General features: G+C 41.2%; 2 protein-coding genes and 2 pseudogenes across 3 annotated transcripts; 3 read left to right on the plus strand and 1 right to left on the minus strand.

The window, feature by feature from the left end:
• Window positions 1-3,598: 3,598 nt before the first annotated feature.
• Window positions 3,599-71,848, minus strand: Wdr37 (WD repeat domain 37). 2 transcript variants are annotated; one of them, XM_042686115.1, is made up of 16 exons: window positions 71,779-71,848; window positions 64,897-64,929; window positions 64,585-64,670; window positions 50,358-50,534; window positions 46,733-46,829; window positions 45,316-45,411; window positions 44,905-44,969; window positions 40,812-40,947; window positions 40,008-40,079; window positions 37,805-37,849; window positions 35,248-35,324; window positions 29,514-29,754; window positions 28,240-28,381; window positions 12,526-12,660; window positions 11,977-12,091; window positions 3,599-6,537 (listed from the first exon to the last, which is right to left on the minus strand). In XM_042686115.1, the coding sequence occupies exons 4-16, from the start codon at window positions 50,493-50,495 to the stop codon at window positions 6,406-6,408; spliced, it is 1,491 nt and encodes a 496-aa protein (XP_042542049.1). In that variant the 5' UTR covers window positions 50,496-50,534; window positions 64,585-64,670; window positions 64,897-64,929; window positions 71,779-71,848; the 3' UTR covers window positions 3,599-6,405. The 2 variants fall into 2 exon arrangements, with proteins under 2 accessions (XP_042542049.1, XP_042542048.1); XM_042686114.1 differs by lacking the exons at window positions 64,585-64,670; window positions 64,897-64,929; window positions 71,779-71,848 and adding an exon at window positions 64,027-64,173.
• Window positions 71,849-72,139: 291 nt separating this feature from the next.
• LOC122113096 (isopentenyl-diphosphate Delta-isomerase 1) lies at window positions 72,140-80,177 on the plus strand. The gene is made up of 5 exons (XM_042686025.1): window positions 72,140-72,384; window positions 75,460-75,632; window positions 76,258-76,350; window positions 77,130-77,260; window positions 78,558-80,177. The coding sequence occupies exons 1-5, from the start codon at window positions 72,254-72,256 to the stop codon at window positions 78,873-78,875; spliced, it is 846 nt and encodes a 281-aa protein (XP_042541959.1). The 5' UTR covers window positions 72,140-72,253; the 3' UTR covers window positions 78,876-80,177.
• Window positions 80,178-90,250: 10,073 nt separating this feature from the next.
• Window positions 90,251-91,305, plus strand: LOC122113275 (annotated as a pseudogene).
• A 16,074-nt stretch (window positions 91,306-107,379) lies between these two features.
• Window positions 107,380-111,233, plus strand: LOC122113309 (annotated as a pseudogene).
• Window positions 111,234-121,361: the final 10,128 nt, after the last annotated feature.

A 121,361-nucleotide genomic window follows, 5' to 3' on the forward strand; every position in this document is an offset into this window, starting at 1 on the left:
AATTTACCAATCATCTCTAGCATAATTAAAATAATTTACTTATTTTTGAATGATTTATTAAGCCCTAAATCATACAAAATATTTGTTTTAAATAAATGTGGCTTGGGTTCTTTTTATTTAATGGCTAATGCTGGACTTGATTTTATTTGGTGTGAAGTAGAGATCCAAATTCATCATTTCATTTCCAGACAAATAATAAATTCAAACCATTAATTCAATCATACATTTTTATTTTATATGAATGTTTTTTCATTTCTGACCATTTGAAGCCATTTCTCATAACTTCTTCTTACAGTATCTCCTTAGGAAGTTCTATTAGGGCAACTCAAATGGAAATAGAAAGATGAGAGTAGAAAACCATCCAACAAGCCAGAGTGGTGGCTCAGGCCTGCAATCTCAGCTACAGGAGAGGCACAGGTAAAGAGGATCAAAGTTGAAGGCTGGCCAGGCAAAGACACAAGACCCAATCTGAAAAATAACGAAGTCAAAAAGTTGTGATGCAAGAGGTAGGGTGCCTACCCAGTAAGCTGAATGGAGACCTCTGTACTAACACAAAAGAAAGAGAAAGTTCCTTTAGCCAAAGTGTATTGGTTAAATTCTTTAAAAAAAACACCTTTTACTCCCAAAGTATATATTTCATATTCATTCTCCAAATATAAGTGGTAATGGTGTTTTTGTTTCTGAGTATATAATTCTAATGATTTTCCCTTAGCACTTCGAAATCCTTCATGTTATTCTCTCTGGTAGAAAGGAACATGGCCACTGACGATTCCTGGGCCCCAAAACTTACGGGTGAGATGCTGCCATTCCCAGTTCTCAGTCCCAAACTTTCAATGGAGGATCTGGGAATACTTAAGCATAACGCTCTCTTCGAGTCGATCAGCGATACCTAAAAGATGGTGAGCTAACAGAATGACCAATCCTCCAGTGCACAAATGGGTATGGGATGGGAACAGCACAGGCCGACAATGACAGTGTTTGCAGGCAACTTTAGCAAGGGCAACTTAAACATAATGCCTCATGCAACTGAAATGTCCTAGCACCATATATAGTTATCCTTTCTGTGTAAGGGGAAGAATTGTATAGTTTGAGCTTCAAAAATTCTTTGAATACACAAGGAAAGCCTTCAGAGTCCAAGATGTACTGGCAGCAAGAGGAGGTCTTCACAGAGGCAGTGTGAATTGCAACCTGGAACCCTTTGTTCTACCAAGAATCACCTTGCTGACTCTAAACCATCTCCTTCTCCATCCTGCTGCCACCAACACAGCATGGCCCCAGCCTCACACTAGGGTGACATCTCTGCTTCCCAGAGTCTCATCTTTCCCCTGGTGTGGTCCAAGAACCACATGGAAGCCGGTGCATATGGACTAAAAGCCACTCTCTTCCCCAAGGCTTCCCAACAGCATGGCATCTATTCAGCACCAACACCTTATCCTGACCATCCATGCCCAGCGTTCCAGCCACACTGTTATGTCAGTGCCGCCTTCAAGACAAGCTCTTTCTCACCACCTGAGACGTGATCCCCTCACCTGGAATTCTTCCTGCAATTTCTGAACACACTTCAATTTCTGAACACCTTCAAGCTTTAGCTAAATATTATCCTTTTTAGAAAAGTCTCCTTGACCAAATTACCTCAAGTCCTTCCCTTGCAGTTCTCAATCTCTGCCTTTAACACACAAATGGGCCCCACACCTCCTCACAGCCCACGTACATAACCAACTTTCATTTTTGACCAAAAGCTGCTAAAGTGAATTTAATTAATTTCTAATTATACATTTGTATTCTTAGCTTCTTCCCACCAAAAAGATTAGTGTCTGTTCTATTATTAAAATGCTTCCAATTGTTTCCTTTTTTTTCTTTTTGGTCGGTTGTGGGGCTTGAAGTCTTGGCCCAGGCACTGTCCCTCAGCTTTCCAGCTCAAGGCAAGTACTCTACCACTTGAGGCACAGCGTCAATTCCAGTTTTCTGGGTGGTTTATTGGAGATTAAGAGTCTCACAGACTTTCCTGCCTGGGTTGGCTTTGAACCACAATCCTCAGGCAGATCTCAGCCTCCTGAGTAGCCAGGATTACAGCATGAGCCTCTGATGCCTAGCTTTTTTTTTTTTTGCAGGTCCTGGGGCTTGCACTCAGGGCCTAGGTGATGTTCTGAGCTTTTGTGCTCAAGGCTAGCACTCTACCACTTGAGCCACAGCTCCACTTCATTTTTTTGGTGGTTAATAGGAGATAAGAGTCTCACAGACTTTCCTGCCCTGGCTGGCTTTGAACCATGATCCTCAGATCTCAGCCTCCTGAGTAGCTAGGATTACAGGTGTGGGCCCACCAGTACCTGGGATCACAATTTCATAAATATTTCTTTAAATTCTTCATTGGGGAATATAGAAAAAAGAAAAAATTGGGGCTGGGAAGGTGGCTCAGTGGTAGAGCACTTGCCTTGCATGCCTGAGGCCCTGGGTTTGATTCCTCAACACCACATAAGCAAAAAGAAAAAAGCCGGAAGTGGCGTTGTGGCTCAAGTGGTAGAGTGCTAGCCTTGAGCTGAAGAGCTGAGGGACAGTACCCAGGCCCAGAGTTCAGGCCCCACGACTGGACCAAAAAAAAAAGAAAAAATTGTGGCTATTAAGGGAGATTTTTGCAGCATTTTTGTGAAATCACAGCAAGCCTTCTCTCATTGATTCTTTAACAGACTTCAGTCGCTGAAGGTGTCTCAAGGTGTGAACACTTCATCATCAGAGTTAAGAAAATTAAGAAGTCCTGGAAGGAAGTTCTATCTTTGGGGGCTGGGAAGGTGGCTCAGTGGTAGAGCGCTTGCCTTGCATGCCTGAGGCCCTGGGTTCGATTCCTCAGCACCACATAAGCAAAAAGAAAAAAGCTGGAAGTGGCACTGTGACTCAAGTGGTAGAGCGCTAGCCTTGAGCTGAAGAGCTGAGGGAGGGACAGCGCCCAGGCCCAGAGCTCAGGCTCCACGACCAGACTCCCCCCCCCCCCCCAAAAAAAAGAAAGCTCTACCTTTGGGGGTCTGAATATTACTCCCAATGCCTAGTCAGCTAGCTTATAAGCCTGAAAAAGAAGCCTACAACAAGCAAGGAAACATCCAGCAACTGTTGGAACACCTTCTGAGGTTCCCACAGCAACATTTCACTAGCCTGGGTCAGAATGTATCCAATTCAAGCAGTCATTGCCAGTCTTCATTTGTATCCTCCCACAGAAATGGTGCTCCTTTTCTGTAACTGTAATTTTTTCCCCTAACTTTCAAGTAAGCTTGCTGCAATAAGAACAGTATAAACATCTTCAGATACTCTCAGAAATAAAGCTCCATATTCAGCCAAACTCTTAATCCTCTCAGAAGACGAGGTAGACAGGAGATGAACAAGTTATTAGCTGTATATTATTCAACTTTGGCCTACGAGGTGGACATGGAATATAATAATTTTTAACTTTAAAAATTTCTTTCCAGGTGACATAAATTATTTGTTCAAATTCTCTCTTGGCAACTGTGATATTTATATGACCATTAAAAGTTTCACACAGCAAAAAAGAAATTTTTTAAGCATAAACATAGAGACACTTTTCAATAACATAAGACATTTGTAATAGTAATTATGGAACATGGATGTTTTACTGAATTTCATATTGCAACAAACACTGAACACTGAAAAACAATTACACCAATACAATAAAAAATAATTGTATCCACAGAATACTTATAAATGCATACTTCTTCCTCCAAAGAAATTTGTTTTCACAGACTTTTAAGTAACAGATGATTTACATAGTCTTCAGATTCCAAAATATGTACAAAACTTTTGACTACAGAAACCCATGTGCGGTGGTTGAGAAAAATGTTGTGCTGTCCAACAACCAAGCTCAGGAAATTTGCTACCAACATATTTTTATTTTTTTGTAACCACACATTTTCCTTCCAACTTAAATGAAATTCTGGACACTTCTGCACATTATAGTGTTTCCATTTCTTAACACTATTTCAAATGAGTCACATGTGGCTGATAACATAACTTCATCCTAGCCACGTGACACACATATGCATGCACCCATGTGCATGGGTACATTTTCCTCAGGTGTAAACCTCTTGGAAGCAATCCCACCCGTGGCCACACAGCAACAGTGGGATGAGAGCCTTCGAGAAGAGGAGAGCAGTGAATAGCACGTCATGTCCTGCTCCTGAGAATTCTTGCTTGAGCACCATCAGGATCATGTGCTCTCACAGAAATGAGCAGGAACCTTGTTTCTGGGGTCAGAGGCTGGTCTCCCCCAGTTAAACAGAGAAGCTGAGCAGCTATTGGCAGTGAAAGTCACCAGTCTGCATAGAACTAAATGGTCACCATCCATACACACACATACACACACACACACACACACACACACACACATATACACACAAACAAGCTTCCATTGTATTTCTGTCTGGCAGAGATCTGGTTAAGTTCAATTTAGCTATTTTGGATACATCCCTCAACTCTCCTATTATTCTAAGATAAAATGCAAGGAACCTAAGAACATGGCTGGGCAGCTCATCACTGGCAGTCATCTATGTTCGTGACTTGGCATATACAGTGGGAGGTGGATCCACCAATCATCTCTTGCTGTAAGGTGAAATTAGGCCACAGCAAACATCGTGATACTCCACCAAGCAAAATACACCCTGGACAGCAGGAGCTGAAGCCTGACATTCCAATCAATCATTGTAACAGCCTGACTTCAGCTCTCAAAAAACAATTGGGGTCAGACCTGTGATCAGAAAGTGCCAGGCTTTAAAAATACAACAAAAATTTAAAAAATAGCACTGCTTTAAAACATTTGTTGTAGATCTCTTAGTTAACTATCTCAATTCTACTTTAAGCCATTATTGGTTATTCTTGGGTTGATCCTTCCTGGTTGTGTCAAGTTCAGAGTCATTCTGAATGAGTCAGGGGTGAGGTTCTTAAAATTAGTCCCTTAGGACCCAAGGCTTATCACTCTTGGTAAGTCCACTAAGGACTCCTGAATGTCCACTATAGTAGCACTTAACCAAACAGACTTAGAGTTATTTACACTCTCATATCACCAAAAACAGGAAAACACAGGAAACCAGGGTAGGGTAGAGCCACCATGATAGGTTAAATGATGGTTTTCAGAATTACCTGCCTGTACCTCTCCAAGTGGCCAGCCTCCACATGGTTACATGTGAGGGATTAAAATGATGAGAGGCGATAACTGAGATGTCTCTTTATCAGAACTGTAACTCAATAGGAAACATTAACTTACAGATACCAGAGGTATGGTCGTTTCTAAGAAGGCAAGAATAAAGACTTACACAGCAGGATTGGCACTGAGAGGTATACTGGCTACTCAACCAGCTGGTACCTACAAACTTTGTTATTGTTACCACCAACCTCATTGAAGAACCTTTCACCATCAGCATACATTTGGTATGGTTGTCTTTCTTGCCTTCTATCATGAATTCAATATTCCAGCTATAAATCAAAAGTGCTTTTACTAGGCAACAGTGAGAGACTCCAAAAGTTTCCAAATATTTTTGAGGTAGTACTCATTTATTTGCATTGTTGGCTCTCAATACCACCAAGGAAATGAACCCACTTAGAAGTACGCAAACCAAATAAGTAGAAAATAAATAAGATTTTGTTTTCAGGTAGCAGGGCCTTCTTATAAAGGTCAAGTCACATTCAATGGATAAGTCATTTGAAACTTCTAAAAAATGTTTATAACCATAGCTATAAACTAAAGTGCTTTAAATTTTCCTTAATACCTAAAATCAGTGATTAGAATCATCATCTTTTAGAGTTTGCCTATATGAGACCTCAGGAGATTGAAATGATTTTTCCATAAAAAGCAGAAACTTTCTTTTCAAATTTGCAAATCCAGGTTATTGTTATGGAACTGTAGCAGAAATTCATTGAAACAACTACACAACAGTACTTGCTAAGACGTATGGATGTCAACATGAAATCTCTGATCATTCCTGCCACTCACTAGCCAAGGCAAATGCAGCCCTATATCTTCCCAGCACAAAGTAGATAAGTACAATCATTCCAGAAAACACAGCAGACCACAGGGGCCGTTCAGTAAGAAAAAAAGGTCACATTTAACGCATACAAGGTAATGTCCTACTGCCTGTCAGTCAATGTCCACAGCTCAAGCTTTTCAGGTACTGTGTGGAGGAGAGCTTCACTTCTACCGACCAGGGAGGGCCAATACACACAAGACAGAAATAAAAAAATATGAACATTCTGTACATTTCATGCAAGCTGGGCACAATGTGAAAAGAACACATACAAAGCACCCTTCCCAGGGCCAAACTTTCACAAAAAATGGCTGATTGATATGCAGAAAAGCCTGTACGACTCAAATGTCCATGGCATACACCCAACTAAGAAGCACTGGTGAGCTCATTTTTCTTGTAACAGTGCAGGAATGTTGATGTTCCAACCAATGGCTTGCCTATCAAAGCCACACGTGAACAGATTGCAGACCGGGTGGTCTTCGCTCCACGCCGAGCAGCACACCATTCTCCGGTGGCCCTGGGGATAAGCAAACAAACCAAAATTAGTGCTAGGTAACAAGTGAACACCATGGATTAGTCCAACTGAGCCACCAACACTGCACATGACAACGGACTTTCCCTGAGCCAGTGCTAGTATGGCCCCAAAGAAATGAGCACCAATGGAACACATGACAAATGATAAGGAAGTTGGGCTTTAAGAAAACATGCTGGCTGTGGTGGCCCAGGACTGAAATCTCAGGAGGTAAAGATAGAACTACAGTTCTATCTCACTGACCCAGAAGGTCAATGAGAACTCCACCTCAACTAGCAAGTGAGATGTGGTGGGTCACACCTACAATCTGCATGGCAGAGGTGAAAGTAGGTGGGTCATGGGTCTTTAGCAAGAAAAATATATATGTACACACACAAAAAAATCAGGAAGTGGCGCTGTGGCTCAAGTAGTAGAGTGCTCGCCTTGAGCTGAAGAGCTGAGGGACAGTGCCCAGGCCCAGAGTTCAGGCCCCACGACCGACCAAAAAAAGAAAGAAAGAAAGAAAAAAAAATATATATATATATGTATATATATATACACAGTCAGGAAATGATTCTTTTGTTTTTGTTTTTTTTGCTGTCCTTGAGCATTTTTTTGCTCAGCACAACTTCCAGTTTTCTGGGGGTTAGTGGAGGTACGAGTCTCACACAATTTCCTGCCTGGACTGGCTTGGAACTGTGATCCTCAGATCACTCAGATCTCTTGAGTAGTTAAGGATGACAGGCATAAGTCACTGCTGCCCGGCAATTTGAAATTTTTAAATATTTGTGCAGCGAATTAAAATAAAATTCAATCAAAGACTTCAAGTATCATTTATCAAATAATTGGTTTCAGTCATAAAAGAGCTAGGAAAATATACTTTGTTCCCAGGAAGGCAAAACAAATAAATGACCTTCTGAGTAAATTCCTACAATCTTGAGAAATTCCAGTCAAAAATCAGGATTGAGGGCTTGGCACCAGTTGCTAATGTCTGTAATTCTAGTTATTCAGGAGGCTAAAATATGATGATCTCAGTTTGAAGCCAATCTGAGACTCATGTCCAGTGAACTTCCAAAAAGTCAGAAGTGGAGCTATATGACTCAAGTGGTAGAGCTCTAGTTTGGAGCAAAAAAAGGTCAGGGACAGCGCAGGGACAGCAGGCACCGCTCAAGCCCCAGGACCAGCATGCGCGCACAAACGCACGTGCACACACACAAACCTACAGTGACATTCTACCTCCCTCAATCATAATTGCTATTATTAAGAAAACATAAAAACAACAAATGCTGGCTAGCATGCCTGGAAAGGAACCTTTATACATTGCCAGTGATAAGGTAATTTAGTCCAAGTACTACGGGGAAAAAAAAATAGGGTTAAAGGTATGGCTCAAGTGGTAGAATGCCTGCCTAACAAACAGGATGGCTTCAGTTCAAAATCTAGATCACAAAAAAGGTTAAAAATCAGAATGTCTGGGACATTAAAAACTTAACAGCGTCACATATTAGGGTATATGTATACAGATGCAAGTAAGTACTTACAGTAACACTCCAGTACTTAGAATACCTATGAGCAGTATATCTTAGAAATATTAGCTCTAGGACTGGAAGTTGGCTCAGTGGTAGAGCACTTGCCTTGCATTCATAATTCCTCAGCACCACATAAGCAAAAAGAAAAAGCTGGAAGTGGTGCTGTGGCTCAAGTGGTAGAGCACTAGCCTTGAGCTGAAGAGCTGAGGGACAGTGCCCAGGCCCAGAGTTCAGGCCCACGACCAGACCAAAAAAAAAGAATTACTATTAAGTAAAACACAGATTTTGAAAAGATAAAGAATAGCACAAAAATTTTCTCTATACAACATTCACGTATGAATAATGCTGTGAGTAAATATGACAAGAACTGCAGTAGGCTGCAAAAACATGGTAACTGAGAAGTCTATATACTAAAAACAAAATGGAAAGCTACCTTCATTGTTCATTGTTACTAATAATATCACTAAAGTCAGCACACCAGAAGTGACACCTCTCAGTCTAAAACTATGCCTTCGGGAAAGCATTACTCAAAGATAAATGCAAGGGGAAAGAGATGTGACTGGTAGAGTAGCAACTATCAAAGTGCAAGGCCCTGAGTTCAAACTCTGGTGTCATCAAAACTAAATACACAAATACATACCTAAATAAATCCACTTACATACAGAACACCACTAAATAGCTGTGGAACTAGGAAAGTTACCTTAACCTCTCTGTATCTTCATCAATTAATTAGGCTAATAGGCTAATGGTATCTAGCCCCCTTGGGTCATTATGAAGATTAAGCAACAAATAAATATAAGCTAAAGATATAGCATTCATCTTCACAAATGAATAAAGGAAAATGACCACACAGTCAAGAACTCCACTGTGAGGAACTTGAACGTCAGAGAGCGCTGAGTCAGACAAGACACCACCACCACCTCCCAAGTGGGGTCAGGAACTCCACACCTCATGTGCTCAAAGTACTGTGCTCACACACAAGCACACACCGAGACATATTATGGACGATTGCATTACCCATCCACACATGAAAGGCAACTCCTTTGTACAGCTAAAGATAATAAAAAACTTAAAAAAAAAAATCCACCAGGGCCTCCTGCGGTGTAAGATCCCAGTCACACAGCACACTTTCCAGAGTACACTGTAAACACTGCCTACAATACTCCCACTTTAATCACTAGTCACTTTCATTCTAAATACTAGAAGCCCCAATAAGTCCGATATAGTGGCGTACACGTACACACATATACTTGAGAGGCTGAGGCAGGCAGGAGACTGCAAGTGTGAGGCCAACCTGTCCAACTTGGCAAGACTGTCTCAAAATAAAATAAACAGGGCTATGATTAAGCTCAGTAGCAGAGTGCTTATTTAATGTGGGAAGGCTAGAGGCTAGACAAGTACTGGTTTAATTCCTAATACTGAAGAAAACAGGTTTTGTTGGGTTTTTTTCTCTTTTTAAAATTGGCCAGAACATAATAAACCAGTGATTTCTAGCTGTGGTTCTGTGACATGAAAACTACATTTATTCATTTAAATAAGTGTTACAAGGTCAAAATTAAGTGTTATATATTAATCTTAAAAAATAAATCTATGTCAGGAGGCTGGGAAGGTGGCTCAGTGGTAGAGCGCTTGCCTTGCATACATGAGGCCCTGGGTTCGATTCCCCAGCACCACATAAGCAAAAAGGAAAAAAAAGCTGGACGTGGCGCTGTGGCTTAAGTGGTAGAGCGCTCGCGTTGAGCTGAAGATCTGAGGGACAGTGCCCAGGCCCAGAGTTCAGGCCCCATGACCGGACCCAAAAAAAAAAAAGGAAAAAATAAATCTATGTCATCATTAGGTTGAACGTTTAAAGACAATTTAAAATGAAATTTTCTACAAAAAATCAGAATCCTGTGTTTAATTTGTAATACTGAGTGTAAACTCACGGCTTCATGCTCACTCGGCTTGCTTAGTTCAATGGCCCTTCTACCACCTGAGCCATACCTCCAGCCCTGCTTTTGGCTGGTTATTTTGGAGATGAAGTTTGCCTACGCTGGCTCTGAATCTTCATCCTCCAGATCTTAGCTTCTTGAGTAGCTGGGATTACAGGCATGTGATCCTTCAGTACCTGACTTCCTTACTTTCTCAAGGGAAAATATTCCCAAAGTAAGCACATCACTTAACTTTTCATAAATCTCATACATGTTGCAGAACAGTCTTGGACCACACATAGAGCATTGTGCCTTCTGTTGTGCTGAAGGCACAACTTAGTTAACAGACCAATGGTGTTTAGCAGTTTTCACAATATTTTTTTTAAATTCCCACAGCAGACAATTCATGGCTTGTTATGATGTACTGCACACACACAAAGAATTAAAAGGTCAATAAGTAACCTCAAACAGTACCCTTAGGAGTCATCAAAAAGAAGAATGGCTGAAACACTCCTCTGGTAGAGACAGCTGCTTTTCAGAAATGGCATACCACCTCGAGAGATGGTGGCACTGTATCGGTAGCAAATCCCCTTTTATGACAGTCAGCAGTCTTTGCGGTACAAAGCCAGCGGAGGGCTAGCTTGTGACTCATGAACTGTGCTCTGAGGCTGTACACCGTGAAATGAGAGTGGTTATCGCCACCAGATCAGCAGGAGAGCAGCCAGGAGGCAGTGAGCAAGGGGAATGTGTGCAGAACAGGGCACTGCTCAAGGTGGGTGAGCACACAGACACGAGTGCGAGTGAGCTAGAGGGAGGAGCTATGATCAACAGGACATGCGGATTTGTTCATCAGACATCACAGACACTCAGGAAACAGCAAAAGACAGGCAAGAAAGCGACTGTGTGAGGGGCTCAATTAAATACGAAAGCCTGAAGACATATTGCCTGGACAAGTAATGGAGTTTTATTATTACAACCACTCCTGTTACCTCTGGCCCCAACTCCACAGAACATCAGAACTGCCCAGGGCACTACTGAATGTCGGCTCCTGGGCATCCCATCGGACACTGACTACAGTGGGCTGAATGCCGCTTAACTCCTTGCCACCGCATCCTGCCACCGCATCCCAAGTTGGCAAGGTGCAATCCCGTAACTTGCAAGAAGGAAGCATGTGAGGCAGTCTCGCTGTCACAGAAGGGGCCTTCTGGCTGGAAGTGGGGGTGAGGGTCCCATCGCAAAGAGCTCCCCCCTCAGAGACCAGCGCTGCTCCCGCCTGGGCATAGCAGCAGCTGTCACTCATGCACTTCCACACTATAAATCCTACGGCAAATACATGTGGCAGCCACGGCCCAGGAGCAAAGGATCTTTTTTTTTTTTTGGGTCCAGTCATGGGGCCTGAACTCTGGACCTGGGCGCTGTCCCTCAGATCTTCAGCTCAAGGCTAGCGCTCCACCACTTGAGCCACAGCGCCACTTCCGGCTTTTTTCTTTTTGCTTATGTGGTACTGAGGAATCGAACCCAGGGCCTCAGGCATGCAAGGCAAGCGCTCTACCACTGAGCCACCTTCCCAGCCCAGGAGCAGAGGATCTTACCAACCTCAGTGAGGGTGGGATTTGATCCTATCCCATCTCAAACCTAAACAATGAACATACAGGGTACTGGCAATTTGGGTAGGAGGAATCTTTTACAATATAAACTCTAGAAACAGATCCAGTGTTTCTGGTGAAAATTTAGCATCCAAAATCTTAGTAGGATAACAAGAATGCAAAATATTTCTAATATTTTTATATGGGTTACATGTTGAAATTGTATTCTTTGGGGTATATTTGGTTAAGAAAAATGATTAATTAAAATCAGCTTCTGTCATTTCTCTCCTTCTTAAGGTAGCTATGAGAAATCGTTATAAAATGTGGTGGCCCAGGTTACATTTCTTCTAGACAGCACAGTTAAGGAACAATGCAAGCCCCTCTGGTAACAGCTATCACAGCTGCTACCGCTACCACCCTTACCTGTCGACTGCTCCGGGGAAGCCGTGCCAGCCGCACCCCTGACATGTCAAACAATCGCACTTGTCGGTTGTCGTGGGGGAGGGCTATGATTTTTTGGCCAACACATACGTTAATCCTGCAGAAAAGAAGTGAAAATGGATTGTGCATAAAATAGCAAACATGTAAATTAGAGATAATGGTTCCTATTTTTCACATTCTACAGTAAATGAGATTAGCAAACTACATATGGCATTAGAGCCTGAGGTACTTACCCATACCTACCAGATCACCCAAACCCTACACACACAATACACAGACTTACCTCCACAACAGCAGACACTGTTCCGCCCTACAACATCAAACTCGTAGTAAATGATTAAACAAAAGCCCTAGAACATAGCCATGAATGGCTAAGTCTTCTAAGTCTTACTATCCCAACCTGATTTCTAGGGATACTAAATTTAGAGAATTCATAAAGTATTTTCCTAGGAGGCTATACCATTTTTCTTAAGGTTGTATCAGTGAAACACTGAGCAAATACAGACAAGGCTTTAGCTTGTCAATCCTTACCTGTTGATGGCAGAGTCTGTGCGGATGGTTGCAATGGGGGACCGCATATTTTTTAAATCCCACACTTTCACTGTGCGGTCATCGCTGCCTGACACAACATTGTCTCCCACAGTGAACACGGCAGAGGTCACAGTGCTGCAAGTACAGGGGAGAGGTCAGCCAGGCTGGCGGGAAGCGCACACTCTGCACACTAAACACCATCCTCCTTCAGAGGGGATGGACACAGTCCACAGCAGTGCCCTCTGCAACCCACTCTCATCTCTTCCACTCTTCCCATAAGTGTGCTAAGTGAGGATATCCGATTTCTTTCCCAGTAAAGTAGGAAAACACAGTCTATTCTACCATATCCAGGCAAGGGAACAAAAAAAAGGGAGTTCCCAGAAAAATAGGGACTAGACAAAACCTGCCAAAATCTCTACGTATTTGTGCCTGATGACAAATTGTGAAAACGCTGCAATTACCAATTTAATCAGAACGTAAGAATTAGAGGAAAAGAATACTCTGACAACCAAGCACTTTAAATAAGGCAAAGGACTTCAACAAACATTTGTCCAATGACAAGAGCGCATGAAGATCAAAAACGTAACAGGACATCAAATCTTCAGGACAGCCTTTATCAAAAACCACAACCAGATAGCAAGTACCATTGACAAAGAGAGAAATCAGAATCCTTGCACATTTCTGATAAGGAAAGTAAAATGGTGAGCCATCGTAGAAAAGTAGAGTAGTTCATCAAACAAATAGAATTAATATAAGACATGGTAATTATCCTGAGTAAATAACCAAAATAACTGAAACCAAGTTCTCAAGCAAGGCTCGCGATATTACACACAATAGCCCCAGTATCCAGCAGGTAGATTTTTTAAAATAAAGTACATATGTATACTGGAATAATATCCATTCTCAAAAGACAGGAGATTCCAAAATATGTGACAATGCGTTTAAAGGGTACAGAATTTCTGTTTAGAATAGTTTCTGCTTAGTTCTGAAAATAGTGCTAATGGCTACACAATAGTGTGTATCTATTTTAATGTCACTAAACTATATACGTTAAAATGATTAAAATGGTAAATTTTATGTTTTATATAGTCAAACACCTTATGTTGTTTGTGCACTAGTGGGGCTTGAACTCAGGGCCTGGGCACTGTTCCTGAGGTTTTTTTTGCTCAAGGATAGAACTCTTGAGCCACAACTCCACTTCCAGCATTTTAAGGGCTAACTGGAAATAAAAGTCTCACGGACTTTCTTGCCCAGACTGGCTTCAAACTGCAATCTACACATCTCAGCCTCCCAAGTAGTTAGGATTACAAGCATGAGCCACTTAACTACTTTTTTTTTAGATAGGGTCTCACTATATAACCCAAGCTAGTCTTAAGTCTTAGTCCTCCTTCCTTAACCTCTCAAGTGCTGGAATTTCCAGAGTGCACCAACACTTGGCCTTGACCCCAACTTTCTAAAACAGATCTTGAAAAGAAAGACATCAAAACTATTCTCTTTAAACTTGTTCACATAATCCAAGGTAATTAATAATTTTCTTTTTAACTTAAACAAGAAATTCATGATGGGGGTAGAGGTTTATGGGGGCAGAGATTCATGAAACACAGAAGGACTTGAAATTCAAGAGTTTTAAGAGTAAAAATTACACTGAAGAGTAAAAATTCTTAGAAAAATGAAAAGACAAAAATTAGTTTCATTTATTCTTGATATTTAATTTCAATAGTAAAAGATTGCTAATACTTAAATGACTCTGTTCTTGGAATGTGGAAAATAAAATACACTGTCTGGCATATGTAACTTCTAAGTAATGAAGAAGATGGATTAAAATGTAAACAAGGAGGCGAGCACTGGTAGCTCATGCCTGTAAGCCTAGCTACTCAGGAGGCTGAGATCTGAGGATTTTGGTTCAAAGACAGCCAGTTCAGGAAAAGTCCATGAGACTCTAATCTCCAATAAACCACTAGAAAACCAGAAGTAGCACTGTGGCTCAAGTGGTAAAGCACTAGCCTTGAGCTGAAGGGCTGAGGGACAGCACCCAGGCCCAGAATTCAAGCCCTATAACCAACAACAACAACAAAAAATATAAACAAGGCAAAATCCCACTGCTCTAACTCCAATCACAATCTCTAAAGAAAACTTGTCCACCAGTAGAGGTTTTGCAGTCAGTGAGGCCATGGCTACTGTTAACTTGTGACACAACTCCTCCTCTCAAAGGGACGCACCCAATCATTTGTTAGCAGATGATCAGGACTGAAATAACATCATGGCATCTGAAGAAGAAAAGCCTAAATCCAATTACCTCAAGGTTCAGCAGTTCAAAGCCAGCCAAGGCAGGAAAGTTCATGAGATTTATCTCTAATAAAGCACCAAAAAGGCAAAAGTGGAGCTGTGGCTCAAATGGCAGGGTACTTGCCTTGAACACAAAAGCTCAAGGACAGTGCCTTCAAGTCCCAAGACTGGTGTGTAAAAAACAGAAAGAACCTGATTATAAATTATGTATTGTTATGTTATAATGTTTCATTTGTTGAGAGATGCGAAAGGCAGAAAGTAAAGGTGCCCCACTGACTTCTCTTTGACCAAGTTAAATTTCAGCTAATACTCTACTAAATTAATGGGGGAGAAAAGCTTCAACAAAAGATCATCTAACCCCATGTTAATGAAATGCTAAAAGACATTAGGTTTTTAATAAATCACAATCTTGACAGGTATTGTAGGACATCAAGAGAAAAAAAAATGGCAAGGCGGCAGTAGATTTAAAGGCACCCTTGGCCATCGGTCCCGCAGGGAGGCTGGTGAGCTACAACCACTCACTGGAAAAGCTTCCGACTCTGCCAAACTCCAGCAAAACTCATTTATCTTGTCGTGGAGAGCAGCCGAGCATGTACTTCCAGCTGACAGTATGGTACCTTCTCACCACACACCACTGCCTGATCTGGAACATTCTGCTCCCTCCGTGGGTCTCAATCAACGGAAATACTGTAATGCTAGCACTCCTCATTAGGACTAACAGCTGTCTTCCCAGTCACACAGAGACATGAAACTGTTTTGCATAACAATCTGCCGAAATTTCACGGCTAAGAAAAAAAATATATGATGTGGAAAATGCTAGACCATGAAATGCTAATACAGTGTGCTTTTCTAAAACCATGTCCAAAACTAGAGTTTCCATTTGTTTTTAAAATGCAAATTCCTACAAAATCATGCTTTTTTTGTCTAAAGAGTACATGTTTACAGATAGCAAATGCTCCCAAGTAGCAACACCAGAGAATCCCTTTTCTTGGAACAAAGGCTTACATGTCAAGGTTCACAGAAACCATTTTTTAAAGACTATGAAGGTATCAACTAGGCCTTTATGACTACACCCGGCAACTGCTCAAGTACATTCACACAGTGCAGCACTGATACAAAATTCAAGGATAATGTACATCATTCAACAGATGGGACTTTGACACAGAGCCTTGTCTGGACTTCGTAAACTGAAGTATATCCAATGAGCCTCCCCCCCCCCCCCCCCCCCCCCGAGCCAAGAGGTATGCCTACACAACACCCCGTGTAATATCTGCAGAACAGGGTATGCCTAAAGTAGCCAGACTGCCAGATTCCCTGCTGCCTATCATTTTCCAAACTACCTGTGTTAAAACTACATATACTTTCAACAATGTCACTAAAAATCTAACATTCTGACTCTGAAACCAGGTTCTGCGGACATGCCCAGATCCTGGCGAGAAGATGCTCTTTCTGCCTTTCCTATCATATGAGCTTTTCAAAATTTAAAGAATTCACACTTTAAGAACTTAGAACTGGGCTGGGAAGTTGGCTCAGTGGTAAAGCGCTTGCCTTGCATGCCTGAGGCCCTGGGTTCGATTCCTCAGCACCACATAAGCAAAAAGAAAAAAGCCGGAAGTGGCACTGTGGCTCAAGTGGTAGAGCGCTAGCCTTGAGCTGAAGAGCTGAGGGACAGCGCCCAGGCCCAGAGTTCAGGCCTCGCGACCGGACCCAAAAAAAAAAAAAAAGAACTTAGAACTAAGTCATGTCCAAATGAAACACATTTCTAAAAATTCTTTGATAACAAATATCCCAAAGACAAAGAAAAGAAACTCTCAAAGGAACAGTAAAATTTGGATCATATAGTATTCTTTTTCCTGAAAATTTCAGGAAATTCCACTGTTTTCTACAAAAAAAAGAAATGTGTTCGCCTAATAGGCAGCAGTGCCTCGCTATTCTCACTTGGTTACACTACCTTCTACCCTCCTTGTACGGAATAACAGATTCCCAACCTACATTATGATACACCTACATTACAGAATTGTTTTAAACATTTACTGAACATTCATTGTGCCCAGGTCCCTCTGTGTGAAACCAAGGCGACGGAGGGTCTCTATCACAGCAAATGGGATGATACAACCTTCTAATAAAATACACTGTCCTTTGGAGGTGCAGGGTATCATCCAATGGTCATGCTCAAGCTACAAACATGCTCTAAAGCAACTGCACTGAGCCCTGGCCTGCAGACTAGGTCTCCCACAGGAATTTCAGGCATATCCAGGCAGCACATTTAGTTCTTTAGATTATGTCTTAACTGCAACAACCAAAACTGTTTCAAAGACTACTCAAAGGGGACAGCACTTCAATACAACTTGATTTTAAGTTGTCAAAAAGGTTAAAATTAGTAAGATATACAATAATTTATTGTGACATCAAGGGTCAAGACTCCTGCTGTTTTATATCAGGTCACTCTCCTCCATTCTTATTTAACAATATTATAGTTGAATATTCAACTATGAGAGTATTTGTAACTGCATCAGTAATTTCAATAAAAACCAAAATAAGCAGAGAATGCCAGGTGAAAAGGGTGTGTGTCTGTGTGTGTGTGTATGTGTCTGTGTGTGTGTGTGTGTGTGTGTGTGTGTGTGTGTGTGTGTGTGTGTGTGTGTGAGTGAAACCCTATAATGCTATAATGCGAAAATGCTTTTTCATCAAGTTCATCATGTTCTATCCTCCTTTTAAGCTGAAGCTCAGATATCGCAATTAATGAATCAGAGAGACCAATCAAACCTCAAAGACTCCGTGTCTACCTTCTTCTGCCAGCCATGCACTGTGCTGCATAGGAACTGCAAGGTGCTCACCTGTCTAACAAGAGGACCGAGGCATTCACAGTTACCTGCAAATTTCAGAGCCCCAAACATTCAGGTAGAGTACACAGCCAGCATATTATCTATTCTCCTTACAAAAATCAACCCCCTGGAAAACATCCGCAAGTGCCCTTTGGCTTGGCCTGCTGCTTCGTTTGTATTTGCTTGGGAAAACCACACCTAACTCAACACCTCCCACAAGCCCCTTTGCTGCCGGCCACCACCGCGCACTACAGGCCTCCCATACCCACATCTACACGTGACTCAGATGTCTATCCTTTCACCTGAGGATGTGCCCATGCCCTTCTTCCAAGAAACAAAACACAACACCACAAGAAGTAGCAAAGATCTGCTTGCACCCAGCAGCACATGCAGAATACCACCCTCTACTACCAAAGAACATGGCTGCCATCACCGTGTACCCCTCACTTCTTATACCATAGCATCACCTCCAACTGAAAGCCAATCCTCCACACTCTCCTCTCTGCACTTCTCCACTGCTTGCCTCCTCCTGCCCCAGAGGGACGAGTGAAGGGATTGCTGCTCCCACTTCACCACCAGAATGCAGTCCCTCTGCTGAAACCACATGGCTTCACTCACTATAGCCAAGCTATTACTCACTACAGGGACTGCCCATCATACACTGGAAGAAATAAATATCTGATGCATCTTTTAAAATGGCATCTCACAAATATAGTCACCAAGAGCTACTGCCTATAATTCTAGGTACTTGAGATGATGATCATGGCTAAGGCCATTCTGCGCAGAAAAGTCCAAGAAACTCCATTCTCCATGGAGAGAAGCTGGATGTTGTGTGGCACATGCCCATTACACCAATAGCAAATGGAAGACTAAAGAAGGCAGACCACAGCACAGCTGCACTCTGGTGGCAAAAGCAACCAATGAAAACCAGGGCTAGATGTACAGCTCAGAAATGTTACACCACCCCATCGAGCACCAGGCTTGATTTCAAAACCCTAGTATTGACAGAGTTAACAGATGTAATAAAAGCTAAATAAACTCCTTAGAAAATATGTGCTTTGATGCAAATAATAGTTAACTTAGTAAATACTTCTCCACAGTAATTCTTGAAAAACTAGAATTCTGAGTTAATTCCCTGTGAGATACGACACCTTTGTCTTTCTTGCCCTCCCCCATTCCTCTCTCCCTACATCCCATTCTCTCTTTCTCTATTTCTAGAGTGCAGGGAAAGTCTCCCAGGCTTGAGCTTGAGATCCTCCTGCATTTGCTCCCTGATGGGATTATTAAATGTGTACTACAAAACCTACATGATGATTTTTATTTTTTTTTATTATTGTTTTTTGTCGGTCGTGGGGCCTAACTCTGGGCCTGGGCGCTGTTCCTCAGCTCTTCAGCTCAAGGCAAGCACTCTACTGTTTGAGCCACAGCGCCACTTCCGGTTTTCCAGTGGTTTATTGGATATAAGAGTCTCACAGACTTTCCTGCCCGGGCTGGTTTTTTTTTTTTTTTTTTTTTTGGTCCGGTCGTGGGGCCTGAACTCTGGGCCTGGGCACTGTCCCTCAGCTCTTCAGCTCAAGGCTAGCACTCTACCACTTGAGCCACAGCGCCACTTCCGGCTTTTTTCTTTTTGCTTATGTGGTGCTGAGGAATCGAACCCAGGGCCTCAGGCATGCAAGGCAAGCGCTCTACCACTGAGCCACCGTCCCAGCCCCCCAGGCTGGTTTTGAACCAAGATCCTCAGATCTCAGCCTCCTGAGTAGCTAGGATTACAGGTGTGAGCCAATGGAGCCTGGCATCCACACAATGCTTTCTTTCTAAATTAGATGAACAAAATTTTTTAAATTGTTGTTAACCAAATTCAGCTAATCCTATGAAATTAAGCTTATTCAAGTCTGTTCTCTGGACTAATGCCACTTAGTCTGTATTCTCTTGGCTTGTTCTGTTTCTTGTTGATGGTCTGTCTTCCAGAAGATGGAAAGCCATAGCCGGGCGCTGGTGGCTCACTCCTGTAATCCTAGCTACTCAGGAGGCTGAGATCTGCGGATAGTGGTTCAAAGCCAATCCAGGCAGGAAAGTCCATGAGACTCCTATCTCCAATAAACCACTCGAAAACCTTAGTGGCGCTGTGGCTCAAGCAGTAGAGTGCTCGCCTTGAGCTGAAGAGCGCAGGGACAGCTCCCAGGGACAGAGTTCAAGCCCATGACCGACAGAAAAAAAAAAAAGAAGATGGAAAGCCAGCAGAGAACAGCAATTTTATGGCTACCAGCATGTGCAGGGTATACATACATGATTAACCAATGTATGTTCTTGGCTTGTTTTGCAACATGACCTTTCCCATAGAAGGAAACACAACTTCTCTGCACTTACAATTTTCTTCAGTAAGAATATGTCCCAGGGCTAGAAATGTGGCTTAGTAGTTGAGTGCTTGCCTCGCATGCATGAAGCCTTGGGTTCGATTCCTCAGTACCACATAAACAGAAAAGGCCAGAAGTGGTGCTATGGCTCAAGTGACTGAGTGCTAGCATTAAACAAAAGAAGCTCAGGAACTGTGCCTAGGCGCTGAGTTCAAGCCCCAGGGCAAAAAAAAAAAAAAAAAAAGAAAAGAAAAAAGAATATGTCCTATGTTTTTATTCAAGTTTAGCTTTTATTGTGATGTCACTTTAACAATATTAGAAGCAGTAAGTTAGAAAAAAATGAGGCCTAGGGGTGCAGTAGGATGGGGAACCACCAATAGACACTAAAACAATAGCAAAAAGCAACTACTGACTTCCAGAGAAGCCAGAACAAAAGGAAACACAAAATATGAAGCAGACACACAAAACTTTGGGAGCAACTCAGTGTAGCGGAGCAATATAATAATATATACAAGATTCCTGCCGGGTGCTGGTAGCTCACGCCTGTAATCCTAGCTACTCAGGAGGCTGAGATCTGAGGATCATGGTTCAAAGCCAGGCCAGGGAAGGAAAGTCTGTGAAACTCTTATCTCCAATAAACCACCAGAAAGCCGGAAGTGGTGCTATGACTCAAGTGGTAGAGTGCTAGCCTTGAGCTGAAGGGCTGAGGGACAGTGCCCAGGCCCAGAGTTCAAGCCCCACAGCCGACAAAATAAATAAAAGATTCCTAAAAGCAGCCTTGTTTTTCTTTCTTTTTACACACACACACACACACACACACACACAAAATTCAAAAGATTCAGTCTTTCTGAAAAAGTTTTGGTTCTTGAGGGATTACTGGAGGAGTCACTTATGTGGAACACCTTGCTCCCTTAAAGATGGCAGTTAAATGAAGTGTTAACTCCATGCTATAACTGAGTGTCAGACACTGCAGCTCAGACGTAAACAGAAAACCCAGGCAGTGGCTGATGTGACAGGAAGTAAAAGTAGTTGCCAACCTGCCTGGTAACAGCCCCGTCTGAGCTAAGTGTGGACGGAGCCAGCTGCCACTGGCTGTGCCAGGACCCAAAGTCCACACCAATGTCACTACCACCTTGTCCAAAGCTCAAACTACAGAACTGCTCCACTGGTCTCGCACAACACACATGGTTTCTGCTTTACACTTGCTGCATATGACAGTGGTGGGTCATGTCTGCTCAGCGAGTCGGAGTCCAGTACTGTTCCAGTGTGGGTCACCCCGAGGGCCACTCTCTGATCAAGTGGTAGAGCACAATCCTTGAGCAAAAAAAGCTTAGAGACAGCACCCAGGCACTGAGCTTAAGCCCCACAACCAACCTCCCACCCCTGTCCCCCCCAAAAAAAAACAGAACAAAAGCTGGGCACCGGTGGCTCACGCCTATAATCCTAGCTACTCAGAAGGCTGAGATCTGAGGATCGTGGTTCAAAGCCAGTGGGCAAGAAAGATCCTGAGACTCCTATCTCCTATAAACCACCAGAAAACTGGAAGTGGCGCTGTGGCTCAAGCAGTAGAGCGCTCACCTTGAGCTGAAGAGCTGAGGGACAGCTCCCAGGCTCAGAGTTCAAACCCCATGACTGCAAAAAAAAAGTCACAAACAGAAATTTCTAACTTTTTAAAACTATATCCTGAATCCAAACTTTAAAATGTATCAAAATGGAACAAACACAATAAATTTCTATCTATCCATCAAGCTCCAGGACAATGAGCCAGAAAGGAATAAGGAGCTGTGCAGCTGCTGGCCTACCCCAGTCAAGCTGCCCAGGAAACCTGCACAGCAGTGTCCCTCACTCTCAAAGCTGCTTTGCACACTCCATGTACACGGTATGTTCACACAATCCACACCTACTAACGTCTGACTGGTCGTTTCTATGGCCACAAGGCAGTCAATGGTCAGTACAAAAGAACAACCCCAAACACACTTCATGTCTGCCAACTCCTGCCCACTGTATTTCTCTATCAATCTGGGCAATATATTTAGTTGAATTAAACTGAGAAAACTCTAAAACAGGGAAATATTTTGGGAATTTATGCTATTAGTCTATTACTTCTTAAGATTTTATCACTCTAGATATCAACAAATTATTGCTAGGGATTATATAACGATACAAACATCCTCAAAATAAAATTATTTTGACCCACCTAATTAAAAAGAACATACTTTGCAGCACATGAGAGCAAGTAAAACTGAGAGTTTGGGTCCAAGATCTATGATGTGAGTTTGCAGTAACACATAGGTCATTTAATTCCTCAAACAGCCATTTCTACTGAACCACTGTTCCCAGAAGACATCACTCAGCAGATGTTTCTCTTCTGACTCCTCACAGAACAGTGCTGAAAAGCACTCACCAAGAGTAAAGCAGATTTTGAAACTAGGTGTGGTCTTCCAAACTGTCCACCCCAAGGCAGCACTCCTACAGTGCTGGCCCCAGTACTTCCTGTGTGCTAACTTGACAAAGTACAAAATTCGGTTATAATTAGAATCGACCATCTTAGTTTTAAAAAAAAAGTCATTTCTCAAACTTTTTTCTCCTTCAAAGCATAAAGAAAACTACTGGTTATCATCACATAAAATTCAAAGCTATTTTTACCTTGGGTAAGTATATGATCAAGAACTTAGAACTGGTATTTAGCAATAAAGGCATTTAAAAAATCCCAATTTAAAAAAGTTATTATAATTTTAAGCTGTCATTTTTATTAGATGTGCTTTGTTTTCTTTGGGAGAAAGTTCATTTTTAAACTAAAATGAAACGAAATTATGTGGAAAATCAAAAGGAAAGAAAAACTTTTCTATCCTGGAATATTTTATGCATTCAGATAATTTCAGATTCTTTTCAATGCCAAGGTTTATTCACACTGGTAGATAAATACTGTCAGGCAGGTCTGGGCCAAAGTCATTGGCCACCCACAGAGGAAACTTAATCACCATGACTGCTTCAACTGGCAATCCCTCTTTACAGCAACTGAAACAAAGCAAAACAAAAAGTGAAAAATAAAAAGGAAGTGGGGCCAGCAGAGGGAAGAAAACTCTCCAAGCTCCTAGAGAAGGTTGTGGTACCCCTGGATTCAGAGGCCCAGAGCCAGGCCCTTCTGCTCATGAACCTCTCCAAGGACAGGGAATGGATAAAACCTAGAAACAACTTCCTTAAGGTGAGAGCCCAGCCTGTACACACACCAGGTGTACACACACCTCAACAGGTGTGTAGAAGACACAGACCAGGAGAGGAAGGGCTCCCTTAGGAAGATGTTAGCCTGGCTAAATGAACAATGCTACCAGGTAAAAAGTCCATGGATCCGTATGGATTTAGCTCAGACCAGGTAAAAGCACTGAACTCAGTTCCAACTCCTGATGATTACAATAGAAATACATGAAAAAGAAATGGCCAACAGCTGAAATGATCACGTCACTTCAAAATTTCCAAATGAAACATGTCTATTATTGTCAAGAACAACAAGCATAATTTTACATTCCTGCTAGTAAGTAAAATATTATGAAAGTACCTAAAGTTACTTTTCATATAAATTGGTACACACTAAGCTACTAGCAACTAGCAAATAACAGCCACACAGTTACATCAAATCAATATCATTATGCTAGAATTCCTATTATAATGAAGAGATGTCATAATACAGAAGAAAAATAAATGAAATACATCAAAAAGAGAAAGGCTTGTTAGTCCTTTCTAAAAATGTATGATAAAAGCCTTAACCAGAGCCCACATCAAGGCTCTCCATCTCCACCTGACAAAGATAATTAAAGTATGGGTTTCTAGGGAATCCATTTAGCTACTGTATTTATCTCACGATGAAACATTTTATCTTAAACTCTTAGTTTTCAAAAAAGGCACAGAAGCCACATAAAAATGCAAGTTGAAAAGAGGAAAAACATCTCTTCTGTCTGACTCCTATAGAAATTAGATTACAAATCTAAGCTAAGAATTGTGAAACCTATATAGTTATATCTTGCCTTCAAAAAATCCAATATACATATTTGATGAAATGTACAGTTCTATTACTCACATTATAAAAGGCATTATGTTCTATGTCTATAAAACAAATTTACTAAATAACTTATGCTAAGTTCCCATGAATGAAAATATACCCTAAAATAAAATTTTAAGAGAGCTCCTTATCATGTTACTATACCAAAGGCATTTGTATATTTAAAGACATCTGTATATTCAAGAAATGTTGTCTCTTCGTCAGGTGCCAGTGGCACACACTTGTAATCTTAGCTACTCAGGAAGCTGAAATCCAAAATTCTTGACTCAAAGCCAGCCCAGACAGACAAATCTGAGAGACTTTTATCTTCAATTAACCAGCAAGAAGACAGAGTGGGGTTTGGCTCAAGTGGTAAAGCATCAGCTTTGAGTAAAAAGGCTCTTGCTAAGCAAAAGCGTGAGGCCCTAAGAGGGAGGGAAGGAAGGAGGAAAGGAGGATCACTTTACAAGGCTACAGCAGTAAGAACAGCAATGTTTTTTTGCTCTTCTTCAGGACTGACAGTCTGAGTTTTGCTTTACATATTCAGGAATTGAGTTAAAGGTCTTATGAAAACCACTCTGGAAAACCAAGTAACTATATTTGATAGATTGAAAGACAGTACTGTAGGCCTAATAATAAACTTCTAAGAGAACACATCCACTTTTTTTTTTTTTTTTTGAATTGGCAGACTCTATGTTAGCTGCTAACATGAAGGCTGAATGGCCATCTCCCTCAAGGTCAGGGTTGTAACAAAATACTCAGGGCTCATGGATGACACATAGGTGATGTGCAGCGCTGAAGAAAAGCCTACAAAACAGAGGAGCCATCATGACAGGCCCACAGGGGAAAGGCAGAAGCTCCGGGGCTGGCTTTCATAAGCAGCACTGGGAACATCACAGGTTAAGTGTCCACACACACTGCAGACACTGACCTTTCTTCTACTCTCAACCAAGAATTAAATCATGTTTGCTTTTAATCAGAGCATGCCCTGGCATGAATGCTATCAGCTATGTGTTGTTCATACGGGCTCAAACCTTCAGAATTTATGACAAAGACAAAAAAGCAACAGTTACTAAAGAATCCCTCAGATAAAACCTTGTGAAATGTCTCATTTCCTGCTTTTCTAAATCAGAGACATTTTTAGAGGCTTCCTGCTGATAGGATATTACCAAGAAATAGGTGTGTTCAATAAAGAAGGCTGTAGCTCCATCTGCTGACTAAGCTCCATCTGCTGACTAAGTCCTAACCAAGGCTGCGCAATGAAGGCTAGAGGGAACCGTAGGTCAGGCACCTTTATACATGTCTGCATAGAACAAGGAACCAGAAGAATATCCAGACTCCCATTAGCACACCTAACAATTCAGAAAGCCCTAAAAAGGATCAAAGCTTTCCCTTTACTGATACAGCAAAGAATCTAGTACCAAAGAAAAACCTTTCAAAGCTTTCTTACAGATCTGTGACTGATAAAATATATTTATTCAATGCTCGATAGGAAATGTACTCATTACTCATGTAACTGTAACCACTCTGTACAGTATCTTTACAATAAAAAAAAAATACAAAAAAAAGGCCAAGAGGGTCAATTTGAATATAAGCAAAATACCAGATGAAATCTAAGTCAATATCTTGAGATTGAGAATGATTCTGTACTAGGAAAATAGTATTCTTAAAAGATATATGTTCAGTATAATACCTTTACATTTTATGTAGACAGACAAGAAGACCAAAAAACAAATGTGATACAAAACGAGGAGAATCCATTAATTATTATTATATTATTCTTCCGACTGGCTTGAAACTTCAAAATAATTAGGAACAAATGCTCAGCCCATGGAGTTCTCACTCTTCAGTGCCTTGGAGTGCTGAGGCATGCACCCCCACGCCTTGGGGTGCCCTGAAGGAAAGCTGCAGTGAATGACAGCCCAGCAGCTGGAGCGGCCCCCACCCCACTCCAGTGTGCACACAGCATGGCCCGACAGGGCCCTTAAATGTCGGTCCCTCCCTTCTGTATGTAGCAGAGGTCAGGGAGGATATATCCAGGATAATGTGGTTCTTCTCCCTGGTCTCCAGCGCCACCCTGGCCTCCTCCCCACCAATGTGTTAAGTAGGCAGGACTGGAGTCTATTCGCAGATGGAGCCACTTAGCAGAGTTCTCAGGGTTTGGGCCGAGCCCATGCAGTTCTGTGATGGAGTGACAGTGCTGAATGCAGATGTGTTCTGTTACTGTGGCCACTGTAACCCAAGCTAATAAAAGCCTATCTAACATCAAGATGAAGCCATCGGATCCCTTGGAAAAGACCTAGTCACACATGAAGATCTCTATACACGTTCATAATTACTGATCACTAACATTACTGTAGACCCTTAGACTCAGGACACTAACTTGTTTTCCAACCTCAGGCTTCTTTCAAAGTATATGTCCTGTTTTTCCTCCAAATATCTTACTAGTATTTTGAACATTAAAACTAAAATATATAAAACATAATTTTTCAGTTTGCAGTACTGAAATGAACAAATACATGGGCATTTAGAAATACTCCCTTAGGAGTGAGGGAAGGGGTGACATTGTCCAAAAAGAAATGTACTCTTCCTCTAATTTATGCAACTGTATGTAACCACCCTCTATACATCACCTTTATAATAACAATTTTTTTTAAAAATCACAAGGGCTGGGAAGGTGGGTCAGTGGTAGAGTGCTTGCCTTGTATGCATGAAGCCCTGGGTTTGATTCCTCGGCACCACATACGCAGAAAAAGCCAGAAGTGGCGCTATGGCTCAAGTGGTAGAGCGCTAGCCTTGAGCTCAAGAGCTGAAGGACTGTGCCTAGGCCCAGAGTTCGGGCCCCATGACCGACCCAAAAAAAAAAAATCACAACAAGTAAAAAAATATATATATATACACACACACACACACACACACACACACACACACACACACACACTCACACTCACTCACTCCTTTGGGACTGGATGTGTGGCTTGGGCCCCATGACCGACCCAAAAAAAAAAATCACAACAAGTAAAAAAATATATATACATACACACACACACACACACACACACACACACACACACACACTCACTCACTCACTCCTTTGGGACTGGATGTGTGGCTTAATCGGCCCAGCATCTGCCCAAGCAAGCACAAAGCTCTGAAATTCAAATTCCAGTAGCACCAAGAAAAATTCAAACTTAAAATTAAATACTCCCGGGGCTGGGAAGGTGGCTCAGTGGTAGAGCGCTTGCCTTGCATGCCTGAGGCCCTGGGTTTGATTCCTCAGCACCACGTAAGCAAAAAGAAAAAAGCCAGAAGTGGTGCTGTGGCTCAAGTGGTAGAACACTAGCCTTGAGCTGAAGAGCTGAGGGACAGCGCCCAGGCCCAGAGTTCAGGCCCCACGACCGGACTCAAAAAAAAAAAAAAAAATTTTTTTTAAATACTCCCTGAGCGTAAGAGGCAGGGATCCTCTTGGACATCAGTGTATCACATGGGATAAGAAGGGTCAGTGGAGCAAAGGAAAGCAGTGGACAGGATGTGTGTGGGTGTACATGGACAGGAGAACTGCTGCTGAATCAGATAGGAAGCACAGAGGAGTGTGGAGAGAGATATAGAAGAGGAGCAAGCATCAAGAAATATTCCTTGGCATGTGTCATGCACAACTGACAGTCTCATTTACTGACCAGGATCAGACTAGAAGAACCGGTATGTAGGTATGTAGGAAGTCCTTATGCTCAAGCTGCCTGCTAGAACTACAAGCAGGGGGACACACCCCAGACTGAGCAGCTCTGCCTGTCTGTGTGCACCTAAGTATATATATACCATCTCCCAGATTATGCCCTGAAAATAACACGTAATAACAAAATCTAAACTAAGCAAGATGTATTACACTAAGTCCGGAGTGGCCACCGAGAGCTCCATGTGGACACACTGGATGGAGGCGGGATCACCCTTCCTTCATGTGCACCACCCGCCCTGGACGCCTCCAGTTCTTCATCCCCTCTCCCAGGCCCATTCCACACCCATAAATTACGTAAAAATTACTATCTGCAGTTTTCCTTAACCTGTTAGTTCTCTGGATCAAAAGGTTTAGAAAAGGTAGTTATCTTGAAAGAGAGCAAAGCTACAAATACTGAAAATAAGGGTAGAATTACATTTTAATGGCAACCTGCAAAATTTCTTTATGCATAGTTAAGATCTTTGAACGACGGCAACTCACTCCGTGTGTCCTTGGAAAACATTCACGGAGTGGATGGAAGGGTCCCTGAAATCCCAGAGACGGAAAGTCGTGTCACGGGAAGAGGTCACCACAAGCCGCTGAGTAGGGTGTGTGCAACAGTGCGTTAACTCCTGGTCATGCCCTACAACCAAATACAACAGAAATGCAAGATCATCCACCCGCAGACATACAGAGTGAAAGAATCAAAACTACTCATGGGCTCCACTGCTGATATCCAAGGGAAGGTGAGCCTCAAGAGCTCGCTTCACAAGATATAGAGTCCTGCTGAAACTGGTTTTCCCTGACAGTCTAGAAGTCCCTTCAGTTATCCAATTAAAAAAACAAGAACCAGATGTAGTATAACCCACTTCCCGATTCTATCAGAGTCAAATCACTCACTTTACCTAGTTAAGCATAACAATTTATATCTTAATTCTTTACTTCTAGGATTGTTTCTAATGGTGTACATAACACTGGGTCTTCAGTAAAATACATAAACTATTATACATTTTCTCTCACAAAAAGTATTTCATGGATACAATTATGGACTTTAAGTCTGCTGACTTAGTACTGATCAAAAGACAGGTTAACTCTGGGTGAATGCCTTGAGCTAACCAGGTGAGTAGGCCCATTCAAAGGCCCACAATCCCAAATCTGAAAGTTTCAGCTAGCAGAGGCTCGCTTCTAATGGCTTGGAAGACAGCAAAGAGCCTTGTAAAGGCCTTTAGACAAGCCATCAGGGATCCCGGGACAGCCTCTAGATGCTTAGTATAGACCTTGGCGAACAGCTAGCAAGAAAATGAAGGCCTCAGTCACACAGCAAAAAGGAAACAGATTCTTTCAATGACCAGTACGCTTATGGGAGGATCCTAAGCCCCACTGAGGTAGGTCCCACCTGGGCAACACCTTCACTTCAGCCTGAAAGACTGTGAGCAGAGAGGCTCCCATGAACTCAAAAAGCCTGACCAGGAAACCTTGAGACAGTACATTCTTCTTGTGTTAAGCAGCTAAATTTATCACAGAGAAATAGAAAATCAATAAAAAAAAAAAAAATCACATTGCAAATATCTAGATGCTAAACACTGCATGCTACAATTAATATCTGAAAGGCAATCGTAGTTACCAATATTTTATGAACTCCAAAGGAGTTCCAAAAATTTCAAAGACCCAAGAGGGTTCAAACAATTCTGGCCAAGAAGTAGTTTGTAGGATCAGATATAATATGCACATGACCTGCAAGTGCTCAGTTAGGAAGTTCAATTATGGTAAGGTACCTGTCAGAGAATGAACAAGTTCAGATGTCTCAACATCATACAGGTTCGCCGTTCTGTCCCATGAAGCTGTTACTGTCTGCTTCCCTCCAACCAGCCAATCTGCAGCAATGACCACACCTTGGTGGCTTTTGAGAGATGTCAGCGGAACCCGGATAGTTGGGCAGTCACTGGACACGTCTCCGTCAATATCAGCCTCATCTTTATCAGAACACTCTACTTCATCTTCACCAGATATTTGTTGCTAAGGGTAAAATCAGAAAAGAAAGACTTCTTGGAATTCCTAGGAGTTTTACTGATAGGTTACACCATGAGAACATTCTTACTTATTATTCTAGGATTTGGTCATCATTAAATATAAGCATAGTATCTAGCAAATAACAAGTGCTTAATAAATTTGTTACCTATATATATGACTTAGCTATAACCAAAGGCCAAAAAAAGTAAGAAAAAAAGCCATTATGACACCCAATTTACTATAAATCATGGCAAATACAATGATTTTCAGTATTTTAAGTTTCTACCATTTGTTAGTAGAAACATAACACTAAACAAATACAACTAAAAACAACATTACAATAAAAATGGCATTTCAATTGTCAAGAGCCTGTTTAGAATTTAGATCAAGAATTATAAAATAATTATTTTAAAATAACCAAATTCTGTAATAATGAAAGCTCAATTTATTTTCCTATGGTATCAGTGAAGTTTACTGTCAAATCCAAAAGATAAAATAAAAATGTAACAGGCAGTATGTATTCATTTAGCAGATACTGGTAAGTTGCTTAAAGACAGACTGGAGGTTACACAGGAGAAAGGGACATGGGTCATAAGAAGACTGTGCTTATTACAGGTTGTACACAAGCCTGGAAAGTCCCTGCCCTCCCAGAATAACTATCCTAGCAAAGATGACACACTACACACACATCACAAGAGTATAAGAATGTATGGCACAGACATGAATACACTACTCTGACACGTAAACACAATGTGCATCAGAAAGGGTATGTGCTACACATGCACTAATGTGGAACATAAAAGCAGAGAGAGAGAGAGAGAGAGAGAGAGAGAGAGAGAGAGCACTATGGAAAAAATCAAGGCAAGGAGGAGACAGTTGAGGGCTTCTGTTTAACAAAAATCTTAGTAAAAAATGGCTCCAACAAGGTAACTTTGGGTCAGATCATTAAAAAAGCAAGGGAGAAAAACATTCAAATATTGAAAGGAACATTCACTGCAGGCAGAGGAAAGAAGATCCAGGCAGGCTCAGGTAGAATCACGTAAAGCCTGGTAGATCTTGGGAAGGATTCTCAATTTTATTTCCTATGTAATAGAATATAGAGAAAAATCAGGAGACTGTCATGGCTGAATTCTTATGCTGAAGCTTGAACTCATAGGACCTCAGAATGCTTCTGTATTTGGAAACAGAACCTCTAAGGAGGAAATTAAGTGAAATTCAGGCCATTAGACTGGGCCCTAATCCAAAATGCCTGGTGTATTATGAGATTACAAGAGAGACACACAAAAGACCAAGAGTTATCTTCTCAGATAACTATCTTCACGATAAGGAGAGACTTTATAAACAACCATTACGACAGCTCACTGCTAGCCTCCAGAGTGTGACAACACTTATGAAATGTTGAAGCCATCTAACCAGTGGTATTCAGTCATGGTAGTCCCAGGAAACACCGGAGAGAGCCTGACAGATTATAGAAGTGCAGGTAAGAGATGGCAGCCTGGACTAGATTGGTAATAAGAAAATTGAGAAGGCTGATTAAAATATCCTCCAAGTAAAGATTCAGAGTTTGCTGACAGGAGGGCTACACATATACAGTATGAGAAAAATGCAAGAGTTCACAAACATCTTAAAGCTATACAATCCAAACCCCTAGGTGAGTAACAGTGACATTTCCTGAAAAGGGTAACACAATGAAAGGAACTGAGTTTGGAAACTAATTTTCAGATTCAGTAGAGGCCTATGACACATCCAAATAGAAACACAGATGACTATGAAAGTCTGGAGTAAAAGAGAAAGTCAGAAAATTTAGGGACACATAGTCATAGGTGCTGAATGGAAACCACTTGGTCCCAGTGTGAAAGAACAGGTGAGCATCAAAGTTAGGAGAGCCACACACAAGAGTAGGTGGAACATCAGACAAAAGCAAGCCATCAGGGCTCAAGAAGAGGGAAGAAAGAGAGAGAGGAACAAGGAGAAAGTTGTATGTATAGTTAGTAACTGCACTTACAAAGCCAAGTGGTAGTTTCCAAGTATCTCTGAATGAACAATGTGAAGAGAACTTTGATGATGGAAACCCATCAAAAGAAAAAAAAAAAAAAGATGATTATTTAAATAGATGCAAAAAAGAATTTGCTTAAAAATAATAATCACAAAAAAAAATAAATAAATAAAAAAAAATCACAAAAAAAATAATAATCACTAAGATTTTATGGGAAAGGAATCAGTAGAGAAATCAAAGATAAGTGCATCTAAGAGAATGCTAAACTTTCTAACAGCTCTGTTACCTGCTAGACACTTGACCTAGAACAGGGAACCCACTGGCTGTTTTTTTTTTTTTTGGTCCGGTCGTGAGCCTGAACTCTGGGCCTGGGCACTGTCCCTCAGCTCTTCAGCTCAAGGCTAGCACTCTACCACTTGAGCCACAGCGCCACTTCCGGCTTTTTTCTTTTTGCTTATGTGGTGCTGAGGAATCGAACCCAGGGCCTCATGCATGCAAGGCAAGCTCTCTACGACTGAACCACCTTCCCAGCCCGCCACTGCCTGTTTTAAAGAAACAAGTGTATAATGGAGCAACTTTCTCAAACAAGATACATCTGCGGGTGTTGGTAATAAGCTCCTATGAGTTTGGGCCACAGTTTAGTACTGGCCACCTCGTCCACTGTGGAGGAACCATGTATTGTGGGAGAGGTAGACCATGGGCTCAAAAGGAAGCTCTGGAGCTCCTGGTGGTCAGCACCCAGGTGACACAATGTTAGGTTGCTCTGTGGTGACTACCTGCCCAGCAAGCTCAAGGCCCTGAGATCAAACCTCAGTAATACCAAAAACAGAATTAATAGTAGAATTGTTTTAAAGAGTGGAAACGCTTAACCTGTCTTCAATAAGAACTACACTATGACACAATATGCTGAAAGATGTTTTACAGTATGAATTTAGAAAGTCTTATATTAAAAAATTAAGCTGGGTGCTGGTGACTCATGCCTGTGATCCCAGCTACTCAGAAGGCTGAGATCTGAGGATCGAGGTTTGAAGTGGGCCTGGGCTGGTTGGTGCTCATGCCTTGTAATCTCAGCTATTCAGGAGGCTAAGATCTGAGGATCAAGGTTTGAAGTAGACCTGGCAAGGAAGTCTGTGAGTGAGATCCTTCTCACCAATTAACTAATTCCAGAAAAGCCAAAAGTGGAGCTGTGGCTCAAGTGGCAGAAAGCTAGCCTTGAGCTTAGATAAAGCATGTAAACTCTGAGGATCAAGCCTCAGGACTGGCACTAAAGTATCAGCTCTTTATAACCTTCCTTTGGCAATGGGTAGGAGACAGAAAAGGAAAGGATTGTTTATATATATTTTTATCATGTTAGTAAGGAATACTAAAGATAGATTAATTTTCTAACTTTAATTGTGCGTACAAGAATGACCAGTTTATTACTGATGAAGCACTGACTGAGCAGTGAGTCCAGGAACCACCCAGTGTCCTAAGGTAGCAATGGCCAAGAGAAGCTTCTCAGTTAATTCTCTTCATTTTACTTTCAAATGGGGAAAATTAAACCTAATGGTTAAATTAATGTCTCAACGTCACTAACTACTGTGTGACAAAATGACCTAGATGACAATCTAAATCTGTCTATACTATATCAAATAGTATGAGTTGTTTATAGAATTTTCTACTTAATATTTTCATGAAGCTATAAAGAAACCACTATACACTCTATACACACTATACACTATATACTCAATTAAAAATGAACCATTATGACCTCTCAGCTATAGAAAGTTCCATTTGTTGCTGGAATTGTTTAGCCTATCTCTAAATAGAACAGTGTTTCAAATGTTTACAAAGGAGAAAATATGGAAATTAAGCCAAGTGCCAAAGCTCATGCCTGTAATCCTAGCTACTCAGGAGGCTGAGATCTGAGGATCACAGTTCAAAGCCAGCCCAGGTAGAAAAAGTCTATGAAATTCCTTAATCTCTATTTAACCACAAATGAAGTCAGAAGTAGGGCTGGGATGTAGCTCAGTGGAAGTGCTTGCCTAGCAAATGCAACATCCTGGGTTTGATCCCCAGTACAAAAAGGAAAAAGACAAAAAAAAAAAAAAAAAAAGCAAACAAAAAGAAGCCAGAAGTGAAACTGTGGCTCAAAGGGCAGAGAACTACCATCGAGCAGGGACAGAGCTGAGGGCCCATCCAACTTCAAACCCCAGTATAGGCACAAAATAATATAGACAGAATATAATAGATATGATAGACAATTGACAGATACGGACAGATAGATGGATAGATAGATCAGATAGGTAGACACAGACAGACAGATTTACCCCTAGAAAATCACTATCTAAAAGGATAATACATGTTCACAACCAGACAGTCCTTTCTTAAAAGGCCAGTACTGATGACCTTCCTTCATTTCATCTCCTTTTGTCTCCTTCCTCCCTGCTCACAACTTCTCTGCTAGTGTAATCTCATCCTCATTGATACCTTCTGAAGGTTATATCTGACACCTATACTAATCCCCCTTGAAAATGGATCCTTAGCCACACCCTTACTGCTCCCCTTCAGAACACACTTTCTCATTTCTTACACCATGAACAGGCTTGAAAATGTTCCCAATCAAATTCTTAGCTCTTTTCTTACTTAATAGTCCTTCAATTTCTCTCTCTCCCTTTCACAGTTTAAGTGTCAGAAGAAACCAAGCCATACCTTTTAACACTTCCCTTAGAAACTTTACTTCATTCAGAAATTGGAATTCTACCTTTCACAAAACACTAGAACACAGCTGAGTCATGTTCTTTGGCACTTAGTAACAAAAATTAGCTTTCCTCCAGTTTCTAACAGCAGCCTGTTCCTCATTTCCTTCCAAGACCTAACCAGATTGGCCAACATCTTCCTCATGGCCATAAAGACTCTAAGGAAAGAAAAGCTTCCCTCTAGCTCTTTTCTCCTTAGTCTTCAACAGAATCACTTTTAACAGCTTAATTTCTGACAACAATTCTAGCATGTTTCTGAATATGCCTCTAAGCCTTCACCCATTAACTAGGTCCAGAGCCACTTATACATTTTCTAGGTATTTATGATGTCTGCATCCCACTTCTGGTATTGAATCTTATCAGTCAGGACCACTTACTAGAGACTGGGACTTAAATAAAGAAATTAATTTTCTCATAATTCTGGAAGCTCCTGCCATCCTGATACCTGGCCGAAGGCCCTCTTCCTGTTTTGCATATGGCTTGTCCCTGTCTGCCACAGGGACATACCATAACAGAGCAAGGGCAACTCCTCCCTCCCCCTTAGACCAGAGCTCCTTGTTTATGATCTCATTTAATCTGAACTCTTCTTTTGGACATTTCATCTCTAAACAGTCATATTAGGACCTGGGACTGCAACATATGAATGGGGAATACAAACATTCGGACCACCAGAGACACTATAAACGTGTTCTAAAACTCTCGAACACCCAGAGTCCTACACTGGCAGGTTCATGCTGAGCTTTGAGGGTAAGTAAACAAGCTTACACTAGTGTCCGTAACAGGCTGAGGTGTCGGCAGCTGTACCACGTATCTCCAAATATGAGCAGTCTGATCTCCAGAGGCTGAAGAGAGAAATTGAGGGAAAATTACATAGTATACACACCACACAAAATCTGTTCTTTGCTCTGATAAGAAATACTAGTCAAATCTTTGTAATTTAGTGATCAGTTCATAAACTGAATGTACTTTATTAAACTAGCTATTCCTGGGCTACAAACAGCTATTAATGGGGCTGGGAAGGTGGCTCAGTGGTAGAGTGCTTGCCTTGCATGCATGAGGCCCTGGGTTCGATTCCTCAGCACCACATAAGCAAAAAGAAAAAAAAAAGCCAGAAGTGGCACTGTGGCTCAAGTGGTAGAGCGCTAGCCTTGAGCTGAAGAGCTGAGGGACAGTGCTCAGGCCCAGAATTCAAGCCCCACGACCGGACCCAGGGAAAAAAAAAAAAAAAAAAAGGCTATTAATAATAGAGAAAGTATGTAAAATTAGGATTCTAATTACTTACAAAGTATTTCTCCTTGTGCTGGGAAGGTGACTTAGTGGTAGAGCGCTTGCCTTGCATGCCTGAGGCCCTGGGTTCGATTCCTCAGCACCACATAAGCAAAAAGAAAAAAGCCAGAAGTGGCGCTGTGGCTCAAGTGGTAGAGCGCTAGCCTTGAGCTGAAGAGCTGAGAGACAGCACCCAGAGTTCAGGCCCCACGACCAGACCCAAAAAAAAAAAAGCAAAGTATTTCTCCTTTCCATTTTAGGATAGAAAAGTTGTGGAGTTTTAAGATCTAAAACAGTAATTTTGTTTTACATCTACCAAATGAAAATTCTATTATACTCTTAGCTCATGATTATAACAGATGTCATTGAGATGTTTTAAAAAAGCAAGTAATCATCATTTTCATCCACTCAACATTGACAGGGCTTAATTACCAGGCTCCTGTTAGTAGCACTTACTTATGCCACTTCCCTATTGCTTTGTTTTCATGACCCAGAGTTTATAAGGAAATGCTCTAAAATTCAAGAAGTTAAAAAGTGCAGCACTGCAGAGCACAGATGAGGTCCTAAGAAACATCAGGCTGGTTATGTCTCAACCCTCACCAAGCAGTCTGGCTTCCATTTCCTCTTCAGTGCTGCAAAGAAGTTACTATGTGGTGATAACAGTATTATTTCTTATAGTAAAAAAAAAAAAAAAAAATTATTAACCTGACTTGCCAATTTCTTTACAAGTCAACATCTCTTTTCAATCAACAATTGCATTCTAACTCCTTACTATCTCTATTACTTTAGTTCAAAGTTCCCATAAGTCCTGAGCACTGAGCTTCTTTTGCTCAGGCTAGCACTCTACCACACTGAGCCATAGCACTACTCCCAGCTTTTTCTGTTTATGTGATACTGAGGAATCGAACCCAGGCCTTCATGCATGCTAGGCAAGCACTCTCCATTAAGCCACATTCCCATTCCCTCAGTTCCATTTTTAAATGTCTCTTAGTTTCACCCATACTTCTTTCTGTTTGCCTCTAGACATATCTGCCAGTAGTCTCCTTTGCCTCCTTCTTTTTACCCAATCATACAACAAACTACCAGTGTAGTAAGATTTAAATTCCTGGCTTATTTTCCTCCTCAAACATGTATTAATATATAAATTCGTTATGCTAGTCTAGGCCTATTGTCAAATAGTTGTCAGACTAACCTTCCCTCCATATTCCTCTCGCACATAAAAATTCTCTGACCAGACTGAGTGACTACTACATCTCACACATTCAAATTACTTGTGCTTCAGTTCAACTTTACCTGTAAGAAGTACTTGACTATCAAAACTTTTGTGCTTTTCATAAGGTCAGCAAAATCTGTTCTATAAGTCAAATCCAGGTCATGTCCCACTTCTGCAAATAAACAGCCATGTCCCTTCATCTGTGCTTTGTCTCTGCTACTTTCATGCTACAAGGGGATTGAGTCACTGTGAGACAAAGACCATATGCTTACTAGCTGATCCTCTACAGAAATTCTGCTAGCCTCTGGTTTACCAAAATCCAACATGTACCCTTCAAGATTATCACCACTGTCCCCAAAATGCCACATGGCTCAAAGGTGCTCTGGCTATTTTATGGGACAAATCATCAGTACAATAAAAGACTATGCTCCAAAAATACAAGAATGTTTTTTAAACCATGCTATAAATATGACAAACCCTAGCTCTCACATAAAAATGAGACTATTTCTGTATTAGTGTTTTTCTCATTTATTTCAGATGCAGACAAGATTAGGAAACAGCAATAACCACAGGACTTCCACGAACTACAGTGGAACAATGTACTGTGAATCATCTGCAATAGCAAAATGTTTTATAAAGACTTCATAAACAATACGAATTGATTTTTAACCTCACAATAAATTGCAACTCAATATATTTGTTTATTCATTTCTCATTTAACTCAAATTATAAAACAAATATCTAAATTTCAAAATAGCTATGGATAACTCTAATGTTGTGATTTTTTTTTAAGTTTAATATTAACCAACAATTTTGTTCAGTAAAGAAAAGGAATCAACATACCAGTGAGAGCCAACTGCTCTGAGGGATGAAATTTTATAGAATTTACTGCAAAACAAAAATATCACAAAAAATAGGTTTTAAAAATAATATGGGCATGTTATCAATACTTATTTAGCTACTGCATGCACTATAAGTTAAAAATTAAAGAACCTATGATAGGTCAATACTAAATCCTCCCATTCCTTTGAACTGTGAAGAACTATGTAAGCTAGAATCAAGGTACAACAAAAAGTATAAGTCCAAACTGCTAAATTAAAAGACACAGAGAAAAAAAGGAATATTAATAATCTACCCTACTACAGATAGAAAAATCATTTAGAGCTAAAATTTAACAAGAGGAAAAAGAATAGTATCATAATGATGAATAAAAGCAAACTGCTGTATACAACCTATTGCCTATCCAACTAGCTATAAGCCCCATCCTGCTCTCCTTCCCAGCTCATAGAACCCCAGTTTACTTTACTGGGGGACAAATAAAGATCCTTAAGAATGAATTCCTCGACCTCAGAAAATGAATCAAATTGGCTGGAACCAGTTGTGGTACCTCCTCTCTCCCCATCATTTTCCTTATCCAGATCCAGGAAAAAAATGGGATGCTTGGTGGTCTGCTGAGGAAGCTTTCATTTTCTTACTAGAGAAGCCAAAGAAGAGTCCAGTACTCCTTTGCTCCTTCCTTCTGTCCTTCCTTCCCTTCCTCCTCCCTATCAGCCTCCTATGAATGCTGATGACCCACCTCAGTGGGAGATCAAAAGGTAACAGCATGATTCTAAAAATAAGCATACTGAGGCTAGTGGCAAGTCAAGGGGGCTGTCACATCCTAAAGTAGCTACCAAGCCCACTTACCCATGTAGAGCCGAATTCAAATGACTCTGGGGAGGCCCAATTCTCACTTCCAAACCTCATAAAGAATACACAGTAGAAATTCTACTGAACTTCAATAAGTTGTCTCTTTTAATGAGATTTTATTATGTATATCATTATAATTAATTTCTTTAAGTAGCTAAATGAAAAAGCCTGGATGAGGCTCTTTTACTATTAACATTAAAATACAGGTAACTATTTGAAAAGCTGGTAAAAACTGTCCAAACCTTCAAGTAGGGAATGCAAGTGATATATATTGCTAAACCATAAATTTTAAAACTAAATTTTAATTTTTTCCTCATGAGGAAGTTAGATCAAAAAGGTAAACAAATGAAAACAAAAATATCAAACCTTGTTTTATTTTTGAGCGACTATTTATTTATTTATTTATATTCCAAGCACTGTTAGAATTGCAAGCAATGTAACAGCACCACAGGCAGTCTGTGAGAATTAAGACAGACGAGGAAGCAGTATGGAGAGAGAGAGAGGGTGTTTAATATGAGAAAGTACAAGCTTGTTTATATACCAACAAGGAAGAGCTAATGGCAAGACAGACACCGAAGACACCAAGTCCAATAGAATAGCTGAGGAAAGGTGCCAAGAAAGCCTAAGGTGGAGGTCTGGTCTGTAGCTCACTCAGACCTCTGGTCTTGGACAAGACTACTGAGATGGAGCAGGAAGGTACAATAAGAACAAAGATTCACCCAAGTATATAACTGTAGAAACCAAAGGTGATCATGACTAAGAGTCCTGCAAAGCTAAAGGAACAATGGTGGCTGGCAGAGAAGGCTGATCAAGTGGTAGGCAGCCTGTGACAGAGGCTGAAAAGGAGGACATTCTAGAGAAAAGGAAGCTCACAGGATGTTTGGGAGGAAAGTGAAAAGTAAAATTTCATCAAGATACTGGTACACACATGGGTTTGGTTGAAAAAGTAGAGAAAAGCTCCCATAAATATTATTGACTACAGATTCAAAAGCAAAATCAGATTTAGTATCCTTTATTTGCTTGAATAAATCCAAGTTATCATTACAAGTGAATCCTCTATATATTTTGTATGAATAATGGGCATACCGCAGTTATGAAGCTTCCTACACAATATCCAATAAGATGTAGACAAATAATTTATATAATGTTTGGTTAAGCTAAAGGGAACATTATTTATCCTGGTCTGTTCCCAGATAACCTAAAGGGAACATTATTTATCCTGGTCTGTTCCCAGATAACCAAAATGGTAAAATCTTTTATCAAGTATAAAACTTTCTATCAATTTAGTTGACTTTATCATAAAAAAAAAAATCAAAGTAAACAACTATGACTAGTGTTCATTTAGATAAATTCTCACCTGAACCAACGTGGCCTGTATATTTAACAAGGGATTTCCCAGTCTCTATGCTCCACAGCAAAGCCGTGTGATCTGTAAGACCAAAGAAATCATAACTTAGCCATCACTGATCTGACAGTCTCTTCAAAAAAAGATACTCCAAAAATAAGAAGCGATACTATCATTATTCCTTGCAACTTTGATTTTACTAGTCTATAAAATTCAACTGATCTAAGAAATGTTTCCAAGAATAGCAATGTTGTAACAAAAGGGGTTCAATGTCTTAAGAGTTTACTCTTACACTGACATGATGATTATGCTTAAAACTTCATTCAGAAGGGGGTTGGGAAGGTGGCTCAGTGGTAGAGCACTTGCCTTGCATGCCTGAGGCCCTGGGTTGGATTCCTCAGCACCACATAAGCAAAAAGGAAAAAAAAAAAGCTGGAAGTGGCGCTGTGGTTCAAGTGGTAGAGCACTAGCCTTGAGCTGAAGAGCTGAGGGACAACACCCAGGCCTAGAGTTCAGGCCCCACGAACAGACCCCAAAAAAAAACTTCATTCAGAGGTCATTTTATCACAGCTCCATCATTCTATTGAATTTTCAAAGCTTTCCAGAACACCTTCTGATACTGCATTTCATATAGCAGGACCATGGGCCTGGGGACAGGCAGGTACTCCCATACCAAGGCAAGTATGTTAGCTCTAATGACTCCATGTCACACATGCTACAGGAACCACGCTGCTACTGTCCACTCCAATCACTTCAATCAGTTGTCATCCCAGCAACTCCCTGTCTCAATAGCCAGCTGGATCCAGCCTGACTCACCGGCTGATGCAGTCCCCAGCACCACTGGCTGTGTCCTGGCAACACTGACATCCCAGATGCCATCCCTGTGGCCAATGTACTCCTTCACAAGCTGGCAGACGGCCCTGGATGTGGTGGTCTTAAAGCTGGACACAATCTAAAATCAAAGAAAGATATACCTTTCTAAGTATTTACCTAAGTGAATTTTTCTAAGAAGGGTAAAACAGCAAAAGACTGTCTTGAAAAATGCCTATCATTTAAATACATAATCACTGAAAACACTAAAAGAATATAACAGGAGCATGAACAGAATGGAAACACTTGGTACAACATTGCTAAGTTCTTTTAGCTCAGTACTGGAAAAGAAAGTCTTTCCAGGGGCTTCAGAAGGATGTCCCCAGTTCGGTTTGACAAGAGCCAAGGAAATAATGTCTTTACTACAAAGGAGGATGTAGGCAGGCATTTCAGGTCATTCTTCCCCAAATCCAACTTATCAAAATGTTCAATTCCTTTCAAAAAAAAAAAATGTAGCTAGTCATCAGAGATAAAGAAGGAAGTAATACTTAAAAGCATCAACTCTAACTACTGTGTGTGCTGAGAAACTTTCCTTTCCTTTTCTTCTCATTTTCATGTTTACACCAAATACGTATCATCTGGAAGAAAACAGCTCGTGCTGGGAGAAGATTCAAAAGAACACACTTGTAACAGATAAGAGGGTTTGTTCAAGATTGTTTATTGAGCACTTGCTCAGAGTCACGCACTGTGCTAGATGGAGGAGACGGTGGAGAAGAGCTGAGCGACACACAGGCTCCTTGCCTTTGGAAGCTCACAGTCTAATGGGAAACAGACATGAGAACAATACAGACAGCAAGATACATAGTGAGGTACTGTCTCATAGAATGACATATACAGTAAACAATACTCATTTTCTTATAAGAAAAATATATATATATATATAAAGTGAGTGAGGAAGAAACTAAACACAAAATAGATAATTAGGAATAATGAAACCATAAAATTCAAGTGAAAACAAACATTGGTGGTATAATACAACATGTCTGAAATACTGATTCAGCAAAGCCCTAAAAAAATGTAGATGAATTACATAAACATAAACATGCACAATTCACGGTTACACAAATTAAATCGTGCATTCAAATTATCTCCCAATACAGTGAAAGATGAGTACAAAAGCTTGACAAAGAGAACATTTTTACAGAACTATGTTCCATATGCCTTGTTTAAATTCAATAGAAAACATAAAAGGACTTTTCAACTTCAAACTCATCATTTCTATCTTCTTTACTTTCTCATTTATCCAACTTATTCGATCCAGAAATATTGTCCCTCCACAATATGACAAACATGCTTACAAAAAATGCCATTCAGATGACAAATGGTATTACACTGTAGGAGGGAACGAAGTTATAGACCAGATAAAACTCTTTCCATAGTAAGCTATAGTTTCATTTTCCAAGTCTCTCTCCATTGCTAATAGTAAATATCATTATTACTAGAAACCACATTTCTCACCTACCCCTTTCATAAAGTAAGAATGGCAGGACTACTACTGTTGTTATAATTATGAATACTGATATACATTATCTCCAGTGTGCTAATTCAGAAATGCTCACTATAGTTTATGTGTATCTATAACTAGGTTTTGTTCCTAATGCATATTGACTTAGTTACAATTATAAGAAATGTTCAGAAAAAAAAGCAGCAGAATGAAGAACTAAGTGTCTAACTCACGTCACCTAAGATATGATCTATAGCACTTCCAAAAAATCATGAAGTGGGCTGGGAAGGTGGCTCAGTGGTAGAGCACTTGCCTTGCATGCTCGAGGCCCTGGGTTCGATTCCTCAGCACCACATAAGAAAAAAAAAGCCAGAAGTGGCGATGTGGCTCAAGTGGTAGAGTGCTAGCCTTGAGCTGAAGAGCTGAGGGACAGCGCCCAGGCCCAGAGTTCAGGCCCCACGACCGGACCCAAAAAAAAAAAATCATGGGGGGCTTTTACCATGATAAAACACAGTTTAATAAAATACATACAAACATCTTCACACATTTCTTTTTTTTTTTTTTGGTCAGTCATGGGCCTGAACTCTGGGCCTGGGCGCTGTCCCTCAGCTCTTCAGCTCAAGACTAGCACTCGACCACTTGAGCCACAGCGCCACTTCTGGCTTTTTCTACTTATGTGGTGCTGAAGAATTGAACCCAGGGCCTCGTGCATGCAAGGCAAGCACTCTACCACTGAGCCACCTTCCCAGCCCCTCTTCACACATTTCTTAAAGGCAGTTTACATGTTAGATGGTCTTGCTCCCTCACATGGTGTCATCACTGAACACGGGAAGGGTTACTGAACACCCTTTTGTGTTCCCACACTCTCAACAAACATGCCAGTGCCTTTCATGGCTGAATCAGGAGAGGAACTAATAAATCTAGACTGTAGAGAGGAACTAATAAATCTAGACTGTAGTATTGTGCCTATTACATGCAAATTAAACAATACTCAGAAGCCATGCTGCTAAGTATAAATTTGTATATATTCTGTTATTATATACTCGTATATATTCTGTTACTTCTTCAATTTTCAGATGTCTTGGTTTTCATTATTATTTTTAGGATGATTAAACATGATGTGCAAAATGATACAAAGATGATTAGTAATATGTCTCTTTTTTTGTGTGTCAGTCTTGGAGGTTGAACTCAAGGCCTGGGTGCTGTCTCTGAGCTTCCTTTTGCTCAAGACTAGTGCCCTACCACTTGAGCCACAGTTCTGCTTCTGGCATTTTGGGGTAGTTTAGTAAGGTTAGAGTCTCACACTTTTCCTGCTGGGGCTGGCTTCAAACTGCAATCCTCAGATCTCAGAAGCTAGGATTAGAAGCATGAGCAACCACCACCTGGCATATATGTTTCTTATAAATAAACTTTGAATCCTAAATTGGCTAGGACCCTAAATAGTTCTAATATGTAACTTTAAGTCAAAATACTAATGTACATATCCTCAACTTTGTCCAAATCTTATTTTTTATTGCTTATTGTAAAGGCTATTTTATAGAATTATTTCTTTCTCTACTTCAGAAAAAGTCAGAAGTTTTGAAATTCTATGACCACACATAGTACATGTACAATGCACCAGAAGAAGCAATATAATTTGAATATAGCAAGAAATTAAATAAGGAAGCATGTAACTTCATATCTCACTTTGAAAAAAATGCTGTTATTAAAACTTTCAAAACTATGTTAACTGGATACTACAGGATAAAAAAATACATTATCACCTTGCATTCCACATGTTACCAGAGCAAATAAAATGAAGGCAATATTTTCTTCTAAATGACAATGGTCAATAACCTTCAAATAAGGAGAAATGGCAGAAAGACAATTTGCCCTATTAACTATAAGTGTCATGCTAAATAACTGCACCTTCAAGAGAACAAACCAGAAAAAGAAAAAGCTAATGAAAACTATTAATGCACTCATAGTAGAGAACTGAAAATATTAACTTTCCAATCATTTCAGTCAAAGGACAATTTTGAAGATTATAATTTATATTTTACTTACTTGAAATATTCTAAAGTACAGGTGCATACAACATAACCTCAAAATATTGTTTATCATGTAATGCTTTCTCAAATTATTACATCCTTGTTACTTTAAGATGGTCCACAAAAGATATTTCAAAATTAAAATTCCCCACCTTAAAGACATATATTCCTCACCCATAGAAAAATCAGTTAAGACAACTAAAATGTAATTTCTACATAATTACATTCCTTATTCTTATCTATTAGCCTTCTCCAAATTCAGAAATAATCAAAGCTGATTAGCAATGGCAAATATATTTTTTCTCACATATTATTTCTCTAAAGACAATATACTAATACATACTATTGATCATAGTTAATATTAGGTCAAGGTAGAATCTTAAGTATACATATATTATAGTTACTTAACATAAAATATTCTTTTTTAAAAGTTAAACTTCCCTAGAAACCAGACATTTTTTCTTTTTCTACTGCATGTATCTAATTGGAAAACATGCAATTTAAAGTATACATCTGCACACGTTAAACACCACATGACTGGTTCCAGAGCCAGCGCCCTGCATACCTTGCTAGTAGAAGCCTTGTAAGTAGTCTTTAGTTTCTGAGAAAGCTGACTGGTGCTGTGACTGGCTGTAAAGACAAAGAATCAATAATCAAATACCATCCAACTACAGAACCACAGCATCACAATCACAAAGTGCACCTTTGTCTTACAAAGAGCAAGAACAAAACCCAGAAGGGATTGTTTGCCATCCTAAGATGAAGACAAGGACTCAAGCTCCCTGGCTCCTGTTTCACCTAGACCCACATCTGAGTTATGTGCTTTGCTGATTGCCAAAAGCCAAGGAAGTTAATGTCCCTCATTAAATTTCAAACGTCCTCAATAAATAATCTGCAGGAAGCACCCTCACCAGCATTCTCCATACCTCAGTAAATAAATAACATGCAGGAAACACCCTCACAAGTATTCACTTACCTTTTGTTTTGAGCTGGCCCTTACTCAGTTCTGCTCCATCAATTGCTTGTCCTTCAGCAGCTAAGCGTTCATTAAGAGTATCAATTTCTCTACGCACTGAGAATTTAAAAAGAATTTTCAAAAATGTAAAATGATTTTGTATTTAGACATTCTCACCACTTGCAAAAGACTTACACATAAAAATACCATTAAAATGAAAACATAAGAAATATTCTGAAAAGCAAGACCACAATTTATAGTTTCCGAAAACTTAAGCCATCATTCCAGACCCCATTCCGAAAACAAAAGCTCACATGCACTGGCTGTGACAATGTAAAGTGAGAGGACACCACCTCAGTATAGTTCTGCAAGTTTCCCCTGTGTTGATTTTGTACACTTAAAAACAGTCTCAAATCCAGCGTACTATTTAGAATCCCCTGAAGGATAATGCAAGTGAAGGGGAAAAAATAGCATGATAAAAACTCTATAAGCATTAAATAAAAATAAAAAAAGACAAGAATTGGAGCAGTAGAGGGGATAAAAGACATGATCGTTTTCTAGCATCTTACTGAAAAGCATTAATGCATACTTAGCCAAAGGTGGGCAAATCTAAAACTGGTCGCCAATTACCTACAGAAATAATCACAAGAGCCAAAAGCAAAAAATGCAGGAAATGTCTTCCTTTGAAGAGCGTAATGGAGTTAAAGGATGATGGTAGGTACATTTCTTTTCATACTGTTTCAATAGTTTTTTAAGCATATGCAGGCATGACTTCTAAAATACAAAACAAAAAATTACAGCCAAACTAACTCAAAAATTTTTGTTTTTAATAAGTCAGACAATGCTTACCCTTAGGAACTTTGATGGTAGATTATAAAGAAAAACAAGAATCAAAGTTTTCCAAGGTTATGGTATACTTAGTGAAGGAAAAATAAAATATGTTCAGGTTTTAAATCATAACATGGTATGTAGGTACCATAGGCAGAATAGCCCTCTCAAAGATTCTTGGGCCCAGAATTACCTCACAATATACTAAGAGTTCCTTAAGTGGAGAGCATGCCCTGAACTTTGGGGGGGGGGGGGGGGGGGGGGGGCAGGAGAGGTGTCCGTCAATCTGTATTCTTCTAAGTGGAGGAGAAAACAGAAGGATTGGTAAAGAGGTAACCAGAGAAACCATCACAAGCAACTGGATGCCATCAAAGGATAAACAAGCAGGAGATGCTGACCCTATAACCCCCACAGCTCTGCCAATACCCCGACTGCGTCTAGTGAGAATTATGCCAGGCCTACAGAACTATATGATTCGAATTTGGGTTATTCTAAGCCACTGAGTTTGTCACAGGAGAGTAGCAATTTAATAGAGTCATAAAAGCATAACTGTAGTTTTTACTAAGATTTCTATAGAGAGGTAAAAATCATTTTAAGAGTAGATACTCACATTCCAAATTTTCAATATAAAGATTTTCAAATTCTCTCTCTATTTGACCAAACAATTCCAGAAGTGTACTGCGAACTGAGGAAGGCAGTTTAGAATCCTGTAAAAGCATAAGATTTTGTTTAAAATGAGTAAGAAATTTCATTACCAGATACCAATAAACTTTTTTCAAAGTGAATTACCTTTTACCTTAATCTCTCATACCACCATACTTTATATTTGCCACATATAAAATGCTTTTAAGAGGAGCAACACAGGAATCACCATTTTTACTCCACGAATGAGAACAATCTTGTGTCAGGAAAGACTAGATTCAGAAAAAAGGAAGAGAGGAAGGGAGCTAGAAACTACGAAGGAGCTTGATAGGAGATGATGGGAAGCAGAAAACCAGAGAAATTATCCCAGCAGGAAAAAAGCAGTAAGAAACAGCCGTGGGCTCCCCTGACAGAAGTAAGAAATGGAAGACTACTATATAAACTCCAATCAGAGGTCCTGCCAACAACAGCTGCAGGAAAAGCCAACTACTCGGGAACGGCCCAGGCCCTGAGTTCAAGCCCCAGATCAGCACCAAAAAAAAAAAAACTAATCATGAGTATAGAAAGAGAAGAAATACAAACTAAAGGTACTGAGAATCTACTCAATAAAATAATAGTAGAAAACTTCCTCAACTTCATGAAGAGAATCTTCCATATAAAGAAGGCTTACACAAAGGAGGAGGCTACAATGCTTGATAAGAAATGTACTCATTATCTTGCCATGTAATTGTAACCCCTCTGTACAGTATTTTCACAATAAAAAATAAGTAAGTAAAATTTGTAAAGAAAGAAAGAAAGAAGGCTTACAGAACACCAACTAGGGAAGAATAGAAAAGGAACACCCCTAGATATCTTATAGTAAAAACACTGAATACAGACTAAAGCTACAAAAAAGATGGGACTTTTAAGTGTAAGAAGCATCTATTGTAGTGGTAGACTAGGTAGGAGTCATCAATTTCTTTAGCTTTTATTTTCTCCCTCTACTATGAAGGATTAGCCTGCGTACACTGGTCTAGGCTAGCAATCGTTCTCTTTCACACTGGAATTGCATTCTTCCATGCCTTTCTGGTATATAGTTTGACTCAGCAGTCTTCTGTGATCATGGATCATTGCCCTGCACTAACCACCTTTCTAAACTACTTCATATTAATGAATCTAACATGAAAATATTAAACCTGACATCATGTCACACAAGCTAATCTTTACCTTTTTTGGTATGATTTCCCAGCAACTGAAAGTGATTCCTGTATTTCAAATCTACTAGCAAGTTCTCCATTCTCACATCATTCCACTCATACCTACCATGCCAACACCTGCACTGAACACTCACTGCTCTTTCCTCCTGCTGCTGAGAAAGGCAAAGCACCTCACACTGGCTGCTCACAGAACATGCTGGCTGGTCCCACTCCAAATAACCATACTCAGTGAAAAAGTGCCATCAAAGAAATATAGGAGACACAAAGAACCATTACAGTAATGTCCAAGGCTAGGCTGTTCAGCCTAGAAAATTCTGAATTTCATTCTAGGGGTGACTGTGTGTCATCATGTGTGACATCACAATGCAGGACAAGTGCACACAGGCCAGGAGAAGAACACGCTAACCTCATATGGAAGGCAACCCCAGCAAAAGAGGTGCCAAGTGTAAGTAAATCAAAAACCTAGAAACCATCTCTGGCTGTTCACTGCATTGTCCAATACAATATCTGGCAGTTACATATGACTTTAAATTTCAATGTAAAATAATTCTTTTTTTTTTTTTTTGGTCAGTTGTGGGACCTGAACTCTGGGTCTGGGCGCTGTCCCTCAGCTCTTCAGCTCAAGGCTAGCGCTCTACCACTTGAGCCACAGCACCACTTCCAGCTTTTTCTGCTTATGTGTTGCTGAGAAATTGAACTCAAGCTCATGCATGCAAGGCAAGGACTCTACCACTGAGGCACCTTCCCAGACCCAAATAATTCTTTTTTATTTTTTAATTTAAATCCAGGTTCTAAGCACCTCTCAAGTGCTCAACAGTCACATTACCTTGTGGTGACGTGTATCTCACAGCTCCATTATAAGCCAGCACACCAGAAAAGTTCCATTGCATTACTCAAGAGACTAAAATCTGTGTCTCCCAAAATCCATACGTGCAACTCCAACCCCTCAGAATGTTATTATGCATAGAGTTTTACTGAGGTATTAAAGTAAAAGGCAGTGATACTGGGAAACCCTAATCTACTATGATTAGTATCCTTACAAGAAGAGACTAAACGTACAGAGGAAAGACAAAGGACAAAAGCCAAGGGGGAGGCCTCAGAAGAAACCCAACACTTTCCATACCTTAATTTCCATTTCAGCCATCAGAACTGTGAGAAAGGAAATCTCCATTGTTAAAGCCCACAGTCCACAGCACTTTAAGAGAGCACTTTTATTTCCAATGTTAAAGGAAAATGTAATCTTTTTTTTTTAATTTAATTTTATTTTATTTGTGAACATACTGTACAGAGGGATTACAATTACATGGGCAGGATAATGTGTACATTTCTTACCAAGCATTGCAGCCTCCTCCTTTGCTTTACCCTTCACATCCCTTCCCAGCCTCCCCCCTCCCCCCCATTTGTAATCATTTTTTAATAGGAAATAGAATGGGGCACAGTTGAGTATCTCTATATCCAAATTCTGCACCTGAGCAAAATGGGGATAGAAGCACTGCTCGTGTGATAAGAGAATTGCCTAGAAGGAATGTGTGCATATTATATACATAATATATGTATATAATACATATGCTTATATAAGCATATATGTAGACTATCTTAATATAAGTTTTGTTTAGGCTTCACATTAATATTCTTCAAAAATTTTAACATTTCAACATCTTTAAAGTTTTAACAAAAAAAGATATAATAGTCCTACTAAAGCAGAAACAAAAAGCTAAGTAGTTACTAAAACATTGGGTTGTGAAACTCAGAGAACAGAAAAAAATTAATTAAAACTGTACAATGTTTGCTTGAGTCTATTAGGTAGAAAACACAAAAACCATGCTACTAATTAACTTGTACAAACAAAACAAATCCATACTGACACACATCTTTTTCAGTATTATGCTAACCCAGAAATCTAATTAAGACTATGTATATTATCAAGTTGATTATAATTTTAATGCATGTATTAAGATAAAAGGTTGGGGGCTGGAAGTGTAGCTCTTGGTATACAGTACTAGTTCAGGTACCAACTTCAAGTCCTGGTGTTAGACTAAAAAAAAAAAAAGATAAAAGGTTGATAACCCAAAATTTTCTCCTATTTGCAAATGTAATAGTATTTGGCTATTTTACTTTTTTCTTTTTTGAGTCAATACTGGGGTTTGAATTCAGGGCCACTGCTCTTGCTTACCACTTGAGTCACATCTCTACTTTCAGCTTTTTGCTGACTAACTAAAGACAATGTCTCCCACACTTTCCTGCCCAGGCTGACTTCAAACTGTAATCTTCAGATCTCACCCTCCTGATTAGCTGGGATCACATGAGTGAGCCACCAGCACCTGGCTTGGCTACTTTGATAACATTACAAACACAATCTCCATCCTGAATATGAGGTGCTGATCAATATGAACTCACTTGTCCTTCTAACATGTCTCTTGGGAGTCCAGTTCTTTCTTGTTCTGAGCTGTTGGTTCTCCGTATAGAAAGGCTGTGAGATTTGCGTTTCTGCTTTGCTTGGCGAGCAGTTGAACAACTTCCGCTTTCTGTGGGCATTACTTCTCCAAGTAGTGTCCTGGCCTCTCCTGCAACAAGCTAAACAGCAAGAAAACAAGTACTTTACTTCCCATACAGTAAAACAATGACAGGTGTTTCTTTTCATTACAAACTTCCTATAATTAGCTAGCATTTACTATATGATTTAAACACTGCCTTTATTAGTGGTAGTTTTTTTGGGGGGAGGGGCCTGAGCGCTGTCCCTCAGCTCTTCAGTTCAAGGCTAGCGCTCTACCACTTGAGCCACAGCGCCACTTCCGGCTTTTTTCTTTTTGCTTATGTGGTGCTGAGGAACAGAACCCAGGGCCTCATGCATGCAAGGCAAGCGCTCTACCACTGAGCCACCTTCCCAGACCATTAGTGGTAGTTTTTAAATCAAACTTCATCAACCTCTTTAATCAAAAGCAAAGAGCTTTGGATTAAAAAAAAAAACTGTCCCCTACCTCAGCCTCCCCCAGGCTCTGTCTACTCCCCAGAGTTAACCAATTTTAATTGCACATTCTACAGTAAATTCTATAATGAAACAGCAGAAAAGATATATGTGTAATTTTTAACTTTCCAACTTTTTAAAATAAAATTATGTGAATTTATTTTTAATGATTTATTTAACCCAACATGTCTAAAGTATTTTAGTCAATATGAAAAATACTACTAGCACATTTATTTTATGATTATCTCTTCAAAATTCAGTATTTAATATTGACAGCATATCTCAATTCAGACTATAGTCACATGGGATTAATTTACTCAAATCTCTGAATAATTTAGTCATTATGATTTACCTGCTTCGGGCATTTCCTGTTACTACCCTTTCTCTCTCCTACTAATGTAAGTCTATCACCATGGTAGCACATCCTAAGCTAAGTAGTATGTTACATATCACATTCCATTGTCCTTCAACTAGACGATAATAGCCTGTTTTTAACATTTTCTACTTATTTTTTGCTATTACTTGTGAACATGTCTGAACACAACCCTACGTCAGTTTACATAAATTATGAGAAGCATGGGACCTCCCTGCAACACCACCCCAAGCCCTGCCCAACCCACAGATATAACCACTGAGAACCAGTGTGCCCCAAGTCATCTTGATTTGATTTGGAAAGGAAAACTTGCCTCTGTCCCAACACTAGGAGGACCCTACTGACTTGATGGGGAAATCCGCCAACCTTTACAATAATCCTAAGGGCTCTATGGACATCTACATTCCCAGCAGGCAACTACAACTGTGAGGAGAGCGAGGTCTGCACCCCAAGACAAGACTTGTTTGCGGTGGCCATCCTTTCTGACTCCCCTGACTCTTACTTCCTGCTGACAAATAGCAAATTACTGGCTTAACAATCCTAACACCTAAACTACACCAGAAGATCCTGTCGCAAAATATTAAACAGGCCTGGGAAGTTGGCTCAGTGGTAGAGTGCCTGCCTCGCATACATGAGGCCCTGGGTTTGATTCCTCAGCACCACATAAGCAGAAAAAAGCTGGAAGTGGCACTGTGGCTCAAGTGGTAGAATGATAGCCTTGAGCTGAAGAGCTGGCTGTGGAACAGTGCCCAGGCCCAAAAGTTCAGACACCATGACTGACCAAAAAAAAAAAAAAAAACACAACAACAACAACAAACTCTCATTTAGTTTATTAAACTGGCATTTCAATTGGAATCCTAAATATCAAGGCTGAAAATTTTATCACTTACAAAAATTCATTTACATTATTAGTATGATTAAAATAGAAATCAGTTAATTTGACCTTAAAGTACAAAAACTTCTTTACTTTTTTTTAAAACTTTTTTGTCCATCGGGGCTTAAAACTAGCACTCACAGCCTGGCACCAGTGGCTCATGCCTGTAATCCTAGCTACTCAGTAGGCTGCCAGCCTGGGCAGGAAAGTCCATGAGACAATCATCTCCAATTAACCCCCAGAAAACCAGAAGTGGCCCTGTAGCTCAAGTGGTAGAGGGCTAGCCTTGAGCTTAAGAGCTGAAGGACAGCAACCAGGCCTAGCTGTCAAGCCCCATGACCAACAACAACCAAAAAAAGAACACTAGCACTCACTAGGCAGTAAGTGCTCCACTGCTGAACCATGCCTCCAGCCCTTTATCCTTACTATATGAACGTGTGTGCACACAGTTTAACTACTTTGGTTTCCTTTTTTTAAAACACTACTTAGAGCTCTCCTATGTAAATAAAGCTTACTAAAATTTTAAAACCCTAGTCTAACACAAAAGCTTTAAGCTTTAATTTATTCATAAAATTTTAAATTAATCTCAACCAAAACATCTGTGTTAAAGTCTCCACTTTACTCCCAAAAACAGGATCCACTTTTCTTATCATTTTGAAATAACTGTTCGTTCATAGGAAATTATGAAAACTGTAGAGTTTAGTATTTCCCCAACAGTTACATGACAAGGCAATTTGTTGATCAATTTGGTTCAAAGAGCCATAACCTTGTTACAAACATTAAACGTCTACAAATACTACCATAAGCAAGATACAGAACTTTGGTTGGGGGTGAGGCTCAAATAAAACAAACGCCTAGCAAGTGAAAGGCTGAGTTTAAACAGCAGTACATGGAGCTGGGAATGTGGCTTAATGTTAGAGAGCTTTCCTAGCATATATGAAGAAGCTCTGTGTTCCAATCCTCAATACCACATAAATAGCCAGAAGTGGCGCTGTGGCAAGGTTCACAGATAGAGCCCAGGGGCCCAAGACCAGGAAAAAAAAAAAAAGAACAAGCAGCTCAGCACTTCACCCCACTCCTCAAAAGATACTTTGTATGGACATACAACATCATGCCCATAATTTCAGCTACCAAGGAGGTCATGGTCTAGAACGGTCCAAGCCAAAAAGTTAGATTCTATTTCAAAAACAAGTTGAGCATAGTGGTTCACACCTACAGTCCAAGATTAGATCAGGGGGTGGAAAAAAAAAAAAAAACACCAGATCCTATCTTAAAATTTAAAGGCAAAAGAATGACACTTGGTAGGGCACCTGCCTACCAAGCACAAAGCTATGAGTAAAAAGATCACACTCAGGCTACACCACATCCCTCCACACTATGCATCTAACCTCTTACACATTAATTTGTAGACTGTGATCAATTTTGTCACTTTGAGAATGCTACATAAGTGAGAACACAGAGTATGTGTCCTTTAGATTTTTTTCCATTCAACTTAATGGTAAAAATCAATCCAATCTGTGGTATGTATCAATAATTACTTCCATTTAATGATAGGTTGTATCCATGGCAAGTATGTCTAAACACACGTTTGGATAGCCATTCACCTACTGTTATACATACATATATATATATATATATATTATTTCCATTATAAGCAAGGCTGATACAAACAATAATACACAGGTTTTGTATCAATAGAACTTTTCACTCCTTCTGAGTGAAAAGTTCAAGAGTCATACAATAAACATGTTTCACTTTTGAACAAGTTTAGTTACATATGATTTATACACCACACAAGTCAGTCATTTAAAGAACGATTCAATGACTTTCAGTACATTGGGGAATTATGTGATTGAACACCTCAGCTTTTCAAGTATCTCACAATTCCAAAAGGAAACTCCATTACCACTAGCAGTCATTCCCCACTTTCCCCAGCAACTCCTACAACCAGCCCTAGGCTGCACCATCTCTTTCCCCCACACCACCTCCTCTAACGGGACTGGGGTTTGAACTCAACACTTACTAGGCAGGCACTCTACCATAAATTTGCTTATCCTGGCCATTTCCTAGACCAAGAGCACTGAGAACCCTGGGTTCTGCATTCTCTGGGTCGGACTTTATCAATTCACCAAAGAGGGGCCTTCAGCACATAGCCCACGCCTGCCTCCAGCTCACCATCCACCTGTTTCAGCTTTGAGTTTGCTTTTAAAAGAAACTGTCAAACTGTAATCTAGAGTATTAACCATCCTGGGAAACTTAGTTTACCACCTTCTTCCCAGCACCCAGTATTGTCACCATTGTCGGCTTCACTGTTCCTATGGGAATGGAGCACCCCTCTTGGTATGCTTCTTTTCATTTTCCAGTGTTTAGTAGCCACGAAGTTATCTTTTCTGAGATTTTTGCCATACAGAGATCCTCTGCAGCAAGATATCTCTTCATTGTCTTTTACTTATTATCTGGTAGAAGTTGAGAGTTTTTCCTATAGTCTACAGTATGAATTACTCTGCAATTAGCTATCTCCAACATGTATGGGTTATAAATCTTTTCTCCTAACTGCCTCTTCATCCTAGCTGACTACTCACAAAGCTAAACTTCTTTTTGTAGATCATACTTTGGAAGTTATGTCTGAGAAGTTTTCATTAGTTCAAAAACTTGTCCTGTCCTCTACAAATTTTATAGTTTGGGGCTTTAAATCATAATTTATGAGCCATTTGGTATTGATAGACTGACATGGTATCTTTTTTTTTTTTTGCCTCTGATACCCAATTATTTCAACATTTGTTGAAAAGATTACCTACCCTATACTTGCTTCCCCAGATGAAATTCACATGATATGAAATTTATTTTTATTAGCATACATTAATTGTACAAGAGGTACTTTGTTGTGGAATTTCCATACATGCACACAATATATCCTCATCAGTTACCTTCCCTGTCACTTACCTCCTTCCCCCTTGTCCCTTCCTAAAATAATCAGCAGGTTTTATTGTTCTATTTCCATACATACAAATAAAATTCTTGGTTTTCTGAACTGAGCCTCACTCATCCTCTTCTATAGCCTATCACCTTCCACTAATACTCTCCTCCTGCCAACAAAGTCTTTTACTTTCCTATCTTTTTTTGGTTTTAGTATAAATTAATTGTACCAGAGATTTGCCCATGGTCTTTTTTTTTTTTTTTTTTTGGCCGGTTGTGGGGCCTGAACTCTGGGCTTGGGCACTGTCCCTCAGCTCTTCAGTTCAAGGCTAGTGTTCTACAAATTGAGCCACAGTGCTACTTCCGGCTTTTTTTTTCCTTCTGTTTATGTGGTGCTGAGGAATCGAAACCAGGGCCTCAGGCATGCAAGGCAAGCACTCTACCACTGAGCCACCTTCCCAGCCCTGCCCATGGTATTTCTGATATGTGTATATCATTATTTCATTCAGAATAAAGCCATAAGTAGTTACATTAGTTCTGTATTCCATTCCGCTAATCTATGTATCTATTCCTCCAACCATTGTTTTGAAAGCTGTTACAATGGTTCCTATCAGTTAAGTCTCCAATTTGTTTTGCCTATTCTAGGTCTTAAATTTTTCCCTTTAAATTTTAGAAAATTGTTTTCTCTATCTCCAAAATTCTTGCTGGAATTTTAATAGTAATTTTGTAAATCTGTACAAAATCTTTAGTATGTTCAGACTTCAAACCTGAGAACAGTACTAAAAGAGTTTTCATTGGTTTTCATTGTAGTTTACTTAAGTCTTTTGTGTTTTCTCATTTTCACTATTTTCTTTATTGGGGCAATTTTCCATTTTTTATGCATCAATTCATCATCTAAGGGGATTTCATTTTGGCATGTACATATATGCAAAATGTATAAGTGTGCTTTGTACCCTGACCAGACTGATCCCATCACCTCCTTCATCCTTCCACCTGCTTCTCAAATCAATTTCAACATTGTTTCATTTTTATATGTGTAGTCTTTTGACTGTATTTGCTCTTTCCATTCTCTTTCCCTCTAGTGCCCACATCAACAGGACCTGTGTTACATTCCTGTCATCCTTTTTGTTTTAGTGTATGTTAATTATTTCTGAGATTTTATTTTTTTGTCTTGTTAACATAATAAATTACAATGCTGATTTTCAAATACTGGTCCCAACTATATATCAAATGAGGGTGATTCATTCTCATTTTTTTCACTCCCTTCCAACCCTCTCTCTTCCCTCTCCTGTCCTGTTATTTTTGTTCCCCTGCTTTTTTATAGATTATGTAAAGATGGTTTTGCATTTTACTTGGATTAATCTATAATAGTTTCTGAGCTTATCCCTGTATAAATAACTTAATTAAGTGGCTGCTCTATGTTTTACATTATGGATTCACAAATTATCAGTTTAGTGATTTATCCACATTTTACCAGTTCATGTAAATCCTTCTGACTATCCCCACTGATAACATATTACTTAGAATATTCCTTCAGCTGGGTGGCGCTGGCTCATGCTTATAATCCTAGCTACTCAGGAGGCTGAAATATGAGGCTAGCAGTTCAAAGTCAGCCCAAGCAGGAAAAGTCTGTGAGTCTCTTAATAGCCAATTCATCACCTCAAAAAGCCATAAACAGAGCTGTAGATCAAGCAGTAGAGCAATAGCCTTGAGCACAAAAGCTCAGAGACCAACACCTAGGCCCTGAGCTTAAGCTCTAATCCTAGCACAAAAAGAGGGAGGAGAGAAGGGGAGAGAAGAGTCAGAGAAGTGTACATGTATCAAATTTACCAATAATATTGTTTTTTGTGACTTGTTCTTTACTATTATGTCCACATTGCTCTTAACAGTTGCGTTGTGCTTCCAGCACTCCCTTTACCTGCTACATTAGGGCAGGGCTGCTGGAGTCAGATGACAGGAAGACAGCTCACCTGGCCTACAATTCTGAACTAATGATCCTTTTCCTTCAGTACCTGACAGTATGTCATTTCTTCTGCTTAATACCATTTCTGAGAAATCTACATTCACCCAAATTGCATTCCTATCACAGATAAAATAGCATTCTCTGAAAACTCTCTTCCTCACCCCTCTCAGGTCTGGGGCCTGAACTCTGGGCCTGGGCGCTGTCCCTCAGCTCTTCAGCTCAAAGCTAGAGCTCTACCACTTGAGACACAGCACCACTTGCCGTTTTTTTTTCTGCTTATGTGGTGCTGAGGAATAGAACCCAGGGCCTCATGCATGCAAGGCAAGTACTCTACCACCCAGCTACCTTCCCAGCTCTTCTGACAACTCTTTTGGTCTCTAGTTTTCACAAGTTTACCTACGATGTATTCTAACATCTTCGTGTTTACCCTGTCTGTGGACGCATAGACTCAGCTTCATGAATGGTAAGTTTATGACTTGCCATGTTGAAAGAAATCCAGCTATCATTTCTTCAAATACTCCCACCACTCCTTTACCTCTGGAACTCTTAATGACACAAATAATAGATTTGTCCTAGAGGTGTGAGGTTCTGCTCTTTTTTTTTTCTAGTCTGTTTTCTGTACAGTAATAAATGATCAATTCTATTGTTCTCTCTCTAAGTCCACTGATTCTTTTCTGTCTTCTCCATTTTGCTGAATTATTTGCTGAATTTCATTCACTGCACTGTTCACTTGTAAATTGCCTATGTTTGCTACAATCTGTATTCTCTTCACAATACTGCTCTTTGTTTCAAGGACTAGTAAATGTTCAGTGAAGCATTTTGATGACACCTGGATCACATCGAAGCTAGGTTTTTGTTTGAGGAGCCTCCACACTGATGTCCACAGTGGCTGAACGAATTTATATCCCCACCAGCACTGTCCTTTTTCTTGCATCCTCACCAGCTGTTTTGTTGATGACTAAGATTCTGAGTAGAGTGAGGTGCAATCTCAGGACGGTTTTGGATTGCATTTTCCCGATGGTTACAGATGTTGAACTTTTTTTACATTTGTTGGCTACTTACACTCCATTTGAATATGGTTTCTGGACTTGGCTAGATTAAGGCTCTTGTCTAAACATCTCCTATCTTGTAGGCAGTCCCTTTCTTAATCTTTTGGTTAGATCTTTTGGTCTGGGCTATTAGAGGTCCCTCATTTGTTAAATTTCTCCAGCAAAAAAAAAAAAATCACAGACTTATAATGCAAGAAGAAAAGTTGAGAACTAAGCTTTGTGCCATTTCTCAGGTCCCAAAGTGCTTAGGCAATCTCTTTTTGCCTTTCAGTTTTATATATAATGTTCATTGATTTTAGCTATCCTTGAAGGGAGGAATAGAGAAAATTATGTTTATTTCTATATGTTTAACTCTATTTCTGTATAGGTATAAAACTAATACTCTGTTTCTCAAACTGTAAGGTCTGGCTTTACCACATTAAAAACATGCAGTTAACGCGAAGCTTATGTATATTTTGCAAGCCAAATATACATGCCTATAATCCCAGCATTCAGAAGAAGCCTGGTGAACTCAAAAACTATATTTTATCAAGAAGAATATATATATATATATATATATATATGAACATATATATATATATATATATATATATATATATATATCAAAAGCCCACAAAGCTGTCCTAGCATGACCTTACACAAAAATATCTTCAGATATTTAACTTAAGCAAATAAAAATCATAAAGTATTTCCCTTCTACGAATGTTATCAGTTAGGATTTGATGATTCAAGTGGTTAGAGCACCAACTACAAGTGGAAAAACTTGAGCAACAGCACAAGGCCCAAAGTTCCAGCACAAAAACCATAAACCAGAAAGAAAAAGTAATTTCATCTGTAGAAACATCTGACAAGTATAAATTAGATGGTTAAGGCAACTTGAATATTCTACGAACTGCTTACAAAAACTGCAAATATCTCCAATACCAACATCCCCTCACCTCAAGAGTTGTGGGGTTTAGACCACTAACTTTGAAGTATAATTTTCCAGCCCCTGCATTTTCCCTAGGAAATAAGCACCCCTATTCTGCTTTCTACTGGGCTTTAATTTAAACCCTACTTCACCCCCACAAACCACCCAATATTCTATGAATTTTCTTGTCAATTCACAAAAGCCGTTTTTGTCTACTAGCTTATTTCCAGTGGTGTATACGCATTTCAATAACAGCCTGAAAACCTAGCACCAAATACTTTTCACAAATAGGGTGATTTTATCATTGAGTAGCTTCCTAAACTCCACCGAAGTTGTGTCTCAAACATGGGTTACATGTCTTTTCCATGCACTGTTTTCTTATCATTTAAATGTGACTGTCTGAAGTTCTCCCTCTTCCTATAATTTCCTCAGCTTTTGTCCACCAACCAATACTCTTCCAAAGTTAGTTCTGTAATCTTCTCCTGTTTTGTTCACCTGTTCCCTTTTTCTGTCATTAAGCTTTCACTTTGTAACTTTTTCCTGCAACTTTTTTCTAATTTTACTTTTGTCCAGCATTCATATCTGCCACCTTTTCCCCAGCAGTCTGCACTGGTCCTATCAACATTTCCTTCCTTTCCCACCAGATCCCCCATAGATAAGGCTGTGGCAAAGAACTAGAATACCCTAAGGTTTACAGGCATTATTGTCTTTATTTCAGCTCCTGTGACCATAGTAGCAAAACAAAAAACAAAAAAAACATACAACTATGTGTTTCATTTAGTAACAAATTTATGCTTCTTATATAAGGATCATAGAAAGAAGATCAATAAGGTTGCAGGTATTTGTAATTTAAAATGATGTACCACAAATCTAAGATAGAATCAATGGTGGGCAAGTCTATCTGAGGTTAAAAATCTACAAGGGTTACTTGAGGCTTAAAAATAATCCTCACAAAATCATTTCCAAATACATTTTCCAAACACAATTAACAGTCTGATAAACAGATTAAACACTTTTTAAGTTAATCACAGAACTATAACAAAAAAAATCTTTTTATTAAAAAAAAAAAAAAAGCTGGGCCTGGTAATATAGCTCAATGCAAGACAACTTACCTAGCATGAAAAGGTGATTTGTTTGTATTTTTTCCCAATACTGGGGTTTGAACTCAGGGCCTTGAACCTGCTAGGCTGACACTCCTCCATTTGAGTCATGCTTCTTGCTATACATTTTGCTGGTTATTTTAGAAATGGAATCTACTGAATTTTTCTGCTGAGGCTGGCATGAAACTAAAATCCTGAGTAGCCAAGATTATAGGCATGAGCTATTAACACACGACTGAATTATCTTTTTTAATAAGGTACTTTAGTATATACTATTCCATCTAAACACAAGATAAAAAGCAAATTGTAAAAATAATTATTTTCGGGGCTGGGAAGGTGGCTCAGTGGTAGAGCGCTTGCCTTGCATGCATGAGGCCCTGGGTTCAATTCCTCAGCACCACATAAGCAAAAAGAAAAAAGCTGGAAGTGGCGCTGTGGCTCACGTGGTAGAGCGCTAGCCTTGAGCTGAAGAGCTGAGGGACAGCACCCAGGCCCAGAGTTCAGGCCCCAAGACCGGACCCAAAAAAAAAAAAAAAAAAAAAAACACAAAACATTCATACAGATCACCACATTACATAGGCTATGTAAATGAGCTTTAACAGAATATTTATTTCTGAACTCTGATTTGTCCTGAACTCATTTGTCCTTACTATATGGTGCCCTGTACACACTACACACACACACACACACACACACACACACATACACACACACCACACATACTTATTGGAAGCACAGAACAATGTGTGCACATCTTTGATACAGAAGCACTGTGCCAGGGCTGGGAAGATGGCTCAGGGGTAGAGCGCTTGCCTTATATGCCTGAGGCCCTGGGCTCGATTCCTCAGCACCACATAAGCAAAGTGAAAAAAAACAGAAATGGCGCTGTGACTCAAGCCTAGAGCGCTAGCCTTGAGCTGAAGAGCTGAGGGACAGCGCCCAGGCCCAGAGTTCAGGCCCCATGACCGGACCCAAAAAAAAAAGAAAAGAAAGAAGCACTGTGCCCAGACCAGAGCAGGCACACACCAAATGTGTAACAAATTTGTGAAATCAATAAACATTCTTGGTGTTAGCAAGCAGAATTCCTCCACTTTCCCCAATCTGTAATATCAAATATCATCAATGAAAGTTAAGCTAAGGCCTTCTGTCCTTCCCAAAAAGATCTTTTTTATTATGTTCAGTATCAAGTAAATTGTCACTATCTAATTAGATTCTTCTTAAGTACATATGAAAAATTTAGGCAGGGCTGGGAAGGTGGCTCAGTGGTAGAGTGCTTGCTTTGCATGCATGAGGCCCTGGGTTTGATTCCTCAGCACCACATAAGCAGAAAAAGCCGGAAGTGGTGCTTGGCTCAAGTGGTAGAGCACTAGCCTTGAGCTGAAGAGCTGAGGGACAGCGCCCAGGCCCAGAGTTCAGGCCCTACAGCCAACAAAAAAAAAAAAAAATTAGGAAAGGCAGATAACCAAAATTATTTTCAAAAGCAATACAACAAAATAATTTATACTTTACTTGAATAAAAATACAAAATATTACTTCCTATTTTGTACTGTGTATAATTTTTTAAAAAGTTGCTTAAATGGTTAATTTTTTCAGCAATCATAGGCTAAAGAATTGTTAAATATATATATATATATAATTTGCAAGTAGCATTATATACGTTTCCAGATGCTCAACACAGCATGGTGTCTACATGCAACCTAGAAAACCTGTCATCAAAATTAAACTGCTTAAACTGTCTTGTCATTAATGACACAGGACACAAGCTTATCAATTCTGCCAATGACAATTGGATAAAGGACCCACCAAGATTTTTTGAAAGATCCCAACATTAAAAGAAGAAACTAAAAATCTAGGATGAGATATATTTTTCCTTAGAGAAATCAAAGCAGGATAATTAAGAAAATCAAGGATTTTAACTCATGACAAGGGCAAAATAACAGGCTATTAGCTATTCCAAAAGAAGTACTAAAAGAGAGTGAGAAGAAAAAGGAAACACACCTAAAACCCCCCTGTGCCCGGCACTCTGTAGGAATGCTTTCACCAAGTATATAAACTTCCTAGTGGCAAAAATGAGACTGATACAAACAAGACTTTGGAGAGTGGGAAGAGGAAACTTAGGAAGTTCTTTGCCCAAGGTCATACTACTGTTACTACATTTGGCCAGTGTCCACAGCCCCACAGCTTCCTGTGGGCAGTATTAATAGAAAAGCATCTAAAACAAGAGAATACGTAAATATGATCTGATGAAAGCAGAGTAAGCATAATGTGTTCACGTTTGGAGTTCATATTCCGAAAAAAAAAAATTGTTAGCACTCAAATTTAACCAGGAAGGTAAACCAAAACAGCAAGCAGGGTAGCGGGGTGGAGTGGTTCTTGAGAAGAGGAAAATATACATATATACATATATCCTGGAGGCACATCATAATTGTCTTGTGCTATCTAGTTTACTTCGAAGTAAATAATCCCTGGAATGCTTTGAAGGTCATAACACACAAGCCAAAACACTGAGTTTGAGGGATAACCATTTCAAGTTAAATTAAACTCCCAAGCAATTAGCGCTCATTATGGAAGATCACTGTATAAGCAGTATCAACGAACCCAGACAAGCGTAAGGAACGTGGCAGTGTTGGGATGATAAATCCTCTAATAACCTGTCTGACCCATAAGACATGTCTGCTCACAAGTAGAAACGTGTCTTAAAGCGACCTTGTCTGGTAAACGGGTGCATTAGGATGCTGCTGCTGTTATCTCAGAGAGCTGTCTTACAATTAGGGGGGATCATTTGTAGTGACAGTGTGCAAATGGGAAGGAAGGAGAGAGACTGCACTGTCAGGGGGTTGGTTGACGGCCTGAGTTCTCACCGGCTTCCTTCTTAGACCCCGACCCAAGCCTCTCTCTGGGGGATCTGAGGGGCACTTCCAGAGCTTCTCCCGGGCTTCCCCGAGAAGCGCAGTTCTGCAGCTCCGGAGGGAAAGAGCACTTCTTAGCCCCGACCCGGACACCCTCCCCATTTCTCCGCTCCACACCATCCCGACCCCAGGCCCTCCTCCCTCCCTCCTGGCCCCAACTCCCCCCACACCCCCACCCCACACCACTCAGACCCCAGGCCCTCCTCCCTCCCTCCCTCCTGGCCCCAACTCCCCCCAAGCCCCCACTCCACACCACCCCGACCCCAGGCCCTCCTCCCTCCCTCCCTCCTGGCCCCAACTCCCCACACACCCCCATCCCACACCATCCCGACCCCAGGTCCTCCTCCCTCCCTCCCGGCCCCGACTTCCCCCACACCCGCACTCCACACCACCCTGACCCCAGGTCCTCCTCCCTCCCTCCTGGTGCCGACTCCTTCCACACCCCCACCCCACACTACCCCGAGCCCAGGCCCTCCTCCCTCCCTCCCTCCTGGCCCCGACTCCCCCCATTCCTCCACCCCACACCACCCCGACCCCAGACCCTCCTCCCTCCCTCCTGGCCCCAACTCCCCCCACACCCCCATCCCACACCACCCCGACCCCAGGCCCTCCTCCCTCCCTCCTGGCCCCAACTCCCCCCACACCCCCATCCCACACCACCCCGACCCCGGGCCTTCCTCCCTCCCTCCCGGCCCCGACTCCCCCCACACCCCCATCCCACACCACCCCGACCCCAGGCCCTCCTCCCTCCCTCCCGGCCCCGACTCCCCCCACGCCTCCACCCCACACCACCCCGACTCCGGGCCTTCCTTGCCCGCCCGCCCCCGCCTCTAACCCCGACCCTTCCCTTCCCCCCGATTCCTCCATCGCATTCCACCCGACTCTCCTGCCCCCGACCCCCGCCTAGTCCTCAAGCCCGTCCCCAACACTCCGCCACCGCGACTCCGTCCTCCTCATCCTGGGAAGGACAGGGAGCACTCCAGGTCTGGAAAGATGGCGGCTCTCACCTGTCACAGCGCCACACGCTGCAGCGCCCGGGGTCGGCCGAAGTCACACTCAGCCCGGGGATCCCCACGACGCAGCGCCCGGGACGGACGACCGACGTGCACAGCACTGGCGGCCTCCACACGCACTCAACCCGGCGACCGAGGCTGGCGCGCCCGCACTTCCGGCACCCCCGGAAGTCCCGCCCCAGCCCCTCGCTCCACGCCCAGCACCAGCGGAAGTCCTGCCCACCCCCAACCACTCCGGAAGTTACCCGCTGGCTTCCGGTTCAAGGACCCCGGGGCGTCGGATGCGCTCGGAGTTCCCGTCGCTGCTGTGATGATCAGACCTTCGGACTCCGGCTGGTGCTGGAGAACCCCGGAGAGCCGGGGTTGAATGAGCAGCCGCGGAGAGGGACGCGAGCTCGGCGGAGGTGCCCGGGCGCAGGCCCCGCCGGCCCCCGGACCGCACCCCACACACAGTCCCGCGAGCGCTCGCCGGACCGCCGCCCCCCACCCCGGACCCCCGCAGTCCGCAAAGCCTGCAAACGCCCTTGCGGCCTCGGTCTTCGGTCTACTTACCGCAGCAGGAGTGCTGGTGGGAAGGGGGCGGGGGATCCACGGTCAGGCAGGTTTTAAGTCCATCTATCCCCAAAACTCATCCAAGGCTAAGAATTGAGGGTGAGAAGGAAATCTCTTGTAATGCAAGGCTGAGTTTACAGTTTGCAGCTCCTCATCGGTTTCAGTCTTTCTAATTCATCCCGCCTGATAGAGATTGCTATGGAAGGGCTTCTCTGGCCAAGGTACGCCGGGAGTCTTGCTGTTTGGTTTGCTGGAGAGCCTGAGGGAACTAGAACTATTAATATTTCAGCTTATCTGCAGAAGATGACTCACCTAGTTTCCCCTGAAATATCTGGTCACCATTGGCTGAAAAAGAGAAAACAGAATCAGCTGTTTGCTAAAGAAGGTGGGACTTCAACTGCTTTTTTTGTCTTTAGGTTAGGGAAGCTACATGATAGACCAAAGCCATTACATAAACAGCCTTTTCTTAGCTTGACAAACAACTCTATGTGGGTCCTGAAAGCTCATCTAGAGAAAACCGAAAGCATGAAAGCAGTTTTCTTTCTGGGCCATCACTTGCTCCTCTAAAAATAAACTCGAGTCAGATTCTAGAAGCAATGATACGTTGTACAAGAAGCAAACAACAGATTTGAGAATATAAATAAGTGCAATAGATCATGAAATCACTTCTATATTGAGAATAATAATTAAAGCTTATTGTTAGAAACAATAAGATGAGCTAAAAAAAGATATTTGAAGCCAGACTCCAGTGGCTCAAGTCTAGAATTGAGATTAAGATCTGAGGATTACAGTTCAAAGCCAGCCTGGGCAGGAAAGACTTGGAGACCCTTTTATTTCCAAGAAACTACTCAGAAAAATCCGGAAGTGATGTTGTGGCTGAAGTGGTAGAGCGCTAGCCTTGGGCAAAATAAGCTCAGAGACAGCGGCCCAGGCCCAGAGTTCAAGCCCCAGGACGGGCAAAAAGAAAAGATATTTTACTCCGAAATCATTTCCAAACTTGGAGGTTTTCATATTCAAGTAACATAAGCAACAAATATTGCACAGGACATTTGCTGAGCATATCAGACAGCTTTGTTACGTCATATCATTTTCAATCATTTGCCTGGAGGCCTTTTGTTCCACCCAAATGTGAGTAGGCAGATGGTGAGAAGTTCTTCCAGTGCTAGCTGTCCTAGACCTTGACTGCCCAATACCTAATGGACTGGGTTTACAGCGCTAGAACCTTAGAAGAAAGCTTCAAGCCCTGAGAATTAGGGGCCTATTCTAGATGCTCAGGTTGGAGATTAGGACTGGGCTTTAATCACATGGACCGTGCCCTTGCAAACTATTGTAATCATCTTCCAACAGCCGATTGAAGCAAGCAGCAGCAGTAGGCAATGCTTGCTAGTGTTACAGCTCTCACATGGGCAGTGGGTGCTGGGCCCCTCAGCTCCACAGGGATTCTTGGGCCTGCAGTGTCAAGACCCTTGGCTTGACCCATGACAATGTCAAGTGTTAGGAATCTAGGGCCTAAAGTATCCAAGACCCTTGATTCTGAAGGCTTTATAACTTCCTGGAACTTACCCAATGACTGATTCTCATATTATCTCTTCCCTGGCTCTTTACCTTGCTCTGTAACCTCTCTCACCTTCTAGATATACTTCCATTTCCTCTCTCATTATCTACAATGTTTATTCCTCATTGTTTCTGCCCTGACAAGTCTTTCAGCTGCTTTCTTGCTGCTTCTACCTCTAATACACTGTTATCACCTTGGCAGCTACTGCTCTTTTGCCTACTTCCTTTATGTTCTAGTCATGTGACCAGCTCAGGCCACTTTATCAATGATAATGATCAAAGGTAGGCAAGAAAAAAAAAAAAAAACCCACCCAGTAGAAGTCATTTATTGACCTTAATGTGGCATTACCAGAGGGTAGCATAGGAGTGTGTCTCCCAGCTGAACTGAAAAATTAACTGAACAGCCTGAATATACAGACAGGAAGCAGGTATCACCAGGGTGTTTACCCAGTCGTGGTTCTTCATGGGAATAAAAGACTGTGTTTGCCCCAGTCACAGCATGGCTCTCCTATAAATGAAGGCCAGCCTGCACTAATCTGCTGGATTACCAGCAGAAATGCTCCCCCTCTGGCCTGAGTGAGAACACTTGCAGAACAAGCAGGATCATCTAAAATTCACTGAGAGTTGCCTTGCTTAGAATACTGTATTCCAAGGCTGGTACAATCTGAGTGGAGTGATCATGTCTGGAACATGTCTTCAGTCTGTTTTCAATTACCTGTAGTGCTGGGAAGTCACTTGACTAGCAAGTGCAACATCCTGGGTTCAATTCACAGTACCCTTTGTCTTGTATATAAATTTATCTGATTTGGCAAGGGGAAGAACAGAAATGATGGGACAATGGGTGAACCAGTTCAGCAGTGAAACCCATTAGACACTGTGTTGGAAGTGAACTATACAACTTGGGAGTGAGGGGAGTTGGGAAGGGAAAAAATGAGAATGAGGGATGGGGTGACATTACTCAGAAGGAAATGTACTCATTCCCTGACTTATGTAACTGTAACCCCTCTGTGCATCACCTTTACAAGAAAACTTTAAAAATCCAAAAAATAATTTCCTGCTGAGTTCCCCAAAATGTTAAGAGCATCTAGAAGCATCTTCCATTTCAAGCTGCAAAAGTTGGACTCTGTTACAAAGTTCCTGTTCATGAGCTACTATGAGTTCTACTTTCCACATAATTTCACATTTTTTTTCTCCTAGCACTCTCTTGTGACCAAGTAAAAACACAAATGCATCAACATATGAGTCTACATCCATAGGTAAGAGGTGCTTACAAGTTGCTTTTGCTGCTGGGCACCAGTGGCCCACACCTCTAATCTAGGATCCTCTAGCTGAGATCTGAGGATCACAGTTTGAAGCCAATCCAGGCAGAAAAGTCCCTGTGAGACCCTTATCTTCAATTAACCACTCAAAAACTGCAAGTGATGTTGTGGCTCAAGTGCTAGAGCACTATCTAGAGCACAAAATGGTTCAGCGACAGCGACTAAGCTCTGAGTTCAAGCCCCACTCAAAACAAGACTTGCTTTTGCTGAAAAACACCGACTTCTTGGTTGGACCCATAAATCACCTAAAAGTTAGTTATTTCTGCCTCTACTTTGTATCTATGTTCTTTGCCCTGAGCCATTCTCTCAGTCTCTTTGCAGTCATTTTGGAAACCAGGAAGAGGCAGACAGAAGACCAGACCTTGCTAGGCATCACTGACTCTCATTATAACAAGGCCCACCTGACTGGTCCTGAGATGTGGACCATAAGACCACCTCTGATGCCACCTCTGATGCCACCTCTGAACATGCCAGGGACCAGGACTGTTTTACCTATGTATACTTTTCACTCTCTATGAATTCTCTATTTAAATGTTTAGGTTATGTCTATGCTCCAAAGACTGAAGGGCTATCATTTCATGGCATGTATGCCGCATAATACATTTCCTCTTTTGGCCCTTTACCTTATCTATTTATTTGGCTTATAGGGGCAAAATGGCTAGATGTGGTATGTTTGGACTATGGCCAAAACTCCATTTTCACACAGGAAAAAGCAATCTATATCTTTAGAAAGTGGAGATCTTCCTGATGAAAGATAAGAGACCTGGTTCTCCCAAAGTAGAATCATGTAATTTGGGACAATGTTTCTTGAAAACCTGCCTAAGCTTGGCCAGTACTTATGTAAGAATCCCCTGCAGGAGGAGGGTATGCCAGAAGTCCAACTCCAAGAGATCCTTTGTATTGTAAATGGCTATATGCTCATTAAGTATGCTGACTTGAGTTGAATATTGAAGGTTGATGAAAGGAGATTTATTAGTGCTGGCTGCAAGCATGAAAAGTAATAAGCCCATCTTCAGAGGACAGACATTAGCTTCAGGTTTAAATAGGGGACAGATTGGAGTAAAGGGAAGGAGGCATTGAACAGTCAATATTAAAAATGTGGTCTTGTTGGTCATTATCTCAGTACTGGACAGCTGGGTCTTATCATACTTTAAGTCAAGTCTGGAGAGTTGTCTTGACTATTGCCACAAATTTTATCAACTGGTTATTCTGGAAATTCAAGGTGAAAGTAGAGAGACACCTAGGAGGAAAAAATTAAAGAGGCAAAAATAACTCCAGAGAAGGACAATGGAGTTGGTTAAGTCAGTGACCTGTGCCCGCTAATCTTACAAGGGTAGAGCACCAGAGGAGCTCACATGCACTTGGATATAATATCCTTAACAACAGTACCAATGTATGGGTCGTACAAGATTACTCATATGTTGTAGTAATAAAAAATACACTGAGGAAAGCTTATTTTCTTTTTCCAGTTAATGTAAAAAATGACATAGGAAACAAAAATGTATCCAGTAATCTCTCAATTTCAGTTTTATAAAATACAAAATGAGTATAACAACTTGTCTCAAAGCATTACTGTAAGAATGAATGTTTTATTTTTTTTTTTTTTGGGTCCGGTCATGGGGCCTGAACTCCAGGCCTGGGCACTGTCCCTTAGCTCAAGGCTCAAGGCTAGTGCTCTACCACTTGAGCCACAGTGCCACTTCCGGCTTTTTTCTTTTTGCTTATGTGGTGCTGAGGAATCGAACCCAGGGCCTCAGGCATGCAAGGCAAGCGCTCTACCACTGAGCCACCTTCCTAGCCCAAGAATGCATGTTTTAAAAAAATCTCCAAACACAGTATCTAATACAAATTCAAATGTCAAATACCATATAAAGACTAACCTCTCCTTTGCTTTTTTATTATTGTAAAGATGATGTACAGAGGGGTTACGTAAGACAGGTATTGAGTACATTTCTTTTTGGACAATGTCACCCCTGCCCTCTTTCCCAGTTTTTCCTCACCCACAAGTTGCGTAGTTAATTTTCAACATAATATCTAGTGTCACTACTGTCATTTGTTTGCCCTTTGTCCCTCCACTTTAACCTTAATTTTATTAAAGATGAAAAAACTGAGGTACTGAGTTCTAATATAAGATTACCCCACAACGAGTAACAAAACCCTCTGTCATAGCCTATTTGTGATTTATGAACAGAAGCAAATTTCTGACAGTAATGAAGGCTACAAAGTCCAAGAGGGATGTACCTCAGCTTTAATGTCTGATGAGTAGCCTGGTCTCTCCCAACATGACATGTTTTTACTTCATTGTCCAGAGGGGAGGAATACTATGAACTCAGGATGGTGACAGAGAAACATAAACTTGTTCCCTCTAAGCCATTGATAAGGGCATTAATCCACTAATTACAGGGGGGTGTAAGGGATCCTAGGAATTAGAATCTGTTTTCCAAATATTTTTTTTCAGCTTCAGCTCCCCACAGGAAATAGGGGTGAGTGAATATAGACTGCCTGACCTAAAGCGAGGAGAAAGACTTCTCTCTTAGCTCAAGGAAACTGAAGCCCACATCTAAATCTACATATGCATACTTCCTATATTTCATTTAATCCTTTCTATAAGCCCTAACACTATTATGGGAAAAGCCCAGACAGATTAAGAATTTCTTTTTCTTGTACTTGAGTGCAGTCCCTAAGCTTTCCTGCTCAAAGCTAGCACTCTACCACTGAGCCATAGTTCCACTTCTGGCTTTTTGGTGGTTAATTGGAGATAAGAGTCTCAAAGATTTTCCTGCTTGAGCTGGCTTTGAACTGAGTTCCTCAGATCTCAGCCTCCTGAGTAGTTAGGATTACAGGTGTGAACCACCAGGTCCAGCTAGACTGAGAATTTCTTATCGTCTTGTATTTAATCAAAATTGTTAAATAAATTCATTTTCTCACAGGAGCTCCTGTGACGGGTAGAACTCTCATGAATTAACCATATCCCAAAAGGCTGTGTATCTTCTCACCACAATGAAGATTCAGTTTCAACATGAAGTTCATAATGGGAAAACAAGTTCAAATCCTAACACTCAGGAACTAAGCTCTTCTCTTCTAAATTTAAAGGGTCTTTCTATCATATTTTCAGTTCTTTTTGTTTGTTTGTTTTTTTGGGTCCGGTCATGGGGCCTGAACTCTGGGCCTGGGCGCTGTCCCTCAGCTCTTCAGCTCAAGGCTAGTGCTCTACCACTTGAGCCACAGTGCCACTTCCAGCTTTTTTCTTTTTGCTTATGTGGTGCTGAGGAATCGAACCCAGGGCCTCATGCATGCAAGGCAAGCACTCTACCACTGAGCCACCTTCCCAGCCCCATATTTTCAGTTCTTAATATGTGAACCAAATACTTCTGAGTGTTCCAAATAACCTATTAGGGACTCTACGAAGTTACAATTAATGCCATAATAATATTAAGATACTGCATTGTCCTTTTCACTCTTATTTCCTCGAGACTGACAGAATAGAATGTACAGTGTAATTTTTCACTCAGGATATAGGATGGCATCAACTCTTTAGAGGCTAATGGGATGCTTGCTTGCTTCGTATATTTACTAGAATTTTTTTTTTTTTGGGGGGGGGGTCCGGTCTTGGGGCCTGAACTCTGGGCCTGGGCGTTGTCCCTCAGCTCTTCAGCTCAAGGCTTGCACTCTACCACTTGAGCCACAGCGCCACTTCCGGCTTTTTTCTTTTTGCTTATGTGGTGCTGAGGAATCGAACCCAGGGCCTCATGCATGCAAGGCAAGCACTCTACCACTGAGCCACCTTCCCAGCCCCTATTTACTAGAATTTTTTAAAAGTAGGTTTGGAGTGGTCCTCAACAGACACTATGTTGAAAATGACCTATACAATCTGTGGGTGGGGACGGGAGAGGAAGGGGTGACAGTGTAAATAGTAGATACAAACAGTAGTAAGCAAATTTTTTTTTTTAGAATCTAATAAATTCCAAGTGTAAACGTGTCCAGAGGCCAGGCGCAGGTGGCTCGCTCCTGTAAGCTTAGGTACTCAAGAAGCTGAGATAGGAGGATCGTGGTTCAAAGCCAGCCGGGGAGATCTTCCAACCAACTAATAAAAAGTGGAGCTGTGGCTCAAGTGGTAGAGGCTAGTGCCGTGAGTAAAAAAAAAAAAGAAAAGTCACAAATAATTCCACATGTAATCGGAAGGAAAAGGTCTCTAATACATTGCTTGGGTTTACTCAACTTCTCTGAGTGAGAAAATGGACAGCTGAGGCCATGCTGCACGCGTGCCGCGTGGATCTCATCCAGACGCAGCCTGCCCCCTGCGTGCCTCCACGAGCATTACCTGTGCCAACCCGTTTTCCCGTTGCCAAGCACCTCGGAAAGCATCACTACGTGGGTGTGGACAGACCGACCCTCCACAGTCTGGAACGACCCGGCGCCAGCGCCAAGCACCGGGAATTCTGACAGCGATCCCGTCCGCACCCACGCGTGACGTCAGCACGCACCGGGCTGGCCGCGCCTCGGCCCCACCCTGGTTCTGCCTCCAGCCGATTGGCTCGCCCGAGGCGGTCGGCCTCAGCCACGCCTCCCGCAGGCACCTCCCCGGTTCGCGGGGCTTCTGAGCGGGATCGAGTGCTCGCTGACGACCTCGCTCGGGATTTACGGAGACCCAGGCTCGCGGCGCGGGGTGTGCCGACGGCTGCTGGGAGGCTCTCGCGAGTCCCACCCGCGCTGCAGTCTTGGGCAGTGGTGCCACCCCGCGACAGCCTGGCGCGGTCCTGACGTCAGGCGGGCACGGGCGGCGATTGGCCGTGAGCATGTGGTGCGGACGGGCGCTGGCGCAGGCCGTTGGCCGCGCAGCCGGGGGGCGGACCCAGGGGGCGGTGCGCGTGGCGGGCGCCACTCAAATGGGGCGCGCGGCCGGGCTCGGCAGCGTCTTTGACTTGAGGTACGGGGCTGTTCCTGGGCCGAGGGGTTGGGACGAGGGCCGGAACGGGGCGGGGAGGGGGTGGTGCGGCGGGGCCGTGCGAGCCCCCCGGCGGAGGACGGGCTGCGGTGTCCCTGCCGAGGGGACGCGGGTCTCCCCGGAGGCCTCGCGGAGGGGGCCGGGGGCCTGGCCAGCTCGTGAGGCGGGGCGGGCGGGGGGAGGAGGGTATCCGGGGACGCGGGCCCGGGAGGCGGGGCGCTGGGTGTAGGCCGGGCTCTCGGAGCAGCAGACAAGATTGTCACGGAGCCCCGGGGGGCTGCTGGCGCCTGGGGAGTTGGGGTCGGGGACGGGAGCCGACTTGGAAGTCCGGTCGGCCCCCCGGTGTGGGAGCGACTCGCCCAGCTGGCCCGGACGATGAAATAGGTCGCTGATCCAACTTGGCCTGCGGGTGGGGTGCATTTTATAAAGGGGTGTGTGTGTGTGTGTGTGTGTGTGTGTGTGTGTGTGTGTGTGTGTGTGTAAGGACTGATGGAAAGGAGCACTTTTTTTTTCAGATCTCCGCACTGTAGACTTTGGGATCCTCTTCTCAGTCAGCTGGGGTTGGGGCTGGTGTGTGTGTGTGTGTGTGTGTGTGTGTGTGTGTGTGTGTGCTGCTTTGGTGGTGTGAAAGTGAAATGAAATCTCCAGTCACGAAAAGCTATTCCATTTTTACAGAAAAGTACTCCAACTAGCTTAGACAAAACACATCGTCTAGGCATTCTGTGTGTCATCAAAACTTTTCTCCGTATAAAGCCCATGTACATGATAACAGATGTTTACAAACATGAACATGTTTGTGGGGGGGGGTGATAAAATCAAGAGATTTCTGAGGGGTGATGTAGGAAAAGAGACAGGGAACATCTTACAGATATAATAACATCTTTTCCTTGGATTGGACTCGTTGCCCTTAAACGAGTATTTAATATTTGGTCACTGGTGTTGCTGATGTTCATTCTTAATACCCTGAAAGGGCCATGTGACTGAAAACAATTCAAAAAATCTGATAATCCTGTAGTAATGAAATCTGCTTTATTGAGGATTTAATATATCTAAAAACAGTCCGTGAAAGTCTTGAATGCATCCTCTTAAACTGAAATACACTTCCTTTCTGTAGTATTTGTGATCTCTTCATTTAATCAGGAAACTCACTTAAGCCTTTTTTTGGTATGAGATATTATTTGGGATCTCATTGTCATCCACCACTCCTGGCCCCTCCCACACCCATGGCCCACTGTAAGTTTAGAAAGTTGTGTTAAGGGACTGGGAAGGTGGCTCAGTGATAGAATGCTTGCCTTGTATGCATGAGGCCCTGTGTTCCATTCCTCAGCACCACATGAACAGCCTTGAACAAAAGCAGCTTAGGGAAAGTGTCCAGGCCCTGAATTCAAGCCCCAGGATCTGCAAAAAAAAAAAGCTAAGGGTGTATTTAAACTCTTACATACTGTAATATGCTTGAACTTTGTTTCATGAATATCAGCAATCTAGATATTTGAAAAAAATTACAACATAGGGAATATAGAATCTTCAAAAGTATTTTGTGTGTAAAAACAGATTCAAAACATGGAAGACATACCATAAGGTGATTTGAAGATACAATTAGTGAAGTTAGAAACTGTAGATATAGACATGCAGAAAGTTACAATATAGAAAGTGATTGTAGTTCATGACTGTAATCTCAGCTACTTGAAGATATGGATCAGGAAGATTCCAGTTCAGGATTTGCTAAGGCAAGAAAGTTAAGACTCTCTCCTAGCCGGGCGCTGGTGGCTCACGTCTGTAGTCATATCTACTCAGGAGGCTGAGATCTGAGGATTGAGGTTCAAAGCCAGCCCGGGCAGGAACATCCGTGAGACTCTTATCTCCAATAAACCACTAGAAAACCGGAAGGGGCGCTGTGGCTTACCTTGAGCTGAAGAGCTGAGGATATGCCCAAGCCCAGAGTTAAAGCCCCACAACCAACAAAAAAAAAAAGACTCTTTCCCAACAAATAAGCTAGATGTGGTAATATGCATCTGTCATCCCAGCTACATAGGAAGCCAGAGGTAGAAGGATCACAAGCTGAGGCTGCACCTATGCAAAAATGTAAGACCCAGCAAAAAGTGGCTGGGAGCATGGCTCAGTGGTAGAGCACTTGCCTATCAAGTATGAGACTGAGTATAAACTTCAGCTCTGGCAAAAATAAGAAAAAGTGGCTTAATCAGTGTAAGTTTAAATCATACCTAAACAATTGAAGTTCAGAAAATTAAGCCATTTGCACTAAAGTAAGAATGGTTATCTATGGTCAAGGTGTTAAGACCTAGCCTAACCATCCATTCTAAATATTGACTACGTGGGAAAAAAAATTGAAAGAAGAGGGTACTTTGTGACATAAAAACTTCACAAAATTCAGATTTCAGTGTCCCCAAATGAATACTGACTGAAAAGTATCTGTGTGTAGTTATACATTGTTCCATTTAGGCCCTGTCTCAATCTTACACTGTTTCTAAAGGGCAGAATTGATACTGTGCTCATTATAGAACAAAATAGACAAGCTCTTGAATATAACAGTTTTTCTCACACTTGTCTGTAATAGCTCTGTGTTGCTCTTGGGAGAACTGACAAAAATAGGCACCCAAATCTTTTCTAAGCTGGGCACTAAGTGGCTCATGCATGTCATCCTAGTTATGTAGGAGGCTGGATTGGAAGACAGTGGTTCCAGGTCAGCCAGTCAAAATAAAGAAGTAGGGTATGACTGCATAAGGCCTGTCATCACAACACCCATGGGAAGCCTCAAGTAGGTGAATCACAACAGTCCAGGCATGCCCCTGGACAAGAAGTGAGACCCTATCTCAAAAACCGGCAGTTTTAGGAAGTGACTGGAAAAGACTGGCCATGATCCTCTGTAGGAAGGGCTGAAGTGTATAGCATTCTTGCAGGAGCACGCGGGAGGCAGAGTAGCAAGGCTGCTGCAGGCATAGTTCAGAACTTCCCAAAGAGCTGAACTAGTTACTATACTCAGATCTCCAATCACATCTCTACACTGAAAGTATGACATAATGACCTTTCATTCTCTGTTAGTGTTCTAGGACACTGCAAACATTTTGCGATAATGCCTGAAATAAATACCAACCATCTTGATGAGCAACAGGTTCAACTCCTGGCAGAAATGTGTATTCTTATTGATGAAAATGACAAGAAAATTGGGGCTGACACTAAGAAGAATTGTCATCTGAATGAAAATATTGAGAAAGGTACTGTTTTATAATATTATTCTTGATAAAGTGATTTGTCACGGCATTTATGTTATCTAGGAAACACAGTCTGTAAAAAGACATGAAATTCTTAGTCATATATATTATCCTTGATATCAGTTAAGTGTTGTGGTAAAGTTTACCTTGCTGCCTCCTGTTGGAAAAACTTTTTATCTTCAGTTCCTGTGGTTTTATAAAGACTTATTCATAACAAAGTTGTCAATCCTTTGTTTATTCTTTATTTCTTTAGGGCCAATAGTGGGTTTGAACTCAGGGACTTACACTTAATCAGGGCTGATGGTCTACCACTTAAGCCACACCTCTATTTCCCCTTTGTTTCTAATAAGGAAGAGGGGGAGCAAGTATCATAAAGAGAAGCATGTGCCTTCACAGCTCCCTTAGGAGAATGGCCTAGGCAATGTCCCTGAAAGAGTATTTGGCCTGGCACAAGGCAGTCCAAATCATCATTTTCTCACTAGTTTGCCAGAACTCTTGTCTGTCACAGCTGATACCCAGATAAAGACTGGATTAAAGTGTCAACAAGTTACTACTCATATTCTGAGCTACAGGGGGAGAAGTGGGAATATAACTGGTATTCTATGTCTAATCCTATTTTTGTTTTCAGGATTTTTGCATCGAGCATTCAGTGTCTTCTTATTTAACTCTGAAAATAAGCTTCTGCTACAGCAAAGATCAGATGCTAAAATTACTTTTCCAGGTCAGTAAGTTTATGTCCAGGATAGATTTATTTGAGAATTATTTCTTTATATCTGTATGAGTACATTTATGTTTGCTTATATATTTAATTTGACTTTTTTTTTTTTTTTGCCAGTCCTGGGGCTTGAACTCAGCCTGGGCACTGTCCCTGAGCTTCTAGCACTTGAGCCACAACACCATTTCCAACTTTTTCTGTGTATGTGGTACTAAGGAATAGAATCCAGGGCTTCATGCATGCAAGGCAAGCACTCTACCACTAAGCCACATTCCAGTCCTTAATTTGACTTTTGATCACACTGTATTTCTTAAAACCCAAGTTTACAAAGGACAGTTCTGTGAATGTGGCATAGTGTCACATTCTGTATCAAATAACCTTAAACAATGAGCGTAACCTAATAACAGCAATAAAGGACAGGGACATAGATGTGTCTACATGTAAATGCATTGTAACATCTGAATTGAATGCATTTTGATTTTTTTGGTGAAGGAGGCATTCATGATGAACTAAGAAATATCTTCCACAAAATAAGTACTGTTAACCTATCTTAACTGCTTTAAACATCTGAAAGGGGCTGGATGCACTGCTCCAGTGGTAAAATGCTTACCCAGCAAGCATGTGGGCTGAGTTCAGGCCACACTACCACCAAAGAAAAAGAAAAAAATCCAAAAACACCATAAAATGCCTAAATGCTCATTTTATTCTTTTCTCATTTATAAAACTCTTGATCTTTCTGACTGTATCTAAGGAAAAGTTCATCTATGTCTATTAATATCTTCCAGGTTGTTTTACCAATAGTTGTTGTAGTCATCCATTAAGTAATCCAGGCGAACTTGAAGAAAATGATGCCATTGGTGTGAGACGAGCAGCCCAGAGGCGTCTAAAAGCTGAATTAGGAATTCCCTTAGAAGAGGTAACCAAGTTTATTGGTCAGCCAAGCAGAAATCTAAACCTACATTCAACTATTATTTTATAAAATTTTATTCTTAGTGGTGATGGGGGTGAACCGAAGGCCTACCACCGAGCTACGCTGATAGATATGTTTAAGACAGAGTCTTACTATATAACAGCCCATGCTGATCTTGAACTCCCCTTGAATCCCACCTACCACTGAATGCTAGGATTCCAGGCATGTACCTTCACACACTAGCAGTATGTCAAAAAGAAAATTATATAAGTCCTGTAGCCCAGCCTGGCCAAGAGTTCTTGGCCTTAGCTTCTCAGGTGGCTAAATTTGTACTGATAAGATCTCACTGTGTAACCTGTGCTGCCTGGAACTCCTTCTCCTACCTCTGAGCAATTTGCATTGGATCTGGGGCTTGTACCTGTCTGTGTATTATGACCTCTAGCATAAGTTTTGATTTCTTAGTATCACTTGTCACAGTTTTGTTTAATACTGAGATGGATTTATCTGTTAAACGAGCTTATGAAGTCGATATAACAGATCAAGTCAAAGCAGATTTTGGGGGTGAGGGAAGGGGTTTGGACTCAGGCCCTAGGCGCTGTCCCTGAGCTTTTTTATGCTCAAGGCTAGTACTGTACCACTTGAGCCACAGTTCCACTTCAGCTTTTTGGTAGTTAATTGGGAGATAAGAGTCTCATAGACCTTTCCTGCCTGGGCTGGCTTCAAACCACCATCCTCAGATCTCAGTTTTCTGAGCAGTTAGAATTACAGGTGTGAGCTCCCAGCTCTGGCAAAGATGAATATTCTCTTAATGGAAATCCTTAAAAGTCTGAGTGACTTGAAGTAACCTTTTTCCCATTTTGGAATTTCCCGTTTAAAGATCCAGATGTATCACAACTATCTAGAATGATAAATGTTTTTCTCTAAAAAGTCATTGTAAGGGGCTGGGAAGGTGGCTCAGTGGTAGAGCGCTTGCCTTGCATGCCTGAGGCCCTAGGTTCGATTCCTTAGCACCACATAAGCAAAAAGAAAAAAGCCAGAAGTAGTGCTGTGGCTCAAGTGGTAGAGTGCTAGCCTTGAGCTGAAGAGCTGAGGGACAGCGCCCAGGGCCAGAGTTCAGGCCCCACAACCGGACCCCTCCCCCGCAAAAAAAGTCATTGTAAGCTTTGAATGTTGTTTCTAGTAATGTTTTACACGTTCTAATTCTAAAACAATAATGCTGTCATTCAAGTTATTATAGAAATGTGAATTGATTTTAGGCTGTTTTTTGTTGATGTTCTTACTGATTTTTCTTTGAATATCCTAGGTTCACCCAGAAGAAATTAATTATCTAACTCGAATTCACTACAAGGCACAATCTGATGGTATCTGGGGTGAACATGAAATTGATTACATCCTGTTCTTGAGGAAGAATGTAACTTTGAATCCAGATCCCAATGAGATTAAAAGCTACTGTTATGTTTCAAAGGAAGAGCTAGAAGAACTTATGAAGAAAGCAGCCAGTGGTGAAATTAAGATAACGCCATGGTTTAAAATTATTGTAGAGACTTTCCTCTTTAAATGGTGGGATAACTTAAATCACTTGAACCAGTTTGTTGACCATGAGAAAATATATAGAATGTGAATGTGTAGATAAATGATGATAAATGATGATGGAAGATTTTCCTTACCCAGTATACTTTGGGGGTTTCTGTTGTTAATTTAAGTTGGGTTTCCTTTTTGGAGAACTCATAGATACTTTTCAACCAAAATTTGAATGGCAAACATCTACTGACTGACTTAATTTTTATAACGTACACCAAAATATATGCACTAATATTTGCAAAAGACGTTTTTGAGAGATTATTGTGAAAGGAAAGCAAAACTTAATTTAACCTGTCCAAATACATTGAAGAGGTTAGTGCTCTTCATTTTTTTATGCTTAAAAAAAAATTTCAAAACTCATGTTTGCCAGGTGTTTATATACCATTAAATTTTATTATATTCCAGAAAAATGAGCAGAGGAACCTAGTTTGCTACTTATATTCTAAACAGATCAAACAGTCAGAGAAGGACTGGGGAGGTAGCTCAGTGGTAGCTTGATTGCCCAGCAACAGGAAGCCATGAGATCCTCAGCATCACAAAGGAAAATAAAAGTGGCAGAGCATCTTCAAAGGAAATTAAACAATATACAGTCATCCTTTCAGGACCTTCTTACCAAAATCTGAATGGTCACATCTTTTATGAAATTACATAGTATTTCTTCATCCTTGTGTATACTTTAAATCATCCATAATACCTAATATAAATAGTGATGTATTATTTAGGGAAGTGGCAGGAAATGTCTATACATAGTATAGATGCACTGTTTTTCAAGTATTTTCAGTTCACAGTTGGTTAGATCTTTGGATGGGTAACCGCTTAATTTCTATTATTTAAGTTGATATTTATGATTTGGTCATTTTTGCTACCTAAGGTCAACTGTTAGTTTTGGTGATGATATTGTTAGGTTAAATCTTTTAAATAGTATATATCGTGGCAAAGTCTGTTTAAGAATTATAGTGGAAACAGGCTACTCACAAAAGAGGCACTAAGTCCTCTTTACTCGAGTTAAGAAACTCTTAGGCACTATAACTATTTGGTATGGATAGTTCATTGTGCTTACACAATGAGCTGTGTGTCTGCCAACTGTTGTCTGCCACAACAACCAAAATTACACTCTGTATTAAAAGCCCCCTGGGCCAGGAGCCACTATTCTATAGCCACGTCTTATTTTAGGGGAGTGGGGTGGGAAATAATGAAGACCAATGTTCAGGTTGAATGTATATTTAAATTGCACTTTTTACAATTTGCCATAAGTTTCCAAGAAATCTTAAGACAGTTTTATTATCCTTAAATGTTGTATAATAATGAATAATGACAAATAAAAATTTCTTACAAAGCTAAATGATTTTATGTTTCTTAGAATTTCGGTTAAGTATTAAAGCTCAAATAACTTGGAGTTAAGTAGCAAAACTGAAAGGTAAAAACAATTACATTTAATACTGTTGTCTGGCATATTAAAATTTCAGTAATAGTAGGGTAATTTGTCCATAGGATTTTAAACATGATAAATGCCAATACGTACTAGCAAGTAAATTCTGAAGAGCCCTTGGAGGTTTCTTGTGTGTTTTTGTTTTAAATGAAAGTAACATCCCTCTCCTGGACTAATAGCTACTTCTGAACCTGAGGGTAAAAACTTGGAAGGGTTGATTTTTAACTTGGAAGCTAAATGAGATTTATAGGGATTTTTTTTCCTTAAATTTTTAAGTTTAGCCTCCAACATATATAACCATTTGATTCTGGACAAACTGTTGCCAGCTCCTTTAAGGACAAAGCAGAGTTGGCCTTCTAGGAAATGTTTTGTGTCCCTCATACCTATATTATTCATACAATATGGGAGGAAGGGGGAGAAATTCTTTTCTTACAAGATCTTCACAGAGACAGGCATAGTGACTTTCTGTGGGGATATTTTAATTTCATTTGTTTTCAGATACACTTCTTAGACTTTAACTGAGTACTTTTTCAGTCCTAAACGTGTTTCTCTTACACATTTTATAGAATGAACTTGAACATATATTTACATTAAATATTATGACAAGTCTCACATTTTTCATAATATACATTCTACATGCTTTAGACTCCCAAATATAGGATTTCAACACAAGATTCTGTTGTGTTCATAAAAGTGAATAAATGCCAGGTACTGGTGGCTCACTCCTGTAATCCTAGTAGCTACTCAGGAGGCTGACATCTGAGGATAGTGGTTCAAAGCCAGCCCAGGCAGAAAAGTCCATGAGACTCATCTCCAATTAATCACCAGAAAACTGGAAGTAGTGCTGTAACTCAAGTGGTAGAACTCTTGCCTTAAGCTGAAGAGCTCAGGGACAGTGCTTAGCCCCAGAGTTCAAACCCCATGACTGACCAAAAAAAAGAAGAAATGAAGAAACTTGTACACCCAGACAATGGGATATTAGTGCAGTGAAGAAATGAGCATCTTCTCCCAGAAAAGCTGTTAAGAAAGATTAACCATGTCCCTGACCAGGTTATTAGCCCTTGAAAACCCCAAGGACCACTGGTCTCCACATTCAAGCATTTGAGAAGAGGGCCTGTCATGCACACCTGGGAACCAGGTTCCGGACAAACTTTGCAGATTTTAGCTGCACAGATCACTAGTAATCTATATGCTGACAGCAACAGTTAAACTGGGTTCAGTTGTCTGAAAAGAACTACCAGACCCAGAATGAAGGCACGTAAAATCTACAGATTGCTATAGAAAACAGTAAAATGCAGTGACAACACTAAAATATTGTCTCCCAGTAAGAGATTAAAGCCATAGGAAGCTGGTTTTAGTGCCACCAGCCCCAATAGAAGCCCCACCCAGATTAAGTGCAAGTTATCAACCTCTGTCTTGTCAGTAAACTGCTAAGAAGTGGTGAGAAACATCCCCAAGGCTAATGTAATCATCTAATGCAGCTTCTCCAAAAGACTTAGTAATTTTCTGCCTCCAAAGTTGTACCTCTTGTCTTGCAGTTTCTATGGGGCATCATCATGACTAACAATCACTCTAAAAGCACACACTGCCAAGAAAGGTAGTCCACTCCTATAATCTCAACACTCATAAGGTTGATGTAGGAGGATGAGCTACAAAGACCTTGTCTCAAAAAAAAAAAAATGCTCAACCAAACTGGCAGTGTTCTGTAAGAAAACTCTCTTTATATGTGTAGAAATGTCTCAGTGAAGTCTCTTACCCCCTTGTACAATTAATGTATGCTAATAAAAATATTTCCTCTACAAGAAAGACACTGGATTTAAAGATGCAAATAGATGGGAAGAGAAAGAATGGAAAAGGATGCACCATGAGAACAGTCTTCTTTTCCCACTGCTAATCTGCTGATCAACAGAACTAAAAAGAGATCTAAAGTCGGCATCCTCATATTGTACAAAACAAATGTTAAGATGAAAGATTCTACCAGACATGCACACAGAAATTTTATAGTGAGAAAAGGGTTAGTTGATCAGGAAGATATAAGAATCACAAGTATTTTATAAATATGTATAGAAGAGCCTCAAAATGTATATACAGCAAAACTAGCAGAATTGGAGGGAGAAACACACAAATGATCAATAACAGAAACTTCATATAAATAGAGAAACGTATTCATGGGCATGTATAATATGTATATGCCATACAGAAATTAATGTATATAATTTAATAATTATACGATAATACATAGTAACATGAAAGTATAAATATATACTAGCATAATATGTAGTTAAAACAATACTATATATGATAATAAAATGTGTATGTTATATACAATTAAATAATATAATATCTATTATACCTAATATACAATATACAATGTATATATAATTTCTGTATATAGTTATATATGTATATACATATCCATGAATACGTATGTTTTAAGTTTAGTTTCCACAAATGAAGCAGAAGGGAAGAGGGAAATAGAGGAATGATTTTGAAATGCATTGCAACTATGTATTAAGATGGCATAAAGAGGGGCTGGGAAGGTGGCTCAGTGGTAGAGCGCTTGCCTTGCATGCATGAGGCCCTGGGTTTGATTCCTCAGCACCACATAAGCAAAAAGAAAAAAAGCCGGAAGTGGCGTTGTGCCTCAAGTGGTAGAGTGCTAGCCTTGAGCTAGCTGAAGAGCTGAGGGACAGCGCCCAGGCCCAGAGTTCAGGCCCCACAACTGGACCAAAAAAAAAAAAAAGAATCTGTGGAGGAGGGGGCTGGGAAGGTGGCTCAGTGGTAGAGCGCTTGCCTTGCATGCATGAGGCCCTACGTTCGATTCCTCAGCACCACATAAGCAGAAAAAAAAAGCCGAAAGTGGTGCTGTGGCTCAAGTGGTAGAGCGCTAGCCTTGAGCTGAAGAGCTGAGGGACAGCACCCAGGCCCAGAGTTCAGGCCCCACGACCGGACCCCCCCAAAAAAAAAAATGTGGAGGGGGGAACAGCAATGGAGAGGGTTCTTCTGAGCAAAATATCATATATGCATGTATGAAAAACCATGATAAAACTCCTTAATGCAATTCACACACACACACACACACACCAAAAAATGACAGGAGTCTGAGGACCTATGGCTGCTCAGGAGGCTGAGATCTGAGGATCGCAATTCAAAGCCAGCTTAGGCAAGAAAGTCTGTGAGACTCTTACCTCCAATAAACTATTGAAAGTGCTGGATGTGGAGTTGTGGCTCAAATGATAGAGGGCTAGACCTGAGCAAAAAACCTGAGGGTCAGCACCCAGGACTGGCACAAAAAATAAATTAGCCCTTCAGCGTGGGGAATAATGATCTGGGCTGTTAGATTTTTAGGCACAGCTTTACAAGCAGCCACCTGGAGGCACCGGACCCAAATTTTTGCAGCAGGGATACAGACTGTACAAACCTGTTCTTCCTGCCTGTCAGGCTGTGCCTGATGATTAATCATCTTACCCACAGATCCCTATCCTGTTTCCAGGAATAAACTGTGTCCCTGAAAATTCTTTCTAGGAATGAGACTGCATTTCACTGACTCCTGTCTTATCAACCTGCTAAGCAACCCCACGGAACTGGAAGAAAAGGACACCACAGGAGGCAGGAAGGAACCCACAGGATGGCAGTGCTGCGTTGACCAGGATCTGAACTGGGAATCCCCAGGCCAGGTACCCTCACCTACCCAGAGATGTCTCTGCCAGTGTGAACCAGGATAGCAGGGGCAAAAGCTGGACTTGGGCCAGAGGTCTCATGAAAATGCTATGACCAGAAAGGGATGAGGCAGTAACATTGTTTGTCCTAGCAGAACTAAAGACGGCAGAAATCAGACATTCTAGAAAACATTTAAAAAGGAAATTGCAAATGTGTACTGAAAAGGAAGCTACAATCTGCTGTAACATGTCATCCATTGATTCCCTTCAAAGAAGACAGTTGAGAAGAGATGGATATTTTCCTTGCTAAGCTAGTCACGTTCCTCAAGATGTCCCCTGGTTAGAGGTGGAAGATTCCCTTCTTCACAATAATAGGACAAGACTGGTTGGTTGGACCAAAGACATCAAAGCCAGATTATTGTTAAGATTTGAATCTACAAATAATTACATTTGGAGTAAGTATCAGTTACAGAAGGAAGTTGTTAAATTCCTTTGAGGAAAAACACTGGGCTCATTTTCTGTAGTTTTCTACACATTATGTGTTTTATACTGCTTTATATTGTTTAACACTTTCATATTGTTATTGATGTACCAATTACTGCCATGGGATTTTCTGGAGGACATTATGGTTATGGCAAGATATGATGACATGATAATATCAGATCCAGTTTGAGGAGGAGATGAAACTGATTGCCTTCTGCTTGTGAGGAAGAATTGGACAATACATCTAAATCCCACTGAACTAAATGGCATGGGCAACTGACTCAGGAGGAACCAGAAAAAACTCCTTGAAAGGGGAGCCAGGGGTGGAGTGAAAGTCACTCTCTGACTGAGAATCATCACAGAGTAGTTTCTGCTTTAGGAAGAAACACTGTACCCACCTGAGCAAACTGGGAAATAAGGACACTTCATTGCTCATGATCCATAAGTCATGATCTTGAATTTTTCAGTCAACTTTGTCATGCTATCTTCTTCATTTTATCTGGGCTTGAATGCAGGCTCTCTGATTATTGATCATGTTACTTGCTAGACTGGAACTCTATCACTTGAGCCATATCTCCAGTCCAGGATTTTGCTAGTTAGAGATGGCTTCTCGTGGACTTTTCTGCCTTGAAAAACTTGGAACCATAATCCTCCAGGGTCTCAGCTTCTTGAGTGGCTAGGATTACAGCCATGAACCCCTGATGCCTGGTTATGTTTGCTTCACTTCTATATATTTTTAAATCTGTCTGAAGTTTTCTAAAGTTTACTTTTAAAATAGTGTGAAATAAGCCAGGTGAGTGCTGGTAGCTCATGCCTCTTGAGAAAGGCTGAGATCTGGGATCAAGATTTGAAGCCAGCCTAGACAGGAAAGTCCATGAGACTCTTATCTCCAGTTAGCTACTCATAAGAATCCAGAAGAGGAACCATGGCTCAAGTGGTTGAGCACAGAGAGGCTCAGGGACAGAGCCCGCCCACCCCCCCCACCCCCCCCCCCCCCCCCCCCCCGCAAAAAAGAACATCCTAGGAGGTATCTGAAGGCAATCCTGTCATGACTACCTATTGTGTAACCACTCACTATAAGTACAACTCCAGCACCCCTAATGGCCTCAGGCTTTGTTCAAAAGAACACTACAAGAACATCAAATCCAATGGGGTTGATCAAACATGAAAATCTGCCAAGAACCAAACTGATGCACCAGAATTATATTTATGTTTCATGCTTTTATGTGCAAGTAGATTAACAGTCTTCCAGGAACTCCTGTGAGTTAAGTATTTCTATATAATATGCACCATCATAATGTGTCTTAATTAAATGAAGGATCATTTAGACAAGTGTAATGTATATATTTGTTTCCAACTTAGTATTATGACTTCTTCAAAGAAAGTACTCCCACAGTCCCATCCATAGATAGCTTTTATTTTATCTGTGGAGGGAAGTTGAAGTACTATTCTTAGAAAAATTTTCATCATGTATTTAGGAAATGGACATGTTTGGGTTTTCTTTCTTTGTTGCTTTTTTGTTCATTTGTTTGTGTTTTATTTTGAGACAAGGTCTCACTGTATACCCCAGGACTGACCACCAACTTGAGATCCTCCTGTGTCAGCATCCCTACTATTATGATTCCAGGTGTCCTCTGAACCCAACTGCAATGAAATATTTTTCAGTCTGTCCCCACACTCAGTCTAGCCATGCTCCTGAACTCAGCATCCCCCTCTGCCAAACTCATTTCTCCACTCCCAGAGGCTTCTCTGTATAACCCAAGCTGGCTTTTTAAACTCTTAGTCCTCCTATTTCAACATTTTTGTATTTGTTAAGACTTCATGTATAACCTAAAATTTAACCTAGTTTGGAGAAAGTTCCATGGACTACTGAGAAGAATTTGTGCTCTACAGGTGTTGCATGAATATTCCGTAGATGTCTGTTATATCCATGTGATCTAGAGTATCATTAATTCTGAAGTCTCCTTGATTTTTTCCCCCTAGATGACCCACTGTTTCGCATGGGGTATTGAAATCATTTACTACTATTGCTTTCCAGTCTCTCTGTAGTTTTGTATCTAGTACTGTTTGCTACTTTTTTAAATTAGGTGCAACTTTTTATTTTGGAATTCACAGGACTTGAAATTAGGGTCTGGGCACTATCCCTGAGTTTTTTCCGCGTTGAGCCACAGTGTCACTTTCTTTGCTCTGATGGTTAACTAGAGATGAGTCTCATGGACTTTCCTGACCTGGCTGGCTTTGAAACATGATCCTCAGATCTCAGCCTCCTGAATAACTAGAATTACTGGTGCCCTGTGATGACATTTATTATATTTTCTTGATGGATTGTTATCTTTATCAGTACAAAGTAGCCTTTCCTCTTCTGATTAATTTGGTTTGAGAGGTCCGCTTTGTCAGATACTCCGGCTTGCTTTTGGAATCAGTTTTCTAGGGCTTTCTTTTCCCATTTTTTTTTTCATTTTAAACCTGTTTGTCTTTGCAAGTGAGATGTGTTTCTTGTAGGCAACAAACAGTTGGGTCTTGGGCTGGGAAGATGGTGCAGTGTTACAGTGCTTGCCTTGCATGCATGAGGCCCTGAGTTCTATTCATCAGCACCACATAAGCAGAAAAAGGTGGAAGTGGCACTGTGGCTCAAGTGATAGAGCTCTAGCCTTCAGCTGAAGAGTTAAGGGATAGCACCCAGGCCCAGAGTTCAGACCCCATGACCGACAAAAACAAAAAACAAGAAACAAAAACAGAGGGCTGGGAAGGTAGCTCAGTGGTAGAGCACTTGCCTTGCATGCTTGAGGCCCTGGGTTCGATTCCCCAGCACCACATAAGCAAAAAGAAAAAAGCCGGAAGTGGCGCTGTGGCTCAGGTGGTAGAGCACTAGCCTTGAGCTGAAGAGCTGAAGGACAGTGCCCAGGCCCAGAGTTCAGGCCCACTACCAGACCCCCCCCAAAAAAAAAGAAACAAAAACAGTTGGGTCTTGTGAGATGAATCAAGTAATCCACCAGCCCTAAACTCAGGAGTCTCAGTTTTGTCTGAGATGCAACTCCTGAGCAAAGAAATGAACAAGGCACAGGCTCACTGTGATCCTCAAGTGATGGGACTTGCTCTTTATCACAGAGTGGTGCCACTGATGAACATGCCCTTCACAACCTGAACTAACTCCTGCTTAAATGTCTCAGTAGGTGCACCTTACATATTCACCAACTCCACAACTACCATATCCCATATAGACACTTTAGCGAGATGTGTCACACCAACTCCCTGCATTGGATTTAAGACATGAGGAAAACATAGGCATAAGCCCAAGACTGGACTATGAGTCAAGAATATGTCCAGGGACCCTATATCCCATTGAGGGACTTTGTTCATACCTAAGTATGAGATAAAAGCAAGGGATGAAATAAAACAACTTTTACAGGGTAATAAGGCAGCCAAGAATATGTAATCACAACAGAAAAATGGGCCTGTGGCTATTCTTTTATGTAGTTAATGGGCTAGGGAAGATAAGTACAATAAGAGGCAGGGGTGCAAAGGTAGTCTTAGGGGTATTTTTGGATGAGTCATTTTGTGTAGGGGCAGATTATTATTTGTGTAGGGGCAGATTTTGTATGGGGCAGATTATGGGTAAGATTACAGGTGCTTGGTGGTTATGGGTTGGTGTTCTATACAGTATTGGCTAGGGATGCTGGGTGGGATGTGTGTAGTGTGTGTGTGTGTGTGTGTGTGTGTGTGTGTGTGTGTGTGTGTGTGTGTTTCAGAAAAAGGGTAGGGTTAAGTTGTCAAAACATGGCTAGGTGCAGGTGGCTCATATACCTATAATTGTTGTTACTCAAAAGGCTGAGACCTGGAGGATCATAATTCAAAAACAAGAAAGAAGGCTGGGAAGGTGGCTAGTGATAGAGCGCTTGCCTTGCATGCCTGAGGCCCTGGGTTTGATTCCTAAGCACCACATAAGCAAAAAGAAAAAAGCTGGAAGTGGTGCCGTGGCTCAAGTGGTAGAGCACTAGTCTTGAGCTGAAGAGCTGAGGGACAGTGCCCAGGCCCAGGGTTCAGGCCCCATGACCGGACCCCCCCAAAAAAAAAAATGACAAGAAAGAGAAGGCTATAGGATTCAGATCTAATTAACAAGCAAAATTCCAGACTGGAGGCATAGTCCAAGTGATTCCAGTGCCACCTCACAGTAAGAAAACCAATGACAGAGTACTGAGTTCAAGCTCCTATCTTGTGACCACAGATAGAAGACAGACAGGCAGGCAGATAGAAAGAGTAAGAACAAGAGTGAGAGAGGAAGGAGGAGGAGGAGGAAAAAGAAAAGGGAGGAGGAAAGGAGGGAGAAATGGAGGGCAGAAGGAAGAAAAGGAAGGAAGGAAGAGAGGGAGGGGAGAGGGAGAGAGGGAGGGAGGGAGGGAGGGAGGGAGGGAGGAAGGAAGGAAGGAAGGAAGGAAGGAAGGAAGGAAGGAAGGAAGGAAGGAAGGAAGAAGGAAGGAAGGAAAAAGCATTTAGAGGCCAGGCCACCTAGATCTAGTAAATGGTGTAAAATTCCACTTTTGTCAAACTTTGCCCATTAAGCATATGGTTGGAATAAAAGCAGCATCCAGCAGAATGTTGGAGGGGAGTGAAAAAATCTCTTGGGAGATGCCAATGTGACTGTATGGAGTAGGAAGGTTCCCCTTTGCTCAGGTCTACAAGGAAGCCAGAAGAGATTTTCCTGAAGATTGTTCTGTGTCCTTTGGACTGGGAGAAGCCATATCTTATGAAATTCACATTTCATAAAACTGCATATGGAGAAGTGACATGGCCACAGGAAAGAAAGGGACACATATACCAGGAAAGGGAGGAAAGGGATATGCTGTGGATAGCATGGCTCCCCAGGGCAAGAAGGCCAGCCAAGTCCTCAGTGCCCTACCAGGATGAATCAATGTGTGGGGCCCAGAGGGGTGGGTTAGCCTCCCCCCCCCATCTCTACTCCAGGCACTCTGTTTCTGGTTTCCTCCTGTTTCAGGTTTTGTAACAGCCTGAAACTCTGCTGAGAAATGTGCTCTTACATAATGCTGGCTACCTGCTCAGCTTATCCCTAAAGGCTCAGCTATTACCACCTACCCAAGCCAATTGCAAGGAAGATTCTGCATCCACAGGGTTCTGTCTGCCCTAGTTCCACAGGTGGGTGTTAGTTTTGATACTATCTCATGTGTTCCCTGGCTACATATCCCTCATTTTTTTCTTTTTGCTTATGTGGTGCTGAGGAATCGAACCCAGGGCCTCATGAATGCAAGGCAAGTGCTCTACCACTGAGCTACTTTCCCAGCCCAATATCCTTCATTTTTTTATTTGCTCCACACTAGAACTGAATTTGCCAATTTCCCATAGATTTCTGTGACAATGTATCTTTATTGACTAACATATATCTAGTTCAATTTGTCACCAGCCCTTCCTTCCTTCTTTTTCCTTCCTTCCTTCCTTTCCCCCTCCCTCTTTCCTCCCTCCCTCCCTCCCCCTCTCTTTCCTTCTTTCTTTTTTGAAGTGCCAATCCTGAACTCAAACTCGCCCTGTGCAGTGTCCTTGAGCTTCTTTTGCTCCAGTTGAGCACTCTACCACTTGAGCCACAGCTCCACTTACAGTGTTTTCAGTCTTGTATTGCAGAAAAGAGTCTCACAGGGTTCCTCTCAGGTCCTTTGGTGAATTGATCCTGTAGTTGAGGGGGGACTCTAGAGGTGGGAAGTGAAGTCAGAGTCTCAGTTGCTGATCTGTGTATCTTTTGTGCTCCATTCTTTAACATGAAAAAAGAAAAGAAAGATTGGAGGGAATGAAGATTCTTCTGCATGTTAGCACTGCTTTTTCTACTGTTGTTGTTGAATGAGGATGACAATGGAAGAGATGAACAATGATGCTGAGACCACTTCCATGCCCCTCTATACAGTCATGTATCCTGTGTTTAATGATTTGGAATGAGTAAATAGAGCGGCTTTCATGAAGGATGAAAAAGAAAATCCAGGACTCACACAAGACATTATGAAAAAAGCGTAGAAGTTAACTTCACAGAGTCCTTCTTCTTATAGCAGCTGAGTATAGAAGAGCATATAATTGAATGACCAGAGCCAGAATTCTGGGACCTAAATTAAAAGACATGAGGACTTAAACAGAGTCTCAGTAAGATCCCAGATGAGATCAATGACAGAGTGAGGTTTCTGCAAACAATTAAGGACATAGCTAGTGCAATAAAAAGAACTACTTGATACAGTGAATAATGTCTTCAAGAAATACCAATACTAGCCTGGCGCCTGTAATTCTAGCTACTCAGGAGGCTGAGTTCTATGGTTCAAAGCCAGCCTGGGGAGGAAAGTCCATGAGACTCTTATTTCTAGTGAACCACCAGAAAACTGGAAGTGGCACTGTGACTCAAGCAGTAGAGCTCTTGCCTTGAGCTGAAGAGCTGAGGGACAGTGCCCAGGCCCAGAGTGCAAGCCCCACAACCGACAAAAAAAAAAAATACTGAAACCACAGGGCACTCAAACAACAAAAGAAAGAGTTTGTACTCCAAAAAGTACTCTAAAGGTTTCAGCGATACACTGAAAACATATTTTATTTTTTTTTGACGGGGGGTCCGGTTGTGGAGCCTGAACTCTGGGCCTGGGCGCTGTCCCTCAGCTCTTCAGCTCAAGGCTAGCACTCTACCACTTGAGCCACATCGCCACTTCCGGCTTTTTTCTTTTTGCTTATGTGGTGCTAAGGAATTGAACCCAGGGCCTCAGGCATGCAAGGCAAGTGCTATACCACTGAGCCACCTTCCCAGCCCCTGAAAACATACTTTAAAGATGGTAAGGCAATAAATGTCTTCATAAGTGCCAATCGACTAATTCATCAAACCAACTTGCTACTTCAGACCTTCAAAACTGTGGCCTGAAGGTTGTATATGTTAAAAGATGTACTTCTTGGTGGCCATATTAAACTGCCTTTATCTGTAAATTTTAAAGTTTTTCTGTATAAATTATCAGTCTCTCCTGAGGAGATCTAATCCAGGATGTTGGATGGGATTATTGCCATCTCCCACCATAGTTTTGTAAAATGTATCTTAATCATAATCTCACACTGAAGATTTTGTATCACTTTTTCTACTATTATTCTTTGAAGAACTATAAGACAAAAGAATTTACGCCTTAATGTGTCATTATATAACATTCCTTAAAAGAACTGTAAATATTAGTGTTTGTTTCTCACATTTTAACTTGAAAGTGATAAGCTGCCAGATAATGAATTTAACAAAATTTGCTGGTAAATATTCAATAAATAGTTTTTTTAAAAGTCTCAGGGAATTTTCCTGCCTAAGCTGGCTTTGAACTGCAATTTTTAGATCTCAGCCTTCTGATAGCTACTTTTATAGACATGAGACACCAGCACTCAGCTCAGCAGCCATTTTTTTAAATCCTATTGGTTTGTCAATAACTGAAAGAACTAAGTGCCTTCTAAAATTATGAAATTAATTTGTAAAATTCCTTTATATTGTTAATGAATTCCCATATACTTCAGTTCAGTGTCATTCCCCCAAATGCATGTATCCTGTCACTTTTATTCCATTGCAGTTAATTGTAATATTTTTCCACAACTGACATTACAGTTCCTACTTTCCAATGTGATAGAACATAGTATTCTTGGGCTGGTAAATTGCTAGAAGATGTGCAATTGTCTATAGAATCCTGGGGCTTGAACTCAAGGCCTGAGCACTCACTGTCCCTGAGCTTTATTACTCAAGGCTAGTACTCTAACACTTTGAGCCACAACACCAGACAGTTTTCTGGTGGTTAACTGGAAATAAGAGTCTCATGGATTTTCCTGTCCTGAGATCACACCCTAGTACTGCATAAACAAACAAAAAGATCTGCTATCTCATCTTATTTAAAATTTTAAACAGATTTCTTAGTTTATAATCTTTTTATTTTTTACCATTTTGTTCCTTTATGCGCAAAATTTCTGCAATAATTTAAAGTCTAAATCTTTGAACTGTACTTTGTTGCATTTTGGTTTCTGATGTGACATAAGACATTCACCTTCTTGGATATTCTGTAACACTGATCTTAACTGTGGTGATCTAATAGATCTAACAAATAGCCAGGCGCCTGTGGCTCACAACTATAATCCTAACTACTCAGGAGGCTGAGATCTGAAGATCATGGTTCAAAGCCACCCCAGGCAGGAAAGTCCATGAGACTCTTATCCCCAATTCACCACTAGAACAGGAACAGGAAGTGGCTCTGTGGCTCAAGTGGTAGAGTGCTTACCTTGAGCTGAAGAGCTCAGGGACAGCTCCCAAGCGCAGAGTTCAAGCCCCATGACAGACACACACACACAAAAAAGAACTAATAAATGGGAAAAAAGAACTAATAAATGGGAATGCAGAATACATAGAATTCAGTACTAACATTGAAAACTTGACCAGGCACCTGTAGCTCATACCTATAATCTTAGCCATGCAGAAGGCTGAGATCTAAGAATCATGATTTCAAGCCTGCCTGAGCAGGAAAGTTTATGAGACACTTATACCCAATTAACTACCAGAAGGTCAGAAGAGGAGCTGTGGTTCAAGTAGTAGAGTACCAGCCTTGAACACAATAACTCAAGCACAAAAGCACAAAAGCTCAGTTACAGCACTCAGGCCTGAGTCCAAGCCCCAGGACTGTAACAAAAAATACTAAGAAGTTAGTCTTTTAAATCATAATTGTATGCTGAAATGGGAGAAAGAACAATTTCCATGAGTATCCTTAATAAATTAGCACAAGGGTGTGGAGAGAGGAGAAGGGCCCACACGCAAAGAATCCACAGTGACCTCACTTCCAAATGAACTCATGCACACACATTCACAGGGCTGATACACCAAGGCTTCAACATCATCCTTTTCAACACAGAAGACCAGCTTTTGATTCAACAGACACCAGATGCTAAGTAAGTATGTCCTGGTAGCTTACTCAGTTAAAATCTCAGGGAACATCAACTTCTGATCTGAGCTTTAGCAAACATACAGAAGAATGCTGAGTTAACAAACCCATCAGAGATCTCTTTGGTCTAGACATTCCCACTCAAACTGAAAATGAGAAGACAGGGGGCTGGGAAGGTGGCTCAGTGGTAGAGCGCTTGCCTTGCATGCTCAAGGCTCTGGGTTTGATTCCTCAGCACCATATAAGCAAAAAGAAAAAAGCTGGAAGTGGCACTGTGGCTCAAGTGGTAGAGCACTAGCCTTGAGCTGAAGAGCTGAGGGACAGCACCCAGGCCCAGAGATCAGGCCCCACAACCGGAAGCCCCCCCCCCACAAAAAAGAAAAGAAAATGAGAAGACATTCAGTTATCAGTATTTTACACCTGAAATGTCATCTTTGAAGGTTGTAGATCAATTTGTCTTAAAACATAACAGATAGTAGGCATAGTCATGGGCATTTGTAATTCCAGCATTCTGCAGGCTGAGGTAGGAGGTGCTTGATTTCCAGAGCATCAAAGGATATAGAGTAAGATCTTCCCTAAAGAACTAATATAAGGGGCTGGAAAGGTGGCTCAGTGGTAGAGCACTTGCCTTGCATACATGAGGCCCTGGGTTCGATTCCCAAGCACCACATAAACAAAAAGAAAAAAAGCTGGAAGTGGCGCTGTGGCTCAAGTGGTAGAGCGCTAGCCTTGAGCTGAAGATCTGAGGGACAGCGCCCAGGCCCAGAGATCAGGCCCCACGACTGAACCCCCCCCCCAAAAAAAAAGAACTAATATAAACATAAAAATAAAATCAACTTCAGGAAATGGACACACACATACACAAAATAACAATAATGAAGTAAAAGTAGAAAACAAAATTAGAAACAAAAGGACAACAAAAATTTTAAGAAATTGAGACTTCAATGTGAATATTAATAATATAAGACTGTATACAACGCCGGGCGCTGGTGGCTCACGCCTGTAATCCTAGCTACTCAGGAGGCTGAGATCTGAGGATAGCGGTTCAAAGCCAGCCCGGGCAGGAGAGACCGTGAGACTCCTATCTCCAATAAACCACCAGAAAACCGGAAGTGGCGCTGTGCTCAAGTGGTAGAGCACTCGCCTTGAGCTGAAGAGCTGAGGGAGAGGGCCCAGGCCCAGAGTTCAAGCCCCACGACCGAAAAAAAGAAAAAAAGACTGTATACAGTTGCTACAGGAAAACAAACTTGCTAGTAGTATTATCCAGTAACTAGAAATTTTCTATTATCTTTTGTTATCTATTTTATTATTATTATCTATATTATCTACTTTCTATTATCTATTTTATCCAGCAGTGACTAGAAAAGAAATTTCCCTGTTTAGAGAAAAAAAAAAAATCAATCAAGACAGTACTTTATATAACTTTTCAGGGTATCTTTCTGACTCCTGTTCTGGTCATCCATTATACCAACCTGAAGAAGTGGAAGAGAAAGATGCCCTAGGGATTAAGAGGGCAGCTCTGAGAGGTCTGCAGGCTGAGCTAGGGATTCCTGAGGAGCAGGTATGCACCGGTTTCCAGAAAGACATAACTAGGAGAAGCACAGGCTCAAATGCTTTTAGATGTGCTCATTGCATCTGCTGTCCTCTCCTAGCCACGACTGGAGAATGGGATCACATTCTTTATTCAAATGAGATGACTTAGAAGGCCAATGCTGGGAGAGGTTCTACTTTTTTTTTTTGGTCGGTCATGGGGCTTGAACTCTGGGCTTGGGTGCTCTCCCTGTGCTCTACTGCTTGAGCCACAGAGCCACTTCCAGTTTTTGAGTGGTTTATTAGAGATGAGTCTCTCAGACTTTCCTGCCCAGGCTGGCTTTGAACTACGATCCTCAGATCTCAGCCTCCTAAGTAGCTAGGATTACAGACGTGAGCCACTGGCGCCCGGCTTTGTTTCTACTTTTTATAATGAACTTGGCCCCCTGTGGAACAGCAGCAAGCTTGATCGACAGGGCAGACTGGGAAGCACGTCAATATAGGAGGGAGCAAGCACATCGCTCTTTTCCATCCCTATTCTGAGAAATTCTTGGTTAAATCCAATGCGTCTAGAGGGAATTCCGGATGAGGCCTCCCTGGGATGGAGGGTTACCTGATGGAGCCTAGACATCACAGACTTCCTGTTCAAGTGGTGGGATTCTTCACCTGATATGTCTCCCTTCATGGAGCCTGATAAGATATATGTATAGTGAAGTAGGAAGAAAATGCCCCAAGCAGACAACCCTCCCCTGGTGAGCAGCCTGGCATGCAAGTGCATGAAGGCACAGTTACATAAATTGAGTGTGGAAATCTTTTAATCTCTTTCTCTAAGCTATGCTTATTAGTCCTACCTAATTGCACTCTTATTTTCCTTTACCTCTGAACTGCTTTTCCCCTGCTGTTTGTCCTAAACCTTTTGTGTTAGTAGCTCCTCCAGCCCACCCGTATTTCCTACTATTCCTGGTGTAGACACAGGTTAACACCAGGATCAGTTGTCCAGATGACTTATCTGTCTGCTGTTGGTACCATTTTTCTGTGCATTATTATGCTATTTATAAATAATACCCTTAATAAACACAATACATGAAGTAATAGAGTAACTCTGTTAGTTTTAATAAGGTTAATAAGGTTCACAAAAGCTGGGTGCTCCCAGCTCATGTTTGTAATAATAGCTCCTCGGGAAGCTGAGATCTGAAGATGATCATTCAAAGCTAGCCTGGTCAGGAAGCCCATGAGACTCTTATTTTCAATAAGTTACTCAGAAAAAGCTAGAAGTGGAGCTATGGCTCAAGTGATAAGAGCAATAGCCTTGAGCATAGAGAGGCTCAGGGACAGGGCCCAGGCCCTGAGTTCAAGACCTAGGATCAGCACACACACACACACACACACACACACACACACACACACACAAAAGAGGAAAACACAAAAGAATATCCTAGAAGATATTTGAAGGCAATCCTGCCATAGCTCTATATCGTGTAACCACTCACTACAAGTAGAACTCCAGGACCCCTCATGGCCTAACGATTTGTTCAAAAGAACTACAAGAACAAGGGGCTGGGAAGGTGGCTCAGTGGTAGAGCGCTTGCCTTGCATGCCTGAAGCCCTGGGTTTGATTCCTCAGCACCACATAAGCAAAAAGAAAAAGGCTGGAAGTGGCGGTGTGGCTCAAGTGGTAGAGGGCTAGCCTTGAGCTGAAGCGCTGAGGGACAGCACTCAGACCCAGAGTTCAGGCCCCACAACCGGACCTCCCCCCCCCCCCCAAAAAAAAAAAGAACTACAAGAACAACAAATCCAGTGGAGTTGATCAAACAAGAACCAAACTGATGCACCTGAATTATACCTATGTTTCCTGCTTTGAGTTGCAAGTAGATTAACAGTCAAAGTATTTCTACATAATATGCATCATCATATTGTGTATTAATTAAATGAATGAAGGGTAATTTCGACAAGTATAATGTATATATTAGTTTTGTTCACAGAGTAACTTAGTATTGTGATTTCTTCAGAAAAATGCCCCAAAGTCCCATCCATAGGTTACTTTTATTTTACTTGTGGAGGGAAGTTGAAGTACTATTCTTAGAAAATTGTCATCATGTATTTAGAAAAAAAGGAAATGGATTTATTTGAGTTTTCTTCCTTGGTTGTTTTTGTCTGTCTGTTTCATTTTGAGACGAGGTCTTTCTGTGGACCCCAAGGCTGACCACCAACTTGAGATCCTCCTGTGTCAGCATCCCTAGTGCTGTGATTATAGGTGTCCATTGGGCCTGGTTGCATTAAAATATTTTTCCATCTGTCCCCACACTCAGGCCAGCCATGCTCCTGAACTCAGCATCCCCGTCTAACAAACTCATTCCTACACTCCCAGACCACCACACAGACACATGTGTCTTCATCTGTCTTGAACCCACGCTAAAGCCCCTGGAGTGGTATGTACATGCATGCGCACATGCACGTGTGCGCACGTGCACACACACACACAAACAGAACAAAGCTGAGAGCTAAGCGCTCATACCAACATCTGCCACGGAGTGCAGAAATCCTTCAGTCTTTCCCTCTGGGCTAAGCTTAGACTTCCTAGTCTTATCTAATTGCACCCTTAATCTCATTCCCCTCTGAAATGTTTTTCCCCCAGTGCTTGTACGACATACCATTTGTCCTAAATCTTTTGTACTGGCAGCTTCCCCTTCTCTCCCTCGGTATTTCCTGCTCTTTCCAGGTGCAGACACAGGTTCACATCAGGACCAGGTCCAAAAGACCTCTCTCTCTTTTCTTGCAGAATTATGCTATTTATAAATAATACCCTTAATTAACACAATACATGAACTAATAGAGGAACTCTGTTAGTTTTAATAAGGTTAATAAATTTCACAAAAGCTGGGCACTGGCGGCTCACATCTGTAATCCTAGCTACTCAGGAGGCTGAGATCTGAGGATCACAGCTCAAAGGCAGCCCAGACAGAAAAGTCTGTGAGACTTTTTCTTTTTCTTTTTTTTCTTTTTATTGTGAAAATACCGTACAGAGGGGTTACAATTACATGGGCAAGGTAATGAGTACATTTCTTATCAAGCACTGTGGCCTCCTCCAGTTTCCTCTTCCCATCCCTTCCCATCCCCTCCCCCCACCCTGCTCCCCAATCCCTCCTCCCCCCAATCAAAGTTGTAAAGTTCATTTTTCAACATAACGACTTGTACATCTCATTGTTGCAATGGGCTCACCTGTATCCCTATTTAAACAATTTGTTTTTTTCCCTTCCCCTCTACAAATTATGCCAACACCAGATACAGTGAAAACAGGGGGGAGGGACATACAAAGCAACAAAGAAATCATCTTATAAATATGTTAGAAACAATCGCAAGAAAGAAAAAACATTTGTGTGAGCCTCTTATCTCCAATAAACTACTCAGAAAAAGCTGGAAGTAGCATTGTGGTCCAAGTGGTAGAGCATTAGCCTTGAGTACAGAAAGGCTCAGGGACAGAGCCCAGGTCCTAAGGTCAAGCCCCAGAACTGGCACTTTTTTTACAAAAATAAATTGACTATTGATGTGATAAACAATTTTACAATTCCTTCCTGATTTTTTTATATTAGCAAGTACTGACATGACAATTCAAAAAATAAAAAATCTAAATTGAAAAAAATAAGAAATCTAAATTGTTTGCTTCAAGAGAAAGTAGGGTATGAATCTTTTGAATAAAGTATGTCCATGCTTACTGCATAATAATATCTATCATTCACTTTATGAATACTATGACTCATAATCTTAATCTTCATTATAGAAAATGTATTAAAAAAATCCCCCAACAACAAATCCTCAAAGAAACAACTGCCCAATAAATAAGTGGGCTAAAGACTTAAAGAGAAACTTCTCTGAAGAAGAAAGAAGGATGGCCAATAGACACATGAAGAAATGCTCAACCTCCCTAGCCATAAAAGAAATGCAAATCAAAACAACATTGAGATACCACCTCACCCCAGTTAGAATGGCAAAAATCAAGAATTCTAACAACAACAGTTGCTGGAGGGGATGTGGACAGAAGGGAACCTTATTTCATTGCTGGTGGGAGTGTAAACTTGTTCAACCACTTTGGAAAGCAGTATGGAGGTTCCTCAAAAGACTTCACATAGAGCTGCCTTATGACCCAGCAATCCCACTTTTGGGCATTTACCCAAATGTTTACAAACAAGACCACACTAAAGCTACCAGCACAACTATGTTTATTGCAGCCTTATTTACCATAGCTAAGATATAGAACCAACCCAGATGCCCCTCAGTAGATGAATGGATCAAGAAAATGTGGTATATATACACAATGGAATTCTATGCCTCTATCAGAAAGAATGACACTGCCCCATTTGTTAGGAAATGTAAAGGCTTGGAAAAAATTATATTAAGTGAAGTAAGCCAAGCCCAAAGAAACATAGGTCCCATGGTTTCCCTTATTTGCAATATCTAGTATATGTATGAGTCAAGCAGAAAAGGTCAGATAATGTGATGTTAGAATGAACCCTTAGGTATGTATTTAAATGTTTTTTTCTTTCATGCATTTGTTTCTAACGCATTTATAAGATTATCTCTTTGTTGCTTTGTATGTCCCTCCTCCCAGTATAACCCCTGCTTTCACTATATTTGATGTCAGTATAATTTGTGGAGGAGATGGGGAAAAACAAGTCGTTTAAGGATACAGGTGGATCCGTTGCAACAATGAGAAGTACAAATTGTCATGTCGAAAATGAACTTTACAACTTTGGTGCGGGGGTGGGGGGAGGTGGGGGTGGTGGTGGGGGTGGTGGTGGTGAGAATTGGGTGGGGGGCGAGGGGAGGCTGGGAAGGGATGTGAAGGGTAAACAAAGGAGGAGGCTACAATGCTTGATAGGAAATGTACTCATTATCTTGCCCATGTAATTGTAACCCCTCTGTACAGTATGTTCACTAAAAATAAAAAAAAAGAAAATGTATTAAAATATGGGAACTTGAATCATCAGAATGTTTGAAAATGTGCTGTTTTAATTTTCTGATTTCTCCAAGTAATTATGACTAATGACAAACTATTTTTATTTCAAGGCTTGACAAATCCTTTCCTATTTGTGACTATATCAGTTCATTTTCTTGAAAATAAATCATTAAATAAGAATTCCCCAATCCTTCTTGGAGAATTGCTTGCTTTGTTTCTGTTATTTTCCTTCTGCTAATAAGATGTCCCATTTGTAGTACACAATTCCTGAAGAAGGTAGGATGGCTGTTTCTGGCACTCTACCAACTGAGGCATGCTTCCAACCCCCAGAATGATATTTCTGTATAAATTTTAACAACTTGGTCTCTAATTGTCATAGGATTAGTTGTTATAGCATTCGCCAATTTACTTAATTTTAACACTTCCATAATTAATATGTATATAATTTGTTTTAAATTTATATGTATTAAATTGTATATAGTAAAGATTTCATCATATTTGTATACATATACATATATAAGACATCATATCATCATATTTACCCCTACTACTCTTTTCATCTCTCATTCATCTCACTTTTCTCTTCTCTTCCACCTCCCTAACAGTCCATTTGCTTTTATAACCTTGGCCATTTTGTTTTCTGTCCTTTTGTTTTGCTTTCTTCTCTTCATGCTTCCACAAATGAAAGAAAACACATGATACATGATAAATGAAAGAAAACACATGTGGGACAAGTGTATTTCACTTAACAGGATGATCTCCCATTCTATTTTCTCCAGCATATATCATAATGGCTGAGTAAAATCCCATAGTGGGAAGCTAGATACCAGTGGCTCAAGCTGGTAAATCCTAGCTACTCAGGAGGTTGAGATATGAGAATTACAGTTTGAAGCAAGTCCAGGCTAAGAAAGAGTCTTATCTCCAATTAACCCCCCAAAAACCAGAAGGAGAGCTGTGGCTGAAGTGGTAGAGTGCTACCCTTGAGCAAAAAACCTCAGGGACAGTGCCCCAGTTCTGAGTTCAAGCCCCAGGAGAACCTGCACAAAACCAAACCATCACAGTGTATTTATATTTCCTTTGTTTACCCATTGGTGGACACCTAGACTAATTCTATAATATATCTATTATTGGTAATGACACAATAAACATGGATATATATATATATATATATATATATGAATATATATATGAAGGTGACTAATTGTTTTGGGAGTAAACACAGAAGTGTTATGGCTGGGTCATACAGGAATAATATTTTAATTTTGGAGAAACCTCTATACTTATTTTCATAGTATTTCAACTAAATTACCTTCTCACACACAGTATATAAAAGTTCCTTTCTAACATGCTCACCAGCATCTGTTGTTTCTGTGTTTTCTTAATGATAGCCATTCTGATTGGGATAAGATAGAGTCCCATTGTGGTAGTGTATGTGTGTGTGTGTGTGTGTGTGTGTGTGTGTGTGTGTGTGTGTGTGTGTGTGGACATGTACGTGTACATGCATGCATACATGCTCTGAAATAAAGTCTACTGTGTTTGTTGAAATGCAAGTTGCTAATTCAATATTCTTGTACTCATTAAGACTTGATTTATGTCCTCAAATATAATCTATTTTGGAGAAAGTTTGTGGGCTACTGAGAATAATGTGTACTTTGTGAGTGTTGGGGTAGAATGTTCTGTAGATGTCTGTTAAGTCCATTTGATTATGGTACCATTTAATTCTGAAGACTCTGATAATATTTTTGGTTTGGATCAGGCTGACTGTGGTCTATCTGAGCTTTTATGTTCAATACTATTTGTTTTATGAATTAAAATGCACACATTTTTATAAGTATATAAATTACTATATATGTAGTATATAATATATAAATTATTCATTGTGCATGTATATTATAAATATAGAATTATATACAGAAATATGATTAATCCCTTACAATGTACAATTAATGATATGAATTATAAATAAAATTCATGCATTTTAATTCATAAAAAAGCTTTTATGAGTAAAACCAAAAACAAGAGTCAACTGTTTGTTGCATAAAAAAATGAGTGGCAATGACACAAGCAGGTTTAAAGTGAAAAGACAGAAGGAGACTGTCTGAGGAAATTGATACCAAAAAGCAAGTAGAAGTAGCTACACTCATATCTGACAAAGCAGATCTCAAACCAAATTGGTCACATGAGAGAAGACAGTCATTTCATGTTGGCAAAGGAAAAGCCCATCAAGAGGACAGAACAATTGTCAACATATATACACCAAACACTGATGCATATGATGAAGGATAAAAAGAATAGTAGGGGCAGTATGATGAAATACATTACCAGGCACTGGTGGCTATACTTGTAATCCTAGCTACTCAAGAGGCTGAGATTTGAGGGTCACAGTTCAAAGCCAGCCCAGGTAAGAAAGGCTATGAGACTCTTATCTCCATTTAACCACAAGAAAACCAGAATGGCCCTGTGATTCAAAGTGGTAGAGAGCTATCCTTGGGGGAAAGAGTTCAGTGACAGAGCCCAGGACCTGACTTCAAGCCTCACAACTGACAAAAAGAAAAAAGAAAAAAAGCAAAGAATATACATTATATATTGTTTCTATATATAATTTATATATAATATTATATATATATTGTTTTGTTTTTTGTATGTGGTACCAAGGAATTGAACCCAGGGTCTCATGCATGCTAGACAAGCAATCTACCTCTAAGCCACATTCCCAGCTTAGCTCTTGTTTTATACTTTTTTTTTCCTTTTTCCCTGGCTCTTGTTTTAAAGGCAATCTATCAGTCTGTATTTTAATTACAGAACTGAGCAGATATAGGTAGTAATTCCTGTCTTTTTGTAGTTTTTCAATGTTGTATTCTTTCTTAATCTTCATTTTCCTATCTATTCATCCAACAAGACTACTCTTTCCCATAGTCTCAAGGATATTGTATCTTTCTCTTTCCTGTGTAGAATTTCTTAAATTATCTGTGTCATTGCTGGTTAAGTAGTCATTAATTTCTTTAGAACTTGAGAGGTTTTTTTTTTCCCTCTAATTCTTAAAGATAACTTTGCTGGATACAGTAATCTAGGTTGCAATAATTTTCTTTCAGGTCTTCAAATACATTATTCCTGCCTTCCTGGCTTGTTGTTTCTGCCGAGAAATTGCTGTTATTCTGATGAATTTGCCTGTATGGTAACTTGTCACTTCTCTCCTGTAGCTTTCAATATTTTTCCTTACTCGATATATTTAATGGTTTTAATTAAGAACTGTAGAAAGATTGTAATGGAGGTTATGTTCTGATTTTGTCTGTTGGATGATCATCTTTTCCCCAATATTTTGATCTTCCCTATTATTTTATTAAACATAATCTCCCTTACCCTCTTCCTCTCTCTGCCAGTCATGGCGCTTGAACTCTGGGCCCTGGGCATTGTCCCTCAGCACAAGGCTAGCACTCTACCACTTGAGCCACAGTGCCACTTCAGGCTTTTTTCTGTTTCTGTTTCTGTAGTGCTGAGGAATTGACCCCAGGGCCTCATGCACGCGAGGCAAGCATTCTACCACTGAATCACTTTCCCAGCTCCTTCCCTTTTTTTTTTTTTTTTTTGTTTAGTGGGACTTGAACTCAGGACCTGGGCGCTATCCCTGAGCCTTTTTGTGCTCAAGGCTAGCACTCTAGCACTTGAGCCACAGCACCACTTCCCGTTTTCTGGAAACGGTGGTTAATTGGAAATAAGAGTTTCATGGACTTCACTGCCTGGGCACAGTGCCACATTTTGGAATATGGAATATTGGGGTTTTTATTATCCAGTTAGCAGGCTGAAGGCAGCCGTTGTTACAAAGGCCTGTAGCCCCCAAATAGACATAGCACAGCTAGGGAACAGGCTAAAAAAAGGAAGAACAAAAACAATACCAACAAACCAATTCAGCTCCAATGGAGAGCTGAAGTGGGACGCCATGATGACTGAGCCAGGACACAGGACACAGAAGACGATCAAAGAGACACACGTGACATGACAAAGCAGAGGCTGGGCTGGTCCTGGCCTACACAGAGTCTGAGCAGGGGGCAGGTCCATAGAAAATTCCCAGTCCTCAGCACTGGATTGACAGATTCAGTAACCTATCAGCCAGTGCCCACCCTTGCCTCCAGAGATCTGGGCATGCCTATCACTTAAGAGGCAGGTGATGGGCAGGGGCTTTTCCTTCCCCCAGCATGAAGACAAGATGTCAGACCCTACCATCCACCATGTGGCCAATATGGCGCCAGCAAGACCTGACCCTCTTATTTCACATAGACTTACAAAATGTTTTTCTTTTTTTTCTTTCTTTTTTTTTTTTTTTTTTTGTCGTGGGGTTTGAACTCTGGGCCTGGGCGCTGTCCCTCAGCTCTTCAGCTCAAAGCTAGCACTCTACCACTTGAGCCACAGCGCCACTTCCGGCGTTTTTCTTTTTGCTTATGTGGAGCTGAGGAATCGAACCCAGGGCCTCAGGCATGCAAGGCAAGCACTCTACCGCTGAGCCACCTTCCCAGCCCCTATCCTGAAGATTATTCTGTGTCCTTTGGACTGGGAGAAACCCTATCTTATGAAATTCACATTTCATAAAACTGCATATGGAGAAGTGACATGGCCACAGGAGAGAAAGGGACACGTATACCAGGAAAGGGAGGAAAGGGATATGCTGTGGATAGCATGGCTCCCCAGGGCAAGAAGGCCAGCCAAGTCCTCAGTGCCCTACCAGGATGAATCAATGTGTGGGGCCCAGAGGGGTGGGTTAGCATCCCCCCCCCCCCATCTCTACTCCAGGCACTCTGTTTCTGGTTTCCTCCTGTTTCAGGTTTTGTAACAGCCTGAAACTCTGCTGAGAAATGTGCTCTTACATAATGCTGGCTACCTGCTCAGCTTATCCCTAAAGGCTCAGCTATTACCACCTACCCACACGAATTGTGAGAAAGTTTCTGTATCCACGGGGTTTTCTCTGCCCTAGTTCCAGAGAGGGCTGTTTGTTTTGGTATTACTCAATCTGCTCCCTGTCTAGAGATCCCTCATTTCTTTGTGTTCCACATGAACTGAATTTACCCATTTTTCTCATATTCCTATGAAAACTTATCTTCATTATGTAATAACTAATTTGGTCAAACATATTGTTACTCAGTTTCTCATTGCTACTGCTCTTTTTTTTGCTGGTCTTGGGGCTTGAACTCTGAGCCTGGGGCTGCCCCAGAGATCCTTTTTGCTCAAGGATAGCACTCTACTAGTGGAGCCATAGCTCCACTTGTAGCTTTTTGAAGGTTTATTGGAGAAAGAAGTCTCATGGACTTTCCTTCCATACTGGCTTCGTATTCAGATCTCAGCTTTCCTGAGTAGCTAGGATTATAGGCATACATCAAGGGTGCCCTTTAAGTGTGGATGCTAAGCAAAATGAACTCCAAGATAGGGATACAAGAGGTTTTATCTTTGTTGCTGTTGTTTTTAATGTATTTATAATGTACTATGTGATTTTTTTGTTTCTTTACCCATGGTATAACCTCTGTTTTCACTGTATTTGATTCTGGTGCCCTGCACCTGGTATATACATTTTTTTAATTTGGGGAGGGGAAGGGAAATAACAAAAAGCTGAAATAAGGTTGACCCACTGTAACAATGAGATGGACAAGACACTATGTTGAAAATGAACTTTAAAACTTTGGGGGGAAAAGGAAGGGGGGAGGGAAAGGATGGAGGAGGAAAAACAAAGGAGGGGGTAACAATACTTCATAGGAAATGTACTCATTACCTTACTCCTGTAACTGTAACCCTGCTACACAGTATCTTTACAATAAAAAATATTTCAAAAAGTGTGAACCTTTGAACTGCACATTTTCTTGTGTAATTTTGGTCTTTTATGTGATGTAAGACTCTCACCTTCTTGAACAGCCCCAGAAGATTCTTTTTTTTTTTTTTTTCCCCTTGGGTCCAGTCATGGGGCCTGAACTCTGGGCCTGGGCGCTGTCCCTCAGCTCTTCAGCTCAAGGCTAGCGTTCTATCACTTGAGCCACAGTGCCACTTCCGGTTTTTTGTTTTGTTTTGTTTTTGCTTATGTGGTGCTGAGGAATTGAATCCAGGGCCTCATGCTTGCAAGGCAACTGCTCTACTACTGAACCACCTTCCCAGCCTCGCCCCCCCCCCCCCCGGCCCCAAAGATTCTTTATGCAATCAATTCTATTGGGGTTTGATAAACACTGGATCTGGTTTTAAAACTGCCTACTTGTAATTGTTTAAATTATTTTATGGTGAAACACAGAGAGAATGCAATTTTCAGCGTGACCCTTCATTGATTAAAAGGGTGTAGTCTGATTTCTCAACTAATTTAGAAGTATCTTCACTCAAAACAACAACCATGGATTACTTACTACACCCACACTCATATGCATATATATGAACCTGGCTGGAGCTGGAGCTGTACCTCTCCAACTGCAGGATTCAGAGGCTGCCTAAAACTCTCATCTTCAGAGGAGGTAAGAGCCCATGACTGTGTGTCCTATGAGTCTCACTCTGTAGATGGCATTTCAAATCTTTGCTGTTGCTGCCATACTCAATTCCCTCTAGCCCATATTCTCTCATCTCCCATCTATTTTTAAGACAAGTACTTTTTACTGGAATTGAATTGCTTTGAGGATATTGGAATTTTTGGCTTCGGTAATTCTTACAAATCTGAAATCTCTTTGCAAATAAGGCAAATATAAAATGAAAGAAAACAAATTAAAAGACAATGTATAGGGCTGAGAATGTGGCTTAGTGGTAGAGTACTTGCCTCGCATGCATGAAACGCTGGGTTCAATTCCTCAGTACCACAAACAGAAAAGGCTGGGAGTGGTGCTGTAGCTCAAGTGGTAGAATCCTAGCCTTGAGCAAAAGAAGCTCAGGGACAGTGCCTCGGCCCAGAGTTTAATCTCCAGGACTGGCAAAAAAAAAAAAGACAATATATATTGATTGTATTCATAAACTGCTTTGTTAAATGGCAACTCCTTTGTACAACTACCTAAAGATAATTAACAAACTATAACCAAACAATGACAACATGGCAGTCATATGCATTGATGAATTTATAAAAGTTTTCTCTTGCCGGGCACTGTTGGCTCACACCTGTAATCCTAGCTACTCAAGAGGCTGAGATCTGAGGATCATGGTTATCTACAATTAACCACTAGAAAAACCAGAGGTGGCCTGTGGCTCAAGAGGTAGAGTGCTTTCCTTGAGCTGAAGAGCTCAGGGACAGCACCCAGGCCCAGAGTTCAAGCCCCCAACCAACCAAAAAAAAGTTTTCTCTTTAGCTTCATTACAAGAAATAATTCCTGCCAAGGTTTCCAAAGCTTACGGGATGACAAAAGTCAGAAACAAGCTTTAAGGTTCCAAAAGAACCAACTAACTTTCACAAGAAGGAAATAATAAAGATACCTCCAACCATCTCCAAACAAACATTCATGTCTTTCTACATTGTGCACAATTTCCATTGTCCATGTGGGAAGAAATTTGGCTACATTTTCTCTTCTGCTTTGTACTGGAAAAAAAAGCAGACAGGATCCATCTCCAGCTAATCTGAGTTTGCAGGTATGGCTGAAGCAGGCACAACTCACCTTGATGAACTGTAGACAAAACGGCTAGAGAAGATGTGCATCGTTGTTGATGAGCAGGATCGAGTCTTAGGATGTGAAACCAAGAAGAACTGTCACTTGAATGAAAACATCGAAAAAGGTGAGCTGGAAGGAGGGTCTGGCCTGTGCTCACATGCTGTGCTATCAGCTATTCTCCAAATCAGGCAAGATTTGGGAAGGAGGAAGAAAATACACTTGAGAACAATCTAGTCCCTAGCTTGCTGCAGCTACCTTGCAATGCTGTGCAGGAAACCTAGGACATGAGAGTCACTTTAGTGTTGCCATCAGTGTCCCAGCGAGTTCCAGGGAAGGAGTCATTCTGTGTCACTGGGTCACTCATCAGCCTTGGTGGTATACTGATAAGACTCCTAGATTAGAACTACTGACTTCTTTCTCTCTTGTTTTCTTCCTTCTTCCCTCTCTCCTTCCTCCTTTCCTTCCTTTATCCCATCTTTCCTTCCTTCCTTTGTTCCTTCCTTCAATTTTTCCTTTTGTTTTTCTACCCATCCTGGCACTTGAACTCAGGGGCCTGGGCACTGTCCCTGAGCTTTAGTTCTCAAGGCTAACACTCTACCACTTGAACTCCCTCTTTACCTTCATTTCTGGCTTTTTGCTGGCTAATTGGAGATGAGTGTCATTAACTTTCCTGCCCAGGCTGGTTTCAAACCATGATCCTTAGATCTCAGCCTCCTGGGTAGCTAAGATTACATGGCATGAGCCACCAGAACTGGCTTGTTTTTCTGATTACTAATGAAGGGAAATTGCATTGCCAACTTTCAAGTGTTGCTGAGTATAACTGAATAGTGGATCTCTAAGTGATCAACACCTGGCATATAAGGGTCACTAGATGCTGGTGATGTCACAATACTGATCTGAATGTACTGATATATAAAGACTCCAAACTGACCTCAATTCCAAATGAACTCATGTGCACCCATTTGCAGGGCTTAGGCACCAAAGCTTCAGTGTTATCCTCTTCAACATGGAGGACCAGCTGTTGATCCAGCAACGATCAGATGCTAAGTACACATTTCCTGGTGAGTTTACTCACTTGAAATCTAATGGAACATTGACTTCTGTTCTGAGCTTTGGGATGCAATGAGTTATCAAACCCATCAGAGCTCTCTTTAGGCTAAATGTTCCCAATCCAGCTGAAAGTGAGAAGACATTCAGTCACCAGTATTTTATACCTGAAATTGCGTCAGTGAATTTTGTAGACCCATTTGTCTTAAAAACACAACAAATAGCTAGGCATGGAAGATTTTGAAAAGTTTTACAATAGCAAGAGCTCTAGAATGAGATACTGCCTTAAGAAATTTTCTTTTAAAGTTGCGTGCCAGTGGCTCACGCCTATAAGCCTAGCTACTCAGGAGGCTGAGATCTGAGGATGACAGTTCAAAGCCAGCCCAGGCAGGAAAGTCCGTGAGACTCTTTGTTTTTTTTTTTTTGGGTCCGGTCATGCGTCTGAACTCTGGGCCTGGGTGCTGTCCCTTAGCTCTTCAGCTCAAGGCTAGCGCTCTACCACTTGAGCCACAGCACCACTTCTGGCTTTTTTCTTTTTGCTTATGTGGTGTTGAGGAATTGAACCCAGGGCGTCAGGCATGCAAGGCAAGCACTCTACCACTGAGCCACCTTCCCAGCCCAGAAGTACGTTTCTCTTTTTTTTTTTTGTCAGTTGTGGGGCCTGAACTTTGGGCCTGGGCACTGTCCCTCAGCTCTTCAACTCAAGGCTAGTGCTCTACCACTTGAGCCACAGCGCCACTTCCAGCTTTTTCTGCTTATGTGGTGCAGAGGAATCGAACCCAGGGCCTCATGCATGCAAGGCAAGCACTCTACCACTGAACCACCTTCCCAGCCCAGTCCGTGAGACTCTTATCTCCAATAAACCACTAGAAAACTGGAAGTGACGCTGTGGCTCAAGCAGAAGAGTGCTCGCCTTGAGCTGAAGAGCTGAGGGATAGTGCCCAAGCCCAGAGTTCAAGCCCCACAACTGGAAAAAAAAAAAAAAAAAGAATTTTTTTTAGAAAAAAGAAGTAGAAGCCAGTACTGATGACTCATGCCTGTAATCCTAGCTACTCAGGAGCATGAGATCTAAGGATTGAGGTTCAAAGCCAGTCCGGGCAAGAAAGTCTGTGAAACTCTTCTCTGTAGTTAACTACCAAAAAAAGTCAGAAATGGAGCTGTGATTCAAGTAATAGGAGTGCTAGCTTTGAGCAAAAATGATCAGTGACAATGCCCAGGCCCTGAGTTCAAGCCCCAGAATGAGCACAGAAATACTTTTTTTTTTTGTCAGTAATGGGGCTTGAACTCTGGGCCTGAGTGCTGTCCCTCAGTTCTTCAGCTCAAGGCTAGCACTCTGCCACTTGAACCATAGCACCACTTCTGGTTTTCTGGTGGTTTATTGGAGATGAGTTTCATGGCTTTTCCTGCCTTGGCTGGCTTTGAACCGTGATCCTCAGATCTGAGCCTCCTGAGTAGCTAGGATTACAGGTGTGAGCCACTAGTGCCTGGCTCAGAAATACTTTTTTAATTAATAAAGTAATAAAAAATAACAAAAATGTAGAAAAACAAAAAATTCAGTAAAAGGAACAATGAAAAGACTATAATTAAAAATAATGTTAGTGTGAATAATATTAATAGTAATATTGGCCAATATATTTGGCAAAAGAAGATAAATTGATGCTTGCCTGATATACCAACTATATTTATCATTTTCTATTTTATCCACTAGGCAATGACTAGGAAACTGCTCAGTTTAGAAGAAAGAAAACTCCCAATACACAGCACTTTGTATTTATTTGTTTGTTTTTTTTTCCCCACGTTACTTTTCTGACTCCTGTTCTGGTCATCATTATACCAACCTGAGGAACTGGAAGAGAAAGATGCCCTAGGGATTAAGAGGGCAGCTCTGAGAGGTCTGCAGGCTGAGCTGGGGATTCCTGAGGAGCAGGTATGCACTGGTCTCCAAAAAGACATAACTAGGAGAAGCACAGGCTCAAACGCTTTTAGATGTGCTCATTGCATCTGCTGTCTTCTCCTAGCCACGACCGGGCAATGGGATCACATTCTTTATCCAAATGAGATGATTGGAAGGTGACTGCTGGGAGAGTTTCTACTTCAGCCTAGGAATCAAGTCACTAAAGTAGAGAGAAAGAACATGCTCTTTTTCACCACTACCCTGAAAAATTCTTGGTTAAAATCAATGTGTCTGAGCTCCACAGAACTGCATTTAGCCTTTTGTGTTCTCATTATGCTCATTATGTATGAAAAAAGAAACAATCCTAGACAGGAACTATAATTTCTTCTTTGCTACATGCCCAACATTTAGTTAACATTTAATCACTATGTGGCACTCAGTGGGACCACTACAATTAATTAATTAAGTTATTGTACTAAGGGGTTACAATTTGTTTATATTTTTGAGTAAGCAAATGAACTGGTTTTATCTAAAACTTTTATTCTATTACTGAGTTAACACTGAATTTATTTCCATACAGATTTCCATAAAGGATATCCTGTGTATGTTCCGGAGATATCTAAAGGCTCAATCAGATTCTGTCTGGGGAGAACACGAACTTTGCTATGTCCTGTTTGTGAGGAAAAACCTCACAGTGAACCCAGATCCCAGAGAAGTGAAAAGCTACCGCTATGTGAGCCAGCAGGAGCTGGAGGAACTGCTGGACAGGGCAGCCCAGGGCAAGGAGAAGGTTACCCCATGGTTCATAGACATTGCAGACTTCCTGTTCAAGTGGTGGAAGTCGTTGGCTGATGTGTCTCCCTTCGTGGAACCTGATAAAATATATGAACTGTGAAGTAAGGTAGGAATACAGTTCCCCAAGTAGACAACCCTCCCCTGGTGGGCAGCCCGGCAGGCAAGTGCGCGAGGACACTGTTATATAAATTGAGTGTGGAAATCCTTCAATCCCTGCCTCTAGGCTAAGTTTAAGACTAGTGCCTAATCGTACCCTTATTTCCCTTCTTAATTTTTTCCACTGCTGCTTGTATATTTATCATAAATCTTTTATGCTGGTGGCTTTTCCTGAATATTTCCTGCCCATTCCAGGGGTAGCTACACGTTCACATCAGGACTAGTTGTCCAGGTGACCTCTAACTAATGCTGTGACCATTTTTCCTTGCAGAATTACTTCATTCTAAATATACCTAGGGGGGTGGGGGAGAGGGTTGGGTGGGGGAGCAGGGGAGGATGGGATGGAAAGGGAAACAAAGGAGGAGGCTACAATGCTTGATAAGAAATGTACTCATTATCTTGCCCATGTAATTGTAACCCCTCTGTAACCCCTCACAATAAAAAAAGAAATGAATAGAAAAATATGTATACCTTTAATGTACCTAATATATGCAAAAAGAGGGGAACTTTGTTGCAATCAGGTTAAGTTTCACAAAAATAAACTATTGATGAAATTAACAGCTTTACAGCTGCTTCCTGTTTCTTTCTTTATATATTAGCTAGTACTGATTTACAACACAAAACAAAGTTTGGGGTTTTGTAAATACAGATAAAAAACTATTTGTTTTTCAAGATATGAATATTTTTGCTAAATTTTTATCATGCTTACATGTATTAAATTGTCAATTGTCCAGTTACAACTCTATGATTCACAGTCTTCATTATGGAAAGTATGTTCAAATATAAAAGCTTGAAAGTCTGGAAAAGTGAAATTTTAATTCAATGGTTTCTGTAAATTATTGTGACTAATGAACAGTTCAGTCCAGTTTTTGTTGTTGGTGGTGGTGGTGGTTGTTTTTTTTTGGGTCCAGTCGTGGGGCCTGAACTCTGGGCCTGGGCACTGTCCCTCAGCTCTTCAGCTCAAGGCTAGCACTCTACCACTTGAGCCACAGTGCCACTTCCGGCTTTTTTCTTATGTGGAATTGAACCCAGGGTCTCGAGCATGCAAGGCAAGTGCTCTACCACTGAGCCACCTTCCCAGCCCATGGTGGTGGTTGTTGTAGGGCTTGAACTCAGGGCCTGGCCACTGTTTCTGAGCTGGGATCCTTAGATCTCAGCCTCCTGAGTAGCTAGGATTATAGGCATGAGCCACCAGCACATGACAACAGTCTACTTCTCTGCAATGCTTATCAAAGATTTTGCCATTTGGATTTTGCTCATATATTTTAATGAATAAAATTTCAAGTGAAAATGTTTCTCTGAGAATTGCCTGGCCTTTTTGGGTGAAAAGACTATAACCACAAGATATGAATTTTATGATTGAATTCATACAATCACAGTAAATCGTTCTTGGTCTTATAGCTGGGTTCCATGTCTTTTTCTTGCTGTAATTCACTGGACAAATCTAGAAGTCTTCCAAGGTCATCATCTCTCATCTTTCCTGGCTGAACTTATCTGTCAATGTTCATACCAACCGTTTTTTGCCCACAGTATTGAGAAGCATTCATTTAATAAGAATTTCATCCTTCTGCCAGAAAACTCTATCTCAGGGATATTAATGATGTTTGCAATTTCGAAGACCACAATTTAGTATATTTTATCTTGTCTACTGTGCATATGTTCTTTTATATTGATGCAAATAGAACAAGACAGTTCAGACCACTGCATTTAGTGCTAGCAGCACAAATAGAAGAACATTAGAGAAAATAAAATGCCATATGAGGGCTGGGAAGGTGGCTCAGTGGTAGAGCACTTGCCTTGCATGCCTGAGGCCCTGGGTTTGATTCCTCAGCACCACATAAGCAAAAAGAAAAAAGCCGGAAGTGGCGCTGTGGCTCAAGTGGTAGAGTGCTAGCCTTGAGCTGAAGAGCTGAGGGACAGTGCCCAGGCCCAGAGTTCAGGCCCCACAACCGGACCCAAATAAAATAAAATAAAATAAAATAAAATAAAATAAAATAAAATAAAATGCCATATGATAGAAGTACATTCTTTGGTTATGAACAGAGTCTTACACCCAGAAACGACAGACTAGATAGTAAAAAAACAAACAATTCCTATAAATGAAGATTTAATCTCAGGGAAATCAATAATGACATATCTTTCTTTCTTTCTCTATACATTTACTGAGGTTTGGACTTAGGGCCTCAGATTAGCTGGATAAGCTCTTAATAACTTGAGTCGGGCCTCCATTTTTTCCTCCTTCCCTCCTTTCTTCTTTCTTTCCTTCCTCCCTCCCTCCTTCTGCCCCCCCCCCCAACTCCACTTTAGTTTGTTTCAGTCCCCTGTGTCTGATCCTCCTGAGTTTCTGGGACAGTATGTGTGTGCCACAACACTCAGTTTATTTTCTGAAATTGGTTCTTACTCCTTTTTGTTGGCTTCAAACCCTGAATCTCCAATATTCACCTTCCAAACTGGACTACAGTCATGAACCACTATGCCTTAGTTAGAAGAGACAATTCTTTAGCTAGGTGCTGGTGGCTTATGTCTGTAATCCTAGCTACTCAGGAGGCTGAGATCTGAGGTTCATGGTTCAAAGCCAGCCCAGGCAGGAAAGTCCAGGACTCTTATCTCCAATAAACAACCAGAAAGGCTGGGAAGGTGGCTTAGTGGTAGAGTGCTTTCCTTGCATGCATGAGGCCCTGGGTTCGATTCCTCAGCACCACATAAACAAAAAGAAAAAAGCTGGAAGTGGCCCAATGGCTCAACTGGTAGAGTGCTAGCCTTGAGCTGAAGAGCTGAGGGACAGCACCCAGGCCAAGAGTTCAAGCCCTACGACCGGACCCAAAAATAAATAAATAAACCACCAGAAAACCAGAAGTGCACTGAGGCTCAAGTGATAGAGCTGAGGGACAGCATCCAGGCCCAGAGTTTAAGCCCCATGACTGAGAAAGAGAGAGCGAGAGAGAGAGAGAGAGAGAGAGAGAGAGAGAATTCTTCCTTTTTTTGTCAGTCGTGGGGCTTGAAATCTGGGCTTGGGTGCTATCCCTCAGCTCTTCAGCTCAAGGCTATTACTCTACCACTTGAGCCAGAACATCACTGCCCATTTTCTGGTGGTTTATTGGAGATAAGAGTCTCAGGGACATTCCTGCCTGGGCTGGCTTTGAACTATGATCCTTAGATCTCAGCCTCCTGAGCATGAACCACCAGTGCCAGGCCTTGTATTTTTTTTTTTTTAAGAATTGTTTCTTAGGCAGGAAATGTGGCTTAGTGTAGAGTGCTTGCCTAGCATGCATAAGACCCTGGTTTGATTCATTGATACCATGTAAACATAAAATTAATAAAGTAAATGAAAAATAATCGTTAAAATTATTTTTTAAAAAGAAAAAAAGGCCAGGCGCCGGTGGCTCATGCCTGTAATCCTAGCTACTCAGGAGGCTGAGATCTGAGGATGACAGTTCAAAGCCAGCCTGGGCAGGAAAGTCAGTGAGACTCTTATCTTCAATAAACCACTAGAAAACTGGAAGTGACACTGTGGCTCAAGCGGTAGAGTGCTCGCCTTGAGCTGAGGGACAGCGCCCAGACCCAGACTTCAAGCCCCATGATGGACCAGAAAACAAACAACAAAAAAAAACATCCATAAGCTCAAGGCACACTTCAAGTAGTAGAATACATGCCTAGAAATTCCAAGGCCCTGAGTTCAAATCCTAGTACATACATACATACATACATACATACATACATACATACATACACACACATACATACATACATACACACACACATACACATAACTGGTAATTTCCCTGATGTGAAGAACTTCACACATACATAGATTTACTCAGGATAAGGCAGGATTAGAAGACCTAAAGTAGTTAATAATTAAATTTTGGACCCATATGTGCAAAGATGAAATCTAAGAGTACAATATAGCAAAATAGAAGCTGGGCACATAAATTTACATCTGTATTTCCTCCTAGTTGTGAGGCTGGGCCAGATGGTCCAGTGGCAATACAAGAAGAAAGAGAGAGAAAAAAGAGAGAGGCAGACAGAAAGAAAAACAGGAGAGAAAAGAAAGAGGGGAAAGAGACAGACAGGGATAAGGGAGGGAGAAAGGAAGGAAGAAAGAAGGAAAGAAAGGGTGGGAAAGAGAAAGAGAAAGCAAGAAGAAATAAAGAAGGGAAAGAAGGTAGGTAGGAAGGGAAAAATACAAATTTGTTTATGTATAGCAAGTGATCTATGACTTTGCTACACATACACACACACACACACTTTCTGTGCTGTGGCTTGTCTGTATAGCAAGTGATCTATGACTTTGCTACACACACACACACACACACACACACACACACACACACACACACACACACACACACACTTTCTGTGCTGTGGCTCGTCTGCTGGGCCTCATACATACTAAATCATCACTCTACCATAGAGCTGTGCCTCCAGTCCCTGTATCTATACTTCTTGGCTGTTTTGGTTGTTTTAAGACACAGTCTCAAAATACAGTCCCAGCGAGCCTTGAACTCAGGATCTTCCTGCCTCACCCTCCGTGGGTGCTGGGATCACAGAGGTGTACTACTGTGCCCAGCAAAGCCTCAATGTAATTATTTAGTCCATTTTATTGGTGCTGTGCTCTGGCTCAGACCTAGGGCTTTATCCATACTAAGCAAGCAGGCTCCAACTGAGTGACATCTCCCAAACTCCCTATGTTCATATTTCTGTACCTAGCTCTAAGGTATAGAAAGAAAGGTATTAAAAGATTAAGCTTGAGAATAGTTAAGAATGGAAACTGCCTAGCAGTGTTGCCTTCACCATGCAACATTCAGGGACAAATCAACTATTATGGCTTTGACAATCCACACACCAAGAAGGCAGGGTCTTTTGCTTTTAAGGAAGAAAACATGCAACAGGAGAAAAATCTGGCAAATTTAAGTGGAAAAGCTTGTACAAAGTAATTGGCTACTAAAAAAAAACATTGATAATATTAAATGTAAAGCAAATAAAATGTATGGCCCAGGAGTGTGGCTCTCAGCTACCAGGCAGGTAAAGATGAGGAGGATCACACTTCAAATCCAGCCAACGTGGAAAGTGGGTGATACCCATGTTGGGTCACAGCAGCAATCCCAGCTATGGAGGAAGTTGTGGTTAGAAAGCTCACAGTAGAAGGCTGGCTCCAGATATAAATATGAAACCCTAATCAAATAACAATGAAGCAAAAATAAAAAAGATTGGAGGTAGAGTGTCTCAAGTGGTATAACATCTGCTAGCAAGTACAAGTCCCCTCCTTCCAAGTGGATTGGCAGCCTTAAATATTTCAGCATCAGCCTGTGTTGGTGGCTCATGCCTGTAATCCTAGCTACTAACAAAAAGGCTGAGATCTGAGGATCTTGGTTCAAAGCCAGCCAGGGATGGAAAGGCTGTGAAACTCTTATCTCAGGAAAAGCCAATAGTGGTCTGCAGCTCAAATGGTAGAGCACTAGCTTAGAACAAAAGATGCTCAGGGACAGCACCCAAGTACTGAGTTCAAGCCTCAGGACCGGCACATACACACACACAAACTCCCAGAATTTCATCATCAAAACTCCATCAGTAGGCTGGGAAGGTGGCTCAGTGGCAGAGTGCTTGCCTTGCATGCCTGAGGCCCTGAGTTCCATTCCTCAGCACCACATAAAGAAAAAAGCCGGAAGTGGCACTGTGGCTCAAGTGGTAGAGCGTTAGCCTTGAGCTGAAGAGCTGAGGGACAGCGCCCAGGCCCAGAGTTCAGGCCCCACGACCGGACCCAAAAAACAAAAAACAAACAAAAAAAAAACTCCATCAGTAACCCCTTCATATATTTTACTCGTTGCTCATGGTAGCCTTTTCTGTTTAATTTTCCTTACCTTTTGGATTTCTGAAATTACCTGTATTTTGCCTTTACTTCTCTCCCTCCTTTCTACTTCTTACTTGGAACTCTCCTAAGAAATCAAAACAAAAATATTAAATAATCTTACTAATTCATTCAACATCTGAAAATAGATTGGTTAACTTCCTCCTTAGATACTTAAGAGAGTTTGAGAACTTCTCTTCTTTTTCCTTTTGTCTTTCATTGGGCTTAATCTCAGGACCTGGGTAATATCCCGGAGCACTTTTGCTCAAGGCTAGTGCTCCACCACTTTGAGCCACAGCACCACTTCCAGTTCATAGACTTTCCCCCCTGGGCTAGCATTGAATCCTCAATCTCAGTCTCCTGAGTAGCTAGGATTAGGGTATGATCCACCAACACCTGGCTCTTTGTTCTTCTTATTGTGGTACAACACACATAACGTTTATCATTCTCATTATGGAAGTGTACATTCAGTGGTATTAAGAACATTCATATGGTACAACTATCACCATTCTCCATCCTTAAAATGTTTTTTTTTTTAATCACCTCAACTAGAACTCTTTTTTTTTTTGGTCGGCCGTGGGGCTTGAACTCTGGGCCTGGGCGCTGTCCCTCAGCTCTTCAGTTCAAGGCGAGTGCTCTACCACTTGAGCTATAGTGCCACTTCCGGTTTTCTGGTGGTTTATTGGAGATAAGAGTCTCACGGTCTCTCCTGCCCCGGCTGGCTTTGAACCGTGATCCTCAGATCTCAGCCTCCTGAATAGCTAGGATTACAGGCGTGAGCCACCAGCGCCTGGCTTCAACTAGAACTCTTAAGACCATCAGGCAGTAATTCCTATATTTTCCCTTCCCCTGCTGCCTGAAAACCACTATTCTATTTTCTATTTTTACAAATTTGACTATTCTTGGTGTTTTATGTAAATGGAATTATAAAGAATTTTTCCTTTATGGGGCTGGGAAGGTAGCTCAGCGGTAGAGTGCATGCCTTGCAAGCATAGGCCCTGGGTTCGATTCCTCAGCATCACATAAACAGAAAAAGCCGAAGTGGCGCTGTGGCTCCAGTGGTAGAGCACTAGCCTTGAGCTGAAGAGCTGAGGGACAGCACCCAGACCCACAGTTCAGGCCCCATGACCGGCAAAAAACAAAAAACAAAAACAAAACAAAACAAAAAAAACAAAAAAGAGAATTTTTCCTTTAAATATGGCTTATACTTAATTCAATGTTTTCAAAGTTCATCCATATTGTAGTATGTGACGATTTTACTCTTTTTTCCAAGCTAAATATTTCACCACATGTATTACCATATTCTTGTGTATTCATTCATCTGTTGTTGGACATACGGTTTCCACATTTTGGCTATTGTCAACAATGTTTTTATGAACATACACATTATATATATACACACATACACACCCAGAATCTTTGCATCTCTGCTTTCAATGCTTCTGTGTATATATGCAAAAATGGAATTGCTAGATCACATAATCTAAAATTTTCATAAACTGCTGTGCAATTTTGCATTTCCATCCTCAATGCATGAAGATGCCAATTTCAAGTCATCAGCATTTCTTGGTTTATTGATACAGACATGCTAAATGGTAGATGGTAACAAATCACTGTGGTTTTCTTTTGTTTTTTTTTTGGTCTGGTTGTGGGGCCTGAACTCTGGGCCACTTCCGGCTTTTTATTTTCTGCTTATGTGGTGCTGAGGAATCGAACCCAGGGCCTCATGCATGCAAGGCAAGCACTCTACCACTGAGCCACCTTCCCAGCCCTCACTGTGGTTTTCAACAACATTTCCCTGAGGAGTAAGTGATACTGATTTGTACTTATTGTTCATTTCTGTGTCTTCTTTGAAAAGACAGTACTTAGGTCTTTTTTTTTTTTTTTGTCAGTCGTGGGGTTTGAACTCTGGGCCTGAGCACTGTCCCTCAGCTCTTCAGCTCAAGGCCAGCGCTCTACCCCTTGAGCTACAGCGCCACTTCCGGTTTTCTGGTGGTTTATTGGAGATAGGAGTCTCACGGTCTCTCCTGCCCGGGCTGGCTTTGAACCGCGATCCTCAGATCTCAGCCTCCTGAGTAGCTAGGATTACAGGCGTGAGCCACCAGCGCCTGGCAGTACTTAGGTCTTTTGAATTGGAATTTGTTCTTTTTGCTGCTGAGTTTTGAGATTATTATTGATAGCAGTCCTTTTTCATACATGGGACTTGCAATGTCATTCTCTAAGCTGCCTTTTCACTGTTAATAGTAGGTTTTAACTTTGATATAGTCCATTTTTGCTTTCACTGACTGTGTTGTGAATATTATATCCAATACAAGGTCATGAAGATTTTCCTGTTTTGGGTCTTGTGTTCCAGTATTCCTTTTTCTTTGGGTGGCTGTTTTGGGAAACCAAGAGTTGGTCTCTAAGTCATGAGCCTCCTTGAGGTCTCGGCTTCCTGATGCTGGTGTAAAGTGTGTGCCACTCCTCCCAGACTCCAATACTTTTTGGTTTTTTGTAATGTGGTTGGCTAAATCCAATCTTCTCTGCCTAGTTTTCCCAAACTAGTTGTTGGACTGTCTTTTTCAAATCGTTGATCTTGTGCCTACATGCAGAAGGATTTATTTCTGGGTTCTCTATTCTATTCCATCTGTCTGTCTTTATGACACAAGTATAAGGTCTTTCTTACTGTTGTTCTATAGTGCTTTAAAATAAGAATATGTAAGACCCCCAATATTGTTTCAAAATTGATTGGGCTATTTGGCGTCCCTAGAAATTCCATACAAACTTTAGGATTTTTGAATGTTATTTCGTCTTAGCAATATTGCCTACCAATCTATGAACATATATTTCTTTCCTTTGGGAGGGGGTCAGTTTATGCTCTGTTTTTCTCTAGTTTTCAGCATACAAATATTTCATATCCTACTTATTCCTATTTTATTCCCTTAGGCCACTAAAAATATAATTTTTTTGGATTGGTCACTGGTGTATACAACTACTTCATGTTGCAGTTATATCCTATAACTTTGTAGAAATCCTTTATTAATAACAGTTGTAATCGTCTATGGTTTTCTACATATGAAGTCATAGACTATGGATTTTTTTTTTTTTTTTTTTTGGGTCCGGTCGTGGGGCCTGAACTCTGGGCCTGGACGCTGTCCCTCAGCTCTTCAGCTCAAGGCTAGCACTCTACCACTTGAGCCACAGCACCACTTCCGGCTTTTTTCTTTTTGTTTATGTGGTGCTGAGGAATCGAACCCAGGGCCTCATGCATGCAAGGCAAGCACTCTACCACTGAGCCACCTTCCCAGCCTAATATGGATATTTCTTTCCTTCATGCTCTTGATGTGATTTACTTTTCTTGTTTAATTGCGCTAGCTAAGTTCTCCAAAAATATATTGAAAAAAAGAATGTAGAAAGCTGGGCGCTGATGGCTCAGACCTGTAATCCTAGCTACCCTGGCGGCTGAGATCTGAGGATCACAGTTCAAAAATAGCCTGGGTAATTAAACACCAGAAAACCGGAGGAGACACTGTAGCTCAGGTGGAGCACTAGCCTTGAGCTGAAAAGCTCAGGGACAACACCCACGCCCAGAGTTCAAGCCCCACAACTGACCAAAAACATCCCCCAAAATGTAGAGTAGAAATTCATACTTTTCTCCTGACCTGAAATGTCTTTTGATAGGTTTGCTGTGAGTTTTGGCATATATAAACTCGATTACGTTGAGATAATTTGGTAGTTGAATGTTGGAAGGGGTTTACTGACCCAAACATCCCAATAGGTTTGTTCACTGTTTCCTAATGAGTCAGTTCTGCTAGGGTTGTGTTTCTAAAAACTTTACCATTTTCTGTTATCCAATTTGTTTCAGTATACTTATAGCACTTTTATAATTTCTAATAGACATGCTCTTTTAGTAATTCTGAGTCTTCAAATATACATGTTATCAACTACAGATACTTTTGTTCATCTTTCCAAAGTATCAGTTCCTGGTTCCACTGATTTATGCTTTTTCTATTCTCTATTTTACCTTTGCTATAATCTTCATTATTTTTTCTGGTGGCTTCTAAAAATTAGTTCCTTAAAATGTAAGGTTAACTGTTGACCTGGAATCTTTTTCTGTTATAAATTTCTCTCAGAGCACTTTTGTATTAATTCAAGATATCCCAATAAAGTTACACACACTGAAATGTATAAACGACAGAAATTTCTTTTCCTTCTAGTTCTGAAGGCTCCAAGTCTAGTTCAGGG

This window comes from Dipodomys spectabilis, unplaced genomic scaffold (genome assembly GCF_019054845.1).
Source record: "Dipodomys spectabilis isolate Male_0828 unplaced genomic scaffold, ASM1905484v1 ptg000096l, whole genome shotgun sequence".
Classification (NCBI taxonomy): Eukaryota; Metazoa; Chordata; class Mammalia; order Rodentia; family Heteromyidae; genus Dipodomys; species Dipodomys spectabilis.

What these genes read in the sequence shown, in the direction of transcription:
- Wdr37 (XM_042686115.1), bottom strand. Translation starts at nt 50,495, where the DNA reads ATGCCCACAGAAAGCGGAAGTTGTTCAACTGCTCGCCAAGCAAAGCAG. An exon ending in GGGCCAGCTCAAAACAAAAG is followed by an intron (nt 44,970 to 45,315) that starts GTAAGTGAATAC and finishes TTGTCTTTACAG; the next exon opens with CCAGTCACAGCACCAGTCAG. An exon ending in TACAGGCCACGTTGGTTCAG is followed by an intron (nt 37,850 to 40,007) that starts GTGAGAATTTAT and finishes TTTGTTTTGCAG; the next exon opens with TAAATTCTATAAAATTTCAT.
- LOC122113096 (XM_042686025.1), top strand. Translation starts at nt 72,254, where the DNA reads ATGTGGTGCGGACGGGCGCTGGCGCAGGCCGTTGGCCGCGCAGCCGGG. An exon ending in GGCAGCGTCTTTGACTTGAG is followed by an intron (nt 72,385 to 75,459) that starts GTACGGGGCTGT and finishes ATTCTCTGTTAG; the next exon opens with TGTTCTAGGACACTGCAAAC. An exon ending in GAATGAAAATATTGAGAAAG is followed by an intron (nt 75,633 to 76,257) that starts GTACTGTTTTAT and finishes TTTTGTTTTCAG; the next exon opens with GATTTTTGCATCGAGCATTC.